Raw genomic sequence first — 144179 nt, forward strand, 5'->3', positions numbered from 1 at the left:
TATATTGTTTTGGTGCAATATCATTTGTTATAAGCATCATTTCGTGCAGTTTATTCTTTAAATATCATTCAATTCATTGTCTGTTACAAGTTATTAGAATACGAAAATTGTTCTTTTTTGTATTTAGTATTCTCTTTTTTTTGTTACAGGATTGCAACTATAGTTGCCAATGTGTACTAGTTTACATATTTCAGGAGGCTACAATAAAGAATTAAAGAAATCTTGAGTTCCTATCGAATCTTTTTATTACACTGACCAAATCAGACAGATACAAACTGTACTTAAAAATAGGCATTAGGATTTTTTGTACTATTTGTAATGCTAACATCTTTACTAAGCACTGTTCAAACTACATAGATATTTTACACTAATGGTGCGATGCACATGTCCTTCAGTGTGTAAATAAATTAATAACAAACTTTACAAAGATATGTTTATCCAGTAGTGGAGTATAACAGCACACCACCTATGAGATATGATAGAAGGGGGGACAAAGTAAGGAAAAAGTATATTTGTATAACCAAAAACACAATGATATTACATAATATAAATTAACGTCATCAGTCCTGTTTACCTTGAAAACTTTTTTAATAGATGATTACAGCTGTGAGTAGATCATGCAAGATCCTGAAAGAAAGACAACATTAAAGGGATAGTTCACCAAAAAATGAAAATTCTGTCATCATTTACTCTCATGTGATTACAAACCTGTATAAATTTCTTTGTTCTGATGAACACAAAAGAAGATATTTTGAGAAATGTTTGTAACCAAACTGTTAGTTGACCCCATTTACTTCCATAGTATTCTTTATTCCTACTATGGAAGTCAATAGAACATTTATCAAAATTTCTTCCTTTGTGTTCATCAGAACAAAGAAATTCATGTTTTTAACAACATGAGAGAGAGTAAATGACAGAATTTTCATTTTTTGGTGAAGTATCCCTTTAACAAAGTGAATATTGGTCCTATGCAGCAAACAAATTTCAAGCAATTTATGTAAGTATGTCATACTTACATCTCCTCTGTGAAGTTGAGCTTGAACTAACTCTGCAGTTGGTGGAGGAGGAACGTCTGGTAAGTTGCCCAGGGCTCTGGGGTCATTAGCCTTCAATGGCCTCCTTCTTGACAAACCTGAAGCAGAATCTAGTCTTTTCCTAACAATAGACCTCTGCAGTTCTGGGATGTACATGTAGTCTTTGGTTGTTTTTAATGCATAAACACACCACCTTTTTGATTTTTTGTTGTACAGCCTCCTGTACCTAAGACATGAAGGTAGAGTTAAATCAAAAGTTCATATTGGCATGCTACAGACCACAATACATTTGTTATAGACAATTTACCATTGAAGTTTACTCACATTTTGTTCCCCTCTGCATTCACCAGTATTGGACGATGATTGTGATGATTGTAGTCCAGCGCAGCAAGTAAGGTTCGTGCCTCATAAACAGGTGGCGAAAATGCAAATCTCTTGCTGGCGTACATCAAAATGTGATTTTGAAATGACTCTAGGTCAGCAGTTGTCCTGCAGTACATATAACACAAACATACAATATCTATTGAACTTTAACAATAAGTGTAAATAAAACACATGTGAACACAAGATTGAGTTCATAGTACACAAACTTATTTCAAAATGAGACATTAGTACATGGGTAATAACCTGAATCGAAGATACTTGTCAATTGCTTTGAGCCATCTTGCATCAAGAACAATCTTGGACAAGGCCTCATGTGCAACGGACCCAGGTTTCATCCATTCCTTATTGTGGTCAGCCTCAACACTGCCATGTTGACATTGTCCAAAGGCCCATGTATGTTTGTTAATCACATGATGAAGCACACCAGTCCAAAGATCCTAAAAAACACAAATACTGTCAGTAATACGAAATTATTATGAAGAAAGAAAAATAAATCACATAAGTCTTACCATGAACTGTTCTCTGTGATCTGCTGCTTTACAACAAAACCAGAAATGGTTAACGATGTCTTTTATCCAGATCAAAATGATGTGCTGGCCAGCTATCATCCCAGCCTAAAAAAAAAAAATCTTTAGTAACCGGTTTTGTAAACATCAATGTGACTAAAGAACAGGGGTGGCAAACGTTGGTACTCCAACACTAACAGCATGCAGTCTTTTTGCAAGGTTCTTTGCTCCATGCCACATGTCCAGAGAATGTACAATCCCATTATCCTTGTACCTGCCTTTCACTGGATCTGTACATCACATAATAACAATATGTAATAATATTATTATTTGCCTTCAAAAGAGGTGTCCAGACTCGGTCCTGGAGGGCCACTGTCTTGCAGCGTTTAACTCCAACTAGCTCCAAAACACCTGCCAGGAAGTTTCTAATGTGTCTAGTTAAGCTGGTTCAGTAGTGTGGTTAATTGTGGTTGCAGATAAACTCTGCAGGACAGTGGAGTGGCCCTTAAAGACTGAGTTTGGACACCCCAAATTTAAACAATTTAATTGCGTAATGCATCACAAATGGTAGACATTGCTTACCCATCAAAGCAGATATCTGCCTGTGTGCATCTGTAACGACCTCCTTCAGCTTCAGTTCTTTCGAAAGCTGGTCGACAGTCTGAATAAAAGCCTCTTTTTCCATGATAACAGAGTTTCTCTGGGTCTCTCTTTTATCTATTGTTATCACATGAACTATGTCCTTTGAATCATTTTCCATAGTTGTATAAGTGCAGTACTGTGCACAGTGTCCTGGAAGCAAAAATATAGACATGCAACATCCACACACTTTTTCTGTAAGCAGTATGTTGAAAAAAACAATTATTACCTGGAGAGTCCATTCTTCCATCAGCTGTCATTTGTACAAACACATGATTAAGTGAATAAACAGGTAAATTCTGATTGAAAGGTATCAACAATGGCAAAAATGTCAGCCCAGGTTAAAACTTACCTAGAACCACAACCTCATCTTTGGACTGATGGCGCTGAATCACCTCAGCTCTCCTAATTGTCCAGAATTCCTTTACAGCATTTGTGCAGTATGCATCTTGAATACTGTAAAATGTGTTTTTGGCAACAATGCCCATGTTCATGAACTGGAAAAGAAGTTTTATCTTTGCATAGTTGTTGCCAGAGAGCAAGATGTTGCTTGCCAGCATGAAATCCCCTCCTTGCATACCATACTTGAATTTTGGTTGCGAATTCCATGTCCAAACATTGTGACCTCTGGAACAGAACTAAAAAAAGGAAATGAGAACTGTGTTTTAACTTAAAACTTTCAAACATCTATCATAAATTCTTTAAATATACTCTGTGGATTAATAGTTACAAGAAAACAACCAGCAGTATTACCCATTGCAAGACTGTAGCAGTTCCTCTTGATGTTAGTTTCATTGTGAAGGGTGGAGAAGCATCACATTTTATATTTAGGGTGTGATCTTTGAAAGTACACGCGTTCAATGGAAACTGAAGAACATTTACAAGCAGTTTCAAATTGTCATCGTAGACAATAGAAGCATGCTTTCCCACAAGGTCATCTTCACTAAGAATTTGTTCCTGCTCAGTGAGGGGCTCATCAATAGACTCAGTACAATCCACTTCGTCATGCACGGTTTCATCAAGCCCAATCACAGGGAACTCATCAATGTTGAAAGGAATACTTTGTGAACCACTCATTCTGAAAAGAAAAAGCACACTTTTTAAAATTTCCTGTTTCAGAACTGAAATAAATGTGACACTTTTTTGTTTTAAAATCATAAACGATAAAAAGAACATACCGCAAACATAAAGGTGGCACATATTCCTCATCTGAACTGTCATCGACATCATACTCATCCCCATATTTTGACGGCGTAACCATTTCATTATCCCAATCTATACTTTGTAAAAGATGAATAGACAAGATTGACTGTGAGTATGGGTAAACCTAAATAAGTAACTGCTAAATATATAGTACCATACATTTTTTTTTTACTTACATAGTGTTCATCAGGTCATTAGCTTGATCATCATCAATTTGCAATGACTTCTCGCTAATTGTCATAGATGTAAAGCTGTAATGAAACAATAAGATAACAATAACATTAGATTTCTTGAATTTAGCTGAACACTCATGAAGTGGATCATAAAGGGGCAGTTTCCCGGACACGGATTAGACTAGTCCTAGACTAAAATAAATGTAAGAGCTGTTCAAACTGAAAAAACTTGCAGAAGAAAAGAAACTATGGAACTGCTAGTGATAATGTACAAACCTTGCTTGCAATGCCTCTTCTTCATCATGTTCTTTTTCCAAAAAACCAACTCCGGGTACAGAAAAATCAGTTTCTCTGTACGAGTAACAAAGACTGTCAATTAGTCATCATTAGTCATCAATTTTCATGTAATGGAAACAGCAATACGTGTTAGATCAATTATAGTGCTATGAAATTAACGGTGTATGAACTGAATCCCTGTTATGCATTTTTAACGTGTTTTACATAACTCTTACGCGAACATCTTATGACAAGAAAAATCACGTTACCGATCTGATTCAGCTCCAATACTTGACAACGGAGGAGGCGGGTTTGGTTTTCTTGGCGTAGAGGTGAACTGCTCCCTCTCATAGCTAGCACAAAATAATTCATATTTACCATAATAGCAAAACGAGAAAGACAACCAAGGAAATTCCGTAACTTCGTGAATTAAGCGAACAAGTGTGCTACTGTTACGTAAATGAATTATTAAACTGTCTTACCTGTCCATCAGAAAAAAAGCCGTCTCTGCGTCCGTTTTGAACCCCTTCAAAACACGAAGTTCACGCCACCTTTCAAAAGCCATGCCAATGTTTATCCTTGTTTTAGCATGGGCTCGGTTGCATTCTCTTTTTTTCTGTAGCCACTCCGAAGTCCGAGGTCTTTTGGGTTTTACAACTGGTGAATTAGTTGTCACTGGTGATTGTCGTTTAAATCTTTCTGGATCCGCCATAACTTTAATCATGCCAAGTGATGTGAGAAAAGGCAATAAATCTCCTCTCCGTTATCCTCACACGCAATATAACCTACTAGCCGGGACTCCTTCTTTATGTGTACAAAAGTGACGTGACGTGACGTAATGACGCAAACACGTGCTCGAATTTCCCGCGGAAATCCACCAGTACCACTAAAATGAGAATCATTAATACAAGCTTGCCGTTTGGAATCGAGCTAAGGTAAGCAGATAGTTTTGAACACTGGCTGGTTATGTATTTTCTCAAAAATGTTTTTTTGGATATTTTTGAACCCAAATAAGTGCCGGACTGCAGCTTTAAGTACTTTTTTTGCTGCGCAGGGTTAACCATAAGGTGAATTCTGGCATGTTTGGTATCGTTGGACTTGGCAACTATTCAGGACTCCAAAAAATCAAGTCCTGTGAAAATAAGTTGATCACAGCCAAAGTTATAAGCATGTACAACATTCGTATGACCACTAGGTGGCGCTGTGACGAAACTCTGCATGCCCCCTCAGATCCTCACCGGCATCACAACTGCCAAGTGTGGCGTCAATAGACATAAGATTGGCGAAGATACACATTAAAAACTGTTTTTTTGCGCTCTACGTAAAATTTTACGACGCGCTATACAAAAACGGAATGATTTATCAAAATTCTTTTAATATCTTTTTGCCCTGAGTGTCTCTAGATGCTACATACCGTTTTTCGTGGCAATTGGGCAAAAGCTCTAGGACAAGTTCGCAAAAGTAAGTTTTATGAATAAATCAAAATGGCGGAAAAATGTTTATGACGGAAAATGACGTCATAGGGTCCAATCGAATCTTCTTGAGCCAAGGAATCAGAGGAAACAAGAATTTAGTGATTAGGACTTACGGGTCAGAAGTTATAAGCAAATACATAAGTGCAAATTTGGACTGTTGGTGGCGCTAGCGGGTTAGAGATACAGACTTCAAATTTGCTGTGGAGAATTTTTGGACAGTCCTCTATCAGTGTGCCAAATTTCGTAACTTTCATAACTTTCCTACGTACGGTTCTATAGGCTGCCATAGACCATTATAGCAAGCTGCAAGCAGCAATCACCGGGGTCAAGCCAAAAAGGGCACAGAAGAAAGTAAAAATGAGTTTGGATGAGCAATTTAAAGAACCTAGGAAAATCTCTTGATTTCAGACAAAATAATATAACAGTAATTAGCAAAAAAGCTGTGTTCTCCTTCAGTGAAATCTCTCCTTCTCTTCTTGATGAGCATTGACAACTAGAACACTAAAGGAAATGCGAGTAGTGCTTGCAGTGCCAATACTCAGCTCACAAAATGTTATAGTGGTGAAAATGAGTCAAAAGATGTCTCTACGATGTTCTGATGAAGAAATATAACTCTTGTAAAAATGGTTTATAAGGTATTCTCATTGGTTGCTAGGGAGTGAATTGGTGTGCACCAATGATTATACTCCAACCCATTAAAGGCTTAATCCATGATGACTCAAGGTTTTAGTTGACCTGTAGCAGTAGTTTTAGAAATATGGCATTTTTTGCCTCTCTCAAAACCACTAGGTGGCGCAATGACAAAATTCTGCATGCAACCTCAGTTCATAACTGTGTTGCATCTAGTGTGTTTTATGACTATACACTTTAGTTTAGTGAAGAAACAGTTGTATGACCATAGGGTTGCTTGATTTCAAAGGTTTTGTTAAATTATAAGGCCAACTAGTGGTGCATACAATTTTTGTGTAGCCTCAGACTGTGGTCGTATCAGCGTATCAAATCTGGTGAAAAAATCTCTTTTTGTTGCAGAGTTATAACCATTTGTGTGTAAAAACACAACATTTGAAAGTAATTTTGTCATTTTTTGCAATTTCCGGCCATTTCTGATGAAAATTTTAATATAACGCCAATAAAGTTTTTTGTTCAGAAGGTAATGCATTGTTCTTCCTATGGCGTTTTCGAGTCAATCAGAATAACCCCCGCGGAGATATTCGCATGTGTTTTTAAGCGCTATTTTGATGCACAGGGCTAACCGTAAGGCGAATCCTGGCATGTTTGGTATCGTTGGACTCGGCAACTATTCAAAACTCCAAGGAAACAAGTCCCGTGACAGTACATTGACCGCAGCCAAAGTTATAGGTGTGTAATACATTAATCTGACCACTAGGCGCTGTGATGCAACTCTGCATGTACCCTCAGCTCCTGACTGACATCACAACTACCAAGTGTCGTGTCAATAGGCTTAAGTTTGGCAAAGATACAGCCTCAAATCCATTTTTTTGTGCTCTTTGTAAAATTTGTTGATGCGCTATACGGCAACGGATTAGTTTATCAAAAGTCTTTTTAAAAGATGTTTTAAGTTATTTCAGAAACTCTCATAATTCCATTTGTATTATTTCAAAGTTTTGATTTTACTATTATTCTAAAAGTATTTTGTATATTATATAAAGTGAAAAAATAAAAAAATGTATGTAAACAAAGAAAAACATTTCTAAAACATATTGTTTATTAATTGAACAACAAACCAAATAAACAACTATTGATGCTTATAAATTAAAAAACTTAAAATCACACAAACATTTCTACTGACAGTTATGTAAAGTCCACCTGAAATCAAATCCAAAAAAATATTTGTTGACACTTTTCAAATATATTATTTACTGCATATAACATTTATTCAGACAAAACCAAGGAAATAAGGTGATCATACTGATCGATTTTGATAGGAGTCATTAATGAAATGCTTCTTTAGTGTTTGTTGTTGATGGTAGAACAATAAAGCAGTTCTCTTTGTGATGGGTTTGACTTTGTCAAACCATATTTTCCTACATATAACATCTGACTGATGCAGTGAAATAATATCACACTTTACATTATGAAACCTTTATAATCAAAGATTTAAGTCAAGTGTTTTTTTTACAGTTACAAAATGCAATAAACTGTTAGCAAAATGTGGGAAAGACTATAACGAAATTTCTTTCCGTTCTTTGGCTAACTTGTTATGAGGCAAACTTATTGTAAAACTATTGTGATGTGAATTAAAAGAAAGGAGAAAATGATTTGAGATATGCATGCATCACTTGCTACAGGATCATTAAAGGTTGGCTACATATCTCCATTTATAAACATATGAATCTGGTTATGTGCAACAAACTATGTAAAATATATACGCATGCAAAAACATAATAAATCTTAAATTGTTTGGAGTAAATTTAATTAACATACCGTGAAATTAAAAAAATGCAATGAATTACACACAATAACATTGATACATGTAAAACAAAAGCACTGGCAACAATTTCAACCCCCGTTTACATTTTAACAAGCAGTTAGAATAGAATAGAAAAGAATAGACATCAACATATTATACATAAATAATCACACAATCTTCCTACTGCTCTAGTTAATTATTATTCAGGTCTTCTGTGTTTTAAAAAGCTGTCTGTGCAAATTCTTTAACATGTAAACAGATTTGCTCTATAGTGAAAAATGGGGGTGTAATTCTTAAAGGTGACTTCAAAATTCCACTTTGCATGCTGGGAATGTCTCATCCTGCATTGCCACAGTGCTGTTACTTCCCAGTACTGTGATTGCCAGATCTCTCAGTCTCTCGTGTGTCTCCTGGTACCAGTCATGCATAGCTAGTGATTCGAACGTAGGGATCAGAGTTACCTAAAAGTAAAGCGTAAATATCTCAGTTTCATTATATAAAGTTAAGTTCAAGATCAAGTAGTTTTAACCATATGTTATTTGTGTGACTGTTGATCTGTGCCACAGGAGTATATTACATTTGCTTACAGTCCTAAGTATACACTAGAATACAACAATCCAAAGGGTTTAAACACACATTTTACACTCTCAACAACTTAATAATCAGGACTTGATAACAAGTACATTTGTGGCCTTTAAGAACATGTGTTTTCTCTGCAGGTGGGATAAACCATCTCAGTGCACGTCAAGGCAAAAAGTGCGTAGATATCGGCAACTTCAATAACTACAAACTTCGTGTGGCTTTCAGGTTAGCTCAAGAACAGTGCGTAGAGAGCTTCATGGAATGGGTTTCCATGGCTGAGCAGCTGCATCCAAGCCTTACATCACCAAGTTGAAGGCAAGGCTTTAGATCAGGGGTGGGCATCGAGGGCCACAGTCCTGCAGAGTTTAGCTTTAACCTTAATCGAACACACCTGAATGTCATTTCCAAACAGTCCTGAAGACTTCAATTAGATTTTTCAGCTGTGTTTGATCCGGGCCGGAGCTAAACTCTGCAGGGCTGTGGCCCTCAGGACCAGGAGTTGCCCACCCCTGCTTTAGATTCAGTGGTGTAAAGCACGCCGTCACTGGACTCTAGAGCAGTGGAGACGTGTTCTCTGAAGTAGGGGTGGGCAATAGAAACTCAAAATTATATCATGATATTTTAAAGAGCCACTAAAATGACCACAAAAACGTTTATATATTTATTGTTGTGGTCTACCACAATACCATTGTTTGAATTAAAGTTTAAAAAAACGTATTATTTTTCTAATAATATAGATATTTGCAACATCTCTCTCTAAAACGCTTGATTGCAGCGCGTCTCTTCAAAGCCCCACTCCCACAAATGCCAAGTATACTCTGATTGGTCAGGGATTCTAAACGATTGTGATTGGTCAATCCTTGTAGCGTTCGAAATGTCCATTACCATAATCGGGTTTCTGCCTCTCATGCGTGTACAGATAATCAAACAAAATGATCTCTGTAAACTGCCTCTAGTAGTCTATTGCATCGCTATTGAGCCTGAATCAGATTTAGAGAGTTTGCAGAAAGAAACAAATCTAACAGAAACTCCTTCCCAAGGACGAATTGAGCAGGATGCTTCACAATGCTAAATTTGTAACCACCTTATTCGGATGTGTTGTGGCTGCAACAACAGGGTCACAAAAATTCAGACCTCTGTAATTTTTCCATATTCAGAAATAAAGGTAAACCCCCTGAATAAATTATCAGTATATTACAATTCTTTATTTAAGTGTCTGCATAGATATTTAGTGTCTGTAATGTAAACCGCTTTATGTCACAGCGGGGCTTTTTAGACAGAGTGAGAGCACAGGTGCAGCAGTCTGACTCTGAGCGTGGCCACATGTTGTCATTTTCGGTGAAGCTCTGTTTTGTAGCCTACTGAAGAGAACTGGACTAGTTGTCTGTCACAAAATAACCTGTTACTCTCGTTCACTGTGTAAAAGCATGACAGCAAACCTTGGTGCAGAATTGCTTTATAATAATAAACACAGTCGATGTCCAGACACCAAACATCTGCGCTAAAATACAATACCATACACCCGTTCTCCGCAGCACAGACCAAAATCTCTCATGTAAACACACTACATTTATCCGAGTGTTGCGCATGGGATTTAACACAACGCGCAGATAGTTTCGTGCCTACTGTTGTTGTGCAACGTCAAGTTTTTTTTTATGAAAGTAGCCAAATACTTTCTAGCCAAAAAGGCGCAGTGGATACAAAATATTTTTTACTCTCTTTGAATAGACAATCTATCTATAGATAAGTATGAATGAATGTATAAACATGCCTGTTTGAACTATGGATGCAGAAAGATCACTGTCTACCAATTCAGCACCATTCCCATGGACAGCAGCCGCTATATCGTAAGTAATTAAGGTTTTAAAGTCATCATAGGACGTAATGTTTAATACAAAACAACGTCATTGAGAAACACAGCACTGAGTATAAATGTAAGAGGTGTGATGAGGTTTATAGAAGCTCCGTCTCTCTCCACTTATACTTTTACCGTGGCACGCGGCTCTTGTCAAATGAATTGTATAAGCGAGAACTGCTTCATTCGTTTTATACACCAACAAAAGTATTGTCGTCGTTTATGCATTTGCTTGTCGATTTAGAGCTACACAGGTTTAAACAGCGGTTCAGTTTAGACATACAGCAGACTACAGTATGTTAAAAGGCTTCATTTAACGTGCACGCACAAGAGACAATCCTTTTTACAGTCCTCTAAAGTTTACAATGTAACGCTATACTGCATGATTTGAAACGATTACATTGTATGGTTTTGTATGATTTACTGAATTCTCCACACAACATGGCGCAAATACGCGTGAAAAACTCCCATATATGATGTCAGTTTATTTTTTTTTTTTTTAACTATTTGTTATGTTTTCCACAGCATCGCGATCGTACACAACTAATAAATATACACATAATAATGTATACTGGTTGTGATCCTAAAGCACTAGGTAACAAATAGGAACAGATTAATCCTTTAGGACCTCTACATATTTAAACCTGATAGTCTGCGCGAGGGCGTGAGTTCACTGAAGAGCTATTTATTTACATAATTTAAATTACTGTTAGTTTAAATGTACTTACATTAAACAACTATACATCATTAAAGTGTGTTTTGACTTAAGATTTAGTTTTTGACCTTTATTTTAATCTGAGAATCCTAGTAACAGTAATTTCTTCATTTTTGTCAGGCGTTATGAAAATGAAAAACGGTACATACCTTTAATTTAAAATATAACCCTCAGCCGCACTCATTGATAAAAATACTGAGCTCATGATGTGAGGTCAGGCCACACCTACTGTGTGCTCATACAGTATCATGGTCACAATGTGAAGTCATGGTACACTCACAGTGAGCTCATACTGTAGTCATGATGTGAAGTCATTCTACACACAGTGAGCTCATACTATGGTCATAATTTTAGGGTAACGGCACACTCATTCTGTTATAGCAGGACAGCAAACATGTCTGGAAAATGTTGGCCCAAGAGTAGAATGACACCCTTCTCACCTATAATTTCTAATAAATATTATAGGAATGATCAAATTAAGGACACTTTCTACACAGCATTTCATACAGCCATATACATGGTGTGTAATGTATATACCATATAAAATGTCAAAAACAACGTTATGGCATCAAGAAGCCTAAATAAAGGTTTAAGAAAGCTCACACAGGTAAAAGTGACCAGGATTCACAGATTTGTTTTGACCAAGCATTGTGGTCAGGTTAGAGAGTCAGACTTGTGTGTGTAACCCAGAGTTTGGTGGTTCGATTCACAAAGCTGGCAGGAAGTGATTGATTGTTGGTGTGTTGAAGTTATAGTTGGTGTGCGTGTGTGTGTGTGTGTGTGTGTGCATGCTCATGACTTGCAATGGATGGCTTCACTACTCAGTGGAGGGGTTAAATGCAGAGACAATCATGTTTCTTTCACTTTTTTTATTGTTCGTATATCATTGGCAATTAAATGCTGACGTCTCTACGACATGTTTCCAATTAGCAAACGCTAGAATTAGTTCTCTGAGCAACATATGGTACTTTTCATACCATGTGCTTTATGGGTATGAGCTCATAGTGAGTGTGCAGTGACCTCATATGGTGACCTTAATATATGAGCACACCGTGAGTGCACTATGTGGTTACAGTTTTAGCTCACTGTGATGCACAAATTGTGACAACATTTTGAGAATCTTGTAAGCTCATGACTTGAGAGATCAAACTGTTGTTTGATGTCTTGAAACATAGCAGTTCGCCAGCAAGCAGTACTTTGGGCAGTTTTTAAAGTTTCCTTGCCAACGGCTGGCAGACACTTTGCAAAAACCTCATCACCCCACTTCAAAAGGGTCACAACGCCGTAATAGCTATGCCGTAGCTGCTTGGTGTTGATAGTGTGTCCTTGTATGCATCTTGGCTATAACGTTTTTTGTATCCCTGTCAGTATCACGATTTTGCACTGCATTCAACCTTCTCTAATTTTATTATTTTGGTCACCTTGGTCTTGTAAACACTTTAGGCAGTTCAGTCAGCTGGGGAAGGCAGGATGACTACTTTTAAGTAGTCATCTATAGAGAAAAAATGACTATCCTAAGTTTTATATTAAATTAAAAAAAATATATATATATTCATATCCCTCCCCTGTGAAAAACAGTTCTACCTTATAGTTGATAATAAATAATCGGGACGAGACATTGTTTTGAATACATTTTAAAACTTTTATAACATGAGATTATACTGAGATTTGTTTTATTGAACATGCTCGGAACACAAGTTTCTCCAGTTCTGTGGCGGACGGATATGTGACTGCACCGCATGCTCCGCAGTCCGCACCTGAATGCTGTTTCGCGCAGTTTCCCCTCGTGTTGCAACTTGCAATCCCCATCAAGAAGTTTGTAAGTATGTTGTTATATTGATAATACTAATATTAAGTGATTCCCGAAATGTCATTATAAAGTTTTTTTTTCCGTTAGTCCCAGTTGGTCTAGCTAATCATTCAAATGTTTTTCCTCCAAATGTAACGTTACGTGTTTGCTAGCCAGATTTTAACGTTAGCTAGTTAACTAACGTACGCTGCTTGCAAAGCGACCAGATTGGTTCAAAGACAGAAAATTGAGGAATGGGTGGAAGATCAGGTTATGTTCTCACATGAAATTAAATATGTGCCCCATGCTGATTAATCACCCCTTTCTCTCTTTTATCTTTCTGTGGCCAGGATCATTTAACAGAGCAGTTACATTACCAAAAGAAGTGAGTATTTGTCCTCTACCTGTCTAAATTGTCTAAATGTGTGTGTGTATATATTATATTATAAATACATATATATATGTATATATTTGGGGTGAAGCATACACCTTGGTCAGATATTTAAGTTAATCCCCTGATAGAACATATTGGGACGGTTTCCCGGACAAGGATTAGTCCTAGAATAAAACACTTTTAAAAGCTATCCAAACTGAAATCAACATAAACTGACATATCTTAAAATACACCAGTGTCCTTTGTTTTGCCTCAAAATGCACACAGGTAATGTTTTTATGAAGCATGTTTGTTAAAGCTAGTTATATTTCCTAATTAAACTAAGGCCTAGTGCTAGATTAAGCTAATCCCTGACCGGGAAACCGCCACAATAAGTATCAAAGTGTGTCTATAATGCAAAACAGGCACTTAACCATCCATGTCATGGTCTCATTTAACCTCTTATGTTTGTATTGAATGTAGCCTATTGCACAGTTACTGCTGTTAATTTACATTTTTGTCGCAAGAGGATATTGAGACCCTGAATGTTTTTTTTGTCATATCCTCTTGCATTTATGTGAGTGGAATTATTATTTTTTTGCAGTCGTTTTAGATATAACCTTATTTACTTCTGATATTTTAACCATGATGAAAAATTTAATTTACACATTTACTAGAGGACCAATTTCCAACAACAACTCTTTTCTTTAAAATATACACTTGAAAATGACTGACTGATGATTTTGCATCTGCTTTGCTTAGGTACATCTAGGTCTGTGGGTTGTGACAGGTCAACTAGTGGTGAGTTTAACTTTTAATTTTTAGATTATCAAATCAGCATGCAGTTAAGCAACACTATTGATAATGACTGAGTGATGATTTTGCATTTGCGTTGCTTAGGTACATCTAGGTCTGTGGGCTGTGAGAGGTCAACTAGTCGTGAGTATAGTCTTTAATTGCAAAATATTGCAGACAGGTCACTAGGACTATTGTTCAAGACTGACTGATGTCGGTTATTTACAGATACATTAATGAAGCTAAGTGACATGATGTACAACGCAGCTAGAAGCTAAAGTTTACGTTATCTAATGTTAGGCTAACGTTACGTTAGAGATGTTAAAGATAACGTTCAAATACGTTGTTGACTTAGTTTAGAACAGATGTAGATATCCTTGTTTATTTTATCCACATTTAGTTGGTGTTGTGGTCTACCGCATAATCCAGAGAAGACACTTAACATGATCTCGGTTGAAATGTGGCTTGGGAAAGTTTGAAAAAATACACAACGTTGCCCAGCCTCTCGGTATACCTTGTGTCGAAGTTGCATGTACCCCATTGCACACCTTTTGACCATTTTAAACTTAAAATGAAAAGAAAGAAAATATGTCATTTAAGGTTAAACAAATATTTCTTTTCTCAAGACTAGACCAGTTAGATGCATATAATTGTTAAAACTGGACCCCACTTGGTGGAACTTTGTTTTTTTTTGTCCGTAAAATATAAACCCCTAATATTTTTGTATGTGTTTTTTTTTTATTATTGGTTAGTCAGCTGGTAAGAGTGGGGGGGAGACGTTTAAGACTGCACACACAACGTGTTGGACAGGTATTTATTTACACATTTACTTAACAGACAAGTCTTTAGGCATTTGACCAGAACAATTGTTCATGTTAGTATAGCGCTGCTTCGGTTTTCTTGTGTCCCCAATTTGTTTTCATTTGGTGGTTGACAGAGTTTAGTTAAACTAAAATTGAAGTAAAATGCTGACGTTTACCTCCCTGTGGTTTGGATTAGGCTCTTCACCAATCAACTCATGACCCTATTCAACATGAAGGGGAAGGGCAAAAAAGAAACAAATAGGATTTGAAGACAAGAAATTGTTTTCAGCAATAAAAGGTAAGCTTCGTATTATGGTCATTAAAAATAAATCAATATATATAAAATTGTGTATGTGTGTGGACTGCTTAATATCAGGCTTGATGTAATTTTATTTGTGATTTAATAACATTTAATTGATTTGAGTACTCCAGGGGCGTCATGCACCAATTTTTTTTTAAAGGGGCACAGTGTGCACAGCTCACAGAAATTTGTGCATACACAGATAATATAGAGCTTTCAGTCTTTTCCATGGCACCTACGTTTCTAACAATCTGAGTACTGCCTTCATGCAACCCCCCCCCCAAATAAAAAGTGTTAACTAACTTTTATATCAAATACTATTTAATCAAAATAATGACATATTGGCATAATATTTACATCTGAAATGGCATGTTTTGTTTATTACCGTTTTGTTTAATGACTTGTTTAATTGTGTCATTAATGCATTTGGCACAACAGCTGCATTATCCTATAAAATTAATGTAATGTTAAATCCATGAGGTATATAGCCTAAATAACAAAAATGAAAAAAGCTATAGCTTATAGTGTGATTTATTTTAATGTTCAATAATGATTAAAAAAATGTTTAGATAAAATTATTAGAGGAATGGATTTTTGCATTAAATTTAACCTCATATGAGCATGCGTGATTCCACACCCCTGTGAACTCTGGCGAACTTTGCCGTTGTACCAAGAAGATGAATCTAAAAATCTCTACTAATTTAATGTCGAGACGGTCACATTTTAAACCATACATTTTCTACACAAAGGAGGTAAACTGCACATTACCGTACTGGGGTTTGGAAATGTTGTGAGCGTTTCTTACACGTTTTTAATTTCTCAGTTAGCAATATGCAACAGCAAAGCTGGTGAGCACGCTCAGACGCTGACGTCTGCTGCTGTGCTGACTGCAGCGTCTGCTGCCAGAATAAAGTAATGTAACATTATCAAAACGGCAAAAAAAGTGACAAGGATTCAGCACAGAATTTATCATATTGTGCATATTAAACAGATTAAAAGACAAGTGACAGATTAATGGACGCTCCTTTGATTTTGAGATTGCTTGCAAAATCCATTTGGCTCAAAAAACCAAGGGGGCAAGTGCCCCCTCAGTTTGAATGGGCATGACGCCTCTGGAGTACTCGATTTTCAACTATGTATACTATGTATCTCTGCTGCAAGCTAAACCACAACAGTGACGTTTGCATTTTATTTATTATACATGTGGATTTTTTTTCTTTGATTGTAGCTGCTGTCATGAAGTGGGATGCAGCTGCAACATAGGCCCAAATAAAGTCTGCTGCAGCCGATCATCTGAAGCACGCCCCTGGGAGAGTCAGGGGTGGTGGCTATAAGCGAATCTTGACCTTAGTACAACATAACTAACACATTTGGCTGCTGTGTTATAGAGTATTATAGTGGAATAGTGTTAATTTATACTTTACTGTTCTGCCTGTTAAGTTTTGGTCCACCAGAACAACATAGTAATAAAAATATATTTTGAGAATTTAGGTCTGTCTGTGTGCAGTTTCATGACACGACAACCATTAACAATGAGTAACTGGATTTTTCTCAGTGAGAACTAACTCACTGTCACGGTTTTGAAGTAAAAAAAAAAATGTAAAGTTGGATTCTTGTGTCAGTATGGTTCTAATACAACTTTTAGTCTGGCTGCCTTTAGATGTCTTAACAATTACGTCTGAAGCACGTCTTTAGTTGACGTCTAAACAATGTCTAGTAAAGACGTATAAAAAAACTTTCATTCTGGCTCCTGTGAGGACGTCTTCTGGATGTCTAATAATTACGTCTGTAGCACGTCTTTTATTAACGTCTAAACAATGTCCAGTAAAGACGTATAAAAAACTTAATTCTGGCTCCTGTGAGGACGTCTTCTGGATGTTTAATAATTACGTCTGTAGCATGTCTTTTATTAACGTCTAAACAATGTCCAGAAAAGACATATAAAAAACTTTCATTCTGGCTCCTGTGAGGACGTCTTCTGGATGTCTAACAATTACGTCTGTAGCACGTCTTTTATTGACGTCTAAACAATGTCCAGAAAAGACGTATAAAAAAACTTTCATTCTGGCTCCTGTGAGGACGTCTTCTGGACGTCTAACAATTACATCTGTAGCACGTCTTTTATTGACGTCTAAACAATGTCCAGAAAAGACGTATAAAAAAACTTTCATTCTGGCTCCTGTGAGGACGTATTCTGGGTGTCTAACAATTACGTCTTTTAGACGTGTTCTAGACGAGTTTTTGCTCGCTGGGTATATGGTTTGTCTGTATTTTTAACGCTATGTCTGGTATTTTCATAACAGTACTGTATATTATAATGCTATGCTAATCGAGCAAAGCTAACGGCATAAATAGCATAAATTTTTTTATGATCCAAAGCCACATCAGATCACGCATGATTGTTTAAGCACTCGACTTTTGATGTTATAATGTTAGTTTTATAATAAATGCTTTTATTTGTAGTGTTTTGATGGCAGGCTAAGCTAACGTACTAGCTGTTCTGTAAACATCTGCTGTCTGGAGATATGAGATGTGTTTCTAGGAATAATTTTGACTGGTAAAGCTTCTTTAAGGTAAGTTTCTTTTTGTAAAAAAAGGAATTTTATAAAAAAAAGTGAATTGAGACGAAAGTAGGAAATAAAACACTAAATAGAATGTATGAGTAATTATTATTAATAATAATAAAATAAGCATTTAGACAGCCATATCCCGTATTAAAAGTTGTTAATGACTCATCCGGATGCTTATTTAATGAGTCTGTTTAAAACACGGAGCAATAGGACAATAAACTTAAAGAATGTTGTGAGATATAAATAAACAAACATTAGCTTAGCATTTTTGCTGTTTTCACTAAATAAATTTACTAGGGCCGGGACTCGATTAAAAAAATTAATCTAATTAATTAGAGGCTTTGTAATTAATTAATCGAAATTAATCACATTTTAATCACATATAAATATTTGACCTGAGAACATTGAGAAGTAATTTTTTCACATGGATTTTTAGTATACCATGAATAATGACTGAATACATAAGCTTAAGCAACAAAATATTGTTTATTTTTGTTCAACCAAGTCGTTGTACTCGGAGTCGGGCTAATGTCCACGCTAGCTGCTATATGTTTTGCATTGAGATGATACTTGAGGCTCGATGTGCTGCGGTTATATGTGAATTCCTTGTTGCATAGCTTACACACAACCATGCTCTTATCGACACTTCCATCCGTTCGTTTTTATAAAAAAAATTCCCATCCACGAGACCAACCAAAGCGATCTCATCAGCTTCTTCATTCATGTTCACTGTGGTTTGTTCTTGTCTGAAGTCATGAACGCTAGTTGGTACTCCAGTATAATCGGTCCGCCGAAACTCATCCAATGAGAGATGTTCCGCGGTGCAAAAATAAGTGCGATTAAAATGCATTAAAAATGTTTAACGCGTTATTTTTTGTGTAATTAATTAATCTTAATTAACGCGTTAAAGTCCCAGCCCTAAAATTTACATGACATGGGTCTAAAAAACATTTCATAAAATACAGAGTTTTAGAGGTATCATCTTCAGATTTAAAACAGAACATGGTCAGACCTGTGACTTTATCTGCACAGCATTTCTAGATTGCTCCAAGGCCAGTTTCATTTAGATTTTCATAACAATATTTCATACATGTTTGGTGGAGTTAATAAAAAAGTGTAATTTAACCCTTTATAGGGCACTCATTGAAATCTTTGGAAATTCTAATTTTTAACCTCAGAAAGCTAATGGGGGATGTTACAGGACATTCTTATAAAAAAATTTAACAATATTTTTCACCTTTGGCTGAGAGAAAACTACATGACTCTACTACTTCAAATGAAGGCAGGGGGAGAGCACTTTGAATGTGTGCGGAAGTGACTAAATATGGTTACTTGCCCCATAAAGGCTCTATAACAACTTTTTTCATTATGACAGTAACTAATTTTCACCTCTTAATAAACTTCCAAATGTCTGCTTTCAAATGAGACCAAACTTATGCTTTTAGTGCAAAGACTTCATAAACTGTATCTATTTTAGTTTGGCTATGACAGTTTTTGTGGGGGAGGGTTCAGAAAATGGAATAAGGTTAACAGGTTAAGGAAGCAGTGATCACAAAAATGACGAGAGGAGAAATATAGTTTCTGGTTTCAGTGCGAAGTAATTGCATTGCAACTGTTTATTGTATAAACTGTAACCACTATTCCACTTACTCTTCATACTGTACAATATTATTTTTTCCCTCACATAAAAAAAAAAACAGCTTCTTACATGAAATCAATAACTCCGCAATACCGTTAGCAAACAGACTTGGGCTATTTAACAAATCAGTTCTCTCTGCAAGTGGGCGGGTATAAGCAGCTAGTGGGCGGGCATTATTCAAATGCACACGTTTACGTCATCATGTCACGGAAATAACTGTAAAACTACAGCTCAGGCGTTTACTGTAGTACATTATAAATGCATTTAGTTAAAGGGAATATATTACTTTAAATTGGACTGTGAGCTTTGTAACTCTGCACATCTATTTTATGCTCGAAACTGCTACATTATACTGTAACTAGAGTTAAAAAGTTGAAATCCATGAAAGGGGCTCTTTAAGAATTTTTGCAGTAATGATATTTATGACGGTATAAAAGATTATGGAAAAGGAAGGGCAATTTTCATCCAATGAGCTGTTACTGATGACAGACTACCTAATTCAAAGTGTAAATCCATTGTCATAAGGTGGCAGAAGCAGCATTAAAGTGCAAAAGTAGTTACACTATCACACACTCAAATGTAAACAAAGTACAAACTAGAGATGAAATGGTATGAAAATTTTACATCACTATGACACTACCACAGATTTTCAGTAATTTTCAAAGATCCCAGTAACTTAAGTCATAAGCTTACAATTAAAATTTTGAACTTAAAATGATTTTACATGTAAGTGCACTTTTGTTTGCATAAACATCAAATAAATAACATTAACATTAATCATGGCACATTTGGGGTTGTGAGACAAATGCTCATTTAGTTCAGCTAAAAATCAAGTGAATAAATCAAATTTTCATATAAACACAGAAGAAATCAGCAAGGCATCTGTCTGTTATGAGAAATTGGGTGTGCTTTAGGACCCAGGAGTGGACAATGCACCCGTGCCTCGCGGCAGTCGTTGAAGAAACAAACTGGGTAAAACGAGCTTTAAACACATCAGATTAGGGATGCACCGAAATGAAAATTCTTGGCCGAAACCGAAAAAGAGGAGACCAAGGCCGAAAAACCGAAACCGAAATAAATTATTATGCCAATTATTAGTACAAATGCATTTATGGCTATCACTGTGTACTAACTTTACTAAGGTGTGTGACGGATCACAAAACTCACGGTTCGGATCATGGTTCGGTCTTGGGTTGTTTGATTAACATTAATAACACAGACTTAAGTAGGTTTATTAAGGTTACTGTCTCTTTAAATAAGCAGAGACTGGTTTCACTGTAATCTAAACATACACTTAAGACATAAATACATGTTTTTATTAGAAAAAGAATACTTTGGAGATAATTTTGTTTATATGTGCCCTGTCAATAACAGAAAGATTTTACGTTCGCTTGTTTGCGTCTCACTCGTGTGTGCACTATTGAGGGCACTTAAACGCGCGCGCACACAGAGACCGAGGGCAAATCCCAAACAGCGCAGCATGCAAATGTTATGTTGTTTTTCATTGCTTTATTTGGCACATGTATGTTAATGTACTACAGTATGAGACACATTTGTGCGTCTCTCTCTAAAGTTTACACACCAAGAGTTCTGATCTTTGAAGGGCGTACTCACTGTGATGATCACGTCTGGACCGGACACAACCGCATGTGCCTCTGTGCACACAGACAACTGCTCTCTTTAGCACCTTTTTGCGGTTAAATACGTCCACACCGCAGATGTTGCTTCAGACAAGCACGTGCAGGTTATGGCACACCCCTACTCTGGAGTGACAAATCTCGCTTTTCTGTCTGGCAATCCGATAGGTGAGTCTGGGTTTGGTGGTTGCCAGGAGAACAGTACTTGCTTGACTGCATTGTGCCAAGTGTAAGTTTGGTGGAGGGGGGATTATGGTGTGGGGTTGTTTTTCAGGGGTTGGGCTTGGCCACTTATGGCACTTTTCCATTGCATAGTACCCCACTGTTTAGTTTAGTTTGGGTCGGGTCAGCTCACCTCACTTTGGTGTGGTCAGAGTCGTATAATAAGAGAGTTACGAAACGCTTTGATCTCGCCACCGCGGGGTCATGTGATTCATGTAACGTTCTACAGTTCCAAACTGTCAATCTGTTTGCATAGGTTTTCAGCTATTTTAGGTAAATATTAGCTTGTAATGTGAATTGATTACTATACTTACTATGTTTATAACTTTTTTTTACTAGGGAGTGATGGAAATACAGTAAATCAGTTAATATAGATAAACAGTTAATGGTGACCCAAAGATAACTGTGGTTATCTATACCAACTACAGCAACACAGTTTATCTTTTATTTTTTAGTCAAAATATGGGTATATAGATGGCTATCCATCTGCTAAAAACATAATTCCTACACTTTCACTATATTAAAATCACAAAAAAGATTGCCAACGCGGTTATTTGTAACAGTGAAACATAACAGAAACACACTAAATTCATATTTACTTGTATTTATAGTACACATTAAATGATAATATAATTATACATGATTTTCGAGGATACATCACTCGTATTACTTACCAAACACAATGAAACACATGGCAGCATTGTGAAGCAGTGTGACCTTCTTATAAGGCATTTAGCTTCTCGCTATTACCCCCTAGTGTTACTCGTAATAGATAAAAGAAGATAACTATAAAGTAGATGGCCACCAGTAATAAAATATTAAACCATTAAATCTATATTATTCACACATTATACACAACTCATTAAAATATAAAATTTTTACTAGTTATTATTAACGATAATCATTACCTACAGCAGAGTTCATAAAATGAAATGTCCGAAAATGTAAAGAGAAACAGTAATTTCACAGATTTACCAGCAGGTGTCATTGAAATGAATGGGCTTCAGTGCTGCGTTTGGAACTATACGTCACTACATGACACGCTGTTACTTCCGGATTCCATTCTTACAATGGACGTCTATGTGAGTGTCGTAACTCTCTTATTATACGACTCTGGGTGTGGTTAGCTTTTCTATTGAGTTTAGTATCTCTTTGCAGTGGGAGGGATTATAGGCGTGTCGTTATATTTGCGCTGCCTGCTGCTGTGACATCACACAAGTGAGAGGGTCGTTGGTTGTAGGGATGTGCATTTATGTCATTTTTTCATTTCGATTAATCCATAGGTCTGAAGAACGAGTACTCGATTAACTGGGGGCGGGGCAATCAAAAGGGTTTGGGCGTACACGTCATGGTGAAAATGAAAATATTTTTATTAAAAACACTTAAATAAAACTTAATTTTGAAGAAACTATGACAGAACAATGTACACATACTAGATTATTAATGAATTAAATGTTTTTAAAAGAAACCCCTTACAGGAATAGCTGCGTGATGAAGTGAAACTAAAGGGTTAAGTTCATAAACACAAACCGAAGCGCTTTCCATATGACGCACTTTACATAATATTAAGCCTTTATACAACATAAATGTACAACGTGCATCTATCTGCATAAAATGCAAGACTTCAACTAAATTTTCAACTAAGTTATATACAGAAAGTTTAACTCCTTTTGTGGATGTGCATCATAAACAGCGCGCTTTTAAAAACGTCCAGTCAAAGCACAAGCTTCATAACATTAACCAGCTTCAAGTCTTTTGCTATCATTTTAGCGATTAGCTGTGTCGTGTCGTCGTCCCTTACTCGCCCAAGATGTAATGCTCGTATGGCTCTCTGGTATCTCTTGATATTTGATGTTTAAATATAAGATGATAATCCATTGATCTTTTGCCGGCGCTGTACATTTTCCACCTGACTGACTGTATTTCCGAAAATCACGGCATCCTTTTAAACCACAGTGCCTCAGTGATGTGAGGTGTGGCCGGCTTTACGGGATCAGCGGGCTGCCGCGCATTGCGCGGATTGGCGGGTTGCTGCCGCGCCGTTTGTTTTTGAATCACGCATGGTAACGTAACTGATGTCATACGCCGGTCTGCGTAGCTCGACACGACGTCAAACAAGCATCTCCGGACCAAGTCTTTACTATCAGATGTGCTTGTAATGCTAACCAGCCATCCAAATCCCGCCATATCCATAATAAATAAATAAAAAAAAAACACATGATCATCGTTTTCATGATCGATCATTGATGCTACGTTCGAGTACTCGAGCAATCGAGTACTCGTGCCCATCCCTAGTTGGTTGTACATTCCCATACATTTATTATTTCACAGCTGCCACAAAATTAAAATTGGCCACCACAAATAGATGTTTGCACATCGCGTTTATCACTACCTCTGTCTAACATGACAGTTTCTGTTCAAACACCCCTTGTGTCAGTTGACGCGCTCCGCTGAGCCTCATTGAAGTTGCATTTAAGCATATAATGTTGACGTGCTTATCACGAATGTTCAGCCACAAACTGCAAGTCTGGAAAAAACTGTTATGGTGTTCCTTATTCTCAACCTGTGGATGTTTTTCATCGCTAAAAGGGAGTCTGGGAACTTATAGCAGAGCACAGAAGAAAACATGTTTGCTCGAGACAGGGCAAGCTAGCACTAAGGTAAAGCTAATCTTTTACATTATAGTGATGACGCTGATAGTGACAATTCTCTCAGAACAATCAGTGATCTACAGTGTTTTCGCGTCACGTTTGGTATCAGCTCGGATCGCTTGGAACCCCAACCGAGGTGGTGTTTCCATAAAACCAGCTAACGTTATGTTAGATAACGTTTTCGTTAACTAGGGTTGGGCATTTTCCAGTAATATAATATTCGAATATTCAAGCTCATCAAGAATGAATATTTCACAGAAGGCTTATAATTAGGAAATATCCACAACAAGCTAAGCTTATATTCTTATAAATAAATATGACATTAAAACCCTGCATGGAGCGAAGTCTGAGTCAAATCCTTAGTTTCAAGTCGGTCGTTAGTACGAATTCATTACTGTTTGATCTTACAGAAATTATACCAAATACAATACCCTTATGTATATATATGTATGTGTATACACACACACACACACACACATTCTGGTTTCCATGTTTTGTGGGGACATTCCATAGGCGTAATGCATTTTATACTGTACAAACTGTACATTCTATTCCCCTTACCTACCCCATTCCCTAACCCCAACCACCACAGAAAACTTTCTGCTACTTCACATTTTCAAGAAACATCATTCTGTTTGATTTATTAACATGTTTCCTCATGGGGACATCAAAATGTCCCCACAAGGTCACAAAAACACTGGTATTCCTATCTTTATGGGGACAATTGGTCCCCACAACGTGATAATTACCAGGCACACACACACACACACACACACACACACACACACACACACACACACACACACACACACACACACACACACACACACACACACATTAATTATTTCCTGTTTGGCCCCCCATAATACCTGTATATGTATATATATATATATATATATATATATATATATATATATATATATATATATATATATATATATATATATATATATATATATATATGAAGAGTTTGGTTCCAAAACGCGATAAACGCCTTTTTTTTTAAATGAGTTACTGCCAAAATCAGTTACTGCCAAAATCAGTATTATATCAGGTCAGTATTTAAAAGTAAATTCTTAATTTTACGCAAAATCCAATATCCGCAGTGTTATTCTGTCATTTTTTTCTCCCTTTTATCCTATAACCCAATAAACGCCACTCCTCTTTTCTACCGAACGCAATAAATCCACTCCACGTATTACAGCGCACCATTCCCTCCACGCACTGTAAACAAACAATGGCGGCGCGTTAAGTACACGGAATCCAGGTTTCCTCATCTACTTTGTACTTCGTGATCAACAAACAAACAAAAGCAAAATAATACTTTAATGGCATTGATAAACCTGTGGTTGTCTTCTGTGATGGGAAAGATTGTAAGTCATCAACATCCAATAACTTACGCGAGAGACACTCAGGAAGCGGGTGCTTGTTCTCCCGACAGCATCTGTGAAGTTTATGTGATTCTAACACATTGGCCCTCATTTATCAAAAGTGCGTACACCAAATTTCCAGCGTACACCTTGCGTACACCCAAAACCACGGTGACTTTGAGATTTATCAATATGGACGTTGGCGTACGGCACGCTCAAATCCTATGCCAGCTCAGGAGGTGGTGTACGCACATTTTGAGTTAGTGCAGAAATGCGCAAACACTTCCTAACACCACAAAACGCACTGACAAACTAAAATATATGATATATTATGACCCACTGTAAAAAAAAAACATAGTAATAAACTTCAGTGTTTATTTTTATGCAACAATGTTCAATGTTTAATTTGTGAGACTTTACCAAAGCATTTGATTTGTATGCATATATTCCTTCAGTTGAGAGCCTGTGCGCTTTACCTGATGTTTTAGAGCGAGCATGTGAGCGGTGCGGTAATATTACCATCAAAGCGCCTTTCCGAAAATTCCGCTCGCTCAGGACCGCTCGTTGAACCCAGAACGCCCTTTGATAATTTGCTAGTTCGAGAATCTGTAAAAACGTCTAGCAATAAGTTATGGAATTCAAGCCTTATACATAAATGTAAAGTAAAAATCAAAGTTAAGATTGAGCAGGAAGAAAAAATTGAAAGGGACTGCGGAGAGACTAAAGAGTTAGCAAAATTCATCCTGGAATCTGAAGCGGCACATTGCAAGAAAGGACAATGATGTGCTACGAAAACATGGTAATGCAATAAAAGGTAAGCTAGTTACGTACCATTCGATGATAAATAAATACAGAAGAGGTAAGGTAAAATGCTTGTGTTGAATGGAGCCGTAAATCCGATCATGATGACATGCGGACAAAATTATGGCCACGAATTATTTTTTATGCTACATTATGGACACTTCTTTTTCTTATTTAGTCTAAAGTATGGCCATAAATTTAGAATTTGTTCCCAATATTCAACAGTTTGTTCCTTGGAATTAATTATTATAATATTTCGTAATTACTATTACAATTATTATTACTTCAAATTATGAATTAGCTTAGCTAAAACATGTGGATGTCGTGGAAACAAATTGTTAATTTGAATTATATCCGGAGCTCCGTATCAAACTGGATCTAAGATACAGCTAACAAACAACTGTATGTAAATACAGAACAACACACTACAAAAGTTACTACATCATTTTAAAATATTATGTAAAAAAATTAACTGAACCATTAAGCAAACATAGAATTTAGATGTAGGCAACAGTAAATAATAATAATAATCAATAATTATTCTTCTAAATATCAAATAATTATAAAAATAATAAGAAGAATATTACAAATTGTCATCCAATTATTAATGTGTCTTTAATCCCACTCTTTAAACTCCCAAATAAAACAATTTTGTTTCTTTTCACTTGCCCGGATTCTCTTCTTTGCCGTCTTTTGTGTGTCAATGTCGTAAAATGAGGGCGTGGGGGAGGTGGAGACTTGAATTTATATGGGCTTGTTATTCTAATGACGATCGTTTTCAGCCGCGGCATTTATGAAGGGCAGATATTGCGTACACCTGAATATCAACGGTACGCACAGTTTCATAAATCAGGCGGTGAGAGGAGTGTAAGCATAATCTTACGCCAACATATACGCCCGTTTCTACGCAAGAATGATAAATGAGGGCCATTGACCCCAGGGGATCTTGTGAAAAACTTTCCATTATTTTACTCAAAGTCAACGAAAATCGAGCAGGACCAAAACATATATATAAATATATATATACTATTAAAAAATATCAGTGTATATGTAGTAGTCAACATTTGAAGTGGATCAAAACGGTTTATCAAAGTTGTCCTAAGACAAGAATAGGTATTAGGGATTGGTTTTATGTAAACTTTTATTAAAGGTTTTGATCCACTTCGAATGTTGACTAGTGTATACACACACACACACACACACACACACACACATCATATCACCATGACATCATCTATAGCAACCAGCTGTAGATACAAGAAGTTGGCAATAGCAGTGTTTCCCATAGGAAGTTTAAAATGACATGAAAGAAATATAGCCAGGGCAATAACTTTACAACTAACCTGCAAATCTGGCCAAGATGCTTTTCCCTCTAAAAGAGAGTCTAGAATAGATCGCATTACATTTTCCTTGTGTGGCCCATCTCCACTAATTATATAGCAGGATGAGCGCAGGTGCCGGAAAAACTCTACATCAACAGTTGAAGCTCCCAATCCAGAGGGCAAATATGCCAGGTCCAAACAAACTGGTACTGAACTTGATTTAGCACTGACAGAATCTGCAAAGGAAACAAGAACCCATTAAATATTTTTATTTGTATATTTGCAGTGCTTTAAGTGGGCCGGAACGCCCCGGTGCTCAGTACCGCCACTTCCAAAAATAGCTCTTGAGTGTACCACCACCTCTCCGTGTGCCCAGAACGTGCTTTTAGCGTACCGGAACGCTCATTTGCACATCTGTTTAAAAATCAGAGGTTTAATTTAATCCTTTGGCTGCGCTGCGGCTTTTCAGAGCGCCCTTAATGTACGCTTCCTAATTAGTCCCACCGAGAGCAGAGACTACATTACCCATACACCCTTGCGTTTACAAGTTAAAAGCGCATGCGTCGGTCAGTCAGTGTCAACGTGCTCTGGACTGGAGAGGTGTTTGTGTGTGAAACGCGCAACCATAGCTGCTCGGTTAAAATGAAAATACAATTAACTCTTAATATGCCCTCCTTGTTTTAGACTCTGAGTAGTAAAAGAACAAGGTCAGACAGAGGACTTGCTGGCTGACATCCTTCCAAGCCAAAATGATATCGCTGCAGGTCAGACGTCACGCAAGCTTTATCCAATACCCTTTTGTAGGTACGTGATAATCTCCGCTGTTGCGGCTGTCAGTTTGGTTCCCCTCGACGCAACTTCGGATTTCCTCAGGCGATGTGCAGAAAACATTTTTGAAATTGTAATATACATTTAGTTTAATTGCTAAACTACAAGTGAACGAAATTTCAATGAATTTGAACGACGTGCACAGTAGTTTTATCACCCACAAAATGGAAAACAATGGGACAAAATAAATTAATTTCTAGTTTCAAATGGCCAGTATTTTGTTATTCTTGAATTCACAGTATGGTCTTGGTGTCATTTTAAAGGTTTTTTTTTTCAAGCTCTTTCTATCTGAACAACCAGTTTTAGCATTTTTAGCATGCTGAAAATTTTTCTCACATATCTACCTTTTGCACATTTTATTTATGTTCAAAAGCTCTTTCTACAGTAGCTATTTCTAATGGTATTTTTTTTAAAAATCCTTTTGCACATTTTATTTATGTTCAGTAGCTATTTCTAGCTCAAGCAAATCCACAAACTTATAAAAGGATTTATTATTTTTTACAAGGTCGTCTGTTGACCGCTGAATACAAAACCCCTTCAATATAGGAGTCGAGTCAGCAAAAAAAAAAATAAAAAAATAGAGTACCGGCACCTCTATTGGGCCACTTAAAGCACTGTATATTTGTAATATAGTCATCCCCTCCCCTAAGAAATAATATAGTTGAATTCTGTCATCATAACATTTCTTCATCTGTTTAAAGTGATTTCACTGATATATTTGATAAAGTAGACATAGCAGGACTTCAAATGAAGACTGTCTTATAAAAAAAAACGTATTGACAGTGGTGCAAATTAAGTTTAACTTAAGAAAGCTCTGTAGCCGATAATACTCAAGACACAGGTCATAAAAATTACTTTATTTTAAGTGTCAATTATAGGTATTTTAAAAATGTACAATGTGTAATTCAATAAAAAACATTTAAAATTTATGCAAACATCCAACATCCAAATTTATAGGAAAAGTGCTATTTATGTGGTTTATGGTTAAATAGTAGTACTCAGTTAATGCGTAAAGATAAGTAAAACAGGTAAATGTTTAGTTTCCCAGACATAATGTCAAAAAGGACAAACAAAACAAGGGTGAAAAACGGGTAAATACGGTATTCTAATGTTTCAGTGGAATAACTTTTAATGTAACATTATGATCACAATATTCTCATGCTTATAAAAACATACATAACTGAGGTATTGGTTATAAGCTTTTTATACCACTGGTCTGTTGAATGCTGTATTCTGATTGGCTGAGAAACGTTCCATGGGTATGCATTAATTTCTGATAACCGGCCGCACACCTAACTTGTCAAATGTCCTTAAAATAGGCACCAGAGCAATGTTTGTGGTAACCGTGGTATAAGGGGAATAATTGACTCCGGTCCTTTGAATTATTTGAAAATAATGCACACCCACGACCTTGGGTTTGCATTATTTTCTTATAATTCAATGGCCTGTCGTAAATTATTCCTTACTAATAGAATAACAACATACTTCAAAATTTTAACATCTGATGTTATGAGATTTAAAGCTTCTGTGTCTTTATTGTGGATTTTTTGAAAATATATCAATAAATCCAACTTATAAATAGCTAGATGTTGCCTACATTGTAAAATGTGAAAATTTGGACCAACTTAAAATTACTTAAATTGGTAACACATAAAAGCTTTTAATTTTTAAACTTTTTTAACTTAAATTTTTCAAAAAGTATATTTCGCATAAACACAAGCTGAAAAAACGAATTTATTTTGGTGTTACCAATTGAAGTAAATTTTTAAGTTGATCCAACTTAATCACTTTTTACAGTGTATGGTGCAATATCACCACAATTATTCACAGAAATGAACATTTAACAAATTAAAAGTCATTCCGCAAGCCCTAGTATGTGCACCTCTGCTCTATAGGATCAGCTAAGTCTGGCACTCTCTCTCATGGTGTTTTTCTGCCAAGAGGTTTTCCCCTAGGAGTTTTTTCAACCCCTTGGGAGTCAGCTGACATTAGCTTAACTTAGAACTACGTTACACATACGTTACATTATTACTCCACTCACTAGTACGGTTTAATCTTTGGACAACCAAGAAGCAAAGTACAGTGGCTATGATTTTTCTCCTGTTTTATTAATGTAAAGCTGCTTTGGAACAATTAAACAATTGTGAAAAGCACTATATAAATAAAACTGTATTGAATTGAACTTAAAGAATTTATATTCTGGCTGCTTTGTCTTCATTATTTGGTCAGTTACCTATTTTAAAAATATATCTTTTTAAATATTTTTTGTTTTGCAAAAAATTTAATTAATATGTTCCCAAAATTATATTTCATAAGGGATTTTAAACTTTCAAACATATTCCTTCACATCAAAAGGTTGTTAATGCCCTTTGAACAGTAGTGTTTTAATATAAAATAATAGAAGACAGCATGAGCACTCACCGAATGAGGACTTTGAGGGGGCTGGTCTACACCCACTGATGGGGTTTCGGGATGCAGGCCGGGTGTCCAGAATGGATGTTGCACTTATAGTTCCACTGGTGGATGCTTGAGCACCAGTCTTTGTCTTCCCACTCAGTGTTATGAGATTTGCTGATGCTGTCGTTGATGCAGGTAGCCTCTTGGCTTTTGATGTTACATTCTTTGAAGACTTGCTCTGACCATCAGTCTCTGGGCCAGCCATACAGACACCAGGCTGAGGCGGCATTGGCGGTAAATCCTTCTTAGGAGCTGGTGGGGGGTCTTCACAAGCATCTGAGGAATCATTGGGTAATGAATGAGGATGCTGGAGTGAAAACATGTCACCAATCTCCTCATCAGCGTTCAAGTCCTCCCTAATGGTAGGACACTCTCCAGTTGCTGGCGGGAGATCACAATCAGAATTCGAAATCAGCAAGGGCGTTGAGGTCTCTCCGCTCTCCATTAGCTGGTTATCATCATTATTATTGCATCGACATGCAACTTGCTCCTGAGAAAAGCCAGAACTTGAGTCAACAATCTCAGGAGATAGTTCCTGATGGTTCCCTAGAGATTTGTGATGCTTAAACTCACAGGGTGAAACCAGGCATAGATCAACATCATGTGGCGGAACATCACTCTGAGGTCCAAAGAGAGGATTCTCAGATCCATTAAATGTGTTGTGACTATTATAAGATGTTTTTAAAGGTAATGACATATCCGTTTTTGGGACAAGGTCTGCTAAGTGTCCATTAATGTATGCCATACTAATACCTACCTTAGCATCTTCATCAGAGATCTGAGAAGCATTGTCAGAGGAAACTCTTGCAAGAGTGTCTTTACACTCTTTTAAACATCCATCAAGTGATGCTGGTGTGAGCACAGTATTTACATTTGCTAGGGTCTTTTCAAATGGTGAGAGAGATCCACCAGAGCCATGGCGTCTATCCATACAATGAAACTTCCCTGGATTTTCTGTGTCTGTTTTAAAACCTCTCAACTGCAAATTACTGTTCCAGTTTGCATCTTCAGTTCTTAAATTCAAATGGTTGCTGTCAACATCCTGTGATGGATTTTTCTCCATCTCCAAGTTTGACAATTCTGCAGCAATGCCATCACTTGTAGATGGCTTTGACCAATCTCTAGCTCCTTTATTTAAATATTTCAGCCCATCAGTTTCTTTTTTGCCTGGCTTTGGCTTCCATTTGGTTAAAGCATCCTTTTTATTTATCAAATCTCTCTTTATTGATCCATTCTTTCCCACTGACTTTCTGCACTCTCCATTGCCTTGTGCATTTCCTGTGGTTTTCTTAGCATCCTTACCAAGACATTTGTTTGACTTAGTCTCTTCTGGTTTGGGCTCTTTTTTCACCTCCTTTTTAATTTCAGGTTTAATATCTTTTTTGGGCTTCGCATGTGCATCTTTTTTTAAGGGCTCTTTCTTTTGGTCAACATTCACATCTTTCTTTGTCACACTTGTTGTCGGCCTTTCCTCTTTCCTTCTAACTTCCTTCTCATCTTTAGAAGGTTCTTTCTTAGGCTCTTGCTTATTAGGCTTAAGAGATTTCTCTTTCACATCGTCTTTTGTCTTTGCCTTCTCATTACTTTCTTTCCCTTCCTTCTGAAAAGTATCATTGGTGGATTTTGTCTTGCTTTTATTCTCTTGCCTTTTCACATCAGTTTTGATTGGTTTGTCTTTGTGTGAGACACTACTATTTCTGGATTCTTTGGAAATACTCTTAAGACTTTCCTTACTCTCTGCATGCTTTGGATGTTTATCCAGTTTAGGCAACTCCAGGTCCTTTAAACTAACCACTGGGTGTTTGAGGAAGTCTAGGTGTTTTAGTCTCTCCAACCCTTCAAAGATCTTGGATTCTGGTGTACACCCAGAAAACAGAACACGAATTAACTTTTCTTGAGGGTTAGCCGGGTGCCATACCAACAGAGCACATATGGATACCATACAGGTTAAAGGGATGTCTGAGCCTTTTACATTGGGCCAAGTTTGCAGAAAAGCCTCTAATTCTTTGCTACCTTTGACTGGATTGAGTACATAAAGCTCTAGTCGACCTACCCCCATCTTCTGAAAAAGGATTACTGGCTCGATAGCAGGGCCAGCTGAGCGGCTAAGTTGCTCTGGAGATATTGACAAGTTTTCTAAATGTTGTAATGTTAGCGCAGCCTGTTCACAGCTTCGAAGCACCCTGGGGTCACTCTGAAAGGTTTTAAGTCTTTTTGAAGCATTGAAAAATACAACCCCTATTTCCGGGGACATAAGATTCCTCTGCCAATCTTCATTGCTCTGTGATGCACCAAGCTCCTCTTTTTCATGTTCAGCCACTTTTCTGTGAAGCAGGCTGTTTAAACCAGGCAGATTATCTACACCAACATGGGTAAGCAGTATGGAGTCAATTCGGTCTAGATGTCTCACCAATTTCCAAAAACAGGAACTTGGATCAGACCCCCCATTGACCAAGACATTGAAACCATTAACAGCGAAAAAGGCGCAGTCACCTCTTCCTCCTGGAAACACATAACAGCATGGCCGGGACAGTTTCAGAAAGCCAATTGTACTGGGTGGCACAAGCAGATCAAATGGTGACTGAACTTCAAGAGACTCTGACAAATACTCAGTGAACTCCTGAAGGCCCTCCATCTCTGAGAGCACTACTGGATGGTTGGTTTTAATTTCTATAATTTCTTGCAGTTTATGCTTTTCTAAAAGAGAACTTCTCCACATTCCATATATGGGGCAGCTCAGAGTAAGGATGGCTTTTTGACTAGGGTCTGCAGAGCTTAAAAAATCCCCAATCTGTGTCAGAAAAAAAAACAATGCATTAGAAGATATACAGCGGAGTTGTCAACATGAAGTGAACAAAAATCATTTAAGGCCCAAATATTTGGAAGCATTGTTTATGACACATGCATGTTTTTATATGTGTGTGTGTGTGTGTGTGTGTGTGTGTGTGTGTGTGTGTGTGTGTGTGTGTGTGTGTGTGTGTACACTACAGACTATAGAGTTTGGTTCCAAAACGCAATAAATCCATTTTTGACTAATTTTGGTAAAAATGTGTTTTCTATACCAAGAAAGTGACAAGATGAAAACCACTATTTTCCGTTACAAACTTTCACATAGCATCTTTAGGTTATTAAAAAATTCAAATCCATAATTTGATTGTCAAAGATTTATTATAAAAACAAATAATTTTTTTCCACAAAATGCAATAAATCCATGACAAGTTTTTTTTTTAAAATGCTATAAATTTATTGAATCCATATATAAATGTGCATTCATCTTGACCATGTTATATTCATTAAGTTGACTAGTGGTATACACTGATTAAAAAATAAACATTAATGGCATTAACCAAAACACTTTCTTTGTCATATAGTCATTGCTGCAGTTATACTTTGGACGTCGTCGTTTAACCTTTTTCACAGCGATCAGCTGTAAAAAGTTTTGGTCCTGCTCGATTTTGGTTTAATTTGATTAAAATATTTTAAGGTTTTTCATAAGATCCCCTCCGGTCATTGTGTTAGCACGAGTGAAGATTGATGCTGTCGGGAGAACAAGCGACCGGCTCCCGAGTGCCTCTCGCGTAAATTATTAGATGTTGATGGCTTACATTTCTTTCCCGTCACAGAAAACAACCACAGGTTTATCAATGCTATTAAAGTATTATTTTGTTTTTGTTTATTTGTTTATCACGAAGTACAAAGTAGATGAGGAAAACTAGGATTCTGTGTATTCAATGCACCGCCATTGTTGTTTACAATACATGGAATGGTGCGCTGTAATTTGTGGAGAGGATTTATTGCATTCTGCAGAAAAGGGGAGAAAAGATGACAGAATAACACGGCGAAGATTGGAATTTGCATACAATTAAGAATTCACTTTTAAATACTGACCTGATATAATACTGATTTTGGCAGTAATTATTTTTTTTAAATGGCGTTTATCGCGTTTTGGAACCAAACTCTTCATATAGTAGGGGTGTAACGGTTCTCGGTAAAGAATCGAATCGTCCTGTTATCCTCCCACGGTTCGGACGCACGTGCACCGCGGTGCACCATGTTTGATTAGACCACGCATTTCTAATATAGTTTGGTAAAAAACAACGCATAAAACCGCTAATGTATGGTTCTGAATAAGCTCTGTACCGAGACAAGCGAAGGAGAAAAGCAGCTAATAAGCTAGAGGCCCCACCAGCTTCATTTAATTATACTGCAGCAGCGATGCTCAAGAAAACGTGGACAAAACTGTAAAATTTGCGAGTGCCTAAGACAACATTGCCTTCTGTGTTTAAATGTTAACAAACTGATCTTCTTGCGAAAAAACTTGAAGATAGTGGCATAGAATATAAAAAGGTAACCCAGTATTCTAAGCCATTTTATGTTCATTTTGAAGTGCACAGTAATGTTGGTACATCTAGTATAAAAATACAAGTGTTCTTAAGGGAAAATGTATAGGAAAATAAGTATTTGAACAGCCCGCCACTCTGCAAGTTCTCCCACTTAGAAATCATGGAGGGGTCTAAAATTGTCATCGTAGGTGCATGTCCACTGTGAAAGACACAATCCAAAAAAAATCCAGAAATCACAATGCTTGATTCTGTAACCACCTACTTGTATGACACAGCTGCAAAAAGCACCTGAACACCTGAGAAAATCAATGTTAATATTTGGTACAGTAGCCTTTGTTTGAGGTCAAATGTTTCTTGTAGTTTTTCACCAGGTTTGCACACACTGCAGAAGGCCCACTCCTCCACACAGATCTTCTCTAGATCAGTCAAGTTTCTGGTCTGTTGCTGAGAAACACGGATTTTGAGCTCCATCCAAAGATTCTCTATTGGGTTCAGGTCTGGAGACTGGCTAGGCGACGCCAGAACCTTGATATGCTTCTTACAGAGCCACTCCTTGGTTATCCTGGCTGTGTGCTTCGGGTCATTGTCATGTTGGAAGACCCAGCCTCGACCCATCTTCAATGCTCTAACTGAGGGAAGGATGTTGTTACCCAAAATCAAAATACATGGCCCCGGTCATCCTCTCCTTAATACAGTGCAGTCGCCCTGTCCCATGTGTAGAAAAACACCCCCAAAGCGTGACGCTACCACCACATGCTTCCTAATAGGGATGGTGTTCTTTGGAGGAAGAATTATGAGTACCATCCCAACACTATTAGTGGAATTATGACCAAAAAGTTCAATTTTGGTCTCATCTGACCACATGACTTTCTCCTATGACTTCTCTGGATCATCCAAATGGTCTTTGGCAAACTTAAGACGTGCCTGGACATGTGCTGGTTTAAGCAGGGGAACCTTCCATGCCATGCATGATTTCAAATTATGACGTCTTAGTGTATTACCAACAGTAACCATGGAAACGGTTGTCCCAGCTCTTTCCAGAGGCCTCATTTATCAAACGTGCGTTCGCACAGAAGTGTGCGTAAAGTGTGAGTAGGAACAGTTTTATGCAAAGTGTGGAATTTATCAAATTGCACTTATACGTAGAAATGTGTGTAAATATACGCACACCTCGGAGTATGCGTACGCAGAGCATCTAGTGGTAGATTAGCAATGCTACACAGGACCGTCCATCCCCAGCGTTAAAAGAACACTGTTGATTACTGTTAATAAAGTAACTGCAAATCATTGTTAAGTTAATTAATGAAATTAGTGTCTAACCCTATATAAGAACGCTCCATCAAATGCTTGACACAGTGCAATGGCTTATCTTGCATTATTGAAAGACTTGGCAAATCATCCATTCCGCCGGGAGCGCGTTTTCAAAGATTGCGCCGATGATGCTGGTTATGCTGCTGTCCAAGGAAAGTTCTGTCATTGTCCACCGATTTCACGTCCTGTGACGCATTATTTTTTATTTTTTTTTTGGCTGATAATTTAATGTCAAACCACTTTTTTATTTCTAGAAGTGTTTTTATACCCAAGGGAATTAAACTCACTGGTAACATATTCCCATGCAGATTTGTTTTCTTTTGTTAGTCATTCCTCCCGCAATAAGTGAACCAACCAGGATGTGTTATTAGGATTTAACCTCATCCACCAGTAACTCAATTTCTGTGTCTGTAAAGTTCCTTTTTTACGCTCTCTTTGCCATTATTGCGATGAGGGAAAAAGCACAACCACGTGACTTATAACGGGAGGTGTTGTCACCATATATGGTTCATTGGAGGCGTTTCGGAATGCAAATGACCACAAACGTGCACGAGCATGGTGCTTAAGAACACATGGGATTTATCATCAAGGATTACTTACTGATGTGCGTACGAACCACGTGCGCACGATTTATAAATCACGATTTTTTTGTACTTAGGCACATTCTAAATTTCATTCGTAGGTACAAATATAGAACATTTTCTACGCAGTGTTGATAAATGAGGCCCCAGGTCTTTGACCAGCTTCTCCCATGTAGTTCTGGGCTGATTTCTCACCATTCTTAGGATCATTGAGACCCCACAAGGATCTTGCATGGAGCCCCGGTCCGAGGGAAATTGACAGTCATGTTTGGCTTCTTACATTTTCTAATGATTGCTCCAACAATGGACCTTTATTTACCAAGCTGCTTGGCAATTTCCCCGTAGCCCTTTCCAGCCTAGAGGTGTACAATTTTGTATCTAGTGTCTTTGGACAGCTCCTTGGTTTTGGCCATGTTAGTAGTTGGATTCTTACTGATTGTATGGGGTGGACAGGTGTCTTTATGCAGCTACGACCTCAAACAGGTGCATCTAATTTAGGATAATAAATGGATTGGAGGTGGACATTTTAAAGGCAGACTAACAGGTCTTTGAGGGTCAGAATTCTAGCTGATAGACATGTGTTCAAATACTTATTTTCAGCTGTATCATACAAATAAATAGTTAAAAATCATACATTGTGATTTTTTTTAGATTATGTCTCTCACAGTGGACATGCACCTATGATGACAATTTCAGACCCCTCCACGATCTCCAAGTAAGAGAACCCGCAAAACAGCAGAGTGTCCAAATACTCACCCTCCTCACACTATATATATATATATATATACTGTTTTTTTAATTTACTGTTTTCCAAGTGCATGTCATGTCATTTGACTTGCGAGTGAGCTCAGGTCACAGGATGGCTGCTCTGCCTGAGATTGCAGATCCCCCGAATACATTTAAGTCGCTTGTGTGTGTGTATGTGTGTGTGTGTGTTTGCTTGCGTTTGCGTGCGTGTGTGGGCTTGCTTGCGTGCGTGTGTGTCACATAGGGTTAACCGAAGTGTAATGAAAGAGCGCGAGATTATTCTCCAGAACAAAAGTAAAAATGTAACAAGACGTTGTCTGTCTGAGGTAAAAACACAGGGTTTACACGTTTGATGCTATTTTAATCACAACAGTGATTTTGATTTGTTTATTTTTGCCTGTTCAGCACAAGTTTGTGTGTTTAATCGCCTCCGCTGTCACTGCGAGAAACAAAATTATGAATTCATCTGTTTCATGATGTTAAACATGTAAAGTGATGCATGGTCTCTGTTCATCTGTTCTCTTCTTCACAAATAATTAAACACATTTTAACTTGTATGCTCGTTTTGTAACTTCATGATTAAAAAATTAACATGTAAACAAAAACAATTATTATCATTAAAGCATGAAATGACGGATAATAAGAATTTTTAAAAGTGGAAAAGTCTAACGCGACCTCTGGTGTGTGTGTGTGTGTGTGTGTGTGTGTGTGTGTGTGTGTGTGCGTGCGTGTGATGATTATCTTGATTAGTTCATTACTGATAATAAACCCAAATTATACTCAGATTTATAGATTCATAGTACATTTCATGCATTGGTTGACTTCAACAGTAACATTTCCAGCATTTTAACTAAGGAATGATATTCATCACTTGATAAACAGCTATTTACAGTCCTGCATTACTACAGTTAAAGTTTGATTTTACGTTTGTTTGCCAAAGTCAATAAAGAAAACGTCAAGTTATTTTTGTTGTTGTTATTAAGTTAATCTATTGTTCCTTAGCATTGCTGGTAAAATGACAGGAACCCTACACCCACAGCAAACCGAACCGAATCGGACCGAACGGTGGCGCCAAAACGGTAAACTGATCCGAACCGTGCCATTGGAGTACATTTACTTGAGTACAGTACTTAAGTACAATTTTGAGGGATCTGTACTTTTCTCGAGTATCATTTTTGGGGAGTACTCATGACTTTACTCAAGTACATTTGAGAGGCAAAAACTGTACTCTGTACTCCACTACATTTCTATCCATAACCGTAAGTACCCGTTACTTCTAAAAAAAAGAAAAATCTCAGAAACACTCAATTTGTTGTTTCCCTCTCTCCAGAGGTGTAAAGTACTTGAGTAAATGTACTTCGTTAATGTACTTAAGTATTTTTTGGGCTACTTTGTACTTGTACTGAGTATCAAAAATATAAGCAACCTTTACACTCTACTCAACTACATTTTTGATTGGTTATTTGTACTCTTTACACCACTACATTTGAACTGACACTTACCGTTACTTGCTACATTTTTTATTCGTCAAAGAATAAAAACGAGACGAAAGTGTCAGAGGGTGATGGATAGAATCTGTGTTCGCGAGGTAAATAGTTCTCAGGATATCATTGGATGATTCACACATCTGAAACAGACTGGCTGCACTGTGGTGCCATCTTCCACGGTTAAGAACTTAGGTGTGGTGCTCGAAAGCAATTTATCCTTCGAAAGTCATATCTCCAACATCTGCCGCACAGCATTATTCCATCTTAGAAAAATCTCAAAAAAACACCATATGCTGTCTACATCTGATGCAGAGAAGCTTATCCACGCTTTTATGACCTGTAGATTAGACTATTGTAACTTGTTACAATTTTGGCATCTTTACAGTGGCTACCAGTTAAATATTGCATACAATTTAAAATATTACTAATCACCTACAAAGCCTTAAATGGGCTAGCACCCTCGTATCTTAAAGAATTACTATCAGAATACAATCCATCACGTATACTGCGATCACAAAATACTGGCCAATTAATTACCCCTAGAATATCAAAAGTGTCTAAAGGTGGTAGATCCTTTTCATATCTAGCCCTTAAGCTCTGGAATGATTTACCAAATAAGGTTCGAGTATCAGACACAGTCAATCACTTTAAGTCTAAGCTTAAGACATTCTTCTTTAACAAAGCATTCACATAAAATGTCAAGTAAATGTACCTATCCCGCAATAGCTAGTTTGTCCAGAACAAAGCATTCACATAACTCATCCGGGTAATATACTTATGCCGCAATAGGTAGCCGGCCTGGAACCGAACGTATTTTAAACCACAATAATGTATGACACTTGCATTACATGCAAACGGCCCCTATGCTAATAGGATTCTATTTTTCTCCCCTTGAAGACAATGAAACAAACAGACCCAGTTCTTGCTGCTGTGAAGGTCATCACACCACTCATCTCATGGCTGTCCTTCAATGTTATGCCCATTGATACGCGGCCAACGACCACAGGCTGAACCAGTTTAATCCGCTAACCTGTTTCCTATCCCTATCGTGTTTATACAGTATGGTTTTATTCAATGATGAGAAAAAAAACATAAATAGTGGAGTTACCTCTTCATCTTCGAATATGTGGATAAGGTCATTAAGTGAAAATGACCCTGTTTGCAACACAAGGTCACCAGTCTCCTCAACAGATTGTCCAGCAAGAATTAGCAGCTTGTGAAGAGATGTATCAAAAACAAGACGACGAATCTATGAAAATAAAAACATTAAAAAACAATGCAGACTGTTACCAGGGTTGGACTTTTTTTAAGTGGTTTTCCAAAGTTACTAGCCACTCAGCATTTTCATTGGCGAAATTTTTTTTCATAACTGAAAGGGCAAACACAAAAAACTCATACTTTAAATTCATCAACAGCAGCAGTAAACAACTTGCTTAGTCAAGACATGTAATACTTAAAGGCGGAGTAGAGGTCTACACGGGTCCAACAATTCCTACCCGAACCCGATCAGACCCGTAAATGTGCTACACTGAACCGACCCGGACCCGTCTGTTGTTTTGAAAGCTGGACCCGGAACCGACCCGGACACGTCTATTATTTAAAAGCTGGACCCGGATCCGACGCGGACCCATCTATTATTTAAAATTTGGACCCGAACCCGTCCGGGAAGACACAGACCCGACCCGCAAATGTTCTTTAGCTAAATGTTATTAATAAGTCAATAAACAAGTAGCGAAAATTAAACTTTTTGTCTTACCCATAGAAGTTAGTCTTCTCCCTCCTTGTACCTGACTGTGTGATGCACAATCCTTATTTCCAAGAAAGTTCCATCCATGTTATTCCTCTCTTGACGATTGAAATGTTTAATGCTTATTCCAGCTTTAAAAGTCCACTTTACAGTCGGTGACGAATAACGCAGTTTTACATTTGCTGTGTATTGGGTCAACTTGCTTAATAATGTTTGCCCATTTGGATTATAATAACGATTGCTCGTTCAGTGCCATGGCTGCTTTCGTTAGCTTTACTTCTTTGCTATCATATCTCTGTGCTCTTTGAGCAGAGTCCTGAAAACTTTAGATATAACAGCAAGAAGGTCAATTTATAATATTATTATAAAAATTAGAGAAGTCAGTGCAAAATGCGCGGTACGACGGAATAGGTCCCGCCTTCTAAATAAAAGAGCCAATTGTCAAAGGTAAAGTCATTGCGTCTCACTGCAGAAGCTCCTGACTGGTAGCAAGAGAAACATTAAAAGAGCACATGCTCATAATCTGCCTGGTTGGAGCAACCAAATATAAACTTTTTAATGCAATTTTAGCGTCATAGAAAAAATGTATGCGACAGTTCATCTAAGTTTTTCTTGCTGTTTTTGAAATATTTTATTTAAATGTGAGTGTGTGTTCTCCGAGTCCGATCGACCTCGGGTATTACCCACAATGTTAAACAGACCCAGGACCCGAAGTAAAAGATTTAGACTCGAACTGACCCGGCTGATCATTTAAAATATAGACCCGAACCCGTACGGGTCCCGGGTCTTCTGGTCTCGGGTCTTCCGAGTAGAACTCTAAGGCGCAGTACATGATTTTTGAAAAACACTTTGGAAAAGGGAGTCAGGCTGAGTACCAAAACTCACTTGTAGCTAATCAGCAGTAAGGGGCATGTCTTCTAACCGACATCGTTGCCAGGGTTGAGTATTTGTAGGGAGGGTCTATTAAAATAAGGTACAGATTCTATTGGAGTAGGGGCGTTTTTATTTAGGTGATTTCAAATAGCAGCATTGACTTTCAGAGATCATGCATCCCGCCTTTAAGGCACTATTTAATGCACAAATGTTGGGAGTTGGGAGTGTATATTACATTTACTTACGTTACTGTAATTGAGTAGTTTTTTTGTGTACTTTTACTTTTTTGAGTAGTTTTTAAAATCTGTAGTTTTACTTTTACTTAAAGTGCGTGTTGCAGGTTAACACCACTGTCGATTAATGGGTACATAAATCACTCAAGATATGTGTATAATTTTTAAAATGTCTCAAAAATGGTCTTAAAGACCCCTTTTTTTTACGTTTTTGGTATTAACGGTTTTTTAACGCAATTCTGTGATGACGTCACGTTGGGGAGAAGTGGAGAAAGACTCACCCAGAGCCATAGAGATAGATGGGATTAGAGACATGCTGCCAAAACCGTTTGTGCTGAAGATCGCATAAAGTTACACCCATTTCAGGCAGGATCATGGACCCCCTCAAGCCAGCATGCACGAGTATGTTAATTGTTTGTTTACTTTCTACACGAAGATATGCTAACGTTATGCTATCTGGCTGTCTGCCTATCTCTCTATACTAGCCTATCCATTTGTCTGTCTATCTATCTGTCTGTCTGTCTGTCTGTCTGCCTGTCTGTCTGTCTGTCTATCTATTATCTGCGCTATCAGAACTGTACTTTACTCGTCTTTCTATAGTCATTCTCAATGGTCTCAAGGCGGCTTTGGTAAATTCTCTCCCCAGCGTGACGTCATACAGTGCGTTGTGGGGGAAAGGAGAATCATTGCAAACCGCTGTACTTTTTCATACTTTTTCGGGTTTTGTGATACCCAACAACATAAAATACAATGGATAACAGTTTAAATGTTTATTATCAACAAGCAAATTGCACAAATTCGTTGAAAATTTTTACCTGCAAAATGCCCTTTAAAGGCGGAGTCCATGATGTTTGAAAGCCAATGTTGATATTTGAAATCACCTAAACAAACACGCCCCTACCCCAATAGAATCTGGACCTTCTGTTGATAGACCCGCCCCACACATACGCAATCCGGCATTTTATTTGATTTGATTGGCTATAAGTGTGTTTTGGTAGACGGCCCGTCTAATTTTCCAAAGCGTTTTTCAAACATCGTGGACTCCGCCTTTAAGTATGCTTTATTTAAAGTATTGTACTTCGCTACATTTTAAATCATATCCGTTACTGAGTAAAAAAATATTTTAAAAAGCAAGGTGATGCGCAACGGATGATTGATGGGCGGTGGAACGCGCAAAAAGAACCATGGAGACGGACGAGACAGGCGCACGCTAATGCAGACCGGCCTCAGTTCAAATCTTATGAAAGAACCCTGCCCTGGTCATATTTAAGCGACCACTTTCCACTGACGCGAAGTGAGTGTTTCATTTATGAAAGGTAGGATTCATGCTCTTGAGTACGAAATTGCACGACGCGTTTTCAATACCATGCGCATTATGGTCAAGCATGCGCCCCCAAAATAGCATAATGCGCAATGCGCCACTGACTTTAGGCTAGTTTTTTCTGGTTAGTGGCGCAATTGCTCCTTTTTTGCGCTGAACCGCCCAGGGAGCGCAAGTTCATTCCCTAGTTTGCCGACGTGCGTCTGTGGAGGGAAACTTGCAAAATACGAATGATACATGCGTCGCTGACAAAGTCAATTGCGCTGGGTGCAAGATAGGGCCCCTAGTGTTTGTTCCTTTAACTGAAATCCTGATATATAAACGCGATTTATAATCGTCTGACAAAAGCGCTTTAAACGCTTGGAAATGCAAGGCACGACGCACTGCCTTTTTTAAAAAGGGCAGTGCGACGCAGCTTTTTATATTGCTAAGCAACCAACAAGTCAGCTGTCATGTCAATCAAATATTGAAGCATGAGCGCTTTTTTGCTGTTAACTGTCATATTAGCAGAAACTTTAAAAAGAGGGCGTTTGCTCTGACCTTGTTTGAGGGTGAGAGGTGCACAAACACGCAGGAGAGAGAGTGAGTGAGTGGAGTCCGGTTCTTCAAAGCAACTGTAAAATTCCCTCACCACGACGTAAGGCCCGCCTCTTCCCTTATTCAATGTAAAGACGTGAATGAAGTTGGGCACTTCTCCGCTCTCAGCGCTCCTTCAAAAGCGTGTGCTGGGGCTGGCGGCAAAAACCGCAAGGTGCTCGGCACGCATAAAGAGTGCACAAACGCTCCCTGCCCATAGAATATCATTCAAAAAAGGCACCTGCAACTGCCATAAACGCTTTGGTGTGATCAGCCCCTTACTGCTGTTGCTCTTCTCATCATGTCTTGTTGTGTTATGAGCCTTTTTTTATTTTTGATTGTAGTTTTTATTGTATATCACGTAGCCTATAGCGAAGACAATTCTGTGCAAATTCAGAAATATGAGAGAATACACTGTTACTGTTACACAGAGTTACTACAAAACATGAGCGGAGCGGGCATACAGCATGATAGAGAGGGAGAGAATGCACGTGCAGACATGCCATCGTGGAAAAACAATAAATAAATAACATATAAAATAAATAACATATTACTTGAGAGCTATTTAGTTTGTTTGATAAAATAACACTTTGTAATCTGGCGCTTTAAAGAAAATCAAATATTAACTATAGTAACTATATTGTATGGCGTAATAGCACTTTTGTGAGTACTTCGACTCGGCGCAGTAACACCCTCCCTCTCCCATTATTAGAGTGAGAAGGGGAACGGACTTTTCAGGCGAGTCGAAGTACTCCCAAAAGTGCTATTACGCCATAAAATATAGTTACTCTTTTAAATCTGCTTAGAAAAGCGCTGTGTTTTATTTTGTACCACCAAACTTGCTCGTATAACTACTCGTCTTAAATAGGAAAAACGTTGATGTGTTTGGTCACTTCTAACTTTATCTCTAGATGGTGCCATTGAATGAATGGGGCTGGGCTGGATGCTGTCGTGGCGTGGCAGCGCGCTCCAGTGCTTGCGTGCGCACACACAGATGGCGGAGGGATGATTCAACGGTTCTTGGTTGGGGTAATAACATATTTTAATACTGAAAATGAGTAGACTATTCCTTTAAGTTTAATATGAATCCACCCCTATGATAGTTGTTATTAATGCCCCTTATGTTTAAATAATGGGATTAAAGTGGGTGATCAGTTACTTGAATAGGCTTTATGCCCAGCTGCACTATGAACTTCAGCCAGCTCCTTGTTTCCTGTCTGCCATTATTGGACAAACTGATTAATCCAGGTGTGTCTGATTATTGTTGTTGTGACCACTGAGGTCAGGCACACCTGGATTAATCAGTTTGTCCAATAATGGCAGACAGGAAACAAGAAGCAGGAAGTAGTGCAGCTGGGCATAAAGCCTATTGTCTACTGTGTTGAGAAATAAAATGAGATAATTTTTAGTGTTAAACCCCATCTTTATTTAATGCTTTATTTATTTTATTTTAACGGCAAACAAAAACAAACAAACAAACAGACAAACAGTCTTAAAAGGTCTACATGTCCAATATTCTTATGTGACAAACAACCCCGCAAGCTATGAGACAACCATCCCCAACTGACTTCTTGACAAATATGATAAGCTAGCTGCCACACGGCTTTAACTTGATCGCTAAAAGTTGAATCAAAATAAAGCTCCTACTTTTAGCTTTTTAATAAGTGTTTTGTTTTTGAATGACTAATATCCGACAAAATCTCAACACAAAAACAACACCAACATTAAAACTGCAAGAAGTGATGGAAGGGCCCTCGCACACATGACACCGCCACGCTGTGGCATAAGAATTAAAGGGAACAGTAGTAAATAGGCATTTAAGCATGTAAACATAGGTGAACTATTTAAAAGTGTAGTATAATGTGCCACATTTCCTGTTGCTAATTACAAATTACAGCGAGGTAGCATCGTGTAAGATAGCATGAGAGAGAGAGAAAGAGAGAGAGACAGAGAGAGAGAGAGAGAGAGAGTGCGACTGTGTGTGTGTGAGTATGAGTGACTACATGTAAATATTGGCACGTAGATGTGTTCAGTCCAGGACTCTTATTGATCATGTAAAATGTAGGGCAGATCTGACTTTGAATAATCAGTGTAAAACATGTTACTTCTTGTTGAACAGCAGGTGGCGCTATGGCCATAAGTGACTATTGGCATGTAGATGTGTTCAGTCCTGGACTCTTGTCAATTATGTAAAGTTTGGGACAGATCAGACATTGCATAATCATTGTAAACATGTCACTTCCTGTTGCCAGCTGGAGGCGCTATGACCATAAGTGACTATTGGCGTGTAGATGTGTTCAGTCAAGGACTCTTATCAATCATGTGGAGTTTGTGACTGATCAGACATTGCATAATTAGTGTAAACATGTCACTTCCCGTTGCCAGCTGGTGGCGCTATGACCATAAGTGACTATTGACATGAAGATGTGTTCAGATCAGGACTCTTATCACTCATGTGAAGTTTGGAACAAATCCGACATTGCATAATCATTGTAAACATGTCACTTCCTGTTGCCAGCTGGTGGCGCTATAACTATAAGTGACTATTGACATGAAGATGTGTTCAGTTCAGGACTCTGCGCAATCATGTGAAGTTTGGGACAAATCCGACAATGCATTATCATTGTAAACATGTTACTTCCTGTTACCAGCTGGTGGCGCTATGACCATAACTGACTATTGGCATCATAAGTGACTATTGACATGTAGATGTGTTCAGTCCAGGACTATTATTAATCATGTGAAGTTTGGGACAGATCAGACATTGCATAATCAGTGTAAACATTAGGGATGCACCGAATCCAGATTTTTTAGGTTCGGCCGAATCCCGAATCCACCGTTTAAGATTCGGCCGAATCCGAACCCGAATACCGAATCCTACTTGCATCCTTATTCCATTAACACAGTAAAGCACATTAATGAAGTAAACGTCCACAGCAGTGTATTTTTCATTTTATTTAATTTTAACTGTACATTATGCCAGGATGACAAGTTGGAAAACTATTTTGACAATTACCATAAGCCTATGCATAATGAAAGCGATGCGTTGCGACACGCTCGTTTTTCCAATAAGCAAGCAGCTCCGCGCTGAAAACCATATTCAACTTTGAGTGAGAAGCTCCGCTCGTCAATGTCACAGTCTTCACACGGCCGTCCAATTACAGTGGAGGAGGGGCGGGACATTACCACAGCAACCAACCGGCTCACAGCTGAAGCATCACATCTACCAAGCGCTCGGCTGTAAAACAGCTGGCATTTGGCGTCCTCAAGGCGTTTTCAGCCGTGTTTAAAAGTTTTTGTGTGTCCAGCTCCAAAGGCTCACCGAAAGAAAAAGCTTATCTCCACGTCAGCACCCGATGTGTGTAATCAACGGCCGCGTGACGTCGACCAGCGTAGCGCAAGCCTAGGGTTCGGTTCGGTGGAAAAAAAATCTAGGATTCGGCCGAACCCGAACCCCGTCAAAAAGCCCAGTATTCGGCCGAATCCGAATCCGAATCCTGGATTCGGTGCATCCCTAGTAAACATGTTACTTCCTGTTGCCAGCTGGTGGCGCTATAACCATAAGTGACTATTAACATGTCGATGTGTTCAGGTCAGGAGTCTTAGCAATCATGTGAAGTTTGGGAAAGATTGGACACTGTATGCCTGAGTTCCAGCAACCTGTTTCATAGCGAAACATCAAACTTTGGCTGGCCAAAACAGACACAAATTTTAACATGGAATCAAATCCTTCGCAATTTAGCATCACAAAGGCCTTAAGATGAGATTCGCCAAATATGATGATGATTCGACGAAAACTGTAGGAGGAGTTAGTTAAAGTATGACTGCTGGAAATGAGAAAAACTGAGCCAAAATCTAAGAAATAATTCAAAATAGCTGACTTCCTGTTTGGTGTAGGGCGTTGCTCAAAGAGACTTTTTGTAGGGCTTGTAATAATACATGAGCATACCGAAATTCGTACATGTACAGTATTGTTCAAAATAATAGCAGTACAATGTGACTAACCAGAATAATCAAGGTTTTTAGTATATTTTTTATTGCTACGTGGCAAACAAGTTACTAGTAGGTTCAGTAGATTCTCAGAAAACAAACAAGACCCAGCATTCATGATATGCACGCTCTTAAGGCTGTGCAATTGGGCAATTAGTTGAAAGGGGTGTGTTCAAAAAAATAGCAGTGTCTACCTTTGACTGTACAAACTCAAAACTATTTTGTACAAACATTTTTTTTTCTGGGATTTAGCAATCCTGTGAATCACTAAACTAATATTTAGTTGTATGACCACAGTTTTTTCAAACTGCTTGACATCTGTGTGGCATGGAGTCAACCAACTTGTGGCACCTCTCAGCTGTTATTCCACTCCATGATTCTTTAACAACATTCCACAATTCATTCACATTTCTTGGTTTTGCTTCAGAAACAGCATTTTTGATATCACCCCACAAGTTCTCAATTGGATTAAGGTCTGGAGATTGGGCTGGCCACTCCATAACATTAATTTTGTTGGTTTGGAACCAAGACTTTGCCTGTTTACTAGTGTGTTTTGGGTCATTGTCTTGTTGAAACAACCATTTCAAGGGCATGTCCTCTTCAGCATAGGGCAACATGACCTCTTCAAGTATTTTAACATATGCAAACTGATCCATGATCCCTGTTATGCGATAAATAGGCCCAACACCATAGTAGGAGAAACATGCCCATATCATGATGCTTGCGCCTCCATGCTTCACTGTCTTCACTGTGTACTGTGGCTTGAATTCAGAGTTTGGGGGTCGTCTCACAAACTGCCTGTGGCCCTTGGACCCAAAAAGAACAATTTTACTCTCATCAGTCCACAAAATGTTCCTCCATTTCCCTTTAGGCCAGTTGATGTGTTCTTTGGCAAATTGTAACCTCTTCTGCACATGCCTTTTTTTTAACAGAGGGACTTTGCGGGGGATTCTTGAAAATAGATTAGCTTCACACAGACGTCTTCTAACTGTCACAGTACTTACAGGTAACTCCAGACTGTCTTTGATCATCCTGGAGGTGATCATTGGCTGAGCCTTTGCCATTCTGGTTATTCTTCTATCCATTTTGATGGTTGTCTTCCGTTTTCTTCCACGTCTCTCTGGTTTTGCTCTCCATTTTAAGGCATTGGAGATCATTTTAGCTGAACAGCCTATCATTTTTTGCACCTCTTTATAGGTTTTCCCCTCTCCAATCAACTTTTTAATCAAAGTACGCTGTTCTTCTGAACAATGTCTTGAACGACCCATTTTCCTCAGCTTTCAAATGCATGATCAACAAGTGTTGGCTTCATCCTTAAATAGGGGCCACCTGTTTCACACCTGTTTCTTCACAAAATTGATGACCTCAGTGATTGAATGCCACACTGCTATTTTTTTGAACACACCCCTTTCAACTAATTCAACTAATTGCCCAATTGCACAGCCTTAAGAGCGTGCATATCATAAATGCTGGGTCTCATTTGTTTTCTGAGAATCTACTGAACCTACTGGTACCTTGTTTGCCACGTAGCAATAAAAAATATACTAAAAACCTTGATTATTCTGGTTAGTCACATTGTACTGCTATTATTTTGAACAATACTGTACATTAAACACAGTCCAAGGGCTGCTTCATTGAATATTTGAAAGTGGCGCTAAAACATGTTCCTTCAGGTTGCCAGCTGGTGGCGCTATGGCTATAAATGAAAAGTGTTATGTAGATGTGTTCAGGTCAGGACTCTTAGGAATCATGTGAAATTTGGGACAGATCGGACATTGTATGCATGAGTTCCAGCAACTTCCTGTTTCATAGGAAAATATCAAATTTGTCGGGCCAGAACCGACACAAATTTTTACGTAGAGTCAAATCCTTCGCAATTTAGCATCACAAAGGCCTTAAGATGACACTCACCAAATATGAAGATGATCCGGCGAAAACTGTATAAGGCTATAACCATAAGTGACTATTGACATGTAGATGTGTTCAGGTCAGGACTCTTAGCAATCATGTGAAGTTTGGGACAGATCGGACACTGTATGCCTTAGTTCCAGCAACCTGTTTCATAGCGAAACATCAAATTTGGCTGGCCGAAAGAGACACAAATTTTAATATAGAATCAAATCCTTCGCAATTTAGCATCATAAAGTCCTTAAGATGACACTCACCAAATATGAAGATGATCCGACGAAAACTGTAGGAGGAGTTAGTTAAAGTATGACGCCTGGAAATGACAAAAACTGCGCCCAAATCACAAAAATAACTCTGAATAGCTGACTTCCTGTTTGGTTTACGGGCTTCGCTCCAAGAGACTTTTTTGTAGGTCTGGTCATGCTACAGAAGCGTACCGAATTTCGTAATTGTACATTAAACACAGTCCAAGGGCTGCTTCGTTGAAAATTTGTAGGTGGCGCTATAGAGCTATTTCCCCACGCCTAATTCCAAAGCCTACACCACATGTAAATTTTCATCACTCTTGACATCTGTGCAAAATTTCATGAGTTTTCGAGTATGTTTAGGCCCTCTAAAGTCTTACTGAAGTCGGAGAAAAATAATAATAATAATAAATATAGCTGCAAGCAGCGATGGCGGGCCCTCGCACGTTATTTTACCGCTACACGGTGCCTCCGAGGAAATGATGCACGGTGGGCACATGCATCAAGTGGGTAAATTAGATTTCTCAACGGGTCGGGCCAGCCCGACAAACCCGACGGGACCCGCGAATTCAGGCCGGGTTCGGGTCAAAAGTATAAGCAACTGAGTCGGGTCGGGTCGGACCTCGGGCTTAATCTTTTACGCTCCGCGAAAAAAATTATTAATCATCACTGCTGTTCACCGTAAAGAAAGTCTGGTCTGGCTGCTGCAACATGCATCACAGAGAGGGGCGGGGAATAGCAATAAGTTCCGGGATGGATCAGCAACGGATCCAGACCGGAGCTGCCGGCTTCAGAACGGATCCGTTGCGGATCCGCCCCAGAGCTTATTGCTATCACTGCATGCACGCCTGTTGCCTGGAGAAGAAGAGATGGAGAAAAGTAAACTTGCCGCAGGTGAATTCATTTTAGGCATATTTTATTTATATAGCCTATATTTAAAGTTTATTGTTTCAGTTGTTTGTATTGTTATAAGTCGTAAACATTAAAGCTTGGTTTGAATTTCCGTCTGCTGGTCATGATAATAGCCTGACGTTACGTGTATGAGAAAAAAAAGGCAGGGGGGGTCAGCGGCGTCGGGCCGCGGGTCGGGTTCGGACAGATAATTCACGTTGATGTGTCGGGTTACATCGGGTCCGGGCTTTAAAAGCCACGGGCCGGGTCGGGTCGGGTTGTAATTTTCAGGCCCGTTGAGAACTCTAGGGTAAATATCAGTAGACTATTTCATGTTGCTACTGACCCATTTGGGTACTGTAGGTAAAAGAAACCCCACATTTTAGACAAACGGGGGCGCTGGTGAGCCACTTAAGAGACACGCCTATGTCTGACCTTTTTGTGCACAACTTAACAGTCAACAACTCTGATGTGTGTGCCAAGTTTTAGGTTAATCTAAGCACGCCAAGAGCCTTAAACATGCCTGAAATTAAAGTAAAATTTGACGCGTTGCCATGGGAACAGCGTTGGAGATATCAAAAATCCCTTCGCAATTTATCATCTACTATGCCTCGGCATCATGTTGACCACTTTTGGTGTCAATCGCATGAAAATCCTAGAAGGAGTATTTAAAAGAACATTGCATGGAACTTTAAAAAAAATCCAGCTTTGTGACTGACACACTTCCTGGCGCCTGGTGGTGGCGCTATACCCGGGAGTCACAATAGGCACATCGATGCGATCGGAATCTTCAGACGAACAAACACCCTGCATGTCATTACAATAAGACATTTTTTGCCTTAGATATTAGACACTTCCTGTTTCTCTGATTTCGCCACAACTTTGTCGCCTCGCCATGGCACAACCGTTCGAGATATCAAAAATCCCTTCGCAATTTAGCAAGTCCAATGTCTCGACATCATGATCACCACGTTTGGTGTCAATCCCATGAATCCCCTGGGAGGAGTATTTAAAAGTTCACCGTATGCATTTTTTAAACAATCCAAAATAGCCGACTTCCTGTTGGGCGGAGCTAAAATGTTAGAGGGTGAAAGTTGTTCGGGTTGATGAGATCTATATGCGTACCAACTCTCGTACATGTGCGTACATGTTTGCACGATCTGTGCATCAATGTTTTTTTTTCATTACAGGGGGCGCTACAGAGCCCCCCTGCCACGCCCGTGTTCCAGCCTTTGTCTGTTCGCAATGACGGACGACTCTAACGTCTGTGCCAAATTTCAAGAGTTTTCGAGTATGTTAAGGCACCCAAAATGCCCAAAAGTGTTAAAAAAAAAATATATATATATATATAGCTGCAAGCAGCGATGGCGGGCCCTCGCACGTTTATTTACCGCTACACGGTGCCTCCGAGAAAACGATGCACGGTGGGCAAGTGCATCAAGTGGGTAAATATCGGTGGACTATTTTATGTTGTTACTGACCCATTTGGGGACTGTAGGTAAAAGAAACCCCACATTTTAGACAAACGGGGGCGCTAGTGAGCCACTTAAGAGACACGCCTTTATCTCACCTTTTTGTCCACACTTAACAGCCGACAACTCTGATGTCTTAATCTTTTAGATTAATCTAAGCACGCCAAGAGCCCTAAATATGCCTGAAATAAAAGTAAAGTTTGGGGCATTGTCATGGGAACAGCGTTCGAGATATCAAAAATCCCTTCGCAATTTAGCATCTACAATGTCTCAGCATCATGCTGACCACTTCTGGTGCCAATAACATTATTTACCTAGAAGGAGTATTTAAAAGAACATCGCATGCAACTGTAATGCTTAAATAAGCCTTTAAAATGAAAGTAAAATTTGTCGCGTTGCCATAGGAACAACATTCGAGATATCAAAAATCCCTTCGCAATTTATCATCTACTATGTCTTGGCATCACGTTGACCACTTTTGGTGTCAATCGCATAAACATTCTAGGAGGAGTATTTAAAAGAACATCACATGGAACTGTCAAAAAAATCAACCTTTGTGACTGCAACACTTCCTGGCGCCTGGTGGTGGCGCTATACCCGAGACTTACAATAGGCACATCGATGCGATCGAAATCTTCAGATGAACAAACACCCCGCGTGTCATCACTATAAGACATTTTATTGCCTTAGATATTAGACACTTTCTGTTTCTCTGATTTCGCCATGACTTTGCCGCTTCGTCATTGCAACACCGTTCGAGATATCAAAAATCCCTTCGCAATTTAGCAAGTCCAATGTCTTGACATCATGATCACCACGTTTGGTGTCATTTGCTTGAATCCCCTAGGAGGAGTATTCAAAAGTTCACCGCATGCATTTTTTAAACAATCCAAAATGGCGGACTTCCTGTTGGGCGGAGCTAAAATGTTAGAGGGCGAAAGTTGTTTGGGTCGATGAGATCTATATGTGTACCAACTTTCGTAAATGTGCGTACATTTTTGCCCGATCTGCGCACTACTGTTTGTTTTTGCATTACAGGGGGCGCTACAGAGCCCCCGTGCCACGCCCGTGTTCCAGCCTTTGTCTGTTCGCAACGACGGACGACTCTAACGTCTGTGCCAAATTTCAAGAGTTTTCGAGTATGTTAAGGCACCCAAAATGCCCAAAAGTGTTAAAAAAAAATAAAAATAATAAAAAAATATAGCTGCAAGCAGCGATGGCGGGCCCTCGCACGTTTATTTACCGCTACACGGTGCCTCAGAGAAAACGATGCACGGCGGGCAAGTGCATCAAGTGGGTAAATATCAGTGGACTATTTTATGTTGTTACTGACCCATTTGGGGACTGTAGGTAAAAGAAACCCTACATTTTAGGCAAAGGGGGCGCTAGTGAGCCACTTAAGAGACACGCCTATGTCTGACCTTTTTGTCCACACTTAACAGCCGACAACTCTGATGTGTGTTAACTTTTAGGTTAATCTAAGCACGCCAAGAGCCCTAAATATGCCTGAAATAAAAGTAAAGTTTGGGGCGTTGCCATGGGAACAGCGTTTGAGATATCAAAAATCCCTTCGCAATTTATCATCTACAATGTCTCAGCATCATGTTGACCACTTTTGGTGTCAATCGCATGAAAATCCTTGGAGGAGTATTTAAAAGAACATCACATGGAACTGTCAAAAAATCAACCTTTGTGACTGCAACACTTCCTGGCGCCTGGTGGTGGCGCTATACCCGAGACTCACAATAGGCACATCGATGCAATCAGAATTTCAGACGAACAAACAACCCGTGTGTCATCATAATAAGACATTTTTTACCTTAGATATTAGACACTTCCTGTTTCTCTGATTTCGCCATGAATTTGTCGCCTCGCCATGGCAGAACCGTTCGAGATATCAAAAATCCCTTCGCAATTTAGCAAGTACAATGTCTTGGCATCATGATCACCACGTTTGGTGTCAATCCCATGAATCCCCTAGAAGGAGTATTCAAAAGTTCATCGTATGCATTTTTTAAAACCATCCAAAATGGCCGACTTCCTGTTGGGCGGAGTTAATAGGTTTGATTGTGAAAGTTGTTCGGGTCGATGGGATCTATATACGTACGAACTCTAGTACATGTGCGTACATGTTTGCCCGATTTGTGCACCAATATTTTTTTTGCATTACAGGGGGCGCTACAGAGCCCTACTGCCACGCCCGTGTTCCAGCGTTTGCCCGGTCCTAATGGCCGACGACTTTGAGGTCTGTGCCAAATTCCCGGTGTTTTCGAGCATGTTAAGGCACCCAAAGTGCATGCCAAGTGCTTAAATATGCCTGAAAATTAAAGTAAAGTTTGACGTGTTGCCATGGGAGCAGCATTCGAGATATCAAAAATCCCTTCGCAATTTATCATCTACAATGCCTCATCATCATGTTGACCACTTTTGGTGTCAATCGCATGAAAATCCTAGGAGGAGTATTTAAAAGTTCACCGCATGCAACTGTCAAAAAATCCACCTTTTGTGACTGCCACACTTCCTGTTGCCTGTTGGTGGCGCTATACCCGAGACTCACAATAGGCACATCGATGCGATCGGAATCGTTGGCCGAACATACACACTGCGTTTCATCCCAATAAGACATTTTTTGCTTTAGATATTAGACACTTCCTGTTTCTCTGAATTCGCCATAAATTTGTCGCCTCGCCATGGCAACACCGTTCGAGATATCAAAAATCCCTTCGCAATTTAGCAAGTCAAATGTCTGAGCATCATCTTCACCACGTTTGGTGTCAATCGTATGAATTCCCTAGGAGAAGTATTTAAAAGTTCATGACTGACACACTTCCTGGCGCCTGGTGGTGGCGCTATACCCGGGAGTCACAATAGGCACATCGATGCGATCGGAATCTTCAGACAAACAAACACCCCGCATGGCATCACAATAAGACATTTTTTGGCTTAGATATTAGACACTTTCTGTTTCTCTAAATTCGCCATGACTTTGCCGCTTCGCCATGGCAACACCGTTCGAGATATCAAAAATCCCTTCGCAATTTAGCAAGTACAATGTCTTGACATCATGATCACCACGTTTGGTGTCAATCCCATGAATCCCCTAGAAGGAGTATTTAAAAGTTCACCGCATGCATTTTTTAAACAATCCAAAATGGCCGACTTCCTGTTGGGCGGAGCTAAAATGTTAGAGGGCGAAAGTTGTTCGGGTCGATGATATCTATATGCGTACCAACTCTCGTACATGTGCGTACATGTTTGCCCAATCTGTGCACCAATGTTTTTTTTTTGCATTACAGGGGGCGCTACAGAGCCCCTGTGCCACGCCCGTGTTCCAGCCTTTGCCCGTTCGCAATGACGGACGACTTTGAAGTCTGTGCCAAATTTCAAGAGTTTTCGAGTATGTTTAGGCACCCAAAATGCCCAAAAGTGTTAAAAAAAAAAAATAATAATAAAAAAAAAAAAAAAAAAAATAATAAATCCGAGCAAAAACAATAGGGCTTCGCACCTTTCGGTGCAGGCCATTCTGGCCTGCTCCTCGGTGCTCGGGCCCTAATTAAAACTGCAAGCAGTGATGGAAGGGCCCTCGCACGCATGTGCACCGCCACGCTATGGCTTAGTAAAGCAATAAACCAGGGGGATTGAAATTTCCGTGGATAAATATAGGTGGATATTCAAAGGAACTTTAAAGTGCCACTACTCCTTTATGCAGCAGGTGGCGCTATGATTGTAATTGATTGTTGTAACATTGATGTGTTGAGGCCAGGACCCTTGTCAAAGGTATGATGTCTGTGACAGGTCGGACATTGCATGTCTGAGTTACAACAGCTTTCTCATGGCGAAAAATCAAACTTTGACAGACCACCACGGACACGCCCCTTTAACGAAATGTCAAGATCTTCACAATTTATCATTGTGAAGTCCCTAAGTTCAGACTGACCAAATATGATGATGATCTGAATACATTTCAATGAGCAGTACATCACAGTGTAAAACATGTCATTTCCTGCTTCCAGCAGGTGGCGCTATAACTTTTACTGAATATTGCCATGTTGATGTGTTCAGGACAGGACAATTATCAAACTTGTGAAGCGTGGGTCAGATTGGACATTTTAAACCTGAGTTAGAACAACTTCCTCTTTCATTGAGAAACACAGAAATTTGGCAAGCCGCCACGGACACACCCTCCATTGAAATGTCAAGATCTCCGCAATTTAGCATTGCAAAGCCCTTTAGATGACACTCACCAAATATGATGATTATCTGATTAAATTTCTAGGAGGAGTTTGTTAAAGTATGAAGGCCAGAAATGACAAAATTTGCACTCAAATTACAGAGAAAATTCAAAATGGCTCACTTCCTGTGGGGTTAAGAGCTTGGCTCCAAGAGACTTTTTTGTAGGTCTTGGGGTGATACATGATCCTACCGCATTTCGTATCTGTGCGATTAACGTAGCGGGGGGGGGTGCTCTATTGAATTTTTGTAGGTGGCGCTATAGAGCCATTTTAACACCCCAAGTTCTGAAGCCTATATCACATGAACATTTTCACCACTTTTGACTCGTGTGCAACGTTTCATGACTTTTTGAGCTCATTTAGGCTGTCAAAAATGGGATTCATTTAGCGATACTTTGCGAGGCCGCAAAGGACACGCCCTTTAACGAAAAGTCAAGGTCGTTGCTATTTATCATCACACAAGGTCTTGAGATTAGACTGATGAAATATGATGTTGATATGGTTAAATCTCTAAGAGCAGTAAGTCACAGCATAAAAGGTAGTATTTCCTGCTGCCTCTAGGTGGCGCTATGACTGATACTGAATTATGCCATGTTGATGTGTTCAGGCCGGGACCCTTATGAAACGTGTGAAGTTGGGGGCAGATCGGACTATGTATGTCTGAATTACAACAGCTTCCTGTTTCATGGCGAAATATCACATTTTGCCAGGCTGCCACGGACACGCCCTTCAACGAAAAGTCAAGATCTTCGCAATTTATCACGGCAAAGGGCTTAACATCAGTCTGACCAAATATGATGATGATTTGATTAAATCTCTAAGAGCAGTAAATCACAGCGTAAAACATGGTATTTCCTGCTACCTCTAGGTGGCGCTATGACTGAAGTTGAATATTGGCATTAAAATGTGTTCAGGTCAAGACCCTTATCAAACATGTGAAGTGTGTGGCAGATTGGACATTGTATGCCTGAGTTATAACAACTTCCTGTTTCATGGCGAAAATGCCGAAATTTGTCAGGCCGCCACGGACACACCCTCCGACGAAAAGTCAAGATCTCCGCAATTTAGCATCGCAAAGGCCTTTAGATGAGACTGACCAAATATGATAATGATCGGATTAACTCGCTAGGAGGAGTTCGTTAAAGTACGACGCTTGGAAATGTCAAAAAATGACAGAGAAAATTTAAAATGGCCGACTTCCTGTGGGGTTTAGAGCTTAGCTCCAAGAGACTTTTTTGTAGGTCTTGGGGTGATAGATGATCCTACCAAATTTCGTATCTGTACGTTTTTTGTAGTGGGGGGGCTGTTCTCTTGAAATCTTGCAGGTGGCGCTATCGAGCCATTTTTACACGCCCACTTCTGACGCCTATACTACATGTAAATTTTCGCCACTTCTGACACGTGTGCAAATTTTCATGAGTTTTCGGGTATGTTTAGGCCTTCAAAAATGCGATTCATTTCTGAAAATAATAATAATAATAATAATAAACGAAGCAAAAACAATAGGGCTTTGCACCCATGGTGCAGGCCATTCTGGCCTGCTCCTCGGTGCTCGGGCCCTAAATATAGCTGCAAGCAGCGATGGCGGGCCCTCGCACGTTATTTTACCGCTATACGATGCCTCCGAGAAAACGATGCACGGTGAGCAAGTGCATCAAGTGGGTAAATATCAGTGGGCTATTTCATGTTGTTATTGACCCATTTGGGGACTGTAGGTAAAAGAAACCCCACATTTTAGACAAACGGGGGCGCTGGTGAGCCTCTTAAGAGACACGCCTATGTCTGACCTTTTTGTGCACACTTAACAGTCGACAACTCTGATGTGTGTGCCAAGTTTTAGGTTAATCTAAGCACGCCAAGAGCCTTAAACATGCCTAAAATTAAAGTAAAATTTGACGCGTTGCCATGGGGACAGCGTTGGAGATATCAAAAATCCCTTCGCAATTTATCATCTACTATGCCTCGGCATCATGTTGACCACTTTTGGTGTCAATCGCATGAAAATCCTAGAAGGAGTATTTAAAAGAACATTGGATGGAACTGTCAAAAAGATCCACCTTTGTGACTGACACACTTCCTGGCACCTGGTGGTGGCGCTATACCCGAGACTCACAATAGGCACATCGATGCGTTCGGAATCTTCAGACGAACAAACGTCCTGCGTATCATTACAATAAGACATTTTTTGCCTTAGATATTAGACACTTCCTGTTTCTCTGATTTCGCCATGACTTTGTCGCTTCGCCATGGCAGAACCGTTCGAGATATCAAAAATCCCTTCGCAATTTAGCAAGTACAATGTCTCGACATCATGTTCACCGCGTTTGGTGTCAATCGCATAAATCCCCTAGGAGGAGTATTCAAAAGTTCATCACATGCGTTTTTGAAACAATCAAAAATGGCTGACTTCCTGTTGGGCGGAGCTAATAGGTTTAAGGGCAAAAGTTGTTCGGGTCGATGAGTTCTATATGTGTACCAACTCTCGTACATGTGCGTACATTTTTGCCCGATCTGTGCCCCAATGTTTGTTTTTGAATTACAGGGGGCGCTACAGAGCTCCCTTGCCACGCCCGTGGTCCGGCCTTTGCCCGGACCTGATGGCCGACGACTCTGATGTCTGTGCAAAATTTCAAGAGTTTTTGAGTATGTTAAGGCCCCCAAATTGCCCCGAAACGTAAAAAAAAAAAAAAAAAAAAATAATAATAATAATAATAAAAATAATAATCCGAGCAAAAACAATAGGGCTTCGCACCTTTCGGTGCAGGCCATTCTGGCCTGCTCCTCGGTGCTCGGGCCCTAAAAAAAAATATATATATAAATAAATAAATCAGAGCAAAAACAATAGGGCTTCGCACCTTTCGGTGCAGACCATTCTGGCCTGCTCCTCGGTGCTCGGGACCTAAAAATAATAATCCGAGCAAAAACAATAGGGCTTCGCACCTTTCGGTGCAGGCCATTCTGGCCTACTCCTCGGTTCTCGGGCCCTAATAATAATAATAAAAAATATAGCTGCAAGCAGCAATGGCAGGCCCTCGCACGGTTTTTTACCGCTACACGGTGCGTCCGAGAAAACGATGCACGGTGGGCAAGGGCATCAAGTGGGTAAATATCAGTGGACTATTTCATGTTGCTACTGACCCATTTAGGTGCAGTAGGTAAAAGAAACCCCATATTTTAGACAAATGGGGGCGCTAGTTAGACACTAAATAGACACACCTTTATCTGACATTTTTGTCAACACTTAACAGCCGAAAACTCTGATGTGTGTGCCAAATTTAAAGTTCAACTAAGCACTCCAAGAGCCTTAAACATGCCTGAAATTAAAGTAAAGTTTGACGCGTTGCCATGAGAACAGCGTTCGAGATGTCAAAAATTCCTTCACAATTTATCATCTACAATGTCTCGGCATCATGTTGATTACTTTTGTTGTCAATCGCATGAAAATCCTAGGAGTATTTAAAAGAACATTGCATGGAACTGTCAAAAAAATCCAGCTTTGTAACTGACACACTTCCTGCCGCCTGAGGGTGGTGCTATACCCGGGAGTCACAATAGGCGCATCAATGCGAGCGGAATCTTCAGACGAACAAACACCCTGCATGGCATCACAATAAGATATTTTTTGCCATAGATATTAGACACTTCCTGTTTCTCTGATTTCGCCACTAATTTTTTGTCGCCTCGCCATGACAAAACCATTCGAGATATCAAAAATCCCTTCGCAATTTAGCAAGTACAATGTCTCAGCTTCATGATCACCACGTTTGGTGTCAATCCCATTAATCCACTAGGAGGAGTATTTAAAAGTTCACCGCATGCATTTTTTAAACAATCCAAAATGGCCGACTTCCTGTTGGGCGGAGCTAATAGGTTAGAGTACGAAAGTTGTTCGGGTCGATGAGATCTATATGTGTACCAATTCTCGTACATGTGCGTAAATTTTTGCCCGATCTGTGCATCAATGTTTGTTTTTGCATTACAGGGGGCGCTACAGAGCCCCAGTGCCACGCCCGTGTTTCAGCCTTTGGTTTTCTGCGATGACGGACGACTCTGACGTCTGTGCCAAATTTCAAGAGTTTTCGAGTATGTTAAGGCACCCAAAATGTCCAAAAGTGTTGAAAAAAATAAAATAAATAATAATAATAATAAAAAATATAGCTGCAAGCAGCGATGGCGGGCCCTCGCACGTATTTTTACCGCTACACGGTGCCTCCGAGAAAACGATGCACGGTGGGCAAGTGCATCAAGTGGGTAAATATCGGTGGACTATTTATGTTGTTACTGACCCAATTGGGCACTGTAGGTAAAAGAAACCCATCATTTTAGACAAACAGGGGCGCTAGTGAGCGACTTAAGAGGCAAACCTATGTCTGACCTGTTTGTCAACACTTAACAGTTGACAACTCTGATGTGTGTGCCAAATTTGAAGTTAATCTTAGCATGCCAAGAGGCTTAAATATTCCTGAAATAATAGTAAACTTTGATGCGTTGCCATGGCAACAGCGTTCAAGATGTCAAAAATCCCTTCATATTTTATCATCTCCAATGTCTCAGCACCATGTTGACCACGTTTGGTGTCAATCGCATGAATATCCTAGAAGGGGTATTGAAAAGTTCACTGCATGCAACTCAAGGGCTTAAATATGCTTTTAAAATGAAAGTAAAGTTTGACGCGTTGTCATGGGAACAACGTTCGAGATATCAAAAATCCCTTCGCAATTTATCATCTACTATGTCTTGGCATCATGTTGACCACTTTTGGTGTCAATCGCATAAACATTCTAGGAGGAGTATTTAAAAGAACATCACATGGAACTGTCAAAAAAATCAACCTTTGTGACTGCAACACTTCCTGGCGCCTGGTGGTGGCGCTATACCCGAGACTCACAATAGGCACATCGATGCGATCGGAATCTTCAGACGAACAAACACCCCGCGTGTCATCACTATAAGACATTTTTTGCCTTAGATATTAGACACTTTCTGTTTCTCTGATTTCGCCATGACTTTGCCGCTTCGCCATTGCAACACCGTTCGAGATATCAAAAATCCCTTCGCAATTTAGCAAGTCCAATGTCTTGACATCATGATCACCACGTTTGGTGTCATTTGCTTGAATCCCCTAGGAGGAGTATTCAAAAGTTCACCGCATGCATTTTTTAAACAATCCAAAATGGCGGACTTCCTGTTGGGCGGAGCTAAAATGTTAGAGGGCGAAAGTTGTTCGGGTCGATGAGATCTATATGTGTACCAACTTTCGTAAATGTGCGTACAGGTTTGCCCGATCTGCGCACTACTGTTTGTTTTTGCATTACAGGGGGCGCTACAGAGCCCCTGTGCCACGCCCGTGTTCCAGCCTTTGTCTGTTCGCAATGACGGACGACTCTAACGTCTGTGCCAAATTTCAAGAGTTTTCGAGTATGTTAAGGCACCCAAAATGCCCAAAAGTGTTAAAAAAAATAAAAATAAAAATAAAAAATAAAAATAATAAATTCGAGCAAAAACAATAGGGCTTCGCACCTTTCGGTGCAGGCCATTCTGGCCTGCTCCTCGGTGCTCGGGCCCTAATAATAATAAAAATAATAATCCGAGCAAAAACAATAGGGCTTTGCACCTTTCGGTGCAGGCCATTCTGGCCTGCTCCTCGGTGCTCGGGCCCTAATAATAATCCGAGCAAAAACAATAGGGCTTCGCACCTTTCGGTGCAGGCCATTCTGGCCTGCTCCTCGGTGCTCGGGCCCTAAATATAGCTGCAAGCAGCGATGGCGGGCCCTCGCACGTTTTTTTACCGCTACACGGTGCCTCCGAGAAACGATGCACGGTGGGTGGGCATGTGCATCAAGTGGGTACATATCAGTGGACTTTTTCATGTTGCTACTTACCCATTTAGGTACTGTAGGTAAAAGAAACCCCATATTTTAGACAAACGGGGGCGCTAGTTAGCCACCAAATAGACACGCCTTTATCTGACGTTTTTGTCAACACTTAACAGCCAAAAACTCTAATGTGTGTGCCAAATTTAAAGTTCAACTAAGCACACCAAGAGCCTTAAACATGCCTGAAATTAAAGTAAAGTTTGACGTGTTGCCATGGGAACAGCGTTCGAGATGTCAAAAATTCCTTCGCAATTTATCATCTACAATGTCTCGGCATCATGTTGACCACTTTTGGTGTCAATCGCATGAAAATCCTAGGAGGAGTATTTAAAAGAACATTGCATGGAACTTTAAAAAAATCCAGCTTTGTGACTGACACACTTCCTGGCGCCTGGTGGTGGCGCTATACCCGGGAGTCACAATAGGCACATCGATGCGATCGGAATCTTTAGACGAACAAACACCCCTTGTGTCATTACAATAAGACATTTTTTGCCTTAGATATTAAACACTTCCTGTTTCTCTGATTTCGCCACAACTTTGTCGCCTTGCCATGGGAGAACCGTTCGAGATATCAAAAATCCCTTTGCAACTTAGCAAATACAATGTCTCCACATCATGATCACCACGTTTGGTGTCAATCCCATGTATCCCCTCTGAGGAGTATTCAAAAGTTCACCGCATGCATTTTTTAAACAATCCAAAATGACCGACTTCCTGTTGGGCGGAGCTAATAGGTTAGAGTGCGAAAGTTGTTCGGGTCGATGAGATCTATGTGTACCAACTTTCGTACATGTGCGTACATGTTTGCACGATCTCTGCATCAATGGGTTTTTTTGCATTACAGGGGGCGCTACAGAGCCCCCGTGCCATGCCAATGTTCCAGCCTTTGCACCTTCGCAATGACGGACGACTCTGACGTCTGTGCCAAATTTCAAGAGTTTTCGAGTATGTTAAGGCACCCAAAATGCCCAAAAGTGTTTAAAAAAAAAAAATGAAAAATTCGAGCAAAAACAACAGGGCTTCGCACCTTTCGGTGCAGGCCATTCTGGCCTGCTCCTCGGTGCTCGGGCCCTAATAATAATACGAGCAAAAACAATAGGGCTTCGCACCTTTCGGTGCAGGCCATTCTGGCCTGCTCCTCGGTGCTCGGGCCCTAATAAATCCGAGCAAAAACAATAGGGCTTCGCACCTACGGTGCAGGCCATTCTGGCCTGCTCCTCGGTGCTCGGGCCCTAATAATAAACGGAGCAAAAACAATAGGGTCCTCACACTGGTGTGCTCGGGCCCTAATAACTCCTTGAAGAACAATAGGGTCCTCACACCCCGGTGTGCTCGGGCCCTAATGAAAATTTACTCTGACCCATAAAAATAAAAAAAATTCTCCTAACCTCAATGTTTTGTGTTTGCTCAGCAAAATTTCAAGTGCAAATGAGTAAGCTATTAAAGGCTAACAAATTGATATCAAAATTGTACCATAGCGCCATGTAGAATGTCTAGAATAAGCAGTGTGACAACCAACCCGTGAGACAACCAGCCCCAGTCTCCCCTACTTACAGAAATCAATTAACACTTTCCTTTTTTACAAAGATTAAAGCTGTAGTCTACGATGTTGAAAATCAGCCGAGAAAGCCTGAGACGGTTAGTAGGTTTTAAAAAACTCATCCCGCCCCTCTGTGCTACCTGATCCCTCCCACCGGGAAACAAGCTGAACAACGTCACTCATTCAAGCTGTGATAACCGGTAGTAAACATCAGAACAGAGATTTACCGAGCAGTAAACACATAAAGCCTTGAAGGAATGAACAATTACAATTATGATTGTAATTGACGTTGTTTACTTTCACAACAACGTTTGGCATACGTTTCCCCTCCTGAGCTTCATGAAATGATTTTGTAAATATAATTACATTGACCCGTGATACGCGATGCTAAACGGCTGACATTCCAATGCAGACCGGCAGCATTAGCATGATGTTGTCAGACTCACAAGAAGATATCTATGTAACACCACACACAATCTTTGTAAATATAATTACATTGACCCGTGATACGCGATGCTAAACGGCTAAGTTTCCAATGCAGACCGGCAGCATTAGCACGATGTTGTCAGACTCACAAGAAGATATCTATGTAACACCACACACAATCTTTGTAAATATAATTACATTGACCCGCGATACGCGATGCTAAACGGCTAAGTTTCCAATGCCGACCGGCAGCATTAGCATGATGTTGTCAGACTCACAAGAAGATATCTATGTAACACCACACACAATCTTTGTAAATATAATTACATTGACCCGCGATACGCGATGCTAAACGGCTAAGTTTCCAATGCCGACCGGCAGCATTAGCATGATGTTGCCAGACTCACAAAAAGATATCTATGTAACACCTCACACAATCTTTGTAAATATAATTACACTGGCCCGTGATACGCGATGCTAAACGGCTAACATTCCAATGCCGACCGGCAGCATGTTGTCAGACTCATAAAAAGGTATTTATGTAACACCTCGCACAATAAAAGTATAAATAGATGCGTACCTGTTCAACAAAAAGTCTGCCATGTTGGCGTCGGTTTTTAGCCCCAAATCTCCCTGAAGCTTCCTCCAGCGGTCAATGGCGGACCCTATATTGATTCTACTTAGAGTCCGGCGTTTTTCAATTTTTTTTACCTCTGCTCTTTCTTTTACAGACTTCCTTTTTCTTCCGACCTTTACTGTAGAGACAAGAAGCTTGCTGCTGTCGGTTAGTTTTTTTCCATGAGTGAGATGTTGCTTCTTCGCTAGCTAACATACACTGACACACATTTCATGGCGCAGGCAGGAGAGGGGCGGGGTGGTGTGCGATGGGGTGGAGACGCGAGCGCGAGGTGGATTTTCAAGTGTACGGGGATTTGATGAGAGCAGTTAACCAATGTAAGCTGTCCGGCCGGACAGTTTACATTGGTCAACTTATCTGCCGTCGTACACCCAATAGACTGAATGGATTTTTTTATTTCTTTTTTCTCTTCATATTGTTAGGATTTTACTGTAGAACCATAACCAGCATCTAAACGAGGTTATTAATAATGAACAATCTTTGAAATCGTAGACCATAGCTTTAACATTGGGAAAACAGACAAAAGCCCTATTCTGACGGGATTAGTTTTAAATCCCGTCCGAATCGGCCATGTCTGTGTTTTTCTCTGACGACCTCCGTAAGAATTCCAGAGCAATTTACCTACTGTTTTTCGCCGAACTCAGAGGTCCTCTGAGAAATGTAATCCCGTCCGAATGCAAATGTCTGTGTTTGCCCGCAATATCTTTTGAAAACGCGGTTCATTTCGTGTTTTGGCCAACGTGATCTGCCGTAAGGTCTTACTAATGCATGTATTGTATTTCCTGAGTTCCATTCATTCAAGATATGAATGTTTTTTTCGTATTCGGCAAAATAAAATAATTAAATGAAATCAAAACGAGCTGAATATAATTCACTGTTTATATCATTAACGTTATAAGAAACTCTGTTCAACTCCGCTGCTGCATGTCCGTGTCTGTTTTAAAGATCGCTCTGAATGGGATCTCTATAAAAAGTCCGTCACAAACATGGAATTATCTCTGCTTTTTGCTCAAAATGTGGTGTTTTTGCAGAAACCTACCCATATTCAAAAGCTGATTACAAAAGAACTGCTCAAGGTAGGGTGAAACGTTTTTTACGGTACATAAAATCACAGACGTCCTATGGGACACGTTGAAACTCAAACGTTGTTTGGAAAACTAATCCCGTCCGAATAGTGCTAAATATAAAATAAAAACTAGAATTTGGGATGTGTGTGTGTTTAACAGTACACTGAAAAAAATGATTCATTGAATTTAATCAATTTTTTTAAGGTAAGTGGTTGCAATCAATTTATTTAAGCTACATTTAAACAAAAAAGATTAGTAACGTAAAATGAAATATAAAACTTTTGTTTAAATGTAGCTTAAATAAATTGATTGCAACCACTTACCTTAAAAAAATTGATTAAATTCAATGAATCATTTTTTTTCAGTGTACAAGACTAATATGTAGCACTTGCAAACATAAGTGGGCCATCAATATCATATAAACCAAAAGGTGTTGTTCTAAAAATAACACAGATATGTGTTGTCCTTAACTAGACACAATATGTGTTATTTAAACACATTTGTTTTAAGAGTGTAGCTTTAACAGTAGTTAAATAATGTTTTCCAGCAAGGAGCGGTGCAGCGTGACAAAACGCTGCAGTACGTTGTGCCTCCTCTGCAATGCATTTTAGCACTGAGTGCAGCATCGTCTTCTCTTCTTAGATCACAAATTAAAATTATTCATTACTGCCATCTATTGTTACGGTCACGCATCTTTGCGAAGATCATCTTATAATGACATACAGAAAGTGCAAGGGGTAAAGTCGACACACTCAGGGCTTGACATTAACTTTTTGAGCAACTTGTCCTTCGGACAAGTAAATTTGTGTTTCACTTGTCCATGCACAAAAGTCACTTGTCCGGGTAAAGATTTATAATATAATGTATTTTTTGTGTTTTGGTAATCAGTGGCGGAGCAAGGGATTTTTCATAGGGGTGGCCATGCAGGGGCCAGCAGTTACTGGTGGCACATAAAATCTCTATCATCCAACCTTAAAATACTTTGTGTTAATCAGAATAATGTATAACATATAAAATTGCTACAATACTTGAATTGAGATTAACATAGAATTTATAGTCATAATTCAACCTAATGTTTTTTTAAACTATTTAATTCAAATAAAACTTTTGAAATTTACTTTGAAACCAGGATTTATAGCTCCCATTCCTGAAAAAACTATAGAGACCAGAAAATCATGTGAATTTTGTAGGCCACTGCATTTTACCAAGATTCATTTGACTGCTTCTTGCTACTCTTTCTGAAGAAGGATGCTATATCTGCTGCCTTTCTCTTCATTTTTCCCACATTTCAATGATTGTCTGACTTTAAAACACTAAAGCAAAACATTAAAACATTACCATGTTTTAAAAAACTTATTAGGATAAATGTATCTAGATTATCTGTTATATATATAAAATCAATCTTAAAAGGAATACTCTACTCATTTTCAATATTAAACTATGTTATTACCTTAACTAAGAAGAGTTGATACATCCCTCTATCATCTTATGCATGCACGTAAGCGCTGGAGCGCCCTGCGACATTTAACGAGTATAACGAGTAGTTATACGAGCAAGTTTGGTGGTACAAAATAAAACGAAGCGCTTTTCCAGGCGGATTTAAAAGAGGAACTATGTTTTATGGCGTGGTGGCACTTGTGGGAGTACTTCGACTCGGCCCAGTAACACCCTCCCTCTCCCATTATGAGAGGGAGAAGGGGAGCGGACTTTTCAGGCGAGTTGAAGTACTCCCAAAAGTGCTATTACGCCATAAAATATAGTTCCTCTTTTAAATCCGCTTAGAAAAGCGCTACGTTTTATTTTGTACCACCAAACTTGCTCGTATAACTACTCGTCTTAAATAGGAAAAACGTTGATGTGTTTGGTCACTTCTAACTTTATTTCTGATTGGTACCATTGAATGAATGGGGCTAAGCTAAATGCAATCAAAGTGTCGCAGCGCGCTCCAGCGCTTACGTGCACGCACACAGATGATAGAGGGATGTATCAACAATTCTTAGTTAAGGTAATAACATAGTTTAATATTGAAAATGAGTAGACTATTCCTTTAATCCTAGCATTTACGCTGTAATGTTCGTGTGGGATTTTTAATGTACAGTGACGAACTCTGTCAGATTCAAATCAGCTGTCGCGCAGTGCACACATATATAGGCGCACTGAAAGAGAGATTCTCGTTATAAAACAGATTCTTAAACAAGCCCATTATGTGTTTTTACCGAACGGTAGAAGAGAAAAAATACGGACTTAAATCAGCTTTTTTGACACACAGTGAAGTCATTTATATTCACGCCGGAGCCTGAAGAAACATCACTCTCCACTACACTCCATGCCGTCCCGCTAGGGCTGGGAAAAAATCGATTTGATTTTAAAATCGAGTTGGTAGGTCAAGTCGATTCATATTTTCAAAAAATCGATTTTTTTTAGATTTTTTCTCCCCCTCTGCAGTATAGCGCAGTACTTACAGTGTTTCCCAAACATAGGCTCTACTGGGCATTCCGCCCAGGTAAATTGCGACCCGCCTAGGAAAAAAAATTACTTTACGAATTTCCGTAGTTTCTGAACTCGACTGGATGAGCCGTGTTTTGTTGAGAGAGCCCGTGAAGATGCAAGCGTCATAAACTCATCATCCAGCGCATCATAAACTCATCATCCAGCGCGGCAAACTGGATCAACTGCAGCACATACTGAGGTAACTGAGCAGCCAGGGAACTACACTGTGACCAAAATGGTCGCATATGCTTATGTGCATATGTGTTTATAGCATCCAAGTTGGCTTCATTTTGCGTGCAAGCACGTCTCTCCCGTTGAGTGTGCGTTCACGTGCTCTTTGTTTCTCAATGAATTGGGTGCGATGCGAAGCAAGCTCAGTGTCACATTTATTCTTCCATGTTTCTGAACTTGAGGAGTGTTTTACCATTACAGGTCTTTCTTCACTGAGAGGACCCGTACGGTTCCGGGTTTATATTTGAAATGGTCAGTCTGGTCCGGGTCGGTCCTAGTTTATTACTTTGGGTCCCAAGTATGATTAATATTCTGTGTAAAACCAGAGTCGATCGGAGAACGGCCGTGAGCGCTACCGCGCTAAAGCTCGAGTGAAGTTTCAGCGTGCCTCCGGTTTCTATGGGTGATAACAACTGGCTCTTGTTGCGACCACACGCTGCATTTTCTTTATCCCATTTTTTAATAATCTTACTATTAAAGGCGGAGTCCACGATGTTTGAAAAACGCTTTGGAAAAGAAGACGGGCCGACTACCAAAACACACTTATAGCCAATCAAATCAAATGTCGGGTTGCGTATGTGTGGGGCGGGTCTATCAACAGAAGGTCCAGATTCTATTGGGGTAGGGGCGTGTTTGTTTAGGTGATTTCAAATATCAACATTGGCTTTCAAACATCATGGACTCCGCCTTTAATAGACCATATCTTTTCTAAAATCTAACAAGTTTGCACAGAGATTGTAGCAAAAAGCAGTGCTAATGTCAAGCCCATTGCACTGAACGAGCAAAGCTCAAGCTGACTCAGGATATAAAAACGCAAAGCTGTAATGTAAAGCCTGTCATCGGGACAGCAAGTAGACTTTTAAATCTGAAATAATGAGTGGATTAAGCTTTTTTAATCGGCAAAAGAGAAATAGAAAGCAGAAGCAGTAGAAGTACCTATCTAATAGAAATTATTACCATTATAACATCAGTCACATTTATAATCTATAAACCTGCACTGTCTATTAATATACTGTACATAGTATTGTATTATATTGAGTTTGATAAAAGGGGTCTAATTGCTTCATATATCAGTGCAAAAACAGTAAGTGTTATTGTGGTGCTTTGACAAACAGTGTCAGCTTTGTTCATGGCAAAGAAAGTTTGGGGTGGTTAGATTAATGAACTATAATGTGAAATTAATATTAATGTTCAATAATTCAAAGTATTGTGTTGTGTCACACATTATTACTTCTGTTTCACATGTATAGTAGACCATTTTTTGTCTGTGGATTATAATGATTGCCCTTTTCACCAGCTACCACCACAAGTAAATTTCAGATCTGTGGGAAACACTGACATACATTTTGCATTCGCCAAATCTTCCTTCCTTCCCAATTTTTTGTTGATGCATTTTAATTAAATATAATAAATATGTATTTTAAAAATATATGCAGTTTGCATTTATTTTGTTTTAAATGGGGGCGGGGAAAAAATCGAATCGAATCGTAAATTTATGGGGACGAATCGCCCAGCCCTACGTCCTGCGACTCCCGCCTCTCCGTGTTCGGCGATCAGGTTTAACCCTCTGGGGTCTAAGCAGGGCCAGATTAACACTTTGTTATACCCTGGGCAACAATATTCAAGGGCCCCATCATCACAAACCCAGGATCACCACAATATGGTCATATACAGAATATATTACTGTATTATACAGTACATATACTCAATACTTCAAATTCTAACTGTCATCAGGTGTATTTTGATTTACAAATATTTAAATGCTCATACAAATGCACTACTATGTCCCCTATCAAAGACATTCACTCACATATGATGCTATGAAAACAAAACACATCAGCATCTGTATAATCTCTGGGCTGTAAACATAAACTGGCGGTGTAGAAAAGTACAGGCTAATTTAACTGAGTTGTCCTCGTCGTTGACGGAATCTGACTTAACAGAACTTTTTAATTAATACACATTTAAGATGACCATGGATTAACTCTAATTTGCATAGTCATTGATATGAAAAGCTTATTTTTTGCATATACAAGCATTGTCTAAAAATGAAAATAGGCTTTTACTTAATTATTATTACAAGACCATCATATAGCCTAATATTAGACACCCAAACCAAAGTGAAGAAAATGATCTTTAATTTGAAGTCTGAACTAAACATAAACGCAGACATGATTTCTCTCACAGAAGTTTAAGATCATATAGGCTACATCTTGAACGTAGATATACAAATCAACACAGGGAAAGAAAGTTTAACACTGTGAAGCACAAGCAAACATGCTGGAAGGCAGCTAAAAACCATCAGGACATAAACACTGGCTTATTTTATTTTATTGGAGCCTTACCTCCAGATAAAGTAATAAACTGGATTGATGACTTAAATGTTGTTTACTCACATGTGCGTTGTTAACTCTCCGGATTTTATGTTGTGCACTGTCTGCTTCACTCGTTCACTTTTCCACATGGTTGGTTTGTTTACAGCAGGGCTAGTCAACTGGCGGCCCGCGGGCCAAGTCCGGCCCGCCAATCATCTTTATCCGGCCCGCCGGTCACCTTTGGTCGTTTCTCAATCGGAAGGCTGCAGCCTCCGGAGGTCGCATATGCAGATTGCATACGTCATCAAGATTAAGTTAACTGAGCATTACATTCACAAATCATAAGCATATTACAACAATTTACGATTAACTAAGAATAATAGTCAACTTTATAATTGTTAAAATTCTGAAATAAGACTTAATGACGTATGCAGCCTGGAAATGCGACCTCCGGAGGCTGCAGCCTTATTGAGAAACGACTAGTCTGATTTAAATTCAGCGTGGTTACTTTTACCTTACCCCTGTACAAGACAACACAGAAAGGGGGCTGTGTGAGGTGCCAACCATCTGCGGGTGCGTAATTATCTTATCCAATTCGAGCTTTGGATGCATTAAAGAAAATAAACTTATGCGACTACACAGCTTGTGACGCGCGACCGGAAGTGATGTATTTCAGTGTGTTCCAATCAAGACTGTGTGCAAAGTTTAAATTATTAATTATTTTTTGTTTTACTTTATCAGTAACACTTGAATACTTTAATTACTGGTAAGTAAATTATTAACTATACATATATTCGTAGATTAAAGGTTCTCTCCCATGACAGATTTACGATTAAACTACATTATCATTACGCCACTAGGGGGCGAACTCCCGACAGTTATATAGGCTGTTTATCTATATAATATTAAAAAAGAAAACATGTAGTGCAATTTTAGTCATTAGGAGAAGACTGGCTATATGTTGTGAGTACTTGACATGTAACAATTAATGAAAGTAAACAGTTATAAACAAAATATGTTTAGGAGTGTTGATCTCTTACACTTTTACTATTAACATTTGGCTCTTACATGTTAAACTGCAATTGTTTTTAAATATTAATAAAGAAAATATGAGTTTTCAGTAATTAAAAGGCATGTTTTTAATATGTTTTTTTGAAATATACTACAACAAAAGTAACAAAAACGACAACAACACACACACATATATGGTAAAAATAAAAAATATATCAAAAGTAAAAATAGGGGTAAAAGTTTGGCCCGCGTCATATTTACAATTTTAAAATCTGGCCCCCGAAGAAAAGTAGTTGAAGACCCCTGGTTTACAGTGTCGCGTGAGCAGCTACACTGCAGGTTCGACTTCATGTGGCGCTAAGCAGACCTCTTGGTGATGTCAAAGTACCGCGAGCGCGATTCAAAGCAGATTTCTCCATGTGATAACTTGAAATCGCTCTCGCGCTCACTCGCCTGTCGGTTCTCTGCTCCCCAGTCACTTTCGCGCCGCTATAGTAATTTGATTTCATACGCCCATCGGATCGCGCAGATACCTGCGTATCACATAGACTACACCACTGTTTATACTTTACATTTTCTGCGTTTCTGATGTCCTTTTCCTTTTTTAATTTCCGCTTCGCGCTCCCACTTAGCTTTTCCGTGTCTCGGTTTTTTCTGTTGTACCAACGACGCCTTGCGTCACGTAATGCTAGGCGAACCTTTCACCCACCTCATGCGGACTGACCAATGAGGAGAGGGTCTTAACCTGAGGCCCTCTCTTCATTGGTCAGTCCGCATGAGACTCAACCGCTCTCAACTCACGTTCAAAGTAATAAGCGCAGCGTCTCTCTTTGCAGCACAAAAGCCCATGTTGACAGTTTGTTTAATATAAAGCGGCGTGCAGGAGATTACCAGATACAGTATTTTGCTCGTACCCTTGCTGCCCTGGGCCCTTTCGAGGTCTTGGGCCCCTGGGCAATTGCCCAGTTGCCCGTATGGTTAATCCGGCCCTGGGTCTAAGGGGTTTTTAGGGCCCTGGAGAAGTTTTGACATGCACTGACATTTGTGCTTTTTTCAGTTGCTTAAAAACATAATAATGGCAAAAGTCTTATAACACTGTGTTCAGCACAAACTGGGCTACTGTATTATATGATCAACATGTATGTACATGTTTGTGTTTTTAAGAGAAAAATGTTTATGCATGGTTTTTGAAAAAGCTAAATTTTTAAGTGACTGATATAAGTCCAAAAAACCCATACTAAACATGTTTTCCCAAGACTTTTCAAAACAGGATCTAGTAGTCTAGAGTTTTTTCTTTAAAATGATGTGAAAATCATTCTGCTTACTCGTTTACATAGGACAATATATTGATTTACAATTTCAAAGTCACTTTTTGGTTAGAAAGGCAATATGCAAGGAGGCTGGAAGCTCTTGAATAATCTGTGATTGACAGCTGAAGAACAAAACACTTGCATAATGAGCTGCATAATGAGCCTTTAGGCAGTAAGACGTCGCCTTGTTAAGTGTTTGTTTGTGAAAGCAACACAAAAGAAATGCCTTCCCATGCGTGATCCTGCGTTAAATAAACTTACTGTGCAGAGATATATGCGAACAAACAGGGTTTTAGATGTGTTTAGATGCGTCTTAATACAAAAGTGCGTCAAATATGAGGCATTGTGTATTTGTGTGTCCGTTTGGCCGTCGACATACAATCGCATATCTTATAATGATACCACAAAACTCGTCAAATATGAGGTATTTGTGTGTGCGTTTAGACGTCAATTGCGTCTGTTTGATGAAGCACACACACTCGCGTCTGGAGATAGCTTAAGTTACAGTCTGAGTAAACAAGTAGATTTCATGTCACCAGGACTTGGATTAAAACTCAACACAGCACTGAATGGCTACAGAGACGGAGTCTCCATTGACTGTGGCGTTGACTAATGAATATGGATGATCTCTGCTCTTCTCTTCAATGGAGCGGGGCGTGGCTCATTATAGATAATACAGTAACACGAGAAAGACGGTACATCTCCCTCTTCTAACACAGTTAACAACGAATTACAATATTTGTTTTCGATTTCACGTACATCTTCCAAAAGCAGACATTCCAAGCATTATGTAGACATCTATCTTTTGTTTATATGACAAGTATTCGTTAAGTTACAGTTAATTTATGTGACATGTTTCTGAAAGGACTTCATTGAGGGAGAGAGAACAAAACACGCATCATGTTTATTTTCTTAATTTTGCGAAAAGCACAACATTCTGTTTTTATTGGGAGTGGACAGAAAAAAACAAGACACTTTAACGTTTTAAATGATGTATAAATCATATATGTATGTCCAAAATCAGCAGAGTTATCTAACTCTCTTTGCGGAGTGACTGAAAAATAAAGAGTTTGCGGCACCCGCGCCGCCGTCGACCCCAGAGTGTTAATGCGCGCGCAGCTTGTTTAGTAACAATAACAGTAACATGGAAACGTGTGTGTGTGTGTGTCTGCGTGCCGCGTTCTCTGTTCAATATTCCGCTCTGTGTTTGCGCGTTATGCTCTGTCGTTAGCGGCACATAACGTGAAGTAACATCGTTTGAAATTTAACTTGTCCAGTCGGACAACTAATTTTCTCTTACACTTGTCCTACAAAAAATCCCCTTGTCCCGGACAAGCGGAAAAGCCTTAATGTCGAGCCCTGACACTTATAATACAATGTCCTTGATGGAGCGGCAATCTGACAATGTAGAGATTAGTTGCTTATGGACATTAGTCCCAGTTCATGTCTCACAAAAAAATACAAACAGTAAAGATTACACATTCACAGTGGTGTAGTGGTGCCTGGAGAAGTGGGTATACTTTTAATTTTGCCCACAATTTTTTTTAAGCGTTCCAGCAATAGATAAACACCCTTTTTTATAAACAGCATGTAAATATTCTTGCAAGTAGATCACCACAAAATGGGTTATATTAGTATTTCACATTGTCACTTAATTTCTGATGCTTGATTTCTTAGAGTAAGGATCATTATGAAATTATAGCCACAAAGAGGTGCAGATTTTTCAGAAAATAGGCCTACTGGCTCACAGACTATAGGAATAGACAACCAATTATGAAATGTGAGTGCACTTTTTTAGTCTGTTCACACATTAAAATTAGACATCTACTCTCTCACCTTGCACATAGTCTGGTCTAGTAGTTTCTCTTGTAAACTATCGTTTGGAACAGCTGATTTGCAACAGATAATGTAGGCCAGAGTATGCCAACATTATATATTTAGGGGGACATTTTGCAAATATTACAGGGTTAATACATTAATAAAATATATATTAATACTATAATCTAAAACATAAAAGATGAGAAAAGCATGGTGTTTAAGAGATTGGTTCATAGTTATTAGTTATAGTTTTTGAACAAACTTTAATATACTGTATACTTTGTAATGCACTGTAAGTCGCTTTGGATAAAAGCCTTAATATTTTAATACAAATATAAAAATAACAGTATTTAATCTGTATTTAAATACATTTTACATCATATGACACTCTTAACCCAATGCAGGGTTTCTAAATTGATGCTTTTATATTTTAATGAAGGAACCTAATGTCAAGTACTTTAGTTGGGTAGTGCAACACTTATCTAAATATGACATAAATAACTGATTTAATGATTGTAAACAGATTCATTGTTAGTGCAGTTTTGACATACAGCGATGGCCGGACAAATTGTACTTTCGAGCCCTGCGATAAGTTATTAACATAACTTACAAGTTCCTGTTATTTAAGTGCTCACTTTGGTTGACGTCTTTGTTGGAAACTGTAGCGGGACATGCTGCATCTCTGTCAGCATCCTCTCTGACTTGGGGTGTGGGAGGCGGATGGAGCGGACAAGGGCTCTTGGCAATCGTTAGCCGAGCTGCTGGCTAACAACACTGATGTTGATTACTATCGTTAGCTTCAACTGCTAGCTTAAAAACGGGGATGTAGCATTGCGAGGATGTTTGTAAATCTGGAAAAAGTTTCATTAGTTCGCTTCATCTTTCCTATTAATGATGGCAGGCAGTGAACCAGGTAATGATTGACAGTTCTCTAATTCAATTGTGTTGGGCATTGTCAGATTGACGGCAACCTAGCTCAATGGCGTTTAGGCGAATCATATTTCAAGGGAATCCGGTGCCTCTGTCCTTCTTAACGCATAAGTAACTTATTTTACATAGTGTTTTAGGGTATATTTGCGTTTATTCACATCATGCGATTGGATTAGCTACAAGAGAAGTGGAAATACGCCGTATACCTGCGTATACCCTGCACTAAATCACTGTTTAGAATTGGGTATATGCAAATCCGATTGAAATCCGACTGAAAAAGAAGTGGGTATACGCCGTACTACAGCACTGCACGTTCGTATAAAATATGTACAAACCAAAGATTTATCTGCGTGGAAAACTTCAAGCACATACAAGTGAGTAATAGCCATTTTAAAAATGGTTTAATTATATACCAAATTATTTAATTATATACCTTAGCTTGCTAATAATAATAATAATAATTATTAATATTATTATTAATAACAATTCATGATTGTTATAAAAGCAGAAATAAAAGTGTTTCCAAATAATTTATTTTTTATTTTTTATGCATACTCATTGTAATACTCATTGTAGCCTATTGTGTAGTTCACAAACTAAAACAATACTGAAATCATTATTGTATTAGGATTACATTGTTTTAAACCCCACATCTTTTTCTTAAAACTTTCTTAAAAATTATATTCAGTTATTTATAATATAATGTAATTGTTTAAAAATTAAAGTAATTTTTTAATGTAACTAGTTATTTTTAATAGTAACTTGCAATGTAGCTAACTACTTTTTTAGATGGGTAGCTTGACTGTAGTTTAACTACTTTTAGGGACGGTTTCCCGGACAGGGATTAGACTAGTCCTAGACTAAAACATTTTTAAGAGCTGTCCAAACTAGGCTTGCCGCGATAGTCGGTGAAACGGTGATAACCGGTGCTTCAGCCTCTCACCGGTTATATCACTTGCCCACCGCGACACCGTCTTTCACCGTCGTTTTGATATTTTCGAGTAATTAAATCATTTAGTTTCGTTAGAGAGAGCAAACACTTACAACTGAATGTGTCTGTTGTCTGAATTCAGCGGGGCTGAACGCGCGTCACGTCACAGAGCAGCCGCAGGTGTCAGATTTCATTTATTTCTGTCAGAGTTTGCAAGGCGAGCTGACTGACCAGATGATGACAGAAGCCGCGTGCTTTGCTCGTTTTTGTTATAATATACATATATGATGTTTAATATAAGCGAGATCATTTTGTTGTTGTGTTTTTCATCAAGAAAAATATTAAACCCATCATTCAAGCAGCGCTTTTATGGAGAAGTAGCCGGTTGCTCTGCTTGGGACTGGCGGGTTCTGTGAGAATTACCTGCGCACATTGACTCAAGCACTTAAGTAAACCAGCTGTTCCACTCGCATTGCACGCAAATTCATAGGCGATTTAACGCAGCTTACGCAAGCGCTGCATTTAAACAGTTGCGTAATTCAAAAGTGAAAGTAAAATGTGCACGTCTGCATGCACATTTATAAGCCCCTCCCACTCGGTGATACCGGGATCACCGAGTTTGTGACGCGCCGATTAACCGGTGGGAAAATTACGTCACCGCGGCAACCCTAGTCCAAACTGAATAGAACTTGCACTGACATATCTTAAAATACACCAGGGCCCTTTGTTTTGCCTCAAAATGCACACAGGTAATGTTTTTAGTAAAGCATGTTTGTTAAAACTAGTTAAATTTCCTAATTAAACTAAGGCCTAGTACTGGATTAAGCTAATCCCTGTCCGGGAAACCACCCCTTAGTAGCTTGTAGCTTATCTAACTATAGTTTCAGAGTAGCCTCCCCAACATTCCTGTCTGAGTACATGTTGACCATGTTCTTTGGTGTATTGCAGACTAGTAGACAGAGTACTCACTTCTGAGAAAACCAAAGCACGAGATGGATTAACCACCACCTGGGTCTCCAGTACATCCCCACTGTGGTGAAGTGTCTTCTGGCCTGTGGATATATAAAATGAAGGTTAGGCCTAAAGACACAAGAAGGTAAAATACACAAAAGTGGCAGCTAAACAAACATTGTCAAACTGCTTCTCTGTTAGATTCTGAATTTGATTAAGTGCAAATAATGCTAATTAATGAAAGATTGTTGACAAGTTACAAGGTAATTCTACAAAATAATTTCTTTTTGACTGGCATGAGGAAACGCATTCATATCAAAGCAACAATAAAAAACCATAGCTGCTAGTTTAATTAAATTTAGCTATAGTAGAACCAAAATGGTTAAAATGAGAGAGGAAATAATATTTTGTATAAGGGCTTTATTTGATTATTAAATATTATAATATAACATTATAATTAAACAATCAAGTAAATGATTAGGATCTTAAAGTTTTTGTTTACAAACTATTACGTTTACAACGTATTATATTAATGAAAAGAGGTATTAAACTTGTCATATCATATGTCATTACAAATGGGCTACTGGGTTTAGGTCAAGGTTTCTTTATTTCATAACCGCAGATAAAATTGTTTTGCAGATACGAAAAAAAAGGAATCCATGCACGTTACAAGCTCTCTCGCGCAAACTGAAGCCCACAAATCCTCTCATGCGAGGAAAATCATGCAATGCGCATGTTAATGTTAAACTATAATGATACTATCGTCATAAAAGCCTGCTTTTGGCGATATGTCTGCCGATCAGGTTGTCCAACTTGTCCTTTCATAGCTGTGCTAACATGATCTACAGTAGATGTTCTAAAATCAAGAATCAAGTCTTTCGTTTAGATGTTATTTCTAAGCGCTGTTTCATGAAATAAATGCTATAGCAAAATTGATAATACATTTTATCCAATGAGGTCATATTTTAAATGTGTTCATTCATAAAAGGAGTGTCATAACTGCAGGAGCGGGGCTGGGGGGGGCACGGACCACCCCCACAATTTGTTTGGTCACCCCAAGTGCCCCCTCTCCCACTCCATCAGTCTCGTCAGTATTAATTATGTACTAGTGGTTTTGCTTTTCTTAAAATAAAACTTCATATTTTACAGGGCTTTGATTAATTTATATTTAATTTTGTTTTTATTAGCTTAAAATATTAAAATATAAATTTTTGTTGGGGCTCTGCCTATGAAAAATTGTCTAGACCCGCCCCTGCAAGTCCGCATTGGGGAGGAACCACTCTACCGTGACATGTTATTTTTGGAGTCAATTAGTAGGCGCACACTTATAGTAACGAACAGTGGTGGCACCAAGAAGCAAGGAAAAACAGAGGATGGAGTAAGGAGTTTTATGCAGAAGGTGAAAAAGGACAACAAAGTCATAGGTAAGTCCGCTGAGTTTTGATATGTTTCCTTAAATGTGGAAAGCTACAATTAGTACGTTAGAGCTAGCTTCTCTCTGTTACTGTTGAGAATGCTCATTACTTAAGTTGAAGACAACCTAACGGTACATTAAAAGAATATATAAAGTCACGTTTGCCTTTGCGTTTGTAATAAATAGTGGTGTGACAGATCGCAGTTTATCCATACGGATCACAACCCACGTTTCGACCCGCATGCGATTCGATCGCGGATTAAATAGGGATAGATTATAATTTACACGTGTTTTAAAAGCTTGCAAATGTTAACCTTCAAGTGATTTTAAGCAATTTAACACTAAAAAGGCACTAAGCGAGTAGCTGTATTCAAAGACAGGTTGAATGTGTCTAGTGTAGCAGCCGGTCCCGTTCCAATCAGATGTAATCCTCCCTATATCCTTCAAATATTGATGTGTAAACTTTAGAGAGAGTACAGACCAATGACGTTTGAACCCGCGCGCGGGATGCACACGTCCTTATATAAGCGCGGTTCAAGCGTCAGGAGCTCATTATTATTCGACTGAAGCGCGCAGCCGAATAACACTCGCTGCGTAGACGTTTGTAGCACGGCAAGTGACGCAATGCTTCGTTCCCGTTATTTCAGGGAACCGGGGTTACGTGAGTAACCTAAGCGTTCCCTTTCAATACGGTTCACTTCGCATTGCGTCAGTTAGCTGACGCTATGGGGGAACGTAATCCCATCACGCCGTGCATACACAACGTACAGAAGGGCCTTACCGGAGAGACACTGCGTGTGGCCCTATACCTGGCATATTCACAGCTTTAAAGCAAATGTGTAAGCACCATATAAATGTTGACGCGCACACGGTGGGGTTTTAAACGCACCGGGGGCACATAACATAGCACAAGACGGCGAGATACCGAGCGCGCCGCGGGTGTGCGAGATAAGTAAATTCAGAGTCACGTTGGTGAGCTCCCTGAGCGCACCGTGGTGTACACATAAAACGCATGAGCGTGCATGATTGAGCCGAGAGAACCTGCGCTCGTAGGGCAGGGACGTCTAAGCTGTACAATCTGACAACGTAGACGGCGAAGACCAGCCGGCCTTGTAGCAGATATCAAATATAGATGCCCCTGTAGACCTAGTCCATGAAAAAGCCAAACTCTCACAGAGTGGGCTCTAAATAGGACATAGCTCATAGAGGGGCGTGAGCCAGTGCGATGGTTTCAACGATCCATCTAAATAACCACTGTAAGCAACAGACATACATAGTGAGTGATCTGCGAAGCTCACGATCGGCCGATCTGACTATAATATGCGGCAGAACGGTTCGTAGCGTGGGATTATACAAATACCACAACAGTGTGAACCCAGGTGCGCCCGAGCGCATCGGGATGCATATAGGTAGTATTATAGTGCACAGATCGGTGAGCTGTCCAAGTGCGCCGTAAATGTGTATTGACTATAAATTGCACCGGCACAGGTGAACACTTGAATACATCGTGAATGCATATAGATGAATCAGAGTGTTATAATGCACAGGCCGGCAAGATTCTCAAGCGCGCCGTCATGTGTTCTGATAATAAGTTGTGCGCACACGGGTGAACCCTTCAGTGCACCGTGAATGCGTATAGATAAATCAGTGCACAGAACGCGCCGTGAATGTGTACAGATATGATTGATGAACGTACGGTGGGCACTCAACGCACCGTGAACGTACACAGATGAACAACAATGTATGTATGTGTCACAGCCGTGTATACAGATGAGCTATTCCGAGCGCATCTTTAGTGTATACCGAAATGTTATAGCGTGCATATGCGAGCTTCTCTAAGCGCACGGTGGACGCATCTAATTAAAACCCATATCGTGCATACAGGTGAGCTTACGCGGCGCACCTTTAATGCAACAAACCTCAGTAGTGTGCGAAGCAGGGATGTCGAAGCTGTAAACTGACAACGTGGACGGGCGGGGACCAGCCGGCCGTGTCACAAATGTCAATAAGAAACTTCTATGACCATGCCCGAGGATCTAATCCATACATGTAGTAGACTTCATTGTCACAGAAGGTGATAACGTCAACGATCCATAAATAACCTGTATTGACAGGTGCGCTGGTGAGTGATCTGTGACGCAGATGAACAGCTGATCGTCTGATGTACGTCAGACGTATCTGTCATACAGGACCTTGGACAGTTCCAGAGCGCTGCGCCTCAGGCACCGTCCGCATCTGAGAAATGACAGGCTTATGAATAAAGTGAATGGTCGGTCATAAAAGCGTGGTTAGCTGTTATCACCGCCACATATACACATATACATATACACACACACACACACACACACACACATATATACGCAGGGGGAGAAAGCCGCTGTGCACGAGCCTCTGTAGTGAGGAGAAAGCTGTTCCACCTACAATTCGCGGGGGGTTTAGACTTTTCGCTGTCACTAGACAGAATAGATCAGACTTTGCATAAGGACGCCTCGCGAAAGGGGTCCTAGCAGCTCGTGTCAACGTGTCATAAGGCACGTAATGTAGGTCATGTCCCACGGGTGCAATCTCCACACGCCCGTTGTAACGGGTTAATATGTCTGCATCTTGGTAGCACGAGATGCGTATCACTCTGATTGAACACAGCTTATAAAGCGATGCAACGAGTTTATAAAGGAGATGACTCGCCAGCTTGTACAGGGGGTGAGATCTCAGTCTGGTTCGGTAAATAATGAAACCACCGTAGTTTGCCCGACCGCATTATCACAATAACACGGTCGAGAGTGCTGCAGTGCTAAAATCATCCCCTTAATGGACCGTATGTACAGTACAAGGTGATTGATATGAGACAAACGGGCGTTCCACGCGCCGAAGGCTGATTGCCGTCGTAAAGCGTGTTCAACCCACAGCAGATGCTGGCGATCTCGTAATGGTAGCACTTCATGCAGCTGTGTGTAACTTAAGCATAAGCTTCCCGGCCGTCAGCTCGGGGCGGGACCTTTGCTTAGTCAAACTGAAGTGGACTTATGAACAGAATGCCACGATATTCAGCTTTCTGAGGCTCGTTAGAGGGGTACGTGAGCCCGTCTTAAACGAGATGTCGCGCGTCTGACTGTGCGTGCGCTTTGAGCTTTCAAACTTATTGTGGTGGGTAGCAAGCTCACTTGAGGTTGATATTACCCTTAATATCTCCGAGTATTGGAGCGGAGGTGTGAGCGTCTTCGGATCCGCTGATATAAATCAGCTATATGGCCGAAAAACGTCATAAACCGCTTGGCTGTAAGCCTTTGAGTGGCCGCCGGAGAGGGCGCGATTCAAATGCTTGGAGCCATGCAAAAGTCTGAGGCTGCCGTCTCTCTAGGAAGAGAGAATGACAGCCGTAAGACCGTGCTCGTTTGCGCCGTCAGCATCGTAGCGGAGAAACTGAGGTGGGCTGCGAGCGAATTTTGCAGAAAGGTGTTAGAGACACCGTACAGCCGTGGGGGGTCAATAGGGATGCAGCGATTATAGATTTTGATGGTACGGTTATAGTCTGATAAATAATCACGGTTGTACGGTTATTAAGGATTCATTTATTTTACAACATTAATGTATAAAATCACATTAATAAATTTTTTAACAATTGCCAAATTCTTCTGTATTTTCAGTTTGTGTATTTGTGACCCGTCACGGAAACCAGGGACACAAGTCGGCAGCACAAGTTTCGAGAAAATGAGAAACAAAGTTTTTTTTTTCAAAATTTGTGATTTTCGTTTTATTGCAGAATCTGTTAGTTGAGATCACGAAGAAGCCTCTCCATGTTTGAGATAGCAGTTTATGTATATTTAAAAGCGTACATTTTGCGGTTAAAATAGGCTTGTTTTCCGGAGATTCTAGCGTGCAGCGGGGGGGGGCGTCATTGTCTGTGTGTATATTTACATACTGTATAAGCTTGTGTTTTCGGGTTAACGAAAAGTAACGTTAAAAGTGCTGTTTATTTTTGCATTTTGTCATTCGGACTTCTGTAATAAAATACTACATATGATGGTAGAACCTCTGTATCTCAAAACGGCTTTACAGGGGGTATGGCTTAGCTAAATGAGATGTAAATGAGCCCTATTGTCTCTCCAGCAAGGGAAAAGGGAAAGTGTTAACTTTTTTCTTTCTCAAATTTCTCAGCATTCTCTTTCTTGAATGTGTTACATTCAAATGGCCACAACTTCTCCAAATCTTATCAGATTTCCATGTGTTACACATTGTTGGAAAGCCTAGAATCTGCACTTTCCGAATCTATGAATAACTCAAAATGCCCCAGATCCGACTTGTGTCCCTACTTTCCGTGACTGGTCACATTTTTCTACAATTCTTGGACAAATGATAATAATAATAACTTAGCTGGCTTTGACTTAAACATTATAGGTGTCTTTTAAAACCTGTAGGCTATTCATTTTAATGATCTTTTGAATAAATGTAATTTTACATTTGGACTGAACCCATCGCAGAGAGGAAGTCTGCCGTGAGGCCCGCGGTTTTGCCGTTTATTAAAAAGGGCAGAAAAACCGTGTATATAATAATGTACCAATATTCAGCGCACTGATATAGGACGGGACTGAATACAGGGAGGTATTCAGGCCTCAGTATATTAAACAAATTCGTTCTAAACCATAGAGAAATGACCGGGCAGACGAGTAGTGAGCTTTCCGAAGTGAGATAGACTCAGGCCGGTTAAGCTCTATAATAAGTGTTTTAGTGCTCCAATAGACCTCACCACTGCGGGGAAAGGAGCGAGGGACTCCGGGAGCGTGGAGCACGAGTGGCTGTGCTATGACAGGGAACAGGGGCAGATGTGTTTGCTTGTCGTATGCATCTATCTAGTTCTACGGTTCCCCCGCTTGTTCATCTCAACAAGAGAGGAACGGCAGAGGGGAGCAGCAACACAGACAGAACAGCCATGCGTCGTATGAACGGTATCACCCGATGCACTCGGGGGATTCATATATGTGCCAGAGATCTCGCCACTGAATGTGAGAGGAGCGAAGGGACTCTGTAAGCATGAACGGTTGCGATGTGACAGAACACAGGGGGGGTTAGTCCATGTGTGCTTGTCTATGCATCCATCTAGTCTCATGGCTCGCCGTGTGTTCATCCCGGGGAGAGAGGAACAGCAGGGGGAGCACGAAACATGGATAAGACAACCGAAGCATATAAGCGCGGTCCCGGCGTGGGAGGTGCCAGACCGGTGACGCGCTCGGGGGAAATTCATAGCAGGGAGGCTCACTCAAGCCGCTGTGCTGGACGCTATTACAACAGCGCCTGCTCTTTTAGCTTACAGCTTTATATTAAAAATATTGATCTTACCGGGCGGCCGCAGGGGAGATCTCGTCAGGCATGTGTCCGCTGCACAGGGCTTGTACCACAGCAAGCGAAGGCTATCTTCGGTTCTCGGCCGGAAAGCGGCAGGGGAAGACGCTAGACCTGGATTCTGCTGTCTTCGGTTCTCAGCCGGAACGGCAGGGGAAGATGCTAGGCCTGGACTCCGCTGCAGGGCTTTTGTCGACGGCGAGGTAAGGCTTCTTCTTCTTCAGAGCAGCGAGAGGTTCGCGCTGAAGGAGAAATTAATGAGCTCCTGACGCTTGAACCGCGCTTATATAAGGACGTGTGCATCCCGCGCACGGGTTCAAACGTCATTGGTCTGTACTTTGTACAGACGTTAACCACTAGGCTTCAGTCACGGAGTAAACAGGAGTTTCCCCATAGCGTCAGCTAACTGACGCAATGCGAAGTGAACCGTATTGAAAGGGAAGATTAAGATGTCATACAACTATGAATAAACGTTTACAATTTCCTCAGCCTCTAAACTTTCATTGCTATTAACTGTTTTCCTTTTGTTAAGTACATTTTCTGTTGCATTAAGCAGGTTTCACTTTCAGGTGCACAGGCTTTGCAAACTCTGGATAAAACACAAAGTTTAAACCAAGCATTGTCCAACATCTGATCCTGATCTAAACCAGTTTGGATTTATCTGGATTTGTCGACTCCAAACTTACTCTGAATTCTGAAAATTAAGAGTTTGTTGTTCAAATAGCTTTATGCAACAGACCACAGCCTCAGTAGTATATTTAAAGAAAACAACATAGAAAAAATTATTTTTTTCTATACATTAACTCACTGGGGCTCTGTGCAATATGCCATTTAATACAACCAAATGTAATATCTTTATTAAGATGATATGCGGACAACATTCAACTTTAGGAAATAAATTAGTTTATGACTTGACAAAGTAACTGAGAAAAATGCATTATTATTTATTTAGGGCGAGGTAAGGCTTCTTCTTCTTCAGAGCAGCGAGAGGTTCGCGCTGAAGGAGAAATTAATGAGCTCCTGACGCTTGAACCGCGCTTATATAAGGACGTGTGCATCCCGCGCACGGGTTCAAACGTCATTGGTCTGTACTTTGTACAGACGTTAACCACTAGGCTTCAGTCACGGAGTAAACAGGAGTTTCCCCATAGCGTCAGCTAACTGACGCAATGCGAAGTGAACCGTATTGAAAGGGAAGATTAAGATGTCATACAACTATGAATAAACGTTTACAATTTCCTCAGCCTCTAAACTTTCATTGCTATTAACTGTTTTCCTTTTGTTAAGTACATTTTCTGTTGCATTAAGCAGGTTTCACTTTCAGGTGCACAGGCTTTGCAAACTCTGGATAAAACACAAAGTTTAAACCAAGCATTGTCCAACATCTGATCCTGATCTAAACCAGTTTGGATTTATCTGGATTTGTCGACTCCAAACTTACTCTGAATTCTGAAAATTAAGAGTTTGTTGTTCAAATAGCTTTATGCAACAGACCACAGCCTCAGTAGTATATTTAAAGAAAACAACATAGGAAAAATTATTTTTTTCTATACATTAACTCACTGGGGCTCTGTGCAATATGCCATTTAATACAACCAAATGTAATATCTTTATTAAGATGATATGCGGACAACATTCAACTTTAGGAAATAAATTAGTTTATGACTTGACAAAGTAACTGAGAAAAATGCATTATTATTTATTTAGGGACAGACAGACCAATGAATAGACCAATCTTAGACTCAGGAGAGAGTATTAGCGTAGTGTACGCACTTTTCTTAGTGACGTATGACAAATTCGGAGGGCAGGGGCACAGAGCAGCAGCAGAGAAACTCTGTACGCTGCGTAAGCTCTCATCCTGAATGCGCATCACTCCAAAATGGCGGCGCTACCGGAAGGTAGTTTATAACGTTAATAACATTTTAAATATGGATATTTCTACAACAACACCACACGGATTACCCACAGAAGACCTTTGTTTATCATCCTGGAGCCGTTTGGATTTAATTTGTGAAGGATGGACGCACTTTTTTGGACTTGAAGGTCGTGGACTATTGCTGGACCCCATAACATTACATTTAATGAACAGAAAGATCTAAAATATTTTCTAAAATATCCGAAAATGTGTTTGTCTGAAAAACGATGGACATATGCAACTCGGACAGCTTGGGGGTGAGTAAATCATGGGTTTAATATCGTTTTTGGCCGAACTATCCCTTTAACTGTCATTTGGCACCATACAGTATTTTGATTACAATCATAATCATCAGAGACAAAACAGTCAAAAGTAGTTTAAACAACCGGCATCTCTACAAAATGTAAACTACAGGAGATTTAGCCTCTTTATGACATTCTATGAAAAAAAAATTCCAATGTGTTTGTGTATAATCTATATTTGTTTGTTTTTGTGGACAAGAAGAACAGACTGAATGTTTAATTGGTGAAAAAAAGTAAGGGAAAGTTGTGTTGTTTTATTGTCACCAAGTAAAAACGGTGACGCCATACTGTCCAAACTACCTAATGTTTTTAACATAGCTAATAATCAACATTGACATGTGATCCCATTTAGAACACTACCAATACAGATTTGCTAATCTGGATCAGGGTGATCCAATCCAATTTTGCTTTGAAAAAAACAGGACAAATAAGAGATGGTTTACCTGATCCTGGATATCAAAACATGGGATTTCCAAATCTGGATCATTTTGAACAACTGGCCCAATGTGTTGGGTAATTGATTGGTTTTACTACTGTTACAACCATGGTTCACATTTAAAAGGTTTAGATGAGAGATTACATATTCTTGCCAGTAGCAGCTAATCAAAAACATAATGCTTTTTAAAAAGCGATAAAATTAATATTGAACAAAATTAAGTTTAGTGTGTTGGTGTAGCCCTCCACAGCAGTCCCAGTTTCTCATACAGCCATTTGTGAAAATTTAATTGCCCACCCCTAAACTAAGGTGTACCGTGCCTGTGGCCCAAGATGGGACAGGCCCTCCCAGCAGAGGAAAAGTCTTTCTGAACATGTGTAAAATTAGAGCTGTCGTGAGGGGTCGACACAATCGACTGCTTTGACGATGATAATTAGTCGATTTTATTTATATTTATAGTCGATTCTATTATTTTACCTTTTAAATTTTGCTCTCACGCTTAAATACCAACCGTATCCTCCACAACACTAGGAGGCGTGAACCTTATGTCTTTCGCCATCTCCGCAGTGGGCTGACTGGGCTCAGTAAGCAACAGTTTCCAAATGATAAAGCGGGGTCAAGTGCAATGTCAAATGAGTAAGTTAGAAAAAAAGTTATCAAATGCCGAAGGGGTCTAAAAAATGGGAGTACTTTAGGTTACCTGCTAATAAAAGGCTGGTTTGTAAACTCTGTAAGGTTTCGTTGGCATATCACAGTAGTACCAGGTCAATGCCTGAACATCTGAAGAGCTGCCGGAAAATGCAAAGCTACTGTAATTTTTGGTAAATTAACTCATCCGTTTAGGCAGCGCTATTAAAATCTGCTGTTATTTTTAAAGAAAAAGTCGCAAGGACTGGAATTGATTGATCATTTCGATTGATCTGTGCCTGCGTTTGATAATGTTCTTCAAATGTAAAAGAAAAGTCCAGAATGAAACCCGTGCATCACTTTTAGGTCAGTTCACATTCTGTGAAAATGTATAGCTTTGGCTGCTGACAGAACCAACTTATCTGCATGATTTAAATTATATAAATTGGTACATTGTTATACTATGTAACTTCAGTCGTTTAAATGACATTGTGCTGCGTTGCGTTTTGAAGCATTGTAAAGATATCTATGCTAAATGCTTTGTTTGCTTTGTATATGCTAATAATTACACTTATTATTTAAATTAACAAAACCTGCTTAAGTGAATGCTTGAGTGTTAAATCAATCAAACAACTGTATTATCGAGAACATAACCATACATACCAACTTTTGCTTTTGTTAAAGGACAAGTTCGGTATTTTACCCTTAAAGCCCTGTTTTCAGATTGTTTATGATGAAATAGAACGGTTTTGACTGAAATTACCCCCCACCTCTACAATGGCTGCATAGGTGCACTGGAACAATCCTTTGTAAAATGCATTAAACTTTCATTTACAAAGACCTGAAACTCACGAGTGGTCAGGGGTGTTCACTGATATGCTCACACAAACAGGGCCGGTTCTAGATATTTGGATGTAAATTTTATGTTGGAGGCCCTCACACCCCTCTAATTTTCAGAATTTTTTCTACCCTGTAAGAAATCATTTAAGCACTACAGTGATTAAACATGTTTTCCCCATTACTTTTCTGTTTTATCAAGTTAACAAATTGACTAAATTTATGTTAAAATTTAATTAGAAATTATGCAAAACCACATGTGTTAAATATTTTAAGGCAGGTCAAATTAGTTTGGTTGTTGTGGATGCAGTAATTTATTTAAAACACCAACTTTTTGAGATTACACAGGATTACAGTTTGGCTTTTTCCAAAAGAGGAAATTAAAAAGACAACACTACCTTGCAAAAACCCTAACTGTAAAATCCTACAGATGAACACCTCCTAGAAAACTGTTGTTGTTTTTTATTTTAGCTGGGTATGAAGAGGAATTCCCCTCTTACTGCGGGTTATCTATCAGACTGGATATATGCATTTCCTTTTATACCTTAAATATCCATACAAATCATCAAGAAATATGCATCATGTTTTCATGATTTGAAAACTAAAATAAAGCTAAGCTAAGTTTGGTCAGCTGCAGAGATTTGAATGCTGTTCATCTAGGCTTCTTTAACTTCACGAGGCGCTGCAAGAACCGACAGGTAGATTGTCGGACTAGTGCACATGGATTTAGCAGTTATGGAGGCCCCAGGCATTTGTCTACTCTGCCTATAGGTAGCGCCGGCCCTGCACACAAAAATCGCTGCAAAAGATGCTTTCCAACAAGTTTTATCGTAGTTTTTGTCCAACTCCATTGACTTGTATTAGATGTGCTGTGAGGTACGGTATTACTCCACGCCGGGAACATTGTTTGTATTCTTGCAATTGGCAAAGGTGGATTATCACCTTTATAACTGGGCTGGAGTGTCTATTATTCAAGCTCTCAACGGAAAAATGTACAAGTGTGAGGCGTTTGGAAAAATAGGTCCACAAGTTTACAATGAATGGTAAAACAGCTGTTGGAAATAGGGGTTGAACTGTACACAGAAGTCACGGTTCGGTTCGTACCTTGGTTCAGGCGTCATGGTTCGGTTCAATTTCGGTACAACGGAAGGAAAAGCAAAAAAAAAAATGCAGAAGGCAAATTTTTTTAGTGCTAAAGATAATCTTAAAAACATAGGTGTCCTTATCTGTGTTATTGTGAGATGTCATGAATATAAACTGAAAAGCATTTAACAAATCTCGTATAACAAAAATGTATAAACTTGTACTCATCTTTCATACAAAGATGGGATTCAAATGTATTACAAGTTACCTAAATACATTTTTAAATTACATTTTAGCACATTTATTTCATATCAATGTACTAAAGAACAAAAAAAATGTAGGCTTGTAGGACGCATTAATAGGTGTGTACGACTTCATGAGGCGCTGCAAGAACTGACAAGTGGATGACGTCAGAGTAACCTGAGAGTGATTTGAAATCAGCCTCCTCCGCAAGATTTCTCGCGGCACTCTGATGCTGATGGCGCTGCGTAAAAAACTGAAAGCAGCTGAACTCGACAGAACTGCCCTGCGTATGCCTCCGCTTTGTCCATTAATTGTATATAGCAGGACAATTTATCTCCTACTTCTCAGCGTGAGAAATACAAGGTGTGGCGTGTAAACTGACTGAAATGCGCGTGTCTCATGGTGAATGCGTGAGACTTGAGAGCCCTGATTAGATGTATTTCCACTCACATACCCAACAACTGCTGAAAACGCAGACACAAAGTCCTCATCTTTTCCACCACTCTCTCGCCTGTACTACTATAACTCTAAGATCGCATGTTTGGGAAAACTTTAAAGAGGCCGGCGGATCCTCACCACCATTTGCCATACTCGCTGTTGCTGCTATCTGACTGACTCACTTGCTCACTCGACCGTCAACCTGACAAAAAACTGCAGAGTGCCAGAGAATGTATATAACCACTTCATATAGAGATGTTATTCATATTTCGTTCAAATGTTTAATATATCTGCTGTTCATATGTTCATTTAGGGCTGCACGATTAATTGAAAAATAACTGAAACCGAAATTCAGAAACTTTAACCGACCCTATTTTATTGTGTCGGTTATTTTCGGTTTTTAATCCTGTTAATGCTTTCCCTTTAAAACATACTACCGCGTGTGAGGTTACGTGGCTCCGCCCCATCCAGTCGGTAGCATAGAGACACATGGAGGAGAACTCAAACACTGTGTTAACTGAGCAGATCATCTAGTGCCAAAGAAATACGAAGTAGTCGCGCATGTGCGGGCCCCGTGATAAAACGGAATGCGCGATCGGGTTTTTACAGCAAATTTGCAAGACGCATAAAAGTTTTATGTCACCTTGCGCTCAGTTGAATCTACCGTTGAGTCGATGCAGCCCAGCGTAAAGTCAACACATAACTCAGAACCGCGAGAAGACGCAGGAGCGCCCACGCATGTTTAATTAAACATGGCAGAGATGAGAGAGAAAGAACGGGAGAACTTCTAGTCTACATTAACACCAGAAACATTATAGATGAGAGTAAAGGTCTTAGACATCGCTGCCCAGTTAAGGAAAACTGAATAGAAGACAAGAAACGTGTAAAGGATACAATGTGTATTACCATGCCACTCATCTCATTATCTGGATATAACTTATTGTATATGTATGTATTTTATGGCTAGAATTAGTCATGTGGGTTGTATGAATCTTTGGTTCATAAGTTCCTGTGCATAATAACATATGCAGCAACTGCATTTGGTCAAGTCTATTTAGTATTTTTCAGTAATGCAGTTATTTTGGGGGAAAATGTGAATAATTGCATTGCAGGCTGATTTAAGGTTTGCCCTAAATTTTTCAATCAGGGGGTACAGTACTTCTAATAACAAAAAAGTTAGTCTGGAGCCCCGAATTACTAGACTTTTAAAAAAAATAAGTTATTTATTTTCTATTTTTTCAAGAAACTTGCGGTATACAGTAAACTAAAATGTGATTTTCAAGCAATGTGTGCTTTGATTTCAGTTGAAGTCAAAATGTTCAATAAATAACCTTAACAACTAATACTTTCCTTTTCACTTAATTCTTTTAAAATCACAAAGATAACAACAAATGCCCTTTCAATAGAAAAATATATCCCACCTTTAATATCTGAGCATATTTAAAATTCAAATCATGCCAGTGAACTATGAGCCAAAAAAATAATAATAATCGCTCATTAATCGTAACCGATGTCAAATGTTAAATTAACCAAGGTTTTGATTTTAGGTCAAATCGTTCAGCCCTATGTTCATTTATTAGTGTGTTATATGATTACAATGTTGTCCCAGTTTTAAAATAAAGCACAGCAATGAGATTTGAGAGTGTTTCTCCCTTTTCAGGAAAAGTACCGAAAAAAGTATCGGAACCGCAATGCTTGTCTTGGTATCGGCACTGAAACAAAAATGTTGGTATTGTGACCACACTAATGGAAGCTGTTAAACATGTTTCACCTCGACGGGACCCGACCGTTTTCACTGTCGCAGTCCCGTTCGTCGTCTGCTCCCAGGCAGCCTCGGCTTCCTGCTGTGATGGCCTCGCCTTTAATCATCGAAGATGGCCGGCCCCCAAGAAGATCTACAGCACAATCTAGGTTCCTAAGAGGCATGTAGAGGTTAAAACCACACAGACCGCGCCTCATCTCTCAATTGAGAAGGCAGGGAACCTGCAGGTAATCTCGGTTTCCCTTGAGTGTGTGGAGATTGGACTGAGTACTCCCATGTTATCTTGAGACTTGGGCATGTAGATGGGCCGAAAGTTCCTACCATTCCCTTTAGGGATCAGGTGGTGAACTTGCATGCGCTCCCCTTCGGGGGGAAAGACCCAACCCTTTCATTGTTTTGTTTGGGGCATGCTGCGCCTTTACCGGGGACATGTGGAACTTCACAATTTCCGATCAGCTCTTTTGTCTGTTATTGGGGGACAGCAGACGAGGGATGCTGTCTCCAAACAGAGGTTGATGCAGAATGGTGCACTGGATCGTGGACACCATCATTTTGGTGTAACAATCTCAGGAGCTGCCGTGTCCATTGGAGTGAAGGCTCACTCCACTAGAGGTGTTGCCTCCTCTTAGGCACTGGAGCAAGGCGCCACTCTAACAGACATCTGTAAAGCTGCGGGTTGGGCGACACCCGATAGGTTTGCACGATTTTACAATCTTCGTGTGCAACCAGTCTCAGCCCGGGCCCTCCAAGGTGGTACAATTTAGCCTGGTGGCTGGCTAGGTGTCTCGCTTGCCTTTACACCCTCTCCTTTTCTTAGGAGAGTAGGGTTCTATGCCAACATGTCCTTTCGGATGAAGGAGATGGTACCTTTCCGTCATTGCTCAGTGTTTCGGAAAGCCAGAGCAGTCTTTATGTTTGAATGGTGCATGCCGTCTCCTTTTATCCACGTAAGTGTGGGCGGAGACTGGTATGCAAATACCATTCACGCAATTTTTTATAGAAATTTCAATGCTGTTTTACACAAGTCAAACAAGATTGGCTCTCAAGAGCACACCCCATACTGTTGTCATCGACACAACTTCTTGTTCCCTTCATCAGGGAACCGTGGTTACATACTTAACCGAGACGTTTTACCCATTTCTGTTAAAATAATAGAAAAATACTGTGACAGGGTAATGTAGTAAAATTATTGAAAATCAATATAATGATTACAAATAAGCTAATACAATTTTGTTGGAATTTAGAGCAAGATTTCCGGGTTCAGAAAATCTTAAAGCTGCCAAAATTTACACATCATACAATGGTCTGCCACAAGGATTTAGAATAAAAGGTACCTGATATTCTTAATATTAATAATTTAGTCAGTCTAAGTCGGACTAGGGTTGTGAAAGGTACAGATTTAAAGGGAAATTCCGCCCTAAAACGGAATTTAGGGTGTTTTTTCGTTGTTAACGAGTCAAACTTTCATTTAAAAGCATATTTATGACTGAAGAGCAACATTTAAGATATTTAAGATGTTCGTTTTCTGGTAAACTGGCCTTTGAATGGGAGTGAATAGGGCATGTCGCATGAGTGCACAAAATCTCTATTTTTACAACACTAAGAAGGCTCGACACAACGTGATACTTTACTCGAAGTATCACGTGGGTCTCTACACATGAACGCGAGCATTGAGAACATTGTTTGTGTACACAGATTTTAGTAAAAGCGAAAAGTTTGGAACAACTTACCGTGCTGTTAAACTGCGTCCCGCCGCCATCTTGCCAGTCATGAGCAATCGATCTCAGAATGCGACATAAGGAGGAAGGAGAGTAAAGATGGATAGCTCCTAAAGCATAGTTCCATATAAATGCACGGATAATTTGTTGTGTTGTCTCAAGTGAAAAACAATATTGACCCTGTAGTTGAAAAAGTAGCGTCCTATGGAGTCCATTCAATCGCATTCTGAAATCGATTGCTCATGACTGGCAAGATGGCGGCGGGACGCAGTTTAACAGCACGGTAAGTTGTTCCAAACTTTTCGCTTTTACTAAAATCTGTGTACACAAACAATGTTCTCAATGCTCGCGTTCATGTGTGGAGGCCCGCGTGGTGCTTCGAGTGGAGTGTCGCGTTGTGTCGAGCCTTCTTGGTGTTGTGGAAGTGGAGATTTTGTGCACTCGTGCGACGTGCCCTATTCACTCCCATTCAAAGGCCAGTTTACCAGAAAACGAACATCTTAAATATCTTAAATGTTGCTCTTCAGTCATAAATATGCTTTTAAATGAAAGTTTGACTCGTTAACAACGAAAAAACACCCTAAATTCCGTTTTAGGGCGGAATTTCCCTTTAAAGACATGGGTAGTAAAAAGGAACCGACTGGAGGATGAGAGTATTGACAGGCACAAACTGGCGGATGAGCTTATACTTTTTGCAATACATTCAAAAGATTATGTCAACTTTAATAAAAATGACTGATGTCACTGTAACAAAGTAGATATGGAATTTCTGTCATTTAAAAATTTCATCACATTGACAATTTCTAGAATGTTTATATATCAAATATTTTGGATAATTTGATAATATTCCAGATTGCAATAAAAACATTTGCGCGAGCCTAAACCCATTTTTTCAGAATTCTGTAGATTTCCCCAAAAACACAAAAGAGAATTCCATGTGCATCTGCCTGCATATGATAATAACAATGCACATATAATTTTCTTCTTACCTTTTAGGTCCTCAGAGAAGAATGCAGAGTGTCTTGAAATAAACAGTTTGAGTTGTTCATCTAGATTGCAAGCAGTCAGGTTGACATCCCATGAGCGTATACCTATGCAAAAATAAAACCAGCCATATCAATACAGAGTATTACAGGCAAAAAAAGAAACTTTCTCCACCTTGAGGTTGGCAGAATCAGCCCAGCAAGGAAGATGGCCATTATGTGATTGTGACCAAATTATGTCTACACTATGCTAAGAAACTCAAGATGCTACCATTCTACATTGGGAATGGATTTTAATATCTTTAATTATGCTGCAAAAGCAAGGCAATACATTTATTACAAAATCAAATAACCAGGAAGTCAGAATGCATTATGTGATTTTGATCAAACTTGAGCTATATATTGATGTGGGTACTGTGAGACACAAGCATAGAGTCACGAAATTTCAGCAATAACGTGTCAGTGCCAACAAACTTCAAAATAATCCACTTACATTTACCCAAGTCACTTTAATCTTTGTCAAAATTATGTAAAGACACGGACATTGTAAAAAAAAAAGAAAGTTGTTGTGATATCTTAAATCAGATGCTTATAGTCCTGCTCCAATCAAGATCTTCAGAATCAATTAAAATGTTACAAGCAGGTGTGTGTTAGAGGAGGGTTAAAACTACTATATGCAGGTCACCAGGAGCAGGGTTGAAGACCTCTGTCTGTTGACAAGGTAACACATAAAAAAACTTTATTACGATATTTAGGTGTGTTTGAGTCTCTTAGAAACTAAATAGTGATTCGATTTGTCTATGCAAGAAACTGAATGATATTACCAAGTACCAACAATATTACGAATAATCTACAGCCTCAGCAAAAACACATTTAGCGCATCTGAATCTTTGGGTGAATTTAAACAGCATTCATGTGCCCTACTCAATTAGAAGGGCAACTCTAAAGGGAGATTATAATTGCATTTTATAGGGATGCACAGAAAATTTGGCCACCGAAACAATACGGCCGAAATGTTGTGATGATGAAACAGAAACCGCGACCTGCATGTGCTTGTCTGAAGCAACATGTCTGTGGTGTGGACGTATTTCAGTAGGCTATCCCTGTGTCTCAAGTTCCCTAGCTCCCAAGGTGGTCCTCAGTATCATTACGGATCACGGATCGGCTCGCATGCAATTTGCAGATTAATACGCAAATTTAAGTAGGGAAAGTTTATCGTGTTTCAAAGGCTTGCAAATGTTAACATTCAAGTGATTTGAATCAATTTAACTGCAAAAAGGCACTAAAGTGAGCAGCTTTCTAGACGCACATGCTGCTGAATGTGTCTGGTCCAGCTTCAGTCAGATGTAGGGATGCACCGAATCCAGGATTCGGATTCGGATTTGGCCGAATACTGGGCTTTTTGACGGGGTTCAGGTTCGGCCGAATCCTAGATTTTTTTTCCACCGAACCGAACCCTAGGCTTGCGCTACGCTGGTCGACGTCACGCGGCCGTTGATTACACACATCGGGTGCTGACGTGGAGATAAGCTTTTTCTTTCGGTGAGCCTTTGGAGCTGGACACACCAAAACTTTTAAACACGGCTGAAAACGCCTTGAGGACGCCAAATGCCAGCTGTTTTACAGCCGAGCGCTTGGTAGATGTGATGCTTCAGCTGTGAGCCGGTTGGTTGCTGTGGTAATGTCCCGCCCCTCCTCCACTGTAATTGGACGGCCGTGTGAAGACTGTGACATTGACGAGCGGAGCTTCTCACTCAAAGTTGAATATGGTTTTCAGCGCGGAGCTGCTTGCTTATTGGAAAAACGAGCGTGTCGCAACGCATCGCTTTCATTATGCATAGGCTTATGGTAATTGTCAAAATAGTTTTCCAACTTGTCATCCTGGCATAATGTACAGTTAAAATTAAATAAAATGAAAAATACACTGCTGTGGACGTTTACTTCATTAATGTGCTTTACTGTGTTAATGGAATAAGGATGCAAGTAGGATTCGGTATTCGGGTTCGGATTCGGCCGAATCTTAAACGGTGGATTCGGGATTCGGCCGAACCTAAAAAATCTGGATTCGGTGCATCCCTAGTCAGATGTGATCATTCTTATGCCCTTCAAAGATCAGGGCCCTTATCCCTAAAGAATCTTAATGCAAAAAGTAGCTCCTAGTGACGCAATTCTAAGAAAATTCTTAGAAATGTGGGCTTTTACTCTTAAAATTAAAGAAAAATCCTAGTAAAGAAAAAAGTAATTCAGAAAGCATCTTAACCCTTAAAAGAGGTCAAAATTGTTAGGAGCTCGGACGAGGACTTTTAAGAGGCTTAAGAGTTTTTTTAGCAACCGGACAAATGGACAAAACACGAAGAGGGAGACAAAAAATGTTGCACACAATGAATGACAGTAAGTTAACATGCAACACATTAGATCGTGCAGGAATCATGTTTGTGACTATATTTGTGACATGTATAATTATATAATATAGCGCCAGAAATAAAAGTAATCACTACATTTACTACAGTAACAGATTCTGTAACTAAAAAAATGCAACTATGCAGCAGAGATGATTTAGGTATAAATCAAACAAACTTACAGAACATTGTGTTGCTGTTTATCTAATACGTTAAGTATGACATTAACAGCACACATATACACATACACACGTATACACACGTATACATATACACATACATACACATTTACATACGTGTGTATATGTGTATGTATATATGTGTGTATATGTGTATGTGTATATGTATGCATGCATGTATGTATATATGTGTGTGTGTGTGTGTGTGTGTGTGTGTGTGTGTGTGTGTGTTTGTGTGTGTGTGTGTGTGTGTGTGTGTGTGTGTGTGTGTATATACATATACACATATGCATATATACATACATATATACATATACACATATACATATACACATATACATATACACATATACATATATACATACACATACATACACATATTTTATATATGTGTGTGTGTGTGTGTGTGTGTGTGTGTGTGTGTGTGTGTGTGTGTGTGTGTGTGTGTGTGTGTGTGTGTGTGTGTGTGTGTGTAAGTTTTAAATAAATAAATAAATATTGTATATTTTCTCATTTTTATGTTTTTTATATATATATATAATAGGTAAAAGTATACCTGCAATTTCAAATTGATGGCTAATAATAGATCCTATTATTACTCTTTTTCTTCCTTCTTGGACAACCAACCGTCTTCAAAAGATAGTGTCACACGTAGCAACGGGGGCAACCACACCTCCTCACTAAGATAAGATTTTCCATCCATTCCTTGCTCAGAGTTCACTGAAAATGTTCTGGAATCACTTCTAAGCTAAAACTCCTGGAATTTTTAGGTTAAGTTAGGAGCTCTCTGACAGGATTCTCAGAATCTTTAGGGATACAGGCCCAGAACTCTTGATCTGTAAACTTTAGAGTGACTTGCTATAGAGTGACTATTGTGTCTCATACTGTAGTCCATTAAAATACATTTGGCAAATAGAGCGTAAAAAACAACACAGGGCCCTATTTTAACGATCTGTGCCCGGTTGCATGAAACTCCTTAAGTGAGGGTTTCCCTGAGAAAAAATCCCTGAGGTAAGGGATTTATTTAAGAGCGTTGCAACAAAGGTCTTAACTGTCACCCTTACCTAAGTGTTTATACTAAGTATTTTACGGTAGTCTCTGCCAAAACACGGCAGCGGAGACGCGGTTGCTATGGTTACAAAATCTCACAGCGGTAACAAATCAACGCACGCAGCTCGACAGACGGCGGATTTGTGTACAATGAAACATCGCAAATAACAGACTGTAAAGTGCCGCATGTATAAAACCTCAAAGTAATTCAAACTGGAAACACTTTAGATTGACGGACGATCAAACCGCTATTCTCCTAATAAATGCGCATCTTTTTCTCTAGGGATTATTTCGATTGTTAGAAATGGGCGTTGGTACTTCATTTTCTTAGATAACCATAAAATCAGCCATCGCGTGTGACGTTAAGGGACCTGTTATAGTCCCTTAAGTTTTTAAGGGAAAATGTGACTTAAGGACTTTGTTGCAACGCATAGCAGAACTTAAGGTAATACTTTAGCATTTAAGGGTAAATACTTATTGATAGCCTTAAGGTTCACTTAAGGGTTTTTCTTGCAACCCATCTTTTATTAAGGGCACCCTTAACCTTATATTTAAGGGATTTCTTAGCTTAAGGACTTTCATGCAACCGGGCCCTGAAACGCAAGTGCGAAGCGCAAAGCGCAAGTGACTTTGTGGGCGGATCTTGGGCGCTGTTGCTATTTTCCCGGCAGGAGAAATAACTCTTGCGCCAGGCGCAAATCAATAAGGGGTTGTTCTGAAGTAGGTTCATTATTCATAGGTGTGGTTTGGGCGTCAAATAAACCAACCAGAACACTATCCAACATTCCCTTTAAATGCAAGGGCGCAAGTTCCATGGCGGGTTGCTATTATTATGACGGATTTACCAGGCGCACACCAGGAGCGGTTCACAGCAGAGGAGACCCACGTTCTTGTAAGAGCAGTCAAAGACAGAGAAGCTTTTTTGTATGGGGATAGGAGAAACCCGCCCAAATCAGCGTAGGTTAAACAGGCGTGAGAGGAAATAGCCACAATTGTCTCATCAGCTGGCATCCACATCGTTGCGCCAAGTGCTACAATGATGCCAGGAGACGGGGGAATCCCAAGCTTGCCAGCATAAATCGGCACGCTGTGTAACGAGAGGTGGATCTGCCTCTACAGATGACCTGACGCCAGCAGAGGACATTGCTGCGTCCACCCTCTGGGGGTTTGGGGGCTTTGAAATCGGACCCAAGAAACGCAAGCAAGGTCCAACCCCAAAGTACACTTACAAATCAAGTTCATATACATTAAGATTTCTTATGAAAACATTTTAATTATTATTTACATAAAATAAACGTAATACAGCCACACAACAAACTTATGAAAATATTTTAATCGTTATTTGCATGAGAATTTTTTAACGCAGCCACACAATAAATAAACTATCACCACAATGATTTCCCTTATCTCATGTGTTAATATTTTTATTGTAACAATTTATGATTTGCAAAAATAACTGTTGCATCTGTGTAGATTAGATAAGCAAAGTGTGTGCGCGTTGTGAACGCTATACATTATGGTCAAGCATGCGCCTTTAAAATAGCATAATGAACCACGCGCAACGCGCCACTGACTTTAGACTAGTTTTTTTTTTTTGGTCAGTGGCGCAATTGTTTTTTGAAACTGCAAAATAGCATCAGGGATGGTTTGCGCCGGAACACGCCGCCTTTTTTGCGCTAAACCGCCAAGGGAGCGCAAGTTCATTCCCTAGTTTGCCGATGGCGTCTGTGGAGGGAAAAACCCGCTGTGGGCCGGTGCAAAATACGAATGATACAAGTCAATTACGCTGGGTGCAAGATAGGGCCCGTAATGTTTTTATGTGGAGCCACTGTTTGCTGCGCTATTTGGAATTCGCCCTCCGTCTGTGTGTGCGTGGCGTTTAAGTGCAATCAATAGTGCATACATGGTGAGACGTGTTTCAAAAAGCAAACAAACATAAAATCTTTCTGTAATTGACAGGGCACATTAGGGGTGGGCGATAAACCGGTATGATAGTAATTACCGGTATTGTGTCACGCCATGATATGGTTTTTGCAAAACCGTTGATACCGGGGTTACATATTTTAAATTCTATTTTTGCACTTATCAGGGTTCCCGCGGTGTGTTAAAAAAACTAGCCTTCAGAAAGTTATATCTATGGCCTTAAAACGCCGAGATCTTCATCCTAGGACTTAAATTTCACTTTGTGAATGTTATTTTTTTAAGACCCCGCGGGAGTTTACCCAAGTCTTAAAAGTCATACCTCCGTTCCCGAGATGCGCTGTCCACAGAAGCTCCGATCGCACTTCAATCCATTTTTAATCATCATTTTTTTTAAGAGGATGCACATAATAGTGCACGCAAATCCTGCCAAAGACTATATTTCAGGTGTTGTGACCTGTATACAGCGAGCTTGGCGAGAAACAAGCCCGTGGCTTACCTAAGCATTACCAGGTTCTGAAACATAAGAGGACCCAGAAGCGAACACTATCAACACTGCTTTATTGAAAATCAACTTAAACAGTCGGGCTGTCGAGTCCTAAGGCACCAACAGCGCGTCAACAGTGTTATACATTTTTAGGAGACTTTTTTACCTCACTGCTTCAAAGTCGTTTAACTGTGTTACTCCCTTTTCACTCAGATCTGCTCTCTACCGCGCCCTGCATGCGCTCTCCAGGTAAGCGATTGGAGGACGGAAAGCAAGAAATTACCGTAATAAACCATAATTTGCCAAAAAGTGCAAGTTATCTTCTTTTAGGAACCATTCCTTTTTTGATAGCGCAAATGATTGAGGAGTTACGGTTAAATTAATAGCGCTTTCAGAGTGCTTTAGCGGATAACGTAAGCAATTAACGTACCAAACACATTAAAAACAGCCTTTAATGGTAAATTTCGTTTTCTTAATGCAGATTTATTAATTAGAGAGGCTATTAAACAATACATAGTGCATATTTACGCATAAAAATGTATGAGTGGAGTGTTTTTGGCAATGTGAATCTGCTGGTTAATTAAATTAAATGCAATAAATACATTTATTAATATAACTAACTTGTATTAATAAACTGTATTCATTAATAACGTCAGGGATTAATAATAATTTAAAGTGAGATGGCATCTCCCATCAGATGTTCATATTAACAACAAAAAGAAAATCTTGTTCTTTGTATATTTATAAATCAAACAAACACAAGATATACACAGCGCAAAGCTTTAAAGTTGTTGGATGTAGCGTAAAACATTGTAATAAGGCACATAGCCTACCAGCAAATGACCATACTAATTTTCATACTTTCATACTTCCCATATTAGTGACAATATGCATAAGAAGATGAGTCCACCCATCCACACAATGGCTTTTTTAAAGGAAAAAAGGGAAAAGATAAAAAATCATGTCTATGTCCAATCCCTCACTTATTAGTAACATATGGTTAAAAATACAAATTTTGTCTGTAATTTAACTAAGGTTTACTACAGTGTGTTTCCAAAATGTTTTCTCTCATATGGCAACATACCGTAATACCGGCTGAAGAGTGAAAAATACCTTGATATGAATTTTTGCTTATACCGCCCACCCCTAGGGCACATACAAACTAAATGATCTCCACAGTATTCTTTTTCAAATAAAAACATTTGTTTATGTCTTAAGTGTATGTATCAGGGTATATGCAGGAATCATAGATATGAATTTACTACCTTTTTACCACCTCCAAAATATTTTTTACTACCAACACAACATCAAGCAGCAGCCCGTTTTTTGGGGGTGTGGGAGGGGTATGCAAAGCACCACTTACTATAACGTATAAGTGTCACACCGATCATAAATACGAGTTTCAGTTGTCCTTATCTTAACCCTAGCCCTTGAGTTAACCATAGCTCTTAGCCCAGAGGTGCAAACTCATCAGGGGTAAAAAAGGTGACAAAGACACAAGCGTTCATACACACACACACACACACACACACACACACACACACACACACACACAAAACATATCACAGTTTGTATATCAATTATAATTTTTCTTTTATTTATTTATTGTAAATCTTATTAATTTCAGCATTTAAATTTTTTAATCAAATTTGAAACTGTTAACATTAATGTTAGTTTGAGGTGCATTAACTAATTACTGTAATGACATAAACAGGAATTAAATAAATGTTTATATCCAATATATTGTGATTTTTTTTCATAATGCATTTACTAATGTGAACAAATACAACGTTTTTGTAAACTTTGCAACCAAATTTGTGTTACAGAACTTTGCATTTCATATTATTCAGTACACATAAACAAATGCTCCAGGGTTTGTTCTGTTTACAGTAATAGCTTGAATACAGTATGAATATGAACCCTGAACGAGCCACTCCAATCAAACTTGTGTACAATTCGGTGTACAATTCGACATACAAATCTTATTAAAGATAGAAAAGTTTTCTCTTAATGCTTAACGAGTGACAGACATGAGCAAAATTAGGTAACTTCCCCTTTAAGACCAAAGTCCGGATCTAATATATTGTTACACATGCATTTTCTCTTATAGCTGTTTACTTTCTCTTAATACCTAAATGGTCACGTTTATGAGGATAATAATAATAATGAGAATCCGGCCCCGACCCATGAATTAAGATTTAACAAAGTATTTTGACATAAAACGTAATTCAATTCAGTATTATGTTTATCTTTGTTTACAGTTTAATGTTGCTACTTCCCACATCTTTAAAGGATAAGCACTGGGTATTAGCTATACCAGATGCCCATGTCAGTAGGACACAGCACTGGGGAGCTGGGGACATTTTAAATATGCATGCAACAGTGCAGCATGTGGCTAGGGCAACTTATAACAGTAGTAAGATCACAAGCAGATTGCTAAACAAGAGCTAAAATATCTGTATAATAAACTGCCAAGATTTGTGAGTAAGCTATAACATTTAAAAGCTTGAGTAGAAGGAACACTTAAAGTAGATGAAAGATAATACAAGTAGGAAGCGCTTTAATGGTTGTGGTCAGAGACACGTGACAGCAGAAGAAAGGACATAATGAATTTCTACCAGTATGTACAGCTTATTTCTCCAGATACTAACTGCATTTAAAGCAAAATGTACCCCATTTCTGTCAGATAATGGCTGTGGGAGTTGACAAGGAATACATTTCGGCAACATTCACAAACAGGACGTGCACGGTTAATATAAATATAAAAGGCAACACTGCCCTTGAATACAGCCTCAGACAAAGAGCTTGAAAATTCAAAAACGGCAAATCATAAAAGGAAAAATAACATTGACAGAAGAACAGCAGAACATATTTACAGACAAAAAAATAAACTTTGAATTGCTCAAACCAGTACAGCATAACTATGCTGTGTCTCCTGGCAGTATTACAGTAACGTTAAACATATGCTACTCATATATAATTTCAAAACAGTTTATATTCAAAAAAGGTCAACTCCTCCAGATTTTAATTTATTTAAGTTATGTGACAACATTCAAGAGGCTTTTAGTGAGAATAAAGTAAAACCATGACTGTTTCCATCACTAAGGCTTTTATGTTAAAAGCAAATATCTATGAAGGCTGTAATACAATTCAATTCAACTTTTTAAACCAGCAGCAGAAACTTGATGAAGTCTGTACACTGTTGAGTAAAGCCTACTATTCAGCCTAACGTTACCTAATATAAAGTTATTCATTATATTACAAATTATATATTATGTAAGTAAACAGCAACACGGGCTGCAAAATTAGTCACGTCAATATTTCAGGACGTCAAAACTGACATTGTCTCCCTCTTTGTGAAGTACTGCTGCCGAGCCTTAGGCTCCGATTCAATCCCATCCTATGATGAGAAAAAAAACTTTACCTCTTTCAATCTCTGTCACTAGCAGATCCGCAAATCCGGCCGGCCCGGATTGTCCAACAATGACAAGCAATGAGTATTTATTGCTGCAAAAGCCAAAGCGCGAAGTACGGTCGGAGTTTTCCATGCCAACCAATTCGCTGATGTGGTCTGTCGCCATGTTGCAAAGTTTATACAAACTCGTGACGTCCGATTCGAAAATGAATCGATCGAATCGATTCGCACGCGTTCATAAAATCTGAGGAAGGACAGTAAAACATGTTAGGACCATAAACAATTAAATATTTTTCAATCTAATATTAAAGTTTTAAAATATATCGTAAAATAAAAATTAAAGGTCTCAGGTTACAGTGAGTAAAATAATCTAACTTGAACACTCAATGCTTACACCTTTATTTTTTATAAATAAATCGATTACGTACACAATGTTGATTTCCTGAAATTGTGAAGTTCCCTGCCGGCAACACTTTTGATGAGTCAAACTATTCAGTTGATTGAAATAAACAGTTCAAACGAACCGATTCTTTAAATGAATCGGATTCCCAATGGTTAAACAAGTGATGCGGAAAAGGAAACACTCGTCCTCACATGCGAGAGGCGGGGAATCGTGATTTACGTCAATTGTGTCCAATCAATAGAGTGCCGCAGGGATTACGTGTTTTTGAGGAAACAGAGCCAACAGAAGCTTTTTATTATTATTATTATTATTATTATTATTATTATTATTATTATTATTATTATTATTATTATATATACTAAACAAATACAAACAAAACAGGAGGTACAATACAAAATCTTATTACAAATCGAACATGTGTATCTTAGAAAATACATATATAAAGAGTAGAAGAACATGGGGCATAGATACAAGGCAATAAAGAGAAAAATAAATAAATAAATATTATATATTTAAAAGAAACGAAATCAAAAGGCCAATCATTCAATAAGAATGTTTATAAAAGACACAGTTTCACAGCATTCTTATTATTACATAATATTAAAGACTTTATTAGAGAATATATATAGTTCCAACTCATTCCTCAATTGTGTTATGTTATGATTTACTTTGAAAAGAACGACATTTATGCATGAAATATACTTATCAAAATTATGTTGTTAATTGTTAGATTCATTATCTGAATTGGACACAAGTAATTGTATAAGTTCCAGCCAAAACTTCTGTATGATTTCACACACACAGGGTCCTGGCAGTACCATGTTTTATGTGTGAGATGCATGGTTTTAGTATTGGTTTATTCTGACCACGCATTTCCCGGGTCTTGTCACTTTTTCCCTGATCCCTTACCCAGCAAACATGCCCATGGGGGGCCCACGGTGGGTATGCTGTGGAACACTGTGGGCAGGGCAAACCCACACCAAACCCCAAATGGGCCCCATGCGGGGGCCTTATATGGGTTTACTATGGGCAAGCCCACTGTGGGCTTGCCCACAGTAAACCCACACAGGCCCCATATGGGCTAGCCCATGCGGGCCCCCATGACTTTGCCCTTTTGGGCCCCATGAGGGTTTTTTTGTGGGCCAACCCACTGTGGGCTTGCCCACAGAAAAACCCAAACAGGGCCCATATGGGCCAGCCCATGCGGGCCCCCTATTACTTTGCCCTTTTGCGCCCCATCCCACTGTGGGCTTGCCCGCAAAAAACCCCACACAAGCCCCATATTTTCTAGCTAGCCCCCATTATTTTGTCATTTATTCTTGGATCCCTCACATCCAAGTCACCCCATTTTTGAACTTTTGCCATCTGGCCGGCGCTTCAGAGCCGCGAATACCAGAACAGTAAGGCACAAAAACAGTTTCTTTCCCCAGGCAATCTACCTCATGAACAGTTATATGTTCCCCACTCATGCTTATGCAAAAAAAAGTGCAATATCCTTATATTTATTTGTTACCCCTCCATTCTATCCCTGCATCTTATTTAATCCTATTTAATTGTCATTTATAGCACAATTGTTTACACACCTATTTATTTGCCTACAATTTTTGTCTGTGTGTTGGTGTCTTTGTGTACTGGAAGCTTACGTCACTAAAACAAATTCCTTGTATGTGCAAGCATTCTTGGCAATAAAGCTCTTTCTGATTCTGATTTCTGATTCATTTATCATAGTAATAATATTTTTTTAAATATTTGAATTATTAAAATAAGTATGATTATTATTAAATTATTAAAATAATTATCATTGGTTGTTATTATCTTAGCAGATAATTTCCTTTTGATGTTAATTGTTGTTGTTAAATCAAAAACCATAGTTACTACACTTTTGCTATAATAAAACCATTTTTATAAATTTTTATGAAGGTCTGTCCATTTAGAACAAAATGTGCATGCATGTTTATGTAGAAATAATTGAACACACCCCCGGATAAGGATCTTAAAAGCTATGCTAGTTTAAAGCACAACATTTCTGTTTATTTTAATACAATAAATATTTAATGTTAAACAAGTTCTAATTTTCAGTCCGTCTGAACGCAGTGCTTCGCTATGAGAAGCACTTTCTTTACCATCTTTGTTGTTTTTTAACATGTCTTTTGTTATGTGTTATTAGGCATGTTCGACTTCATGAAGCGCTGTGAGAGCCCACATCATACGTTGATGACGTCGAGAAATTACACGTAGAGATCTAATTTCGAATCGCTCTCGCGGTACATTGACGTCATCATCCTGTCAGCGCCGCATGAAGTCGAACACACCTATTATTTGCAGGCACGCGCCTCCGTCCTCCTGAGTCAAAAAACTGAATTTAACCGATGTTTACCTCAGACGACAGTTTTCGACAAGATTGGAAAGCGTTTGGCGTTTTGTCCGGGCAGACCGGGAACGTTTGAACAGTAGGCAGCGTTTTTCGGTTTATTTTGCAAGCGTTTTGTTTGTTTTGGTAGAGCGAGAGTGTCGGTCCGACGGCCGTCGGCTGGTCGGCACTTTTGCTTTATTTATTTCATTTGATTGCAATATGCCGTAATTTATAGGAATTATTGAAAGTGATATGGAGGAGGAATCTCAGGGTCTAAGTTGGCGCTTAGGGGCAAGAAAGAGAAGGGGAAGTGGTGGTGGTGGAAAAAGCCCATACAGTAAAAATAGAAAATTTGAGGAAGAGTTTAAAGTGTTGATGAAATTCAATGTGGATATCGCTAAACTTGATATTTCCAATCCAATGCGTCTAACTAAGTTGATTAGAGAAGCTGTTGGAGAGGTGAAATCAGCAAGGTATATTAGCAACAATGAGGTCATAGTGTTTTGCAAATCTAACCAGCCAAAACAGAAGGCTTTATGTTTGAGTAAACTAGGGAAGGATAATGTGGAATATGTGGAGGTGGGGGTAAGCGATGGAATGAGAGGAGTCATTTCTGAAGAGGTAATGAAAACTTGTATGAAGGGAGGGAAAATAGTAAAGGCAATTCGGTTTCACACTACCAAGGAAGTGAAGAAGGTTCCAAGTACAACAGTCATGCTGATTTTTAATGAATTGCAGCTTCCTAAACGGGTAATGATTGGATATGTTTGCTATCCAGTCAGGCTATATGTGCCAGCACCTCTGAGGTGCTTTAAGTGCCAGAGGTTGGGGCACGTTGCAGCAGTTTGTAAAGGGGCAAGGAGATTTGTAGATGCGGAGGAGATCATTACTATGGTCAGTGTGGGGAGGGAGTGCAGCCTAGATGTTGCAATTGTGGTGAAGCTCATAGCGCAGCATTTCAAAGTTGTGTTAAACGGCAGGAGCAACAGGAGGTCCAAAGATACAAGGTAGTTAATCAGGTGTCATATGCAGAGGCTGTTAAACAGGTCGAAGTTAAGGACTCTGCAATTAAACAAAGGGCGGGTCAGGAAGAGGATTTAATGCAGGGTGGAGGACAGGCTAGGGATGAACCCTAGCAAAAGAGGATAGGCTCATAATGGAAGGTGGAAAAGATAGATGTTCTAGCTTTTATAATTAAAGTAATTAACTGCTCTGCCCAAGATTGTTAAGTTAATAATACAAGCTGCTAAGGCACATTTGGATATGGCTAATATACCTGTGGATGAGGTGATGAAAAAGCTAGCAGAAGGAAGTGGTGAACCATCACAGCCTGAAGGATGGCAGGAATCCCATTAACTATATTACAGTGGAATGCTAGAAGTTTGGTGGCGAACGGGCAGGAATTAAAGAAATTTGTATATGAATTACCGGTTTTACCTGATGTTTTATGTATACAGGAGACATTAGTTCCTCAATTACAGTTTGTAGTTCCTGGTTTTACATCAGTACGGAAAGATAGGGAAAAAGGGTATGGGGGTGGATGTTGTACCTTTGTGAAAGAGGGTCTGACATATAGGGAATTAATAGTGAGTGAGGATAGTGAGTGTGTGGCTGTGGAAATGTGGATACGAGGGGGTAGTATCAGGGGCGCCGCTAGCAATTTTGGGCCCTATGAAAGAATAGGGGGTCAGGCCCCCACCATACCCATTTCGCACCAAACATACAATCCAACCTACTGTAGCTATTCAAAATCTTTGTCTGTAATTTAATAATACAGAACTATTTATTTTGCTATTGTTATGACCACAATTATCAGTATTTATAGACACCTACAATGTCTGCAGCTAAGATAATTTATTGTGCAATGTAAATTTAATTGAAAAATACAGTACATTATTCGAATATTCAGAGAAAATGCAACGTTCTTAAAGATTAAAGATAAATGTGACCATGCCTGTGAAAACCCAGCTGAAGTATTTCTTTGTGATTTACTGTTTCCCACATAAATTCATCCTACATAATGTAAAGAACATTTTGTGAAAATATAAACTTGATATCTTTAATATTGACTGAGTAATGTCATGTCGGCGATTGAAATCATAGTGAAATTAATGCTTGAAATTAAACTGTGATGCTTTTTATTTCACAATAAGATTTGAGAGTTTAGTCTGATTTTCACAGGCAGTCTCAGTGACATACTGTATACTTGAGCTGTTACACACACACCAATGACATTGTAACATTTAAAAATGGCGAACAACAACAATGCATCTTTTCTATACATTCAAGTTTCACACACCAGCAGCTTCAGTAAAGCAAAAATAACGACAGATCATTGAAACTGTGAACTTGAGAAAACAGCTATACTGTTATTAAATGATTCTTCAGACTGTTTTTTAATCAACGGGACTCTAAAATGAAATGAATGACAACTATAGCAGATTACAACATAGATTTCCATTGATTTCTTAAACATGTTGCAAGGTGAGAAGCTTTAATATACATAACTGGACTAGTTTAGCCTTAGTTGCATTTCAGTTTTATCACAATCAACTCGATTCACGACTGCATAAAAATACTTCCTTGGCATATTGCGTTACAAAACATTGGAGTGTTTAACCGATCGCATTTCTAGTTTGTTAATTAGCTTATACGGGCTACGTTAATTAAAACAGCTTATAAGGGCTGACTTCGCGTTAGAATCATAACACAAAACAGGGAACGTAAATCACCTTGTTTGTTTTTAAACTGAGGTGAACAGAGCGAAGACTTACAGTGGAATGAAAACTGCATTGTATTGCTCCAGCGTCACATTGTGTAAACTGCATTTATAGTAAGGAAGCGCACATATGCAGATTAGCGATGGTCGTTTTCGAAGCACTGCTTCATGAGGCTTCGAAACATTTACGAATCTTTTGTTTCGAATCAGTGGTTCGGAGCTTGTTTCAAATTGGCCCAAGTCACGTGATTTTAGCAAACGAGGCTTCGTTACGTCATAACTGTTTCGAAACGTTTTGAAAATCCAATGGTTCACCACTAGGGGGAGTTGATCACATGACCAGTGTCTAATATGTTTAGGTGAACTCGGATCATTTTTATTATGAAAGTTCATAAAACATTTATCCTTCTGACTAATAACACTTCCATTTTGTCTACTTTTTGTTTATAGACAGATTTAATGACAAAATGTGCATAATTAAAAGGGTAGTTAGTTTTAATGATTTGTTTGCCCTAAATAAAACTAAAAACACATAATAGACTTTTAACTATGTCTTAATTAAGTTAAATCATTTTTTAAAAATATTTTAATAAAAATCTTGCTATTATTTTGTTAAAAAAAAAGTGTAAAATGTTTGGACAAATCTGCTTTTACACTATTTTGACCAGCAGGGGTCGCCAGCGTGTGTGGTGTTTCGAACTGCTTCGAAAAACTGAATCAATTTTCGAAGCAATTGGCTTCGAAAAGCTTCATTTCTCCCATCACTAATGCAGATATCATAGAAAATAGCAGTAAATACACACACCTTGTTCTCTTCTGAAGTTCACGCGCACTTCTGAAGACGGCGCTAACATGCAGAGTAAAGACGGGGCGGGGCTAAGAGGGCTCAGTTTAAGGGGGTTGCGTTTGCGGCACAGTCCTTGGCTGGGGCCCTCAAAAGTTCATAGGCCCTTAGAATCGTCCTAACTTTTCCCCCCCTTACGGCGCCCCTGGGTAGTATTATAATAGTTAATTTTTACAATCCCTGTAATGACCTAACAGTGGAATATCTGGAAAGAGTGGTGCAGAGAGAAGGTAAAAGGGTGGTGTGGTGTGGGGATTTTAACGCACATAACTCTTTATGGGGTTGTGACATCACAAATAGGAATGGTGAAGTGGTAGAGGAGTTCATGGACAATGAGACACTTATATGCCTAAATGATGGGTGAGGCACTAGAGTGAATGTTAGAACTGGAGCATTATCAGCACTGGATCTTACATGTGTGTCTAGTACACTAGCTGGGTTAAGTGAGTGGGATATATTGGAGCATACCACCATAGGAAGTGATCATTTTCCTTTAATTTGTAAAATAGCTGTTAAAATAAGTAGAGAGGTGAATTGGTGTCCAGGAAAGTGGCAGTGGAGAGAGGCAAATTGGGAATTGTTTAATAAAGTTTGTGAAGCCAGAGTGGGTCAGGCAGAGGCGATTCTAGAGTTAGAGCTTTAGGGGTGCTGAGCACCCAATGAGCTCCGCTGCCACCACCCACTCTTTTTTCCTAGAGAAACCAATAATATGTCTATTGTAAAATAACTATAATTTTAACATTGGTTCAACTAACTCCAAAATCCAGATTTTTTGGAGACCTTTCAGGCATGAAAACGGGTCAGGGGTGAAAAAGATGAGAAGAATCTCCCTTAGAATTTTTTTAAAATTACACATTTTAAAGCATCAATCTGATGAGTTTTGAGATGCATTTTTCTGCCAACCTTTTTATTTCTAATTAATGGCGAGCTAGCACTTTTTGAAATTAATGCCATATTAAAGTCTCTGGACAAAAGGTGGGCTACAGCAGCAGTGTGGGTATGGTTTTATGTGAATATACAGTGTATCGTTTTAAGCTTTTGTCAAAATGACAAATCTCCTAATTTATAACTTTTATGCCTACAATATATGGTAGGTTTATTAATAGTTTGTTAATTTGCAGCTTTTCTTTTAACAGTCCTTTAATTGAACCATTACCTTTACTATATGTCTAACCATTACCTTTACTATATGTCTAAAAGAAAACTCCAGCACTAAGGGTTAAAAACGTTATCCCCTTCATATTAATCTACATGTGACAAACTAAAAAAAAAATTATTGTCTAGTTTGATAGTCAGACAGTTAGTGATTTCACATATAACTTACCGGTATACACAGTGATATGCAACTACACTGACCCCGGATTTCCACCGACTGCGGAGCGGCTGCAGATCAGCTCCGCTGCGCTACGGCTCCGCACTCCGCCGTCTGCCAATACCCACCGGATCCGTATTTGAGCGGCTGCGTGCTGAAGTGACGAGGACACGTGAGTTCTCGCAAATTCACATGAAGATCGCGCGATATCTAGTTCTGTCTCCGCCCATTATGACGTTGAATTATGATGTTATTACAAACCAGCCCAGATCACAACACGAGATCTCGCGAATTCAGGTATGATCACGCGATAAAGTCATGGCTCCGCCCTGCGGAGCTGTCCGGCATCCGTCAAAAATAGAAGCTCTGCGTATTTGTGCCGGAGGGCTGCGGATGGCTGGAGCTGTGACGGATTCGGAACGTAGTCAGTAGAAATACACACATTGACTTGAATGGAAACTGATTGACTCTGCCGCCGTTCCGCAGCGGATCCGCAGCCTTTCCGCAGTCGGTGGAAATTGAGGGTGAGACGCACAAAACTGCATGCGTCTTGCAGAAGCACATTGTAACCGGCGCTACTTCTCTCCGTTTAAGTCTATGGACAAGTCACACAGGTACTGTGCTACTCCGCAGCGCGCGGGTACCCGCCGGACTAAAATACTCCGAAAATAAACACTTTTAATTTGTGTACAATGGTGATTCAGTAATAGACAAAAACAGGCTTGAAAGATTGATTCGTGATGTACTCGCTCATTATAAACATAACGTAAACATTTTGTAAGATTTGAACAAAAAAGTTGCATCACAAGCGGATTCTCACTCTGCGTGTTTCGCGCTGAATGACGGTCAACATTTGAAGTGGATCAAAACCGTTCCTAAAACTTGTCCTAAAACCAATACCCATTACCCGTTCTTGTCTTAGGACAACTTTGATGAATGTTTTTGATCCACTAAACCGCAAAGCCGTGAGTACGCGCAGCCGCACTGCCATCCATGTGACGTACATGTGACGTCCTGTTCGCTCCTGTTCAGCCATTGGATGCATTACAGAAGAAACTCACAAACTAGTAAGTAAAACTCAGTTAATTATAGGTTATATAAAGCATATTGTTCCAAGCTTAGATAATTACTGTCAGGGTTTAAATTGGGCTGGGGCACCAGAGACGTCATGCCCATTCAAACTGACCCTCGGTTTTTGAGCCAACTGGATTTTGCATGCAACCTCAAAATCAAAGAAGCATCCATTAATCTGTTACTTGTCTGTTTAATATGCGCAATATAATCAATTCTGTGCTGCATCCTTGTCACTTTTCGGAGATTTTCGCCGTTTTGATCGTGTTAAATTTCTTTGTTCTGGCGTCATCAGCATCTGAGCGCGCTCACGAGCTTTGCTGTTGCATTTGGCTATCTGAGGAATTAAAACGTCTAAGAAACGCTCACAACATTTCCAAAGCCCAGGACGGTAACGTGCAGTTAACCTCCTCTGTGTAGAAAATGTATAGTTTAAAATGTGACCGTCTCAACGTTATATTAGTAGAGTTTTCTAGATTCATCTTCTTGGTCCAACGGCAAAGTTCGCCAGAGTTCACGGGCACGGGGGCGCGGAATCACACATGCTCACATACGAGGTAACATTTAATGCAAAAGTCCGTTCCTCTAATACTTTTATCTAAACATATATTTTTTTAAATCGTTATTGAACATTAAAATCAATCACGTGGCTATAGCTTATGTCATTTGCGTTGTTTATATACTTTATGGATTTAAAAGTGCATTAATTTCATAGGTTAATGCAGTTGTTGTGCAAAATGCATTAATGACACAATTAAGTCATTAAACAAAACATAAATAATCAAAACATGCCGTTTCAGATGTAAATATGCCAATATGTCATTATTCCGATTGAATAGTATTTCATATAAAAGTTAGTCAACACATTTATTTTGGAGGTTTTTGCATGAAAGCATGGGGCGCTCAGATTGTTAGAAATGTAAGTGCCATGGAAAAGACTGAAGAATATATAATATTTCTTTGATGTCTGTGTATGCACACATTTCTGTGAGCTGTGCACACTGTGCCCCCTTAAAAAAAATGGTGCATGACGCCCCTGGCCGGCACATAGGCGCTCTACTCTTGCCAGTGTACCTGCTGCGCTTGTGTGTGTGCACTCGCTGCCTGCGGTGCCGCGAAGGGAATAATGTGTTCCCATTCATTATGGGGCATACTCAGCCAAACGCAAGTAGATTACATAAAAAGTCAATGCAAAGACGCAATCAGACAGACGCGTCCTCGCAAGGGGCGATGCGAATGACGCGAATTGGGCTGCGCAATTGCCGAAAACATGCGCTTTTCCCTTCAAACGCGTCTTTGTGTTTGTGTGTGTGTGTGTGTGTGTGTGTGTGAGAGAGAGAGAGAGAGAGAGAGAGAGAGAGAGAGAGGTAAGATTGGTGCCCACGTCAAGAAAACTTAATAGAAGACTAGAGACGTGTTTAGGACTAAAGTATGTCACTCATTTAATTACAGTATGTTAACTGGATAACACTGGATATAACTCATTGTATAGATATAACTCATTGTATAATAAAATAATGTATTTTAAATACACAAAATTCAAACGGTGATCGGTCGATACTCATCTTTGATAGATTAATACTATTCCACCATCTGATCTTTAAATTATTTGCCATTTTTATTTGTCTCTTGTAAATCATATACTAGTAATAAATAAGAATAACTACACTCCAAGTAGTATTAAAAGCAAAGGGAAAACTGTTGACCATTAGATTCAAGCATAATACTTTTTTTAATTGTGCCACCCTAAGATTTGTAGTGGCCCCTTTGTGCTCCCCCATGAAAACAATCCTGGGGGCGCCACTGATCTGGAGGGCCATAATCAAGGGAATCCTGCTAAAAAGGTGATGGAGCCCTGCTGGGAGTATGAGACCAAGAAAGGCAAGGGATTTGGGTGGAGGGTGAGGGAATGGGTACAGGAAGTGGGATTGAAAGAGGGAATGGTTAGCCCGACAGTAGCTTTATCGCCAGTACCACCTTGGTTATTTACCCTATTAGAGTATGCACAGGAAGAACAAGAAAAGCAGTAGGTGGTTAGGTTTGCAATGGAATATATTTTGAGTACATATGCAAGACATGTCCAGGTTTATACAGATGGATCAAAGGATCCTGTATCGGGGAAAACTGCAGCTGCCATGGTGGTGAAGGGTATGGATGTTAGTGCCTCCTGGAGGTTGACAGATGAGGTGTCTGTGTACACCACTGATTCAGATTCAGATTCATTCTTTATTGTCCCCGTTAGAGAAAATTTGTTTCCACTGATTGTACCCATCACATTCAACACATAATATACACATATAACACCAACAGGTTACACATTTAATGAATTAAGGGCTTTTATGGCTACAGGAACAAAACTTTTTCCCAGACGCATTTTTTTGTATGGTAGCTGTCTGTATCTACGGCCTGAAGGAAGGAGAGTAAAACATGAATTGAGAGGGTGACTAGGATTTTGTATTATGGTACGTGCTCTACGAATGATAGCAGTGTCAATTAGAACTGACAAGTTTGGAGTAGTGAGACCAATTATTTTTGAGGAAGTGTTGGTGATTCTAAGGAGCTTATTTCTGTTGGTGAGAGAAAGCATAGTATAAGAGCAAATGGCACAGTACAAAAGGATTGGTTCGATGATGCTTCTGTACAAAAGAAGCAGAAGATGTGGTTTAACTGAGAGAGTCCTGAGTTTACGGATGACAAATAGTCTTTGTTGACAGCGTCTCTGAATGTCCGTGATGTGATAGTCAAAATTTAGTTTGTTGTCCAAGTTAACACCAAGATATCTGAAATTGCTGACAATTTCTACAGACTGACCATTGATGGAGATTGGGCAGTGAGGGGTAAAACATTTTTTCCGTGTGTCAATAATAATTTCCTTTGTCTTCATGACGTTGAGAAGGAGATCATTGTTTATACACCACTGAGTAAAATAGGCAACAGATTGATGATATGCATCAGCTGATTCTGTACCAGTAAGGAGAGCAAGTATGGCTGTGTCATTCGAATATTTGAAATATTTTGTAATATGGAAAGGGCTACAGCAGTCGTTAGTATACAATGTGTATAAAAGGGGCTGAGGACACAGCCCTAAGGGGCTTGAGTATTGACAGTAATTGTAGATGATGTTATGTTACCCACCCTTACTGCCTGTAATCTGTCACTAAGAAAATTGTGAATCCAGCAAATAAATGGAGGTGGTATATGGAGATTGTTAAGTTTAGTGATCATGATGTGGCGTTGAATCGTATTGAATGCGGAGCTGAAGTCTATAAATAGAATCCTGGCATAGTGGCTAGAGGAGTCCATATGTTGAAGAATAGTATGAAGAAGACATGCAACAGCATCCTCTGTTCCCATTTTGGCCTTGTATGCAAACTGGTAAGGATCCAGCTGTGGGCAGACGACCGGCAGAATTATATTCAGTACCAGTTTCCCAAAACATTTTGCTATTATAGAAGTAAGTGCTACTGGTCTGTAATGATTCAGCTCAGATGGGCGTGGTTTCTTGGGAACAGGGACAATGGTGGCTGTTTTCCAGAGGGTAGGCACTGTCGCTGTTAGTAGTGACTCTGTGAAGAGTAGATAAAGAACAGGAGAAAGTTCCAGGGCACAGTTCTTAAGTAGCCTGCCGGTGATCCCATCTGGGCCAGGGGCCTTACCAGTCTTGCACCTCCTGAGCTGCTGGTAGACATCTCCCACTGTTAGGGGGACAGAGTTTGGCTCCTCAGGGATGGGTAAACTCCTGAGAAGATTTTCACATTCAGTGGTGCAGTTAAGGGTGTCAAACCTGGCATAGAAAATGTTTAAGTTGTTGGTAAACGAGTTGAGATCAGCGGGTGTAGACATGGTGGCTTTCGAGGTGGTTCCAGTGAGTGTTTTCACTTTTTGAAAGGCCTGTCTGGTGTTCATTCTGCTGAAATCCTGTTCCAATTTGTCCTTGTAAGCAAGTTTTGCCTTTTTGATTTCATCTTTTACAGAGCGATTAATGTCTCTCAATGATAACCAGTCTTTGTGCTTAAATGCTCGTTGTTTCTCCTTAAGTTTGAGTTGTATCTGGTTGGTCATCCATGGTCTAGAGTTGGGATATTTTTTTACAGTTTTCACTGGAATGGTAGTTGTCACACAAAACTTTATATAATCAGTTATTGTTTCAGTTTTTATATCCAGGTCGCCATCAAAAATGCTCCAGTCTGTGCATGCAAACGACCCCTGGAGTTGCGCAATTGCGTCCTCTGACCACTGTGTGACGCTGTATTGGGCAGGTTTTTCCCTCTTCAGCAGTTGTCTATATTGTGGAAGCAAAAAGACAACATTGTGGTCCGCGGAACCTAATGGAGGCTGCACGCGAGCAGTATACGCATTGTTTATGTTCCCATAACACAAATCCAACACCCTATGTTTCCTTGTAGGAGAATTCACATACTGTTTAAAGGATGGGAGAACGCCATCCAACCTGCAGCTGTTAAAATCCCCCATGATAAACACCGGGGCATCAGGGTACCTATTCATCATAGCATGTGCATTCTGGGCTACAAGTTCAGCCGGCGTGTTGATGTTGACGCCCGGCGGAATATAAACACAGCTGATAGCGAGCGTCGAAAATTCTCGAGGGAGATAGTATGGGCGAAGTGAAAGAGTCAGAATTTCGCACTCGGGTGTACAGACGCTTCCATGAATCTTGATATTATTGCACCACCGATTGTTTATATAAACACAGACCCCTCCGCCCCTCTCCTTACCGGAATCACTCGTGCGGTCCGCTCGGATGATAGTGAAGTTATCCAAACTAACTTCTTCATCTGGAACGGAGCCGTTTAGCCATGTCTCAGACAGCGCGATGATACAGGCATCCCTAAAAGATTTCTCAACTCGGCATTTAGCATGTAGGATGTCCATCTTGTTACGGAGAGATTGTACATTAGCCATCACAACTGAAGGGAGGGGGGGATTGAAAGGCCGCCGTCGTAGCCTGGTGCGTACACCTCCTCGCTTTCCTCGTTTCCTTGGTTTATACAGGATGTCAGCTGGAATTACATCCAAAGGTGTTAGGCCATAAGTCCCGAAGTCCCGAAGAGAGAGGAGTTTGTGGCGTGAGTAGGTAAATTTGTTGCTGTTGTATCCATCCCGGTATAGCACTGTACACTTGAAATCGTGGGTGATACACAAAAAGATCAACATAATCCACAGCATTTTCCCGATGGAGATACTCTTGGACATGGTAGTAATTGAAACGTAGACGAATTTAGACAAAACAAACAAACACGACGACCCGACACCGACTCGTGGGAAGGTACAAACTGTGTTGTCGCAGCAGAACATGCGCACGTTCAGCTTGTCAATGTCACATCTCACTTGGCTGTTCAATCACAGTGGAAGAGAGGCGGGACAAACAACACCACCAACACCACCACTGCTTTTATGATGATTATGCCATCATAAAAGCACTAGAGTGGATTGAAGAGACAGGACAAGAGACGGTGCTAATTTGCACTGACTCTGCAGCAGTGCTGAGCAGTATGCAGCCATATAGATCCTGTAAAATGGATCTAATAAATGAAGTGTATATATGTTTATATTGGCTGGAGCAGAGAGGTGGCTCTGTATGTTTCTTGTGGATTCCAGCTCATGTGGGGATATGGGGCAATGAAAAGGCAGATGGTCTAGCCAAAAAGGCTCTAGAGAGACCAGACCAACAGGTCAATATTAAGTTTGGGAGGGGGGAGGTAAAAGTTTTTATTAGAAGAGCCCTGATGAAGAAGTGGCAAACCCCGTGGAGTTTAAGTTCCAAAGGGAGGCACATGTATAATATCCACACAGAGGTTGGGAGAGAAGCTAAAGTGGGAGGATGCAGAAGGGATGAAGTTGTTATTGCTAGGCTTAGAATTGGGCATACACTGCTGAACAGCACTCAGTGTAGGGTTGGTAGAGTAGAGACAGGATATTGCATGTGGTGTCCAGATCAAGAGGAGACGGTTAAGCATGTATTGCTTGTTTGTCCTAAATATCAGAGTCACAGGGAGCAGTGGAAAGATCAATTACAAAGAGCAGGATGCTCAGATTTTAGTTTGGCTGCAGTTCTGGGACCTGGAGTAAAGTCAGGGGAACTGATTAGGTTCCTTAAGAGTGCAGGGCTGTATGTGAGAATATGTTTTTTTTTCAGTATGTATATATGTGTGTGTGTGTGTGTGTATATTTCCCTCTAAATACTTGGGAATATTTTAAAGAATTGACGTCTTGACCTGCATTGCCAATACATTGACCTGTGGGTGGCGGTATGCACCAGTAGGTGTAACCCGCCATAAAATTGAAAGAAGAAGAAGAAGACGACAGTTTTCGTTTCTGTGACAAATTCTGAGGTAAGTTTTCATTAAATCCTGGTTACTTCATTAAAATAAGTTCACAGTAATGTTCATTTTGTTGTTAGTAATTCGATATGACTAAAATATTATGAACTTTAATGTTTACTGTTGATTTAAGCTATTAGTCTGACTGACCTCGTGCTGTAGCTAACTTATGAGCTAATGTAGAGCAGATCTTTTATTTGTCTTTAGTTTCTATAAAATGTGTTATCCTCGTTCTTAAATGTATTTTACATTGTTTAGTTAATTATTACGCAGGTTATTTCAATGTAGGGTTTTTACGCGTAAATAATAAGGTTATAACGGGCACACAGTTTACAGTAGAAGAATTTAATCAGAAGCCATAAATTCTGCATTAATAACTATTGTACTTTTATGTTCACTTTTCTTTCAGGTAATTTTCTTGTTGTATTTGATGTTTTCCATTGGCTGAAGAGTAAGTATTACTTTGTTTGTACACCGTGTGCAGAATTATTAGGCAAGTTGTATTTTTGAGGATTGTACAACTACAGTGCTCTTCAATTTTTTCAATTCAATTTTATTTATATAGCGCTTTTCACAATACTCAATTGTTTCAAAGCAGCTTTACATTAATAGAAGCAGTAAAAGCACAGAAAAACGACAGAAAGCATAACATAATACACAATAGCATAAGCAGTCAAATTTGCTGCGGCTATGACGCGACATTATGAGCGAGCATATTACTAATGTAACGTCTAGAAGAAGAAGCTAAGTTAAGCCAAAGCAGGCTACCTCCCCGGGGTAAAAAACCCCCTAGGAGAAAAAAAACAAAAACCCCGGGTTGTTTAGCCGAGGAAATAAAAATAAAAGTCCTAGGAGGGAAAAACCCTTGGGAGATATACATGTATATACACACATATAAACGGATAAGGAGCTTAAGCGGAGATTAAGCGGAGCTTAAGCAGAGATTAAGCGGATATTAAGCGGGTCCTGCCGGTGGTCGTTGGTCAGGCATCAGCTGGGCATCACATTGAAGGACGACCAGTAGATCAGAGGTGTGCCGACTTTCACATCTACCGGAACTGGGTCTGTTTGTCCCATTGTCCTCAGGGTCAATGGGACCCAGGGACGAGACAGGGAGAGAAAAACAAAATCATATTAGCGTAGGGGCCGTTCACATGTAATGCAAGTGTCACACAGTGATGTGGTTTAATCAGCTTAGTTTCAGACAGACTAACTATTGAGGCATAATTGTTTTATCCACAGTTGAGGATTTTGCAAATTGCGATGGTATATATGGTAACTAAGGGTCACCTTCCGATTTTTAAGAGAAAATGAAACCTGTCGACCCGTTTGACTAAGGCCTGTAACCCCACTGTCGTCGTTAATGCAGGTTCAGTGGCAAACGGGTCTATATTGCATACTATTTACAAGATCACGAGAAAACGCCAACATCGCAACCTGACCATACGTGTCAACCCGTTTGACTAAGGCTGGAGGCCCCACTGTCGTCGTTAATGCAGGTTCAGTGGCAAACGGGTTTGTATGGCATACTATTCACAAGACACAAGAAAGCGCCAAAATCGCAACCCGACCATACGTGCCAACCCGTTTGACTAAGGCCGGAAGCCCCACTGTCGTCGTTAATGCAGGTTCAGTGGCAAACGGGTCTGTATGGCATACTATTCGCAATAGAAAGAAAGCGCCAAAATCACAACCCAACCATACGTGCCAACCCGTTTGACTAAGGCCAAAAGCCCCACTGTCGTCGTTAATGCAGGTTCAGTGGCAAACGGGTCTGTATGGCATACTATTTGCAATACAAAGAAAGCGCCAAAATCACAACCCAACCATACGTGCCAACCCGTTTGACTAAGGCTGGAAGCCCCACTGTCGTCGTTAATGCAGGTTCAGTGGCAAACGGGTTTGTATGGCATACTATTCACAAGAACACGAAAGTTCCAAAATCGCAATCCGACTATAGGTTAAGATAAGGTTTTTATTTATTTATTTGGTTGGTCTGTGTTATGACCGCGAGTGCTTTGTTCCGTACAGATAACTATTTCAAGTTAAGTACTTTTACTAGACAAATTATGCGAATGCTTTGTTGAAGAGAAAAGTTTTAATTCTAGATTTAAAATTATCGACTGTGTCTGATTCTCGGACATCGGTTGGTAAATCATTCCAGAGCTTAGGGGCTAAGTAGGAAAATGACCTTCCACTTTTAGACACTTTTGATAGTCTAGGGATAATCAAGAGACCAGAATTTTGCGACCGTAGTGTGCGTGATGGATTGTATTCTGATAGTAATTCTCTAAGATATGAGGGTGCTAGGCCATTTAAAGCTTTGTAGGTGATTAGTGATATTTTAAATTGTATACGATATTTAACTGGTAGCCAGTGTAAAGATGCCAGAATTGGGCTTATGTGGTCATACTTTTTAGATCGAGTAAGTACCCTTGCGGAAGCGTTTTGAACTAGCTGAAGCTTGTTTACTTGATTTGCATGGCATCCCCCGAGTAGCGAGTTACAATAGTCTATTCTAGAGGTCATAAAAGCATGGATAAGCTTCTCTGCGTCAAATGTAGACAGTATATGGCGTATTTTCGATATATTTCTAAGATGGAAGAATGCTGTGCGGCAGACGTTGGCGATATGACTATCGAAGGATAAGTTGCTGTCGAACATCACACCTAAGTTCCTAACCGTGGAAGATGGCACCACAGTGCAGCCATCTATGTGCAACTTGTAATCTGACATATTATGTTTGTAGCGATTCGGTTCAATAATAAGTATCTCTGTCTTATTGGAGTTCAGCTTAAGAAAGTTATGTGCCATCCAGTCACTAACATCGCTAAGGCAGTCTGTTAGCTTAGAAAACGTGTGTGTTTCGCTGGGATGTGAGGAGATGTAAAGCTGGGTATCATCCGCATAGCAGTGAAAACTTATGTTATGTTTTCTGATAATGTCTCCTAGAGGTAACATGTATAACGAGAACAGGATAGGACCTAAAACCGAACCCTGCGGTACACCGTATTTAACCAGGGAGTGATATGACTCTTCCTCGTTTACATAAACAAAGTGATAGCGATTGGTTAGATACGACCTAAACCAGGCTAGCGCCTGACCACTGATACCAACATAGTTTTCTAGTCTATTGAGTAAGATTGTATGATCTATTGTGTCAAAGGCTGCACTAAGGTCTAATAATATAAGAATTGAGATTTCACCACGATCGGATGTTAATAGGAGGTCATTTGTAACTCTAAGCAACGCTGTCTCAGTGCTATGGTGGGGCCTGAATCCTGATTGGAACTTTTCATATGTACTATTATTTGTCAAGAATGTGCGTAACTGGCTTGCCACTACCTTTTCTAATATTTTCGAAAGAAAAGGGAGATTTGAGATTGGTCTAAAGTTATTAAGCTCTCCCTGGTCAAGCTGCGTTTTTTTAATCAGCGGTTTAATAACTGCTAGTTTGAAAGCTGTTGGAACGTATCCTATTTCTAGTGATGAGTTAAAGATATTTAGAACCGGGGTTGACAATACAGGGAATACATCTTTAAGCAGTTTTGTGGGAACGGGGTCTAATATACAGGATGATGATTTGGATGATGTAACTAGTCTAGAGAGCTCATCTATTGTAGTAGGTTTAAATGAATCAAGATGTTCGTATGGTAGTCTAGTGTTAAGTGAAGTAACGGGTAGAGTGGTGGCTGCCTGGATAGCTACGATGTTGTCCCTTATAGCCGTAATTTTGTTAGAAAAGAAGTTCATGAAGTCGTTACTATTGTGTTGAAGTTTACTATTGGTTTCTGTTTGTTCTTTATTTCTAGTCAGTTTTGCAACGGTGCTGAAGAGGAAACGAGGGTTATTATGATTCTCATTTATAAGCTTGCTAAGATAGGTAGATCTGGCAGTTTTAATAGCCTGTCTGTATTGTTTAACACTCTCTTTCCATGCTGCACGCCATACCTCTAACTTTGTGCTTCTATAATTTCTTTCCATTTTCCTAGTTGCCTTTTTGAGTGCTGCGGTGTGATGATCATACCATGGAGCTGGCGGTTTTTCTTTGATTCTCTTTTTTTCGAATGGGAGCAACGGCATCCAATGTGTTAGAACAGACATTGTTTAGGTTTTCTATTACAATATCTAGATCGTCACAGTTATCTGCTACATGTTTAATTTGGGACAGGTCTGGAAGAGTGCTAATAAATCTATCTTTAGTGGTGGAAATTATTGTTCTGGCTAATCTGTAGCATGTTGTGGATTGAGTGATCCTATCTAGAAGTACAGTGTATGACACAAGGTAATGGTCAGAAACTGCATCACTCTGAGGTGATATTTTGATGTCATTAATATTGAGCCCGAGTGACAGAATTAAGTCTAATGTGTGCTTACGAGTATGCGTTGGCCCTGTCACGTTTTGTCTAATATTGAGAGAATTTAGAACATCCATAAATGCACGTCCTAGTGCATCTTTTGGGTTATCCACATGAATATTAAAATCACCAACGATAAGAGCTTTATCTACAGTGACTACAAGCTCAGACAGGAAATCTGCTATTTCTTTAAGGAAATCTGCATGGTGGCCCGGAGGTCTATAGATTGTAGCTAAGGCAAAAGAGAGCTGTTTGTGGTTACGATCGGTTATTTCCATATTTAACAACATTAGTTCGAATGATTTAAATTTTACTTCAGATTTTTGGTTTACTTTAAAAATTTTGTTGTATATTGTAGCTACACCACCCCCTCTCCCCTTTAATCGAGGTTCGTGTTTATAATAATAGTCTTGTGGGGTGGATTCGTTTAAACTAATGTAGTCGTCTGCTTTAAGCCAGGTTTCTGTTAAACAGAGTGCATCTAAGTTTTGGTCTGTAACTATTTCATTGACAATAGGTTCCCAGCTAGCAAAAATTGTGCGGGCCGAAAGCGGAATGATTAAAGCTAGAACACTTGGCCGATCTGCTTTATTTTTTTTTATTGCTCTGCGAACGCTCGGTTTTAACGCGGCCCGATTGCGGAACCCCGAGTGAGAGAACGTAAGCTCCCCCCCAATCCCGTTCCTTATTTGGGGTTGTTTAAACTTTGATCTTATTGATTAATTTTTATTAATACTAAAATTGCTAAGCAACCGTTATGCAACAACAGAAAATAAAACACACAAAGTAGCACAAGGGTTTCATGTTTAATGCATTTTTTATTTACTTGAACACACATTTTCTCTCTCTCTCCCTCTCATTCATTCTCGCTCTCATTCTCTCTCTCTCTCTCACACACACGCACATAAAAATCAATCAGTTCAAATACAAATTTTCCAATATCAACATTTTTAACTTTAAAACGGTTTAATTCGTTGTCTATTCGCCCTCTGGCTTTGGCCATCATCCCTGTCAGATGCTATTATTTACTTGAAGACACATTCTCTCTCTCTCTCACACACACACACACACACACACACACACACACACACACACACACACACACACACACACACACACACACGCACAAAAATCAATCAGTTCAAATACAAATTTTCCAATATCAACATTTTTAACTTTAAAACAGTTTAATTCGTTGTTTATTCGCCCTCTGGCTTTGGCCATCATCCCTGTCAGATGCTATTATTTACTTGAACACACATTCTCTCTCTCTCTCTCTCTCTCTCACACACACACACGCAAAAATCAATCAGTTCAAATACAAATTTTCCAATATCAACATTTTTAACTTTAAAACAGTTTAATTCGTTGTCTGTCTATTCGCCCTCTGGCTTCGGCCACCATCCCTATCAGATGCTAGCTGCAGCCACCTGGTGATGAGGAGCTCTATCTCCTTTTCTGTATTGTCTTTGGTCAGGGCATTCCGGCGGACTGCATCTGAAAAAACACAAAGATAAAAGTGGTCAGCATGACCATGTGATTTTACTCATAAAACCACCAAAACTTATTTTGGATGCAGGGATACATTTCTTTTTAGTTTAGGAGCACATTCAAAAATTTAACCTTCCCATTATAAGGAGATATTTGACTATAAAATTTTAACCTTATTAAATGTCAAATTCATAAATTAAGTTAGAATAATAAGAGGCATCTCTCATTAATAAATAAATACTGTAATAATTCATCTTTGCACTGCAGAGGTGGCATATAACAGAAATGTGGCATTTAGTTATATTTACAGACTGTTTAATGAGACTCAGAAGTGGCATTTCAATTCCTGATAATGTTATGATGTTAATGTTTTAAATAGAGTTTGAATATAGAAATATTAAAACTAAAATAGGATTTTAAAAAATAGCCAATACGCTGTTATTAGTGTCAACTGAGGGTGCACCCATAGAACCTGACGGCCGGTTGCATAAACATAGCCGTGACGTTAAGACTGCGTCTTAAGAATGAGTCTGACTAAATAGCAATTAGTTAGGGCTAATCATTGGATTTAGGGCTAATCTAAGTCTTCTTATTTGGATTTAAATTAGACCAATCTACCTTTCTATCTAACATACTTAAAACAATTATGATCAGTCTTGAGGAAAAAAAATTCATGACTAACTTTTAAGAGGCTGTTTACACTTGGCATTAACATGCGTTTTCGTCGATCGCATCACAAGTGGACGACGTTAAGGCCAGTTGTAAACGGTGTTCAAAACGTTTTGAGCTCGTCCACCTTCGACCACTTTCAACCACATCCAGAGATAGTCAAAACCACTTTCGATCGGATCGCTTTGGAGTTGCGGAACGCATATGTGGTTGAATGTGTTCGAACAGACGCGACCGCCTTCTCTCCGCCCATTTATCTAATCTGAGGTATTAAACACAAATTTTACTTCTTTTTTTGACTTCTGGCATGAACACACACGGTGAACAGCACTATTTTTAGCCTTTCATTGATAAAACTAAAGCGGAGGATCTCCGTAGTTTCGTTTTGAAAGCGTGTGAAAGTTACACTATCCTATTTCATCAATTGCGCTGAAAATTCAGAGAAAGCTCTTGCATACACACGTACAAAACTCTGTGCAGTATGTTTACTTGCTAAACAAGCAGTGGACTCCGACATAATATTAGTTTGCGTCCATATAAACTCATAATTACTCCCGCTCGCGTTTGAATAACAGCAGGGAGACTCGCCCACCGTCTCACGGACCGTCCCCTCACAGTATTCAGGACAGAAGCGGTCGAAAGGGGACAAAAGAGACGGATTTAAATACCAGGTGTAAACGTAATGTGTCTCTCTCGTCCACTTGTGATCCCATCGATGAAAACACATCTTAATACCAAGTGTAAACAGCCCCTAAGACTATTCTTAAAGGTTTATGCAACCGGCCATCGGGTCAGTCGCACTGTAGAGCCCTGTGATGTCACTACAGTGCAGTTTCCAGCACTGACACTCACCAAGAACCACACTTTTCAAAGTAAGTCCTTTGAATGCAGGCTTTCGGTTGGCCCCACTCCAATTAATGAGTCTCGCCAGCGAAGAGTTCATTGTCCTTTTCAGGACCCGCCCCACAGTGTCTTTTAGAGTCATACCTCCGACCATTCCAAGAAAAACAGTCTGAAACAAAAAGACATGTACCTTATTAGTTACTTAAGGAATATAGCATGAGTGAGAGTGGGAACTGACTTTTAGAAATGATCTGATTAAACCATAATTTAACTCACCAAATTCTTCTTTTCCTCTGGATTCTTTAATGTCTCCTCCAAACATTGTAACTCTTCAATAGTTGAAAGTGGGAGCCCAAAATGTGTTGGGTCTGGCGTGAAGTCTGGAACTGTTTGACTGCTGGAGATTTTTTGGAGCTGCACCAGGATGAGCAACTGCTGCTCTCTAATAGAATCGAGCTGGATGAGGATCTCCTTAGCAATTGCTGTAAGACACAAGAAAATGCAGGCATAGCAGATTACTAGCAAAACATTGTACGTAGATATGTTAGAGTAAACCGAGAGAGATCACATTCCTACCTGTAGGCACACCCTCCCGAGAAGACCTGTGTTGTGTGTCATATACTTGTGGTGTGTTCTAAGAATAGAAAAGAAGAGGTTTTAATCTCATCACACATATACCAAAGTGATTTTTCTCTCCATGGGCTATAGAATAGCTTTCTTGCCCTTCTTACTTGAAATCCAGTTTGGATTGATGTCTGACTTCTGCCAGCTGCTGCATGTGTTGGGGTGTCAGTAGGTGTAGCCCTCAGGCTGTTGATAGAGGAGACTGGAGACCACGGTGGTGGACTAGGCACTGTGATGTTCGCTGAAAGGGGAGAAGCCCAAGGACCTACAGAAATCCTACCTGTGGGCATAGCCCCCTCACAAGACCGGTTATGTATGCCATGTAAGGGTGGGATGTGCTAAAAGAAAAGAAAAATATGTTTTAATCTCATCACACATATCAAATAAGAATAGGGGGAAAAAAATTATATATATATATATATATATATATAAGGAACTGTCAATGTCTCGATTGGGCCAGTGCTGCATGGTCATACAAGTTTACAATTTGCACGCATTTTCAAGCCTTGCCAATTTAAGCATTCAAGCGAAAGATAACTTGCATGCGCTGTGTGAGAAGAGCACACACTGGAAGCACTTACAGCTGCACGACAGCGTGGAAATAACAAAATTAATTCTCGTTCACCTCTCCTTGCAAATTCACACAAATTTTTCTAAAAATGCCGGCCTTTGCGAGTAAACAGACGGTTATGAGAAATAGTAGAAAAAGGATGCATTCATAGCCTATCATAATTTCACCCGTGCATTAGTCTTAAAGTGGCAGCAACCTTCAGGTGTCTGCATTTTTAAATGTTAATCAAACTACAAAAGAGGAAGTCACTCCCTGCTTTTCACTGAATAACGATTTTGTAACTTTAATTAGAATTAACCTTTACTTAATCTGCACAGTGAAGATATGCAGTGTTATTTTACACAATTTCTGTTTCTGAAAAATACTGCTAGACCTACCTGAAATGCACAGATTTCGTAATTTGTATCTTTGTTCTATTGTATTTGTATTGCGTTGCTTGCATTTTATTTTTATTAACAACCATTAACTTGTCTTTAATCTTTGAAATTGATATTAGTAGTTTTAGCTGATTTTTGATAGCTGTAGCATCAAAAATAGAATAGATAATTGTTCAATTTCACTGCTATTTAAAATATTGGGTGTCATAACCTTATTACATGGATAAAAAAAAAAACAATTTAATTCATTTATTACTTTTTTTGTGGTGGGGCCAGTGAAAAGTAACAGGGTTTCCTCAGGTTTCACCAAGTCAAATTTAAGACTTTTTAAGACCTTTTTAAGACCATTATGAGTGAAATTTAAGACCAACGCGACACAATGATCTCAGAAATTCTCAAAACATTATATTTTTTATTTTTATTATATCATTTTTTGACAAATAAAATCCACTAATATGGGAAGATCAGTATGGTCAGCTGCTGATATGTGCCTTGTTAACATGTTCTCCACTTTTTCCACCCATACGTTATATGCATAAATATGCACTATACCGCAATCGCATTTATTGGCCTCTCTAATTACACAGTAATTAAATGAAAATGAAATTTACCATTAAAAGGCTGTTTGTGGTTTGTTGTGTGTTGCAAACAAGACCGTTTCTAAATCCGAAGGTTGTAGCCTCCAGAGGTCGCATTTGTAGGTTGATTACATCATCAAGATTAGCAGATTAAAGTCAAGGGAGTAAACGCGCATGGAGCAGTGAGATAAACAAAAGCTTCCTAAGTGAAAACTGTGTAACACTAAATTTGACTTGTTGGTGGCTCAGGGGACTCGACGGCCTGACTGTTTAAGTTGATTTTCAATAAAGCAGTGTTGATTTTTTCGCTTCTGGGTCCTCTGTTTCAGAACCTGGCAAATGCTCAGGTAAGCCACGGGCTAGTTGGTTCAATTTAACACAGAAAAGATTTTTGCTTTTATAAAACTGCAATTATACTAACAGTATACAGTCAGATCACAACACCTGAAATATAGCTTATGGCATGAATTGCGTGGATTATAATAGCCTACATTTGTATTTTCTTTGAAAAATGATGATTAAAAACTGGACTGAAGTGCGATTCAGTGACGCGCGAAGAACTTTTCCTTTTAGAAGCCTCCCCATCAAACACTTTCTTCATCCGTCACTGATTAGTTTTACAGCATTTTCAATTATTATTTTATTTTTTGCGGACAACGCTTTTCGGGAATAAACAGAGGTAAGAAATTTAAGACTTGGGTTAATTAAATGTAAGACCTAGGATGAAAATCTGGCTGTTTTTAAGACTTTTATGGCCTTAAATGTAACTTTCTGAATTTTAGACTTTTTAAGACCCCGCGGGAACCCTGAAGTAATCATTGAATCGAAATCCAATCAATTTGAGATCTAGTTCATCTGAATCTATTTGAGACATCTGAAACAATACCCAGCCCTAATACCAAAGTGATTTTTTTCTCTCAATTGGCTATCTCGCCCTTCTTACTTGAAATCCAGTTTGGCCTGATGTCTGACTTCTGCCAGCTGCAGCATGTGTTGTGGTGTCAGTAGGCGTAGCACTCAGGCTGTTAGTAGTGGAGACTGGAGACCACGGTGGTGGACTAAGCGCTGTGATGTTCGCTGAAAGGGGAGAAGCCTGCGGACCTACAGAATTTCTACCTGTGGGCACAGCCTCCTCACAAGACTGGTTTTGTGTGCCATGTATGGGTGGTGTGGTCTAAAAGAACAGAAAAGTTGTTTTAATCTCATCACACATATACCAAAGTAATTTTTCTCTCCATGGGCTATAGAATAGCTTTCTTGCCCTTCTTACTTGAAATCCAGTTTGGTCTGATGACTGACTTCTGCTAGCTGCTGCATGTGTTGGGGTGTCAGTAGGCGTAGCACTCAGGCTGTTGGTAGTGGAGACTGGAGACCACTGTGGTGGACTAGGCGCTGTGATGTTCGCTGAAAGGTGAGAAGCCCATGGACTTGCTGACGAGTTGTTTGCATCAGAAGGGGTCTCAGAAATATGGCCTGGGGACCAAAAACCTTGAGCAGCTGGCTGACTACATTCACCTAGAGCTGTCACAAAGGTGCAATTGGCCATTATATTACTTTCACCCATATGTTTAATATAAAAGACTGATGGAAACCATTGTACCAACTGCAATAGGCCTACCATCAAGAGATGGGATGCAGGGGGCTGGTGCAAGTTGTGTGTAAGTTTTCTTTTTGGTTGGGGCACGAAGTGCAGCGGTCCTTCCCTGCTCCTCTTCCTCCTCTTCACTGCTGCTTACAATTCTTTTACATCCTCTAAAATGTATTACATTGGGATTTCAGTTAGTCATTACAGTGAATTAAAAAATTATATTAAATAAAAAAAATTTAAATTTTTATTTTGACAGGAGGTTGGGGTGCATTGTATGGGCCCTCTAGCTTGCGGCCTAATTGTTTGCCCAGGTGTATGGTAACCTTTGACACGGTCATTCAAATGCTTTGAAGGAAATTATGGGCCACTCCTACCTATTCTTTCTCTTCATGTACTCTGGCCTGTTGTCCTCATCTTCAGTATTTAGATCAGAGGTAATTGTTGCCTCTAGCAGCTTTGCACAGGCAATCTCATACACGTCTGTCAAGAATACATTTATAAGGTCTAAATGGAATGGCTCCTTATTATATTACATGTGCAGTAAGGTTTCAATTCAATAAGTGTAGAATTGTGTCATTTGAGAATAAAGCATTACTATACCATGTGAATACATCACACGGACTCTGAATCGATTCCAGTCAGCACCTGGCATCACCCCATCTTTAGTTGCCCTACGGAGCTTTGCAAGAGATACAAAAGGGGGCCAGAAACTTTCACCTCCTTCCAGCCAATTAGAGTGGACAACTTCAACCTCATTTGAATTGACAAACTCCACGATATGATACATTCTATAAAAAAGAAGAAATGTAGATTGTCAGCTATAGAACAACATATTAACATACAATAACTTTTTAAAACAAAACATTAAGTGGGGCACCAATTATGATCATCAATGAATCACAAAAGCTAACTATGTGACTAAGAAACACTCTTTCATTCCCCTCTCAAATTCCAGTTTTTGCACAGCTAACTGCTGTTCTCTTTCTAAAACTCTTCCGCAGCTACCACTGTGTCCTCATGCTCAGTACTGCATTTCACTGCCTCTAAATACAACTCAGCAGGGGTGTACAATCAACCACACCCTCCGAGGTCATCCCACCTTCAGAAGGCAAGAAGAGAAAGCGTAGGGTTGTAACACTCATACCTGCAAACTCACAAGAAGTGAAAAAGGTGCCAAGGTTCTAAATAAAATCCTTTTAAGGGGGTCTGCGGGCCTCTCGCCAAGAGAAAAATTGAGAATTTAACATGCAAATGAAGCACTCTGGGACACTCAAATGAAAAAATTAAAAAGTCTCAAGTCATAATTTAGCAAATGTAAAATCGAAAAAAGAGAGGAAAAACAGAATTGTGAAGTGTTACATGAACCTACATTGATTATACTGTGTGTGATTTCATTTAACTCACTGAGCACGACAACGCTGTAATATGGGAAACGGCTGGGAACTACAACTGCCTCGTCGTTTGTATAGGTCATCATCAAGCGGTCTCATTTGAGAAAAATAACTGATAAATTGTAAAGAAAGCAAGAAATTACAGTATTCAGGGGTGCTGCTGGCCATGTGTGCCCCAAGTGGACTTTAACTGTGGTGCCCCTTTAGTTAAAAAAATAACAACAAAATCACACACAACTATAATATGTGTGAGAATACAACTTTATTAAAATGCTATTGTTAGCATTTATAATTGTATTTTGAGAGCAACACAAACTACAATTATACAAATATGAAATAATATATTATAGCCTATATTTCTGCATTTGTACCTGTGTAGCTAATGGACTTTCACTTAATCTAATGTGACAAAATGCTGTATATAACTTCATATATTTTGTATGCATGTTGTTGTGATTCATATTTATACAGAATGAAATGTTTTAAAGGGATAGTTCACCTCAAAATGATCATTTACTCATCCTCACGCTGCTCCAAACCTGCATGAATGTCCCCCTTCTGATGAACACAAAAGATATTTTGAGAAATGACGGCAAACACACAGAAGTGACCATTGACCTCCATAGTAGGAACAAAAAATATAATGGAATTTAATGGGTAACGTCAACTGTGTGTTTACCATCATTTATCAAAAGATTTCCAAAATATTTTTTCGAACTATGGAAGTCAATGGTCACTATCTGTTGTGTGTTTACTAGGGTTGGGCGATGTCCCCTAAACTGGCAGTTGACGATGGTTACCTTAAACCATCGCGATGGACGATGATATCGTTAGGCGGGGGAAATTTTAATTTTTTCGTTATTATATAATTAAGTGTGCTTGCAAAAGCACACTTATTGTTCTTCTTAAGTTTTATTATTAAGTGTGCTTGCAAAAGCACACTTATTGATCTTCTTAAGTTTTATTATTCTTATTATTATTATTAAGTGTGCTTGCAAAAGCACACTTATTGTTCTTCTTAAGTTTTATTATTAAGTGTGCTTGCAAAAGCACACTTATTGTTCTTCTTAAGTTTTATTATTATTATTTTTCCCGGGTAGATTTTTTTGGCCAGCTCTAGCGACCAGACCGTTTGACGCAGAGACACCGTTCAAACTTTAAAATGTTCGGGCAGTACCGGTGTAAGTTGCTTGAGAAGATGAAGTCACAGATCCATGTCGTTCGGCCACCATATTGGATAGAACACAAAACCTTTAAAAAGTTTCACAGGTCACAAATTTTGTCCAAACTTCAAGAAATTCCACGTACACGATCCTTGGACCAAGCCTCACAAAAGTTACTAGAAGGATTTTTGATTTTCGGAAGCATTTGCCCAAAACAGGTCAAAATATACCTATGGCGTAGTCCCCAAACAGGAAGTAGTTCATATCTCAGATTGTCTGTAACATATCTTTATAATTTTTTTAATATGAACTCGGAACTCCAATGTGAACATGGCCAAGATAAAAAAACATTGCAGTAACATGTCTATATTATGTTATTTTCACTTTAAAATGTCCAATAAAATCCTATGTAAAAATAAAAATGTCATATAGCTTTTACCACTAGAGGGCAGCCCAAGCGTGTTTAATTGCCTTGCCTTCACACGTGACTAGACCGAAACTTAGTCCGTGCCTATTGAAAACTATATATACTGAGGATTATTTGATACTAAATCCAATGGAATATTAATATTTCTCATATACATTTGTGTACAAAACTGCAAATGGATGTTATATTCTGAAGGCGTGAATCAACGCGAGCTCTCTGGAGAACGTGCAGTACAGGTAGGAATGTTTCGGGGATTCAGACGTAAAACCCTTTCTTTTATTTCAGTAATATATAACATGACAAGTTTAATTCCGTTTTTCATCAATGTAATACATTGTAAACGTATTAGTTTGTAAAGACGTCAATTTCGCGTCCTCGCGTAGCAGTGATCGTTTGGCATCGGCTCTATAACAGCTGCATGGTTTAAATGATTGTGAATTGACGCGAAAAAGTGTCACTTTACCTTAAATCATGCATGTTATGCCAAGTGTATTTAACGTAAACAGTCATGACTTTGAGAAATGTATGAGACATTAAAACACAGCTTGCCACAGCTAGAAGACTGCGTATATTTACATAATCTTCAGATAAGAAAGTTATATATCATCGTATGCTTAACTAACGGGAACACGATCGATTGCATTATGCTGTCAATCATTATGCTGTCAATCACTCAGCGAAGCATTGATATCACATGGAAAGCAAGAGGACAGGGTCGCAATCTTGATGCGCGTGCATATGTTGTTGCATGAGATGCAGAGCGCGAGTCACCCCTTCACGTGTATTCGCGCTTTGGTCTGCCCGGCCCGCGTCAAGATGCGAAGACTGACAGTGGCGAGTTAGGAGAACACGGACTCTATGGCTGTTTTAACTTTATTTATTGTATTTCCAGCTTACAACAACTCCTCTTCCGACAGTTGTTGTCTGATATGTCGGCTCAACGATCACAATGACATTAGATGTCTTAATAAAGGAAACGATTTTTGTGAACTAGATAAAAGATCCTGGCGTTTCTCCGAAGTTCAAAGCAGACAAAGGCTCAAATATTATGCGAGTCATCGTTCTCACACAAGAATGCAATTTAAACGTGTAAGTTAATCGCCCATCGCTCATAGCCCAGCACCTGCACCACTGCATGCGTATCGCGCTGACAAACATACACGTGATTTTACTGCCCTGATGAAATCTAAAAGTATAATTTCTCTTATTAGAAGCTAGCTTAATGTTTGCCAGTTATTAAGATGGCGGTTGTAGTTTAAATTGAGGTCGTGAAATAATTAGCATTGCCAAAAAGTGCATAAAACAATGTTATGTTCCATATTATAAACTTTTGGTTATGTGTACTTACGTGAGTAAATAAGTTAAATTCTCAATGAGTGTGATATGGCTCTTATTTACCCCTTTAATAAAGCTTACTCGGGTATCTTACAATGCACTTATGTTGTTATGCAGTTTTAAAATACAAAATACGAACGTCTGGATGTAGATAAAGCCTACTTGGTCATATTACAATGCACAAGTTTTGTTGTATGCAGTTTGAAAATACATGTTTGTAGAAAAAGTATATTGTACAATGCACTGATTTTGTTGTTATGCAGTTTCAAAATACAACATGAGAATGTTTAAATGTATATGTAGTCATCATCACTGATGTATCTCTGGCCCCCATGACAAACTAATTGAATAGCCCTGTCGTAGACGCTCAACACACAATCATATTCATAAATAGTAAAGAAATGAAATGATATTAGGCTATCAGTGCTGCTGTCGCTCTTTCCTATCGCTTATTTTAAAAATGAGCTTATGATCAATAAAATGCAGCTTACATCTGCTGCTTTTGGTGACGTGAACTGTGGCCTACATTAAGTCTCATGTTTTTAAGATTATCTTAAGTACTAAAGAAGAATTTTTGGTATATTATGTACAAAACTAGTGTGTGAAAATAGGACACTTTAAAGGGATTGTTCACCCAAAAATTAAAATTATTTAAATTACAATTCTAAAAAAATTTAATAAGAAAACACTGAACATGTGCAGCATAGCTGTTATAGTTGGTTCTAGGCTAGCTAGAGCGGGTTATCTAGGCTTGTGATCCCTGTATTTACATAAAATGGTCTGTGCTAAACCCCGGATGTCCTTCAATGCTGGAAACACCCCTGGTTACAAGCCTGTATACATTTCTGTGTGTGTGTGTGCGTGCGTGCGTGCGTGCGTGTGTGTGTGTGTCAGGAATGCTTTCACGTAGAGGTCGACCGATATGGCTTTTTCTCTGGCCAATGCCGATATTTAGAAATCAGGGCAGCTGATGGCCGATATGTTAGGCCGATTTTCTATATGTACATAATTATCAAAATGTTCTCATCATTAGCAGATATTTTAAATGTAAAAATGTCACTATTTAAGTCAAAGTCTTTTAAAAAAATTATGACTGGTCTTTCTGAAGAGTTTTACAACCTCCTCTGCACCATGCATTTATCAGACACAGATATTACCTGACACTCTCCTGTCATCATCTTTGATCAGTTTTTTACCATGGCTTTTATTGCTTTGTAGGATAAAATCCTTATTTGGTAGACCTGATAAAATATTTATTCATCATAAAGTTAACATAGTAATAAATGTCTATGTTTTTTAGTTGAGACTGTTATTTAGGGCAAATCTTTCTAAACAGATTTACATTCTCCTTTCTAAGACGCTATAAGTGACTGATTGTGCTGACAGTGACGTCTTGTGAGTTTAGTGTTGGGACAGATCTGTTGTTTCAACCGTTCATTCAAACGAATCCGTTCAAAGGAGTCAGTTCGCGAATCGGACGCATTGTGTTGTAATCCAGGCTGAGCAGCGCAAAACTGTAAACAAAGTGTTACTGTAACAACACGAAAAACATTTCCTCGGTGGATATGATTTGGTCTTCCGACCTTTCGCCATCGAGTCAGTTTTGTTTTGAGTAATAAAAGCAGGGAGACAGTTTAAAGACAGAACTGTCTCCCTGCTCTCCAGTAACGCATAACTTATGTTGTTATGCAGTTTTAAAATTCAAAATACGAACATGTCTGGATGTAGCATTTTTTTGTGGAGGGAGGTGCCCTTTTTTTTAGGTTAGAGCAACTGCCCCTTAAAATTCCTGTGCACGTCCCTGATGCTTAGTTACTGTTGAACGGGAACACGATTGATTGCATTATGCTGTCAATCACTGAGTGAAATATTTTTTTTTATGGTAAATTTTAGGGAAACAGTTGTTACAAGTCTGTATACATTTCTGTGTGTGTGTGTGTGTGTGTGTGTGTTTTTAAAATGTTCGGGCAGTTCCGGTGTAAGTTGCTTGAGAAGATGAAGTCACAGATCCATGTCGTTCGTCCGCCATATTGGAAACCTTAAAGTTTCACAGGTCACAAATTTTGTCCAAACTTCACGAAATTCCACGTACACGATCCTTGGACCAAGCCTCACAAAAGTTACTAGAAGGATTTTTGATTTTCGGAAGCGTTTGCCCGTCACAGGCCAAACTAAATGTGCGTGGACGCCGCCAAAACAGGAAGTAGTTTATATCTCAGGAATGATTTCACGTATTGAAACCAAACTTTGTACATGAATTTCGGTCTCCAATGTGAGGATGCACAACATCAAAAGAACCATTTTTTTCCTAAAATTTTACTCTGCCAAACAGGAAGTAGTTTATATCTCAGGAACGCTTTTACGTATTGAAACCAAACTTTGTACATGAACTTGTGACTCCAATGTGAGGATGCACAGACTAAATCGGCGGCACCAGAGCAAGCACACTTTTGCAGTTCGTCCCGAAATGCATTTTCTAGTTATTATTATTATTATTATTATTCCCGGGTAGATTTTTTGTGTCAGCTCTAGCGACCAGACCGTTTGACGCAGAGACACCGTTCAAACTTTAAAATGTTCGGGCAGTACCGGTGTAAGTTGCTTGAGAGGATGAAGTCACAGATCCATGTCGTTCGGCCGCCATATTGGAAAGAATACAAAACCTTAAAAAAGTTTCACAGGTCACAAATTTTGTCCAAACTTCATGAAATTCCACGTACGCGATCCTTGGACCGAGCCTCACAAAAGTTACTAGAAGGATTTTTGATTTTCGGAAGCGTTTGCGCGCCACAGCCCAAACTAAATGTGCGTCAACGCCGCCAAAACAGGAAGTAGTTCAAATCTCAATATGTCTGTAACATTTATTAACCAAAAATTTTATATGAACTCTTTACTCCAATGTGAAGATGCCCAAGATAAAAAAACATTGCAGTAACATGTCTATATTATGTTATTTTCACTTTAAAATGTCCAATTAAAACCTGTGTAAAAAATAAAAAATGTCATTAGCCTTTACCAGTAGAGGGCAGCCTTTACGTTCAAACGTGTTTTTTAGACAGAATGTAAAGATAGCGGCAGCCATCTTTAGAAGCTAAGCTAACAGGCTATTGCTCCGTGGAAAAGTTTGAATAACAATGGCGGGATGTAGTTTTAAGGTTTAAATGGCAAAATGGAATAGAGAAGAGCTGTTGAGAGAATCGAGTGTTCCTTTAAGAGCCACAATACAGCGAAGAGCTGAGAAAGACGGAGAGCAGAGAAGCCCGGAGAAGAGGCCACAGCCTGAGACTCTGCTGCATAGAGCCCGTGGGGCACGCAGCACCATCGGCTGGCACCCAAGCTTCGTATCGTATATGGACAGCGGAATCCTGGATACATATTTTTAAAATCCTAAAACTTCATCTTATTCACTATACAGTATGCGGTTTCGGACGCAAAACTGCAAATGGATTTTATATTCTGAATGCTTGAATCAACGCGAGCTCTCTGGAGAACGTGCATTTTTACATACAGGTAGGAATTATATGATTCAGACATATTTTAATCCCTTTCTTTTATTTCAGTGATATATGGCACGACAAGTTTAATTCCCTTTTTCATCAATGTAATACATTGTAAACGTATTAGTTTGTAAAGACGTAAGTTTCGCGTCCTCGCGTAACGTTAGCAGTGATCGTTTTTCATCGGCTCTATAACAGCTGCATGGTTTAAATGATTGTGAATTGACGCGAAAAAGTGTCACTTTACCTTAAATCATGCATGTTATGCCAAGTGTATTTAAACAGTCATGCCTTTGAGAAATGTATGACACATTAAAACACAGCTTGCCACAGCTAGAAGACTGCGTATATTTACATAATCTTCAGATAAGAAAGTTATATATCTAAATCGTATGCTTGACTAACGGGAACACGATCGATTGCATTATGCTGTCAATCATTATGCTGTCAATCACTCAGCGAAGCATTGATTTCACATGGAAAGCAAGAGGACAGGGTCGCAATCTTGATGCGCGTGCATATGTTGCATGAGATGCAGAGCGCGAGTCACCCCTTCACGTGTATTCGCGCTTTGGTCTGCCCGCGTCAAGATGCGAAGACTGACAGTGGTGCGTTAAGAGAACACGGACTTTATGGCTGTTTTAACTTTATTTATTGTATTTCCAGCTTACAACAACTCCTCTTCCGACAGTTGTTGTCTGATATGTCGGCTCAACGATCACAATGACATTAGATGTCTTAATAAAGGAAACGATTTTTGTGAACTAGATAAAAGATCCTGGCGTTTCTCCGAAGTTCAAAGCAGACAAAGGCTCAAATATTATGCGAGTCATCGTTCTCACACAAGAATGCAATTTAAACGTGTAAGTTAATCGCCCATCGCTCACAGCCCAGCACCTGCACCACTGCATGCGTATCGCGCTGACAAACATACACGTGATTTTACTGCCCTGATGAAATCTAAAAGTATAATTTCTCTTATTAGAAGCTAGCTTAATGTTTGCCAGTTATTAAGATGGCGGTTGTAGTTTAAATAGAGGTCGTGAAATAATTAGCATTGCCAAAAAGTGCATAAAACAATGTTATGTTCCATATTATAAACTTTTGGTTATGTGTACTTAAGTGAGTAAATAAGTTAAATTCTCAATGAGTGTGATATGGCTCTTATTTACCCCTTTTAATGAAGAATAAAGCTTACTCGGGTATCTTACAATGCACTTATGTTGTTATGCAGTTTTAAAATACAAAATACGAACGTCTGGATGTAGATAAAGCCTACTTGGTCATATTACAATGCACAAGTTTTGTTGTATGCAGTTTGAAAATACATGTTTGTAGAAAAAGTATATTGTACAATGCACTGATTTTGTTGTTATGCAGTTTCAAAATACAACATGAGAATGTTTAAATGTATGTGTAGTCATCATCACTGATGTATCTCTGGCCCCCATGACAAACAAATTGAATAGCCCTGCTGTAGACACTCAACACACAATCATATTCATCAATAGTAAAGAAATGAAATATTATTAGGCTATCAGTGCTGCTGTCGCTCTCTCCCATCGCTTATTTTAAAAATGAGCTTATGAGGAATAAAATGCAGCTTACATCTGCTGCTTTTGGTGACGTGAACTCTGGCCTACATTAAGTCTCATGTTTTTAAGATTATCTTAAGTACTAAAGAAGAATTTTTGGTATATTATGTACAAAACTAGTGTGTGAAAATAGGACACTTTAAAGGGATTGTTCACCCAAAAATTAAAATTATTTAAATTACAATTCTAAAAAAATGTAATAAGAAAACACTGAACATGTGCAGCATAGCTGTTATAGTTGGTTCTAGGCTAGCTAGAGCGGGTTATCTAGGCTTGTGATCCCTGTATTTACATAAAATGGTCTGTGCTAAACCCCGGATGTCCTTCAATGCTGGAAACACCCCTGGTTACAAGCCTGTATACATTTCTGTGTGTGTGTGTGTGTGTGCGTGCGTGCGTGTTGGTGTGTGTCAGGAATGCTTTCACGTGGAGGTCGACCGATATGGCTTTTTCTCTGGCCGATGCCGATATTTAGAAATCAGGGCAGCTGATGGCCGATATGTTAGGCCGATTTTCTATATGTACATAATTATCAAAATGTTCTCATCATTAGCAGATATTTTAAATGTAAAAATGTCACTATTTAAGTCAAAGTCTTTTAAAAAAATTATGACTGGTCTTTCTGAAGAGTTTTACAACCTCCTCTGCACCATGCATTTATCAGACACAGATATTACCTGACACTCTTCTGTCATCATCTTTGATCAGTTTTTTACCATGGCTTTTATTGCTTTGTAGGATAAAATCCTTATTTGGTAGACCTGATAAAATATTTATTCATCATAAAGTTAACATAGTAATAAATGTCTATGTTTTTTAGTTGAGACTGTTATTTAGGGCAAATCTTTCTAAACACATTTACATTCTCCTTTCTGAGGCGCTATAAGTGACTGATTGTGCTGACAGTGACGTCTTGTGAGTTTAGTGTTGGGACAGATCTGTTGTTTCAACCGTTCATTCAAACGAATCCGTTCAAAGGAGTCAGTTCGCGAATCGGACGCATTGTGTTGTAATCCAGGCTGAGCAGCGCAAAACTGTAAACAAAGTGTTACTGTAACAACACGAAAAACATTTCCTCGGTGGATATGATTTGGTCTTCCGACCTTTCGCCATCGAGTCAGTTTTGTTTTGAGTAATAAAAGCAGGGAGACAGTTTAAAGACAGAACTGTCTCCCTGTTCTCCAGTAACGCATAACTTATGTTGTTATGCAGTTTTAAAATTCAAAATACGAACATGTCTGGATGTAGCATTTTTTTGTGGAGGGAGGTGCCCTTTTTTTTAGGTTAGAGCAACTGCCCCTTAAAATTCCTGTTCACGTCCCTGATGCTTAGTTACTGTTGAACGGGAACACGATTGATTGCATTATGCTGTCAATCACTGAGTGAAATATTTTTTTTTATGGTAAATTTTAGAGAAACAGTTGTTACAAGTCTGTATACATTTCTGTGTGTGTGTGTGTGTGTGTGTGTGTGTGTTTTTAAAATGTTCGGGCAGTTCCGGTGTAAGTTGCTTGAGAAGATGAAGTCACAGATCCATGTCGTTCTTCCGCCATATTGGAAACCTTAAAGTTTCACAGGTCACAAATTTTGTCCAAACTTCACGAAATTCCACGTACACGATCCTTGGACCAAGCCTCACAAAAGTTACTAGAAGGATTTTTGATTTTCGGAAGCGTTTGCCCGTCACAGGCCAAACTAAATGTGCGTGGATGCCGCCAAAACAGGAAGTAGTTTATATCTCAGGAATGATTTCACGTATTGAAACCAAACTTTGTACATGAATTTCGGTCTCCAATGTGAGGATGCACAACATCAAAAGAACAATTTTTTTCCTAAAATTTTACCCTGCCAAACAGGAAGTAGTTTATATCTCAGGAACGCTTTTACGTATTGAAACCAAACTTTGTACATGAACTTGGGACTCCAATGTGAGGATGCACAAACTAAATCGGCGGCACCAGAGCAAGCACACTTTTGCAGTTCGTCCCGAAATGCATTTTCTAGTGTTATTTTCACTTTAAAATGTCCAATTAAAACCTGTGTAAAAAATAAAAAATGTCATTAGCCTTTACCAGTAGAGGGCAGCCTTTACGTTCAAACGTGTTTTTTAGACAGAATGTAAAGATAGCGGCAGCCATCTTTAGAAGCTAAGCTAACAGGCTATTGCTCCGTGGAAAAGTTTGAATAACAATGGCGGGATGTAGTTTTAAGGTTTAAATGGCAAAATGGAATAGAGAAGAGCTGTTGAGAGAATCGAGTGTTCCTTTAAGAGCCATAATACAGCGAAGAGCTGAGGAAGAGAAAGCAGAGAAGCCCGGAGAAGAGGCGACAGCCTCAGACTCTGCTGCGAGCCCATGGAGGACTCGGTAACCTCGGCTGCCACCCAAGCTTCGTATCGTATATGGACAGATTCCTAGATACATATTTTTAGAATCGTAAACTTCATCTTATTCACTATACAGTATGCGGTTTCGGACGCAAAACTGCAAATGGATTTTATATTCTGAATGCTTGAATCAACGCGAGCTCTCTGGAGAACGTGCATTTTTACATACAGGTAGGAATTATATGATTCAGACATATTTTAATCCCTTTCTTTTATTTCAGTGATATATGGCACGACAAGTTTAATTCCCTTTTTCATCAATGTAATACATTGTAAACGTATTAGTTTGTAAAGACGTCAGTTTCGCGTCCTCGCGTAACGTTAGCAGTGATCGTTTTTCATCGGCTCTATAACAGCTGCATGGTTTAAATGATTGTGAATTGACGCGAAAAAGTGTCACTTTACCTTAAATCATGCATGTTATGCCAAGTGTATTTAACAGTCATGACTTTGAGAAATGTATGACACATTAAAACACAGCTTGCCACAGCTAGAAGACTGCGTATATTTACATAATCTTCAGATAAGAAAGTTATATATCTAAATCGTATGCTTGACTAACGGGAACACGATCGATTGCATTATGCTGTCAATCATTATGCTGTCAATCACTCAGCGAAGCATTGATTTCACATGGAAAGCAAGAGGACAGGGTCGCAATCTTGATGCGCGTGCATATGTTGCATGAGATGCAGAGCGCGAGTCACCCCTTCACGTGTATTCGCGCTTTGGTCTGCCCGCGTCAAGATGCGAAGACTGACAGTGGTGCGTTAAGAGAACACGGACTCTATGGCTGTTTTAACTTTCTTTATTGTATTTCCAGCTTACAACAACTCCTCTTCCGACAGTTGTTGTCTGATATGTCGGCTCAATGATCACAATGACATTAGATGTCTTAATAAAGGAAACGATTTTTGTGAACTGGATAAAAGATCCTGGCGTTTCTCCGAAGTTCAAAGCAGACAAAGGCTCAAATATTATGCGAGTCATCGTTCTCAAACAAGAATGCAATTTAAACGAGTAAGTCAATCGCCCATCGCTCACAGCCCAGCACCTGCACCACTGCATGCGTATCGCGCTGACAAACATACACCTGATTTTACTGCCCTGACGAAATCTAAAAGTATAATTTCTCTTATTAGAAGCTAGCCTTATGTTTGCCAGTTATTAAGATGGCGGTTGTAGTTTAAATAGAGGTCGTGAAATAATTAGCATTGCCAAAAAACTGCATAAAACAATGTTATGTTCCATATTATAAACTTTTGGTTATGTGTACTTAAGTGAGTAAATAAGTTAAATTCTCAATGAGTGTGATATGGCTCTTATTTACCCCTTTAAATGAAGAATAAAGCTTACTCGGGTATCTTACAATGC

At 39.2% G+C, this 144179-nt stretch overlaps 3 protein-coding genes across 6 annotated transcripts; all 3 read right to left on the reverse strand.

Annotated features, from left to right (window-relative positions):
* Positions 1-207: 207 nt before the first annotated feature.
* Positions 208-6100, reverse strand: LOC129453310 (uncharacterized). The gene is made up of 16 exons (XM_055217511.2): positions 4698-6100; positions 4485-4568; positions 4216-4290; positions 3943-4017; positions 3742-3843; positions 3317-3641; positions 2916-3201; positions 2793-2816; positions 2507-2716; positions 2123-2214; positions 1928-2032; positions 1662-1855; positions 1359-1523; positions 1017-1260; positions 575-627; positions 208-466 (listed from the first exon to the last, which is right to left on the reverse strand). The coding sequence occupies exons 1-15, from the start codon at positions 4937-4939 to the stop codon at positions 616-618; spliced, it is 2235 nt and encodes a 744-aa protein (XP_055073486.2). The 5' UTR covers positions 4940-6100; the 3' UTR covers positions 208-466; positions 575-615.
* Positions 6101-7394: 1294 nt separating this feature from the next.
* map1sa (microtubule-associated protein 1Sa) lies at positions 7395-112618 on the reverse strand. 4 transcript variants are annotated; one of them, XM_055217500.2, is made up of 9 exons: positions 105298-105423; positions 104879-105113; positions 95426-95527; positions 78343-78425; positions 40409-40549; positions 31589-33622; positions 30796-31321; positions 27568-27782; positions 7395-8582 (listed from the first exon to the last, which is right to left on the reverse strand). In XM_055217500.2, exons 2-9 carry the CDS (start codon positions 105033-105035, stop codon positions 8427-8429), a joined length of 3414 nt encoding a protein of 1137 aa, XP_055073475.1. In that variant the 5' UTR covers positions 105036-105113; positions 105298-105423; the 3' UTR covers positions 7395-8426. The 4 variants fall into 4 exon arrangements, with proteins under 4 accessions (XP_055073475.1, XP_055073476.1, XP_055073473.1 ...); XM_055217501.2 differs by lacking the exons at positions 104879-105113; positions 105298-105423 and adding exons at positions 71455-71894; positions 112513-112618 and having other exon boundaries at positions 30796-33622; XM_055217498.2 differs by having other exon boundaries at positions 30796-33622; positions 105298-105422.
* A 12319-nt stretch (positions 112619-124937) lies between these two features.
* Positions 124938-132942, reverse strand: LOC129453312 (uncharacterized). Its single transcript, XM_073861610.1, has 10 exons — positions 131612-132942; positions 131386-131491; positions 131042-131175; positions 130694-130944; positions 130367-130597; positions 128005-128235; positions 127850-127907; positions 127550-127755; positions 127283-127442; positions 124938-125767 (listed from the first exon to the last, which is right to left on the reverse strand). Exons 1-10 carry the CDS (start codon positions 131796-131798, stop codon positions 125631-125633), a joined length of 1701 nt encoding a protein of 566 aa, XP_073717711.1. The 5' UTR covers positions 131799-132942; the 3' UTR covers positions 124938-125630.
* Between the last annotated feature and the right edge of the window lie 11237 nt (positions 132943-144179).

The sequence above is a fragment of the Misgurnus anguillicaudatus genome, chromosome 23 (genome assembly GCF_027580225.2).
Source record: "Misgurnus anguillicaudatus chromosome 23, ASM2758022v2, whole genome shotgun sequence".
In the NCBI taxonomy this organism is placed as follows: domain Eukaryota; kingdom Metazoa; phylum Chordata; class Actinopteri; order Cypriniformes; family Cobitidae; genus Misgurnus; species Misgurnus anguillicaudatus.

What these genes read in the sequence shown, in the direction of transcription:
- LOC129453310 (XM_055217511.2), bottom strand. Translation starts at nt 4,939, where the DNA reads ATGATTAAAGTTATGGCGGATCCAGAAAGATTTAAACGACAATCACCA. An exon ending in AGATGAGGTTGTGGTTCTAG is followed by an intron (nt 2,817 to 2,915) that starts GTAAGTTTTAAC and finishes TACAAATGACAG; the next exon opens with CTGATGGAAGAATGGACTCT. An exon ending in ATCACAGAGAACAGTTCATG is followed by an intron (nt 1,856 to 1,927) that starts GTAAGACTTATG and finishes TGTGTTTTTTAG; the next exon opens with GATCTTTGGACTGGTGTGCT.
- map1sa (XM_055217498.2), bottom strand. Translation starts at nt 105,035, where the DNA reads ATGGCGACAGACCACATCAGCGAATTGGTTGGCATGGAAAACTCCGAC. An exon ending in AGTGACAGAGATTGAAAGAG is followed by an intron (nt 95,528 to 104,878) that starts GTAAAGTTTTTT and finishes ATTTTTGCATAG; the next exon opens with GTATACGCTCATGGGATGTC. An exon ending in CATCTTGGCCAGATTTGCAG is followed by an intron (nt 8,583 to 27,567) that starts GTTAGTTGTAAA and finishes CTTTACTTTTAG; the next exon opens with GTAACTCTGATCCCTACGTT.
- LOC129453312 (XM_073861610.1), bottom strand. Translation starts at nt 131,798, where the DNA reads ATGTATCATATCGTGGAGTTTGTCAATTCAAATGAGGTTGAAGTTGTC. An exon ending in TACATGAAGAGAAAGAATAG is followed by an intron (nt 131,176 to 131,385) that starts GTAGGAGTGGCC and finishes AATACATTTTAG; the next exon opens with AGGATGTAAAAGAATTGTAA. An exon ending in TCGGGAGGGTGTGCCTACAG is followed by an intron (nt 127,756 to 127,849) that starts GTAGGAATGTGA and finishes TGTGTCTTACAG; the next exon opens with CAATTGCTAAGGAGATCCTC.